Here is a 113,201-nt window from a genome sequence, read left to right on the forward strand (position 1 = left end):
GGAGGAATTGTTGCTTTCCGTGGAGGTTGGTCATCAATTTAAGCACCAATCCTGTTAAATTTAGATAATAGAAAAATAAAAGTTTTACAGTACAATATTTACAACCAAACTGTTAAATTTCCTTTTTGTATGTTCTGATAAGATCTATATAACTTTTAATCGTTCAAACGCTGAGAGTATTTTCGCTGCAACAATATTAATTTTTCATAATCGTTTTCAAGCACTTGAATTCGAATAAAACTGTCTTGAATTGTTATCGCAGAAGTACACACCGCCCACTTCCGTGTCCACGGGGTGCTGCTTTCCAAACTCGTTATTTAAATCAAACAAAGGACCAAAAATATACAAACTAACTTTTAAAAATCATATTCGTATCGGTAAAAAGATATGTCTATCTGTATATCGATATGAAATTTGTTAATGTGACCAGTTAGCTTAATTTGAATGAGGATTTCAAAAAAAGGAATTCAATTAGAATAAATAAGGATTTTTTTAGTTACCATTGTTTTGCAAGTCGAAAAAAGAATCACATATTATATAAAAAGTAAACGAAAAAATACTTTGGTTTTTATTGGTTAACTACGAATTTAACATATTAATACCTGGATATATATTTTTTCAATCAAATTACAAATACACAAATTCTGAATATTAGACAAATTGGCTGCTGCAACTTTTTTACTTCTACTTACTTAACATTTAATTATATTTAGAATTATATGAATTAAAAAATGCTATTTACGAATGGGTTCAACCCCAGTCATATGTCGCATTCAAAATTCTGGCTGAAATTAGCAGCCCTGGAAAGCCAACAGCTGCGAGCTCCGCAGCTGATTACCTGTTATACCACGTAAACAAGCATAGCACCTTTGAAGTGATTAGGTATCATGTTACAACTGAGTCGCAGTGCGAGTTACAGCATCTGCCGGTGGCAGCTTTATCGATCAGTATCCACATGGACGCCGTTGACAACGGCCTTTAATTCGCTGCCTACCAAACGGATTAACTTTACCCGCGACGATGTGGTGAGTGCGGTGCGGAATTTCCACAAAGCACGAATGGTTATGCATTTCCCTTGCAGGGTCTCTTTCGACTGCCTGAGTTGCGTAGCTCCGAAGGCTTTTACTTGCTTCGTGATAACGTGGAAAGCAGGACACAGGAACTTATTGAGGAGGCCATCTCCCAGCAACGGAGCCGAAAGATGGTCGATATTTTCGACGAACTGTCCGACTCGCTGTGCAAAGTAGCCGACTTGGCTGAATTTGTGAGGATTGCACATCCAAAGCGCAAGTACACTCAGTGTGCCGAAGAAGCTTGTATCAGTATTTGTGGTGTTGTAGAGAGCCTTAACACGCATAAGCCTCTTTATCAAGCATTGAGTAACGTCGTGCAGCATGGGGATACTCAGTCCACCAGCGAAGTTGACCAGCATGTAGCGAGACTTTTTCTATTTGACTTTGAACAGTGCGGTATTCACCTTCCAGAACAGGAACGCCTTCGAGTGGTCAGGCTTAATGACGCGATTCTACAGCTGGGGCAAAAGTTTATGAACGGAGCAGTACAGCCTAGCATTCTCCCGCGAAGCTATGTTCCAGAGGAGATTAGAAACTAGTAAGAGCTTTAAATATTGTTCAGTACTTGAACTAAAAGTATTTATTTAGTTTTCCCACCTCTGGAGAAAATGTCATCATAACTGGACTGTGTACAAATGCAGAAAATGTTCGAATGCGAGAAGCCGCTTACCGGCTTTACCTGCAGCCGTCTGAAACCCAGGAGAGTTTGCTAAGAGATCTGCTTGTGTGCCGTTATGAGCTTGCTCGTAGCTGTGGGTTTGCCACTTACGCTCATCGCGCTCTTAATGGCAGCACAATGGAGCGGCCCGAAAGGGTTCAAGAATTTATTGATGTTTTGTCAGACAAATTGCGTCCACGTGCTGACGCAGACTTTGCCCTAATGTCCGAAATGAAGCGCCGTGAGGGCGGAGATATCGGCGATTTAGTCGAAATCTGGGATACGCCTTACTTTACCACCCAGTTGAGACGTCAATCACTTGAGGAGCAGGCCAACGAATTCCTCCCTTACTTCTCGCTAGGGGGCTGTATGGACGGACTGGATAACCTCCTGCAAGCTCTTTATGGCGTTCGCCTTCAAAACACTGACATGGAGCCAGGCGAGTCCTGGCATAACGACATCTATAAACTGGCTGTGGTTCACGAGGAGGAAGGACTTTTGGGTTACATTTACTGTGACTTTTTTGAACGCGCAGGAAAGCCCAATCAGGACTGCCACTTCACCATCCAAGGTGGAAAACGTCTACCAGATGGCACCTATCAACTGCCTATTGTGGTAGTCATGTTGGGACTGCCACAGCCCCGCTGGAGCGGTCCCACGCTTCTATCTCCAGCACGAGTGGACAACTTGTTTCATGAAATGGGTCATGCCATGCACTCCATGCTAGCCCGTACAGAATACCAGCATGTAACAGGTACAAGATGCTCCACAGACTTTGCGGAAGTCCCTAGCGTACTCATGGAATACTTTGCCGGCGACCCGCGTGTTCTACGCACTTTTGCTCGTCATTTTCAAACCCACGAACCCATTCCAGAGAACATGTTGCGTCGTCTTTGTGCCTCCAAACATTTGTTTGCTGCCAGCGAGACACAGTTGCAGGTTTTCTATTCGGCGTTGGATCAAGAGTATCATTCAGCAGCGCCGCAGCTTGGTTTCAATACAACTGAAATATTACGCAATGTTCAGGGCCGGTACTACGGTCTGCCTTACGTGGAGAACACCGCATGGCAATTGCGATTCTCCCATCTGGTCGGCTACGGCGCAAAATACTACTCGTATCTAGTCTCAAAGACTATCGCTTCCTGGATATGGCAGACGTACTTCGAGGCGAATCCTTTCAACCGACAAGCTGGAGAGAAATATAGGAAAGAGATCCTAGCCCACGGCGGAGCAGTACCCAGTCGCAAGCTGGTGGCTAATTTCCTTCAACGTGATATGACACCAAATGTCCTCGCCGATAGCCTAATCACAGAGATTGATTCAGATGAATCTAAGATTAAGGACTTAATAATCAGTAGGAACTAATTCGTAAAACACTTGTATATTTATGGTCTATTTATTATACTTAGTTAACTTTAACGTCTCTATTTGTACGTGTCGAATTTAGTTTTGGTTCTATGACTAGGCTGGTCCCAGTGCAGGCATCAGCTCCACACCCACGAACTCCTTGGCCAATCGCACCCCCAAGAAAAACAGACCGTAGCTCTTGACCAGCATCCTACGGAAAGCGAGAGACAAATTTTGGTTATGTAAAATACATAGAATGGCCGGCTTCATCTACTTACCATTGGAATTCATTATTATAAATGCTGCGCAATATGTTTAGGGGATTCGAAGACTTAACCATTTTGATCTGGGGAAATGTACTTTCCAGTTCGAATCGTGTGTATTTTTGTATTGCACGTTGCTGAAAGTATGAAATGTTTTTCCTAGATTCCTCGGACGGGCAGGGTTGTCAAGTGAAGTTTTGTAGATTGACTTTTTATTAGCCGTGCTTATAGTAAGAAATACCAGATTTTAAAATTTTTTTATTTTGAATAAAATATAAGAAAAGATTAACATTGAATGACAAAACAACGTTTAGTAAGGAGAAATTTAAAAAAACAACTGCATCTTAATAAAAAAAATATGGCAAATGTTCTGCTGGGACACGATATTATTTTAAGGAGATTAATAACTTAACAAACTTAAGGTGACCGTTTGTAATACCTCGAAAATACCATCATGGATTTTATGCTTAACACTACATGCAGTGCATGCAGAGTTGCACGTGTATATTTTGAACAATAAATTTCAAAGCCAGGAAATGGAAAACGAAAATGAAAATGTTGAAATGGAGGTGGTCGAGCCTGAGGACGCAGAGAGTGACGTTGAGTCGGACAGCGATAGTGATGTAAATGACGAAAATGCCGCTTCGAGCTCCAAGCAGCCCAGGGAAGTATATTTGCCAGGAAAGACTCTTGCTGACGACGAGGAGCTGGTCTGCGATGAAAGCGCTTATTTGATGCTGCATCAGGCCTCGACTGGAGCACCCTGCTTAAGTTTTGACATTATCCCCGACGAACTTGGAGAGAGTCGCGAATCTTTTCCATTGACTGCTTACGTTGTGGCTGGTACGCAGGCGGCCCACAATCATACTAACAACTTGATCGTGATGAAGCTTAGCAATCTGCAAAAAACACAGGACGATGAAGATGAAGAGGACGAGTTGGAAGACGATCAGGATGACGTGGTCGATAGCGTTGAGCTCAAGAAGCCGCATATGAGTTGCGCCCTAATCAAACACCAGGGATGTGTCAACCGTGTGCGGGCCCGTCGTTTGGGAAACACAGTTTATGCGGCTTCTTGGAGTGAACTTGGAAAGGTCAACATTTGGAACTTGACCCAAGCCATGCAGGCTGTCGAGGATGAGCAACTAGCTAAACAGTTTGATCAGAACGCAACACGGCCGGTGTATTCTTTTAATGGGCACAGAGAGGAGGGCTACGCAGTGGACTGGAGTCCTATTGCCGAGGGAGTTCTGGCTACTGGAGACTGCCGTCGAGATATTCACATATGGAGTCCCCTTGAAGGCGGCACTTGGAAAGTTGATCAGCGGCCATTGGTGGGACATAAGAATTCCGTCGAAGATCTGCAGTGGAGTCCCAGCGAACGTAGTGTTTTAGCTTCTTGCTCCGTGGACAAGTCTATCCGCATATGGGATTGCCGTGCTGCTCCGCAGAAGGCATGCATGCTAACCTGTCAGGACGCTCATGAGAGCGACATTAATGTAATTTCGTGGAATCGTTCGGATCCATTTATCGTAAGTGGGGGTGATGACGGATATTTACACATTTGGGATTTGCGCCAGTTTAAGAGCCAGAAGCCCATCGCCACGTTTAAGCACCACACAAGTCACATTACGACGGTAGAGTGGAGTCCCAGGGAAGCGACTGTTCTGGCTTCGGGAGGTGAGGACGATCAGATAGCGTTATGGGACTTGGCCGTCGAAAAAGATCTGGACCAGACCCAGGATTCGGCACAAAACGAGGATGAAATTAACAACCTGCCGCCGCAGTTGCTTTTTATTCATCAGGGCCAAAAGGAGATTAAGGAACTGCACTGGCACCCCCAGCTTCCGGGAGTGCTGTTGTCCACTGCCCACAGTGGATTTAATATTTTCAGAACAATTAGCGTATAAATGGCCAAACGGACGAAATAAAATTTGGAATTATATTGTTGTAAATCTGCCTTTGTATAAAAGGGAATCCATTTACCAAGAATAGGCAAACGGTCTATGGAGGAAAAATTTTATGCATTTCCCTCTATTATAGTGCCGGGCAACAGTTAATTAATTAATTTTCCAGTTTAAATTTGAAACTGCTCTGAAATATCTGTCGACGGCAGACTAAGAGGTGACTGCTATCACTTCGGGCGGCAGTCCACGAGGTGACGAACGCGTGCCTTGGCGTATACATATGTATAGCCGAAGATTAAACATTTTGCGTTGGCGTCCGTTCCGGATAAATAACACAGTGTAACAGTGACTCTGAACTTTTGAAGTGACATACAGTAGAACTCCAATTATCCGAATTAATGGGGACCGGGACCCATTCGGATAATCAAATATTCGGATTTTCGTTTTCTTTTCGAAGCCATGGTATAACAACAATACAGTATTGTACACGCACAAACAAAAGTAAGCCGTAGCGAAAGAGTAGCGTCCTCGAGCAAGGTCAATAGCACACTGGCTAATCAAAACAAACAATCGCGGGGGGAAGTCAGTGTAGGCACAACGGCAGGTTAAAACAAGAAAGGAAAGCTAACTTCGGGCGGAGTCGAAGTTGATATACCCTTGCAGTTCAGTCGAAGTCCGCTAGGTGGCGCCACGCATCTTATATTATTAGATATATAGCGGATTGTATATAGTCGGCCGATCTTTATGAAAATTGGCAGATCAGATTGTTTTTCCAAAATAGAATCTGTACTAAATCCCATCTTTCTAACTTAAAAAACACCAAAGTTATGCCAATTTCGATCGTTGTATGACAGCTATAGGATATAGTCGGCCGATCCTTATGAAATTTTGTACATAAGATATTTTGGTCAAATATAACATGTGTGGAAAGTCCCAACCCTCTAACTTAAAAAACACCAAAGTTATGGCATTTCCGATCAATCAGTTATATGGCAGCTATAGGATATAGTCGACCGATCTCGGCCGTTCCGACTTATGTACTACCTGCAAGGAAAAGAAGGATGTGTGCAAAGTTTCAATTCGATAGCTCTAAAACTGAGAGACTAGTTTGCGTAGAAACCGACAGACAGACGGACAGACAGACAGACGGACAGACGGACAGACGGACATGCTTATATCGACTCAGGAGGTGATCCTGATCAAGAATATATATACTTTATAGGGTCGGAGATGTCTCCTTCACTGCGTTGCACACTTTTGACCAAAATTATAATACCCTCTGCAAGGGTATAAAAAGTCAAGTCAAGACTTGTGATTCGGATAATCGCCGATTCGGATAGTCGGAGTTCGGATAATTCGAGTTCTACTGTAGTAGGAATTGTTTATTGGGTCGAGTATATCACAAAACCATGTTTGAAATATTTGTAACACCCTCAAAATCTTGATTTATGGTTAAAAAACAGTTTTTCGTGACTTTTTTGCGCTTAAAAATTCATGAACGCGTTTTTTTCATCCTATTTCAAAATTTTCGGTGTTTTTGATAGTTAAATGTTGCAGCTTTTGAAAAAAAATATATCTTCGATTTTTTAAACAAAAAGGACAAAATTTTTACACCTGAAACTGAAGTTTTTGACTTTTATTCGTGTTTTTCGGATTTTGATGCCAGTTTTTCGGTACAACTTATAAAAATTCTGTCATTTTTGCAACATATCAATGTTGTCTCATTCATTCTGAATAAAACGAGACAAATTTCATCAAAAAACAAGAAAGGAAAGCTAACTTCGGGCTGAGCCGAAGTATCAACTTTCAGTTGAGTTATTAGATATATAGCGGATCCTATATAGTCGGCCGATCCTTATGAAATTTGGTATATTGAATTATTTTGCCCAAAGAGTAATCTGTACCAAGTTCCATCTTTCTAGCTTAAAAAACACCAAAGTTACCAATTCCGATCGTTCTATGACAGCCCAAAGAGTAATCTGTACCAAGTCCCATCTTTCTAACTTAAAAAACACCAAAGTTACCAATTCCGATCGTTCTATGACAGCTATAGGATATAGTCGGCCGATCCTTATAAAATTTTGTACATAAGATATTTTGGTCAAATATAACATGTGTGGAAAGTCCCAACCGCCAAAGTTATGGCATTTCCGATCAATCAGTTATATGGCAGCTATAGGATATAGTCGACCGATACCGGCCGTTCCGACTTATATACTACCTGCAAGGAAAAAAAGAATGTGTGCAAAGTTTCAATTCGATAGCTCCAACAGACGGACATGCTCATATCGACTCAGCAGGTGATCCTGAACAAGAATATATATACTTTATAGGGTCGGAGATGTCTCCTTCACTGCGTTGCACACTTTTGACCAAAATTATAATACCCTCTGCAAGGGTATAATGATCTATTTAAACTATAACCTTTTGATTGGTGTATTACACAGTGTTACAAAAAAAACCAAAGTGAATGAACTTTTGAAGTGACATAGTAGGAATTGTTTATTGGGCCGAGTATGTATATCACAAAACCATGTTTGAATGCCCATGTTGTGCCCAAATGTCCATGCATGTCCGTCTGTCAGTCGGTTTCCACGCAAACTAGTCTCTCAGTTTTAAAGCTATCGAGTTGAAACTTTGCACACATCCTTCTTTTCCTTGCAGGTAGTACATAAGTCGGAACGGCCGGGATCGGTCGACTATATCATATAGCTGCCATATAACTGATTGATCGGAAATGCCATAACTTTGGTGGTTTTTTAGTTAGAGGGTTGGGACTTTCCACACATGGTATATTTGCCAAAATATCTTATGTAAAAAATTTCATAAGGATCGGCCGACTATATACTATATCTTGCATAACTTTGTTGTTTTTTAAGTTAGAAGGATGGGACTTGGTACAGATTCCATTTTTAGAAAAATAATCTGAATTGCTGAATTTTATAAGGATTGGCTGACTATATCCCATAGGTGCCATATAACTGAACGATCGGAATTGGCATAACTTTGGTGTCTTTTAAGGGGGCAGGATGGTTTCAAAAGCCGAAAAAAAACAGATTTTTGAGATTTTTTTTTTCATTTCTGAGTGAATATTATTATTCAATTCTTTTACACGATGCGTGGCTATATTTGGAGAGTATCTACGAATTTTTTTGTTAAGAAATAATTTTATTATTTTTATTATTATTTATCCCGTGACTGGCAGTTGGCCGGAGTCGCTTCAAAAAATTGTTATCTTGCGGTGCGTAAAGTCTGGCTTCACAGTGTTATCGGAAATAAAAAAATGGAATTAATTTACTTAAAATATTAGTTTCTTGTGGGGATGAACGAAACCATTTTATATGCGATTTTGAATTTTTGGCGCGGTTTTAAAGTCGGAGGTACCATTTTTACATAAAAATCAGCCCATTTTTGCCCTTAAAAATGGTAAAAAAAATTAAAAAAAAAAAAAAAAGCGTTCGTTTATCTGCAAGTATTTATTGTATAAAAGATGTGTGAAAAATTTTATTTCATTACTTTTTGAGCTACGTTACGCACCGACTTGAAAAAGTTGTTTTGAGGAAAACGCGTCTAAAGTTTTAAAAGCAAGTCTAGAAACTCGATGAATTCGAGAATGTCTATCTGAAAATAAATTAGTCTAATTTAAACGGAATCTATCCTTATCGATGCATTTTTTTTGTGAACAGGCCTTCCAATTCAAAGCCTAGACTATCTCCTTTTAGAAGTTTTACGTTTGATAGAAGTCACAGTGACTTTTATGATTTGTGGAGGAGGTGGAGGATGAGAATGTCTAAGATTGGTTCGCAAGGTGAGCGATCTCCCGTACTCTGGATCGGAACCCATTAGCGACAAGTGGAGCTACGTCAGAGGGATTTTTGCCACGAGTTTCGGGCATATAGTACTTCGTTAAAACATAAAGAAAGAGACATGTGATTGAGAACGGCAAAAACACCAGAGCTCCCCATGCGTTCTGCAGCGTGGGAAAGGCCATTCCTATGATGAAGTTACAAGACCAGTAGACAACGCTACCTAAAGCCATAGCGGCGGGTCGGGGCGCCTGTTCGAATAATTCTGTTGAGTAAATAGAGACATGGTATTATATTTAAGAGTTTTTGATCAGACAACCAACCTGCTCCGATAAAAAAGGGCATGGGTCCAAGACCAAACTGAAAGAAAAATATGTAGAGGAAAATGCACCCAATGCAACCAACGGCAAACCAGCTAACGCTTTCCTGCAAGAACAGAGTGTAATCTTCAACTCTAAAGATCTAAGAAGTCTGTCGTCATACTCACGATAAAATAAAGCAACATAGCGAACAGGAACAGGCAGACGGTGCATAGGAGGGTGGAGAATAGCATCAACGGCCTCCTATTCACCCTTTCCAGTAGGATCGGGCCCACCATCGAAGTGGCCAGATTAAGGGAACCTGCCCCAAGATTGGCCCACTCTGATGCCTGCGGTGTTAAACCCGCTTTTCGAAATATAGACACTGAATAGTAAAAGATCTAACGCAAAGAAATGAAAGAAATGTCAATGAAATTTGGATACATAGTCCTGTTTCTAAAACCACCCACCGCGTTTATGCCTGATAATTGCTGCCCGCCAAGGAAGGCGCAGACAATGATAAGGGGAAGGCGCAGGCTAGGATCTCGGATAACATCCAGAAAGCCACTTGCCGCTGCCTTAGAAGTGGCTTCCGATTCCATGTCGTCCAACTCTTCCTGCAAAGCGGGGCTGTCCATGGCATATCCCCGGAGCTTCATCAGCTGTTGCCGAGCCTCCTCTTTGCGGCCCTTTACGATGTACAGCCATTTAGGGCTCTCCGGGTACCATTTAAAAGGAGCATAGAATAGCCCTACCAGAACGCCATAGAAAGCTAGTCCCAGGTGCCAGTACTCGACGCCGCCGAGCAATGACCGTAGACTACAGATTTGTGATACAACGACGCCCAGCGTCAAGCCCATGGGGCATAACGGTGCCAAAGTGCTTCGCTGGGATAGTGCTGCGAGTTCACTATGCCACATGGACATGAATGCTGTAACGAGACCTCCAGCCAGTCCAACTAACAGTCTTCCGACTAGCAATAGTTCAACCGATCGTAATGGGCGGCACGCATAAAAGCAGGCGGCAGGAAATATTATTATTCAATTCTTTTACACGATGCGTGGCTATATTTGGAGAGTATCTACGAATTTTTTTGTTAAGAAATAATTTTATTATTTTTATTATTATTTATCCCGTGACTGGCAGTTGGCCGGAGTCGCTTCAAAAAATTGTTATCTTGCGGTGCGTAAAGTCTGGCTTCACAGTGTTATCGGAAATAAAAAAATGGAATTAATTTACTTAAAATATTAGTTTCTTGTGGGGATGAACGAAACCATTTTATATGCGATTTTGAATTTTTGGCGCGGTTTTAAAGTCGGAGGTACCATTTTTACATAAAAATCAGCCCATTTTTGCCCTTAAAAATGGTAAAAAAAATTAAAAAAAAAAAAAAAAAGCGTTCGTTTATCTGCAAGTATTTATTGTATAAAAGATGTGTGAAAAATTTTATTTCATTACTTTTTGAGCTACGTTACGCACCGACTTGAAAAAGTTGTTTTGAGGAAAACGCGTCTAAAGTTTTAAAAGCAAGTCTAGAAACTCGATGAATTCGAGAATGTCTATCTGAAAATAAATTAGTCTAATTTAAACGGAATCTATCCTTATCGATGCATTTTTTTTGTGAACAGGCCTTCCAATTCAAAGCCTAGACTATCTCCTTTTAGAAGTTTTACGTTTGATAGAAGTCACAGTGACTTTTATGATTTGTGGAGGAGGTGGAGGATGAGAATGTCTAAGATTGGTTCGCAAGGTGAGCGATCTCCCGTACTCTGGATCGGAACCCATTAGCGACAAGTGGAGCTACGTCAGAGGGATTTTTGCCACGAGTTTCGGGCATATAGTACTTCGTTAAAACATAAAGAAAGAGACATGTGATTGAGAACGGCAAAAACACCAGAGCTCCCCATGCGTTCTGCAGCGTGGGAAAGGCCATTCCTATGATGAAGTTACAAGACCAGTAGACAACGCTACCTAAAGCCATAGCGGCGGGTCGGGGCGCCTGTTCGAATAATTCTGTTGAGTAAATAGAGACATGGTATTATATTTAAGAGTTTTTGATCAGACAACCAACCTGCTCCGATAAAAAAGGGCATGGGTCCAAGACCAAACTGAAAGAAAAATATGTAGAGGAAAATGCACCCAATGCAACCAACGGCAAACCAGCTAACGCTTTCCTGCAAGAACAGAGTGTAATCTTCAACTCTAAAGATCTAAGAAGTCTGTCGTCATACTCACGATAAAATAAAGCAACATAGCGAACAGGAACAGGCAGACGGTGCATAGGAGGGTGGAGAATAGCATCAACGGCCTCCTATTCACCCTTTCCAGTAGGATCGGGCCCACCATCGAAGTGGCCAGATTAAGGGAACCTGCCCCAAGATTGGCCCACTCTGATGCCTGCGGTGTTAAACCCGCTTTTCGAAATATAGACACTGAATAGTAAAAGATCTAACGCAAAGAAATGAAAGAAATGTCAATGAAATTTGGATACATAGTCCTGTTTCTAAAACCACCCACCGCGTTTATGCCTGATAATTGCTGCCCGCCAAGGAAGGCGCAGACAATGATAAGGGGAAGGCGCAGGCTAGGATCTCGGATAACATCCAGAAAGCCACTTGCCGCTGCCTTAGAAGTGGCTTCCGATTCCATGTCGTCCAACTCTTCCTGCAAAGCGGGGCTGTCCATGGCATATCCCCGGAGCTTCATCAGCTGTTGCCGAGCCTCCTCTTTGCGGCCCTTTACGATGTACAGCCATTTAGGGCTCTCCGGGTACCATTTAAAAGGAGCATAGAATAGCCCTACCAGAACGCCATAGAAAGCTAGTCCCAGGTGCCAGTACTCGACGCCGCCGAGCAATGACCGTAGACTACAGATTTGTGATACAACGACGCCCAGCGTCAAGCCCATGGGGCATAACGGTGCCAAAGTGCTTCGCTGGGATAGTGCTGCGAGTTCACTATGCCACATGGACATGAATGCTGTAACGAGACCTCCAGCCAGTCCAACTAACAGTCTTCCGACTAGCAATAGTTCAACCGATCGTAATGGGCGGCACGCATAAAAGCAGGCGGCCCCCAGGGCAAGTAGGATGCCGCATATGTGAAAGCAACCCCGACGTCCAAAGCGATTGGCCATGGTGGCCCCCGTCACGGATCCCAAGGCTCCTCCCACAAGGAACAGTGATACGGCTGCCGACCAAAGAAGTTCTATACCGGATTCGCCTAGGTGGAGATCGTACCGATAGGCCAATGTTTCCTTGCACCAGGTGCGCATGAGCTGGGGGATAATCAAAATTATAAAGTAAAGAAACGGAAGTTTTATTTTGTATCGTAGAGTTTATAGATTGGAACCCGACTGGGTTTTTCCAGGAGGCAATCATACCTATAGACTATATGATACCCGGTACTCATCTCTTCTAACCACACGCTTAATTTCTATAAAATGTATGTTTTGGAACTAACTACTGGAACTGAAATTTATTTTCCCTGTGTTTTAATTAATGTTACGGAACTTACCTCTGCGGGGCTATTCATCACCCCTGTACAGTAGCCCACAGGAACTGCAGCTCCAATCGAAGAACCGATCGCCGCCCACTTGAGGGTCCAGCTCCACTGAGGAAGTTCTTGCTGCAAAATGTGGAATGAGTGAATAATCCAGGAAAATTTCCCAGTATCGTACCCGAGGTTGCTTTCTATGTGCCATTAGTGGGGTCTCTGTGATACTCCGTGTTCTGTCAAGTGGCTGCCCTCTTGTCTTCTTCTGTTCCATGACGCTTTTGATGCGAAGATTGTTTCTTATGGAAGCTTTTGTCGGAAAAACCGTGCTGGGTAATGGACCATCGCCGAATGGGGCATCATATTTCATTTGAGTCTACCAGCGTCTTATTTCTAAAGGAAGATTAGGAATTTTACGAGACTCAGATAATAATTATTAAGTCATTAGAATACGCAAAGGGCAACCAAGATCGTACTAACACGAGAGGCTTGTTTCAGGGGCTTTGCCTTAAGTTTTTGGGTAAACAGTATTGTTAGCTACTGTAGAACTATTGAGTAATTTAGCCTAAACTGGTCCGTTTTAATGACTCGTGTTAATAATATCACGATACTAATGAATGAAAGTAAGCACTTAAAACTGCACATCAAAAGTATAAAAAAAGCAATAGAAGTCACATAAAAAGTACAGATCTTGTTTATCTTCTGTTTGCGTTATGGTGAAGGTATAAGCAACAGTAACTTGGGAAGTAAACACGTGTGAAAGTCAAACAAATAAGAAAGCTATCATATATATGTACATACCCTTGGAAATCCATCTACCAGAAGGAAGATGTAAGTATGATCTATAGCCATAAAATAAGGTATCTGAATAGTTCTGGATCTAAACGAAAAAGTTTTCAAAAATTATTCAAGATTGGTGGTAGAAGAAAATGTTCCAAACGAATTAAAAGATCGTTATAAAGATTAGGTAAGTTTTATAATGTAATGTAATAATTTGCTATATTAATAATAACCTGGTCTTTGTAGCGATCCTTCAGATCCACTGGAACGGTGTCGTCGACTACTTTTTTAAATTTTGTTAAATATGAATCACAATTATTTTTCGAAAATAAAAAATCGAGATATATGTGTGTTAAAATTTCGTCAACATGACCTAATTTTCTATTAAATTCAAAACTTCTGCTACGCTCTTCTTAATGGCGACGGACCCCAATTTCCCTATCCCATTCGACATCTTAAAATAAGAACAATTATTTTAATAAATTAATTTGGTTTGTGTACATATTACACTTACAGCTCTTAAATGCAATATTTGCAAATGTCCATTTAAAATGGACGCCGCAATGGCAAAAATTTTGCACCCATGGAAACTTTCAGGAGCATTCTGTAAAAGAAACATTTTATTATTATTATGCTCACTTGAATGTATTTGAAATGAAATTCGTCGAAAGCGATGAAAAATGGTTCATCGGCTTCCACAATGCAGTTTAGGTTACTTCCCATGGTCGCCATCCCTTTCTCCAATTCTATTTTCCTTTTCTCGACCCAAAATTTGAAGGCATGGGAGAAATTTTCGTTTTCGAAAATTTTTAAATTGCTTACAAACTCCATGGCGGGTAAATGGTAAATAAAGAATCAGCTGTTCAAGAGTAAGAGAGAGATACATAATTCCACTTTTAATTGCAACCAGGGACACGAAAACTTTTTTACATATATATTTGAAATAAAATTTGAATAATATTAAAAATTCCAACTCAACCCAAAACCAACCCCAATTTTAAAAATAATATTTATTAAATAAATTAATGAAAATTGTCTGCATCCCTGGTAGCTTCTTTGGCTGCTGGAGCTTTTGAGGTCCCGTTAGAAAGCTCGCTCGAAATGCACATGGTTTCGAAACGGATGAATTGCACTGATTTCCATCCAAACGCAACCAATTGTTAAAAATGGTTAAAATTTATGGGAAAATAAATAATTTTGTAAGTATAAGTTTATTATTATTATATATATCGGATCGTAAATACTTGTCCATCAACAAAATTTCACCATCAACAAAATTTTTAATAAAAAATTGAAAACAGCCCCAAGCATTGTTAAAAGTAGCAAGGTTGTGCCATTTCCGATCGTTCAGTCATATGGCAGCTATAAGATATAGTCGGCCGATGCTTATGAAATTCGGAAAATCGGATTATATTGCCGTATTGGAATCCGTAGAAAGTCCCATCATTCTAGCTTAAATACTAAATACTAAAGTTATTATTTCAGACAATGATTATTAAAAAAACAATAATTAAGCGCGCAGCCCCTCAAAGGCGGCTGGTTGTGGCCCCTCAAAGACGGCCGGTGGTGTCAGCGCCGAAGCCGGTGGTGGCATCGCCGAAGCCGGTGGTGTCAGCGCCGGATTCGGTGGTGGCAGCGCCAGATCCGGTGGTGTTGCGCCAGATCGCCGAAGCCGGTGTTGGCATAGCCGAATCCGGTGTTGGTATCGCCGAAGCCGGTGGTGGCAGACGGCGAGCCACCTTTAAAAAAGGCGAAACGCGCTTACCGCGTCCAATATGATTATAAATGGAAGGAGGTGACTCATTTCGATGCAAATGGGAAAAAGTGGATTAACGGCGTATTGCAGTGCCCACTCTGCTTTTTAGAATGCGTGTCCCAAAGGCAGAATTCTGAACACTTCTCCAAGTGTGCAGATACCCCTAAAACCCACAGTTGCCCATATTGTCCATTCACAAAAGTGCTTCCAAACTTTGGACAGCACAAGAAGTTCAAGTGCAATTGGACTGATGTTCTTTACAAGCCGGTTGGAGATGCTGGAGTTACGGCAGCGTTGGAGCAACATGAAAAATCCAAAAAGGGATGTAGCTACCCAGGAGGAAAAAGCAACGGAGGATACGGCGGAGGCTACGGCGGAGGATACGGTAGATAATTTTTATCAAGTTTCGGAGGAGATCCTTGATTATATTTCTGGGTAAGTTAGAAAAACATATAAATAATGAAATTTATATTAATATGAAATTTTTTCTCAACAGATTACTCTAATGATAATTAAGCTTTTAGTGATTTAATAACTTAATGTAATGTGATAACTTAATAAAACAGATTTTAAATATAACACGGTGCGACAGTGAAAAAACACTTGAGAAACGAGATAGTGTAGGTTGTTAATCTGGTCGAAGAGAACTCAAAAATATTTTTTTTATATTTTTGGAACCCTCCAATTTTTTTTTATTTAAAAAAAAACCGTTTTTCGGGACTTTTTTGCGCTTAAAAATTCCTGAACGCGTTTTTTTCAACCGATTTCAAAATTTTCGGTGTTTTTCAATAGTTAAATGTTGTAGCTTTTGAAAAAAAATATATCTTCGATTTTGTTGAACAAAAAGGACAAAATTTTTACACCTGAAACTAAAGTTTTCGACTTTTATTCGTGTTTTTCGGATTTTGATGCCAGTTTTTCGGTAAAACTTACTAAAATTCTGTCATGTTTGCCACATATCAATGTTGTCTCATTCATTCTGAATAAAACGAGACAAATTTCATCAAAAAATAATGAAAATTGGTGAAGTTATAACGCTTTTCCCAAAAAAAGTCAACTCAACCTAGCGGGCGCTTCGGAGGAACAATGTGTATAAAAATAAGAGTATATTGCTTTCTTCTGACAAAAAGTTTGTCATTTATGCCACATATTAATATTGTCTCAATAATACTGAATAGAACGAGACAAATTTCATTAAAAAATAATGAAAATTGGTGAAGTTATAACGCTTTTCCCAAAAAAAGTCAATAAAACCATGGGAGCACTATAAGAAGAAGAGCATATTCCTGACTTATACACACAGGTACTCCGGAGCGCACGCAAGGTTGAATTGACTTTTTTTGGGAAAAGCGTTATAACTTCACCAATTTTCATTATTTTTTGATGAAATTTGTCTCGTTTTATTCAGAATGAATGAGACAACATTGATATGTGGCAAACATGACAGAATTTTAGTAAGTTTTACCGAAAAACTGGCATCAAAATCCGAAAAACACGAATAAAAGTCGAAAACTTTAGTTTCAGGTGTAAAAATTTTGTCCTTTTTGTTCAACAAAATCGAAGATATATTTTTTTTCAAAAGCTACAACATTTAACTATTGAAAAACACCGAAAATTTTGAAATCGGTTGAAAAAAACGCGTTCAGGAATTTTTAAGCGCAAAAAAGTCCCGAAAAACGGTTTTTTTTTAAATAAAAAAAAATTGGAGGGTTCCAAAAATATAAAAAAAATATTTTTGAGTTCTCTTCGACCAGATTAACAACCTACACTATCTCGTTTCCCAAGTGTATTTCGTTTTTTTTTTTTTGTCGCACAGTGTAATGTAATAATTCTTGATTCTTGAGAGCAACGTAAATTTTTTAAAACATTATTATTAATTAAAATTTAAAATGCTATTTGTAAAATGATGTGTATCTATGGGATGTTCTGTAGCGGTGGGAGGAAAGGATGGCAGTATGCAGATGATGCGGATTGGCAGAAACTACACTAAGATGACCCTGTAGCAGGCTCTCGATCAGAAGTAAGTTACTATCCGATCATTTAAATCAAAAACCGAAAAAAAATTATCATTTTAGCGAACACAAAGATGGACCGGTGGTGGACATTCTGGCCCACGACCAGGCCACTCTATACGGTGGAATTGTGGCCTATACGCGAATTCAGCACAGTGATCACAGGAAAAAGCGGTGGAAAGTTTGCTGGAATCTACGCTTCCGGCTACCCATTGCCGAGATCAAACACCGGCAGTCTCCTGGATCCGTAAAATGGCATGTCATTCAACGGATCCATCCTGCATCAAAACCTGAGAACAAAATTTTCCTTGTACCCCTTGTAAATTTCAGGATGTATGAATTCGATTGAACTTATTTAATTTCAGTTTGTTTTTGATGGAATTTTTTCGAACGAAACCCATCCCAAGGACTATCCCTTCGCCATCTGGCTGACTCATTCCTCGGATGTAATTGGAGCCTCTCATGAATCCAACTTTTTATTTTGGGGTGAAAACCACATAACCATAACCACCGCTGGATTCCGTTCCCTGGCCGAGTGGGGTCATCATCTGCTCTGGAAACAGAGCTATGAGCCAATGGCCCCAAACTGCGAACTCTGATCAAGGCCGCTGGCTTGTGGTATCCGCATGTTATCCAGAATACCTCTTCCAAGTTCCGCGTGGATCGTAAGCATCCAAAGGTGTCGCTAGGGTCCATGTTTGGTCCTTCTCCCGATTGGGTGGTTGGCATTAGTGGTGTGGATCTCTGTACCGAGGATTGTAGCTGGAAGGAGTCAATGGACTTCGATCTCTATCCATGGGATTGCAGGCACTGATAGTGGCATATCCTATATGGTAAGTACAAATTTATTTTCTTTAGCTTTATTAACTTTAGCTTTATTAGCCCCCGGAGCGAATGTACCGGATCACTACTATGTACCCTGAGGATCGCCCGGGCTCCTTTCTATGATCCAAAAAGTCGCCAAATGGTGCCGTTGGCCAGGTTATAAGTCCGTCGTGAGAAGATTGTTTCCCGTAACTGCGATGATGAGTTCCTGCAGGCGCCAATTAACCAGCAAGGTGATGTGCGTGGCGGCGATACCCGAGTGCGCCGACTGATCCACCTCCGGGTGAGATCGTGATGAGGTCGAGGGCGAAAATCTGGCCAACTCACAGTCCCTAGTTGGAGACAATGGCGAGGGAGCTGGTCTTTGCAAGAGATCTGTGTCCAATCTCCGGACACGGGTCCATGCCGTGGAAACTATATGCGCTACGCCTACAATCCTCAGTCCCAGAGCTGTGATGCCTTCAACTACGGTGGCTGTCGGGGCAACCGGAACAACTTCCTCACCGAGAACGACTCCCTGCACACCTGCAACTCGGAGTGTGTCCTGTCCGAGTGGTCGGGCTGGTCCGCCTGCAGTTTCTCCTGTGGCGCTGGCTTCGCCGAGAGCCGACGACATGTCATCAGCGAGGCCTAGAACGGAGGACGTCTTTGTTCCAAGAAGCTGGTCAAGCATCGTCCCTCCACAATGCCTTCCTGCTAGGCAGGACTAAAACGATTCTATTTCACTTACTTGAGAATTTCAAATGAAATCTAATTTTTGGAAGCTTCTTCTTAAAGACATTTTTTTAATTATCTTATATTCAGCAAAAATGTAATTTTAAATGTTTTTAATAAATAAGTAAGAGAAAAATGTTAACTATTACGTTATTTGTTTGAATATAATTGCAAAAAAACCTTTTTTTTAATTTAAGTGTAGATTTCCACAAAATATCCAGAAAAATATTTGATTTTCAAACTATTTGGTTTTACTAATAAACGATCAAATCTTAAACTATAAACTCCCTTATTTTTCCCTAAAATGAGCCTCGTTTTAATTGCTTATTAATTCAAAATTGTAAATTGCCACATTTCTGCACACGTAAAATTCTCGTTACGATTTTCTGGACCTTCATTTTGCATCGTTACGATTTTCTGAACCTTCATTTTGCATCGTTATGCAATTCTAGAGCTCTAGAATTAAAGTGTTGGAAAACGCTCACAGAGTTAGAAAGTGAAAGCGGTTGTTGTTAAGAAATTAATATCATTATTTTTAATTCACACTATAATCCTATTTCTATTTTAATTTTGTTTTCAAAATACACAAAAACATTCAATTTTCTCGCATTTATTGTACAAATGTCATTGTTGTATTACAGTAGAACTCCAATTATCCGAATCGCCGATTATCCGAATCAAAAGTCTTGACTTGACTTTTCTTAACCTGCCATTGTGCCTAGACTGACTTCCCCCCGGATTGTTTGTTTTGATTAGCCAGTGTGCTATTGACCTTGCTCGAGGACGCTACTCTTTCGCTACGGCTTACTTTTGTTTGTGCGTGTACAATACTGTATTGTTTTTATACCATGGCTTCGAAAAGAAAAGGAAAATCCGATTATCCGAATATTTGATTATCCGAATGGGTCCCGGTCCCCATTAATTCGGATAATTGGAGTTCTACTGTATTTTAGTCCTCTTATCGACTCCATACTTACATGTAGAATTTACCTGAAGAAATTATTATACATGTCTTTCTTGCCAGTTTCTACATGTTATACATGTCATAAGAAAAGGTTGAAGACCCGACTACATTGAAATTATTTTCTGTAAAAAAAAATAAAATATCGAGAAAAATACCATCCACTGGGAGTTCAAAGATGTGGCAGCTCATTTCTTGCAGTATTTTACGGTGACATAACCTATACGGTAATTTAATATACAATTTAATTCTTATAATTCCAATAATTTTTTTCAACACATTATTTTTAAAGATATTTTTAAAAAATGTTGCAATTCTAATCTAAATCAATAGTTGACCACGACCGACTATAACCTTATAGTAATAAATTTATAAATTATAAAAATAAATTTGAATAATCTAAAATTTAACAAAGAAACTTCTATTCAAAACTATAAAATTTCACAAATTTATAGGGGTTTATTTTTAGAGTTTAGTATTTATAGATGCAAAGAAATCACATGCTGCCGTTCAAGGAGGGACATTTTCCGAATTATGGAATAGTTAAATAATAAATATATAATTAAGTGGTAAACTTAAACTGTTTTAAACTTTACTGGCATTATATATAAAGGAGCCATAAGCTGTAGTTATTCTCTTCATCTCAAAATCTCTTCAACAGATAGTTAATATACCTTACATATATTTAGAAAAAAACTTAAGAATGAGAGAATATTCAAGATGGAGTATATAAAGATTCCGTTATTCTTCTTCCCCACTGGATACATTTTAAAACATACAAAAGTATGCAACAAAATTTGTTTGAGAATCAATATTTTGAAAGGTTAATTAAGTGTGGGGGAAAACATGAGTACCGGGTTTCAAAAAGTCGGGAAACTTGACTATATCCGCCCTTACTTGCGGACGAAAGTCATAAATAAAGTTATAGCCGGCCGAAATTATGCTGGGTATCGAAATATGATACATATTACTTCTAAGTTGAGCAATCAGAGTCATGTCGACTAAGGTGCAATGATCCTTTAAACGAGTTTTGATTCAGAGCCTCAATCCGTCAAAGAATCTGCGAATCAATAATTACATGCTATTCCAAATGATTGGCTGTTACAGCGGCGGCACCTTTTGTACTTGGCACAGTCCCAAATGAAAAAATAAATTTAAACGATTGTGGTTTTCTTGCCTCTGCCTCTGCCTCTGCCTTTACCAGAGCTAAAGCCAAATCCAGAGCTGAAGCGAAAGCCACTTACGGGTAAAAACATCGTGTAGCATGTGATACAAAAAGTGACCAAATAGCCCCATTCGTCATCTCCATCCGCGTCCGTAGAAATAAGAGATTTTGTTCCTAACAAACAGCACACGAGGCGGATCGCTTATTGAAAGCCGACGTCGCGGAGGGTTGTCATCGTCAATTAGTTTTCTCACCGCAAGTATGACAATATATTTTATTTTTCGATGGTCGCTGCAGTTGTGTTTAAGCCTTTGCCACTGAGGATTTTGCATTTTTCAACAGAAAGGGCCAGAACAGCAGCCAATATTGGTTGTCTCGTATTGAAAAATTTCCTAATTGGGTCCAAATTCCAATCTATCAATGATTCCAATACAGCTGAAGTTAACAATACCCGGGTAGCCTCGTTTGCTTCTTAGGCTGGGGATCTGCTTAGTTTTTATGTTTCCGTTTTTTAACCGCGACCCAATGTGCGATTTGATAAAAACGAACCGAAGCTGCCGCAGATGAAACCCCAAAGTTCCAATCGAATTTCTTATTTTAAAATGAAATTTCAAATCGACACCGAAAATTTATTGGATTACAAAATTTTACGGACCAAGCTTAATGAGTAATGGGGCCTAAAGGGAAAACTGAAAAGTCCCCTAAAGTATGTATTTACAATATTTGCATCAAGTGTTTTTTATCAAACAAAACACTTTAAAATATAACTGTTTCATACTTTCAAGTTGACACCCTCTGTTTCTTCCGCTTACAACATTATGGTTTAAGGTTACAACGAATATTTTACCATTTCTCGGGTGTTTGGTATGGTTTGGCTTGAGAACTGTGTAAACATGAGCTTTAGTAGAGCCAGCGGAAGCAAGTCCTTTAAATAAAATGTAAATAAAAAATACAACAAATCTCCATTGTTTAAAAGCATTGTTAAACTTATGCTTTAAATCTGGTATATTAGGTTTTACAAGCCTCTTGGGACAATCCCAGCAAGGACAAGCAAGGGTATGAAATATTTTAATGCATAAGAATTCAATAGTCACCGAGATACAAAGGCTTTTATGGATTTTGTGGTTTCGAATTATTATTACATTTCCGAGGACCTGGAACGACATTTTCTATGAAGACGAAACGTTTGTGTTTATTGAGAGGCGTTGAAAGCTGAATAAGCCCCACAAGGCAGTAAAACTTCTGAAAAAAACAGCGCAGGGCCAGGATAATCATGCCACTGCACCATGTCGGAGATTCACCAGAGGACAGTTAGGAATAGGGGGTAGGGGAGAGCCTCTTCCTTTTGCAGCTTTAGTTGCAGGTTCAGATCCGCCGAGCTGCAGACGTTTGATTTGTTTTATAAATTTATCTACCTGAGCACCAGCCATCGTCAATCGTCCATCGACGTGGCTGCTTGTGTTGATGTTTGCACTGGATCCCCAAGGAGCAGCACATAATGGCCACCGAACGCCAAAGCAGCTACCACCACGCCTCTCCAGCCAGGCCAGATACAATTTTTTCAGCTTTCAGTGTTTCAGTGGAATTGCTGCCGCTTTAAAGCCAGACAAAGAAGGAGGCTTTGCCTGCATATTACACAGAAAAAAGTTTTTTTTTTTTTAAATATATTTCATGCTTACAGGCATATGTGTGTTACAGATATAACCTGGCATCTGTTAAGATTCCTTTGTATTTGAAACTAAATAATATTATCTGATAATATTTTGGGTGTCATAATATATAATATATAATATGTATGATTTGTCCTTTAAATTTTGAGTTTTCAGCTTCAAAGTTTTTAAACAAATCAGGCCTGGGACTCACATTTTTTGTTGTGCACGCTCTTTGGGCCTTATCATTTGCTATCTTTGCAAGGGGCACTGCGGACAACGCGACTCAACGTTTCCAGCATCCAATTGCTAAGCTGCCTTCAAAATCAAGAGTCCCGGCCTGAGCTGTCTCTGTCTTCCCTTTCCGCCGCTGCAGGTATTTCGTTAGGCTTTGTAGATTGGTTGCTTTTGCGTAGGACTCATGTAGCTGCCTTGATGCGGATGGTGTAAGTCAACGCCATTGTTGTAGTTACTGCTGTTGCTGCTGCTGCCACTGACGCTGCAGGAATGGCTACCTGAACGTCACTAAGCAAGTCGATGCGAATGGGCAACATTTCTGCATTTATTCGGCTGGTCCTGAAGCTTGTTATTCTTTAGTCTTGCAGTTCCTCATTGAATTGTACTGGTATGATGAAGATTTAGTTCGAATTCTTTTATAGGAACCTTGAAGAAAACAAGCGGAAAATGTATCGACTGTATATATACCTGGTACTCAAATAGGACACGAGATAAAATCTGCTTTTAAAAAAAAATTGTCCCATTTACAAATTACAAATCAATGAGGCAGTACTCGTACAGCTCAAGTAGCAATCAGAAATTGTATGCATAGCCTGCAAATTGAGAGAAAATTGGTAGTTGTTTGTGCGACATTACTTTAAATTTGTAATTATTCATTATAAATTTGATTAAATGGTCGGAACAAGCGCCTTATACATATATGAAAAGGAATTGATGCAATTTACTTTATTTAATATTTTTAAGAAGTTTGTTAACTAAACTGGGTCATGGGGCTATAAATTATAGAAACTAATTCAAAGGGTATATTGCATTATTTGCAGTAATACAGATAGTATTTTAGTTGAATAGTCAACTCCTTGCATTTTTATTAGATACATGCTAAAAATGGTCGTTGACGAGTTGGTCGGTGTCCCTGTCCAAGTCAGGATGCGAGCCCCCGTCGAGTACTCCATGTGTGTATTTATTTTTTCTAACTATTGACAGCGACTCAGCATATTACGCGTTTGACAGCAGCAGTCGTTGCCGTCTCCCGAGCACCGTACACCGAACATGGATACTCGGAGAAGCGCGAACAAAAGCCAAGACCTGGGTCAGAAGCCGCCATTTCTTTTGCAATGCGCCTGTGCAAAAACGTGAACTGTGCGAGTGTTTGTCGTGGTGTGGTGCGGCTGGCGAGGCGGAGAATGGAGGCCGGAGGATGGCATCGCCATGGAAGCCCGGGAGTTAACCGTGTATTGGTTGTCGATACTGCCGCTGGCCTAACCACTGTCAGCTTCACACAGCATCAACGGCCTCAGCAACCATTGTTTGCCCCACCATGCAGACTTGAGCGTACAGATACAGATACAGTTGCAGATACAAAAACTCGGACCAGTCTCATTCCAACCCACTCCATATTTTTTGGAATTCGCAGCCCATATTCGATATGCGATTGGGTTCAAGTTGGAGGCTGCTTTAGTTTTCTTGGCTGTTGTTATGATTTTCAGTATAACTCCTTTGTTTTGGGAAGCTCATTGTTTGCTTGGATGCGGACTGGAATTTATTTGGTCCATTTGAAAATGTTTTATTCATATCTTTCAATGTTAGAGTTTCCATATAATGTGAAAGTTTAAATTTGGACAGAGCTCGTCTAGCCCACGCACGCCCACTGTAGGGAAAACATTTCCATGGCATTCCAATTTGCCATAAACAAATAGTGTACGAGCCCCGTACACATGCTAATGCATACATGGGCTTAAATCGATATACCGATCCCTAGGAGTTCGTTGACCTCGTAGCCTGTAGCCCGATGCGATTTCGCAGTTCCTGGTCGGTCTACCCCCACCCAACCCCAGTCCAACTATTTAATTTTACGAGTGCAGTTCGGAGACAGCACCGGAGCCGGAGCCTGAGACTAATGCTCTTGAAAAATTCAAGTGGTAATTACTCGTTTCGCCACAAACTCGCACTTTGCCACGGAGATGGGTTCGGACCGCCCGGTCCGGGCATGTAGGTATATGGTACATTCATTACTCTTCCAACAAGGCCTAATGGCTCAAGGTCACAGGCATGCGCATTTCTTCATTAAACGTATTCAAAATTAATTAAAACCAGCAACCTGCCCAGCAAATAACTAGAGCCCAAGCAAGCAAAGCGGTGCCCTGTTGCTGACGACGGCATTCGCCAAAATTCGCCATAATTGCGGAACCTTCGTCCACTGAAAATTGGGGTGGCCCAAGCGAACCATCGACAAGTTTCACTTTCACCTTTGGGAAAAAATCTTCATGTAAAAAACCACAAAATGAGAACAAACGGATAAGGAAAGTTTGTTTCTGAATAACAATTCTACTTTAATTAATAATTGGTACTTCAGCTTTGACGTGATATATTCAGCATGTGACAATAATAATTTTATATCCGAATTTTTACTGAAATTTGAAACAATTACATAATAATACCCGGTACTAGATGAGTTTAAGAATATATGGTGTACGTGTGAATGTATGTAACATTAAGAATGAATCATCTCCGACCCTTGATCAGAATCTACATCCAAGTCGATGTAGCCTTGACTGTCTGTCGACTGAATAAACGCGTGGATCTCAGGACCATAAAATGGAGCTATTGCGGAGATTTTGCATGTAGATTTGTATACGAACGCAAATGAACTTTGTATTAAATTTTTCCACGCCCCCTACCTCTCCCAAAAATGGCATATTTCTGTTGCGTTAGTTCAGGAAAAAAATTTGAAAAAGTTTGATATACTATACTGTTTTTATGCCAAACTATTTGCATGGTTAATTTGCATCATGAAAACAAATTTTGAGCCAAATCGGCTCAATCTAAATTTTGAGGAATTATAGACATTTGTATTCTGATTCCCATATTGGCTTGTTGTATTTTTGAAGACGTGGATCTCAGACACTATATAATTTACAGCTGTTAGATTTGGCCCATAGACTCATATGGTAGTCATGCAGATCAAGTTTGTCTCTAAATTTAAAAAAAATATGGGTGGAATAGTTGTGTACCTAGTATCTTATAGTCGAGAATTTATTTATTGAAACTAATATGAACAACAGATTCTAAAGTTCAATGAGGTAATTTCTTTTGATTAATCCTTACTTAATGGCTTATCTCTTTAAAGCTGCAATTTTTAATTTATTCCGATCCTAATTTTATCTTATAATATAAACCAACATTGCAATACTGCAAGGGTATATCAACAGGCAAAATCATTTGATATTTATACCCTTGGGTATTATAATTTTGGACAAAAGTATGCAACGCAGTGAAGGAGACATCTCCGACCCAATAGAGTGTATATATTTTTGATCAGCTTCACCTCCTGAGGCTCTCAGCTTTAAAGCTTTCGACTTTAAACTTTGCACAAATTATATATATGTATTTACGCAGTATATACATAAGTCGAAAAGGAAGGGATCGGTTGACTATATCCTATATCTGCCATATAACTGATTGATTGGAAATGCCATAACTTTGGTGTTTTTACGTTAAAAGGATGGGACTTTCTACGTATTCCCTTTTTGGGGGCCGATCCCAGGCGTTCCGACTTATATATACAGCGTGCAAAGGAAACGGGATGTGTGCAAAGTTTGAACACGATAGCTTTTAAATTGAGATACTAGTTTGCTTAGAAACTAACAGACGGACATGCTTCCTGATCAAGAATATGTTTTATAGGGTCGGAGAAGTCTCTTTCGCTGCGTTGTACCCTTTTGACCAAAATTATAATACCTTCTGCAAGAGTATAAAAATATCCATAAACGAATTTATTGTCAAAAAGAAACAAATTATATATAGAAAATAATGAATATAGTTAACCGATCCTTATGAAATTTTCAGTATAAAACGATATTCTTGTAGCGTAATTTAAGAGAAGTCTATTTATAGAACGTTTATAAAAATATGTCTTATTATACGAAAATACTTAAGCTGTTAATAAAAATATTGTTCACTTGAAAAGACCTTTGTCACAATTAATAAAGTACAGGAAATGTTTTAGGAATAATTTCATTACACATTAAAACGGAAATGGGAACATTGAACATGCTTATCATATAATCCAAGGGCCTTGTAAATAATCTTCGCCCAATCATTTTGAAGATATGGCTCCGAAAAGATCGCGAAGACCAGCTGCGAGTTGCTTGGCGTCCCACGCCCTATAGGTTTCAGGTGTACTAAGGCCTTAGGAAAAGCTATTGGGGTTACTCTTCTTCTAAAAAGGAAGTTTTTAAACGATGCCCAGGCCACAGGCACCTTCACTTTTTGCCAATAGGTATAACACGCAACTAGGTGTGGTCTCAGGTTTTGTTCCCTGCGTGCCAAGTTCATAGGTCCCTATAAACTCTGTGACCTACGGCAGTGGGGCACTTTTGCCATTTGCACACGTATTTCCCACTTCGCCCACGGCGACAGTAGCAGTTCCTGGCATCGTGAAATACCAAGTTCCAACAACCGCCACTAAATGTGTCGTCGGTCGCTCTCATATCGATCATTTTTTCACACGAAATTCTTATGCTTATTCTTTTGTACATGCCGCAAGGACCAATCGCATAATGGGGGCGTGGTGACGACGACAGCCACGAGAGCTGTGCTTACACAAGTCTTGGGTGTAACTATGCTGCAGCCTCGCTCTCTGTGATGTTGCTGTTTATGTTACGCTATTGCGCAGCGACGCGGCTCACAGTGTTCAGGGTGGGAAGCTGTGCGGGAAGGGAGGAAGAAGCGGTTGCAATTTTCTCAAGAACTTAGTTTTCAATGGATGGACGCGGCCAGGCGGGCAACCAACCTGGGCTCGTCTGCTCATGCCGCTTTTTTCTTTTGGCCCCGCAGCCACTTTCCGTGTTTTTTGCTTCGGTTCCTTTTTTGTTTTTGTCTCGCAAAGTCTGAATGTCCCTGCCATAAAATCGCCCTTTCGATGCCTCGATAGCGGCTTGCCAGGAAAAACCTTAGGATTAAAAAAAATACGTGCGGAAAATCAATAAAGAGAGGACGCGTATTCCAGATATTGCGCATACGCAGCGCTTTACAGTCTCTGCTTTTGAGTTTATTTTATAATTCGATGTTTTAACTTGCCAACTGTAAATACAAATGACGTTTAAGCCTACTTTAAAGAAAACCATAGGCAACAATGCATCCATCCATAGTAACTCACAGGCTTGCTAAATGAATGAAATTAATGTGTTGGGTGTTTGATTTTGGACATCTTTGTAATAATATATGATTTTAACAAGCAGTTTAACGTCAGGTGATGTTAAATCGACGCTTTTTCGTAAAAAAAAATGTAGTTGAGCCCTGGAACTCATTCTGCATCCCTTTATATTCTTAAGGGCGTAAGATCTGGGTCATAAAAAATATAAAAACAAGAAAGGAAAGCTAACTTTGGGCGGTGCCTAAGTTGATATGTATATGTACATATGTGTAGTACCCTTACAGTTAAGTTTCAGCTTATATTAATAAATACATACATACATAAATATGTGTGTATATCCCGGATAGTTGGCTCTTCTTTAGGATCTTAAAATATACCAAGGTGTTATTATTTCCGATCCCTGCCCTATATGGCAGCTATGGCAGGATATAGTTAGCCAGCCGATCCTTATAAAATTTGATACATTCGATAGTTTGCTCAAAATGAAATCTATATAAAGTCCGAATCTTGTAGCTTTAAAAACACCACAGATATGCCATTTCTGATCAATCAATTCCGGCAGATTCTTATGATCAGTAGATCGGATTAGTTTGCCCAAAAGTGGAATCTGTATAAAGTCCCTATCTTCTATCTTAAAAAATTAGAAGCCAAAGTTATGTAATTTCCGAACAATTAGATTAATGACAGCTTTTGGATATAGTCGACCGATCGCGGCAGTTTCGACTTATAGACTGTGTGCAAAGACAACAAGGATGTTTAAATATTAAATAGCTGCTTTTATTCTCATATTTTAAAAAAGTTTATCTAAAACTGTTTTTATGTTCATAACATATCTTTTGCAAGTTCAGCTGGGTCAATAAAGCTTTACAGATTTTAACTTTTTTACATTTAAAAAATTACACAGTGTAACAGTGATTCTGAACTTTTGAAGTGACATAGTAGGAATTGTTCATTGGGTCGAGTATATCACAAAACCATTTTTGAAATATTTCTAACACCCTCAAAATCTTGATTTATGGTTAAAAAACCGTTTTTCGGGACTTGTTTGCGCTTAAAAATTCCTGAACGTGTTTTTTTCAACCGATTTCAAAATTTTTGGTGTTTTTTAATAGTGAAATGTTGTAGCTTTTGAAAAAAAAATATATCTTCGATTTTGTTAAACAAAAAGAACAACATTTTTACACCTGAAACTGAAGTTTTCGACTTTTGTTCGTGTTTTTCGGATTTTGATGCCAGTTTTTCGGTACAACTTACAAAAATTCTGTCATTTTTGCTACATATCAATGTTGTCTCATTAATTCTTTATAAAATGAGACAAATTTCATCAAAAAATAATGAAAATTGGTGAAGTTATAACGCCTTTCCCAAAAAAAGTCAATTCAACCTTGCGTGCGCTCCGGAGTACCTGTGTGTATAAGACAGGAATATGCTCTTCTTCTTATAGTGCTCCCATGGTTTTATTGACTTTTTTTGGGAAAAGCGTTATAACTTCACCAATTTTCATTATTTTTTGATGAAATTTGTCTCATTTTATTCAGAATTAATGAGACAACATTGATATGTGGCAAAAATGACAGAATTTTTGTAAGTTGTACCGAAAAACTGGCATCAAAATCCGAAAAACACGAACAAAAGTCGAAAACTTCAGTTTCAGATGTAAAAATTTTGTTCTTTTTGTTTAACAAAATCAAAGATATATTTTTTTTTAAAAAGCTACAAGATTTCACTATTGAAAAACACCAAAAATTTTGAAATCGGTTGAAAAAACGCGTTCTGGAATTTTTAAGCGCAAACAAGTCCCGAAAAACGGTTTTTTAACCATAAATCAAGATTTTGAGGGTGTTAGAAATATTTCAAAAATGGTTTTGTGATATACTTGACCCAATGAACAATTCCTACTATGTCACTTCAAAAGTTCATTCACTTTTGTCATTTTTGTAACACTGTGTTATATGTAATAAAAACGCAATTACACGGCCTACATAAATTTGATCAATTAGGTGTACCGCGGTAACTGTGGGTGATGGAACCCATGTTTGTTTTAGACTTTGTTTCAGAGGACCAAAACTGTGAATTTTCTGGAAAACAAATACTTTGAGCGAAATCGGAAAAACCTATTAGTGTAGTGGCTTTTCCAAATTCAAATGCTTTATATTACATTTATATTTTATGGACCCTCTTTGTATTTTTAATATTTTAAATGAATAAGTGGAAAAAAATCACAATAAAATTCAATCATAAAAGTAGGGCTGCTGAGATAAAATGATTTTAACCTGGATCGGGACATTTGAAGATATAATTTTTAAATATAAATGCGATTTAAAATCGTCCACTATGACAGGGGACACGTCTTGCCAGGACGCTCTATTATTTGTTCGTCGGATTATCCTTTTTCTGTCAGCTGAGGTCGATACACACAGTTTTACACCTAACAAGAAAGGGCGGCTGCAGCCGTGTTTGCCGACTGCATAATACTCTAATCTTCTACCCACAATTAAATTTAACTGGCTTCACTTTTTTTCTCAATATATATATTAGTAATAGGAATAGTGTGGCGTCAAAATTCTTTTTAAAAAACTTTTTTAAAATTCTTTCTAAACTGTTGCTACCGAAATAGGCCAGTCGTAAGGGAGGTGCCACGCCCCTTGATTAAAAATTTGATTTGCCTGTGTTTTATATTAGTATGGCTATATCGACTCTGATATATACTGATATATATACACACTTAATGGGGTTGGTGTTGTTTAATTTTCCGTTACATATATAGATTGTACGAAAGCTACTGGTGTACAAGACCTTAATACGTCCAATCTGGACATATGGCATCCAACTCTGGGGCACTGTGAGGTCGTCGAATGTGCGGATCATCCAAACTTTTGAAAATAGAGCCCTTAGAATCGCCACTGGGGCCCAACTCTTCCACGACAACCATACAATCCACGAGGTCCTGAAGTTCCCATGGGTGAGAGATGAGATTCAGATGAGCAGCGCGCGCTACTTACAGAGGCTCCACAACCACCCAAATCTTTCGGCTATCGCCTTGCTGGACAACAGTAAGCAGATCAGAAGACTGCAGAGTACGCTTCCTCTATACCTCGCCTGGACTTCCTAACATTGACAAATTTAGAATTCACAAATTCACAACTTATTGTCATTTCTTTCCTACACACTAAACTAGAATACCGGCCTTATGCTCCAACATTTAATGCACCACTTACTATTGCTAACACACTTAACTCACTACATTATGATTCACTTCACTATAGATTCACTACATTATGCTAACATACTCTAAAGTACTCTAGTCTAGTATTACTTAGTTCTACATGCATTACTAATGATAAGTGAAGTCGATGTTAAACAATTTAATGGTTGTCCGCAATGGACAGTTTTAAATACAAATGTACCCTGGTACTCAAAAAAAAAATATATAGATTGTAATTTATTTAAAAAAGGCCACAAAATATATAAAAGAATAAAGTCACCCTGCTCTGGACAGCCGATTCACGCAGTTAACCATGTTTCAAATCATATAAAACAAGAAAGGAAAGCTAATTTCGGGCGGAGCCGATATGATATACCCTTGCAGTTCAGTCGTAGTCCGCTAGGTGGCGCCACGCATCTTATATTATTAGATATATAGCGGATCGTATATAGTCGGCCGATCCTTATGAAATTTGGCATATTGAATTATTTTGCCCAAAGAGTAATCTGTACCAAGTCCCATCTTTGTAACTTAAAAAACACCAAAGTTATGCCAATTCCGATCGTTCTATGACAGCTATAGGATATAGTCGGCCGATCCTAATGAAATTTTGTACATAAGATATTTTGGTCAAATATAACATGTGCATAAAATCCCAACCCTCTAACTTAAAAAACACCAAAGTTATGGCATTTCCGATCAATCAGTTATATGGCAGCTAAAGGATATAGTCGACCGATCCCGGCCGTTCCGACTTATATACTACCTGCAAGGAAAAAAAGGATGTGTGCAAAGTTTCAACTCGATAGCTCCAAAACTGAGAGACTAGTTTGCGTAGAAACCGACAGACAGACAGACAGACGGACAGACGGACACGCTCATATCGACTCAGGAGGTGATCCTGATCAAGAATATATATACTTTATAGGGTTGGAGATGTCTCCTTCACTGCGTTGCACACTTTTGACCAAAATTATAATACCCTCTGCAAGGGTATAAAAACCTCTTGACGAGGTAAAATACCGGTGATGAACCTGCATGTGAAACAAAAAAAATATCTGATATCAATTTTGGTGACGAAAAAATACTATATAGGTGTACAAAATTGCACTTAAAAAATATTCGTCACGTGCAAGAAAAACAAAAAAAAAAACAGTACAGTAATATTGTACACCTATATAGCATTTTTTCGTCGGGAAAATTTTCGACTCGGCCTGCAAACAAAAGAAGGATGTGGGCAAAATTTAAACTCGATAGCTTTAAAACTGAGAGACTAGTTTGCGTAGAAACAGACGGACAGACGGACATGCTCATATCAACTCAGGAGGTGATCCTGATGAAGAATATGTATACTTTATAGGGTCGGAGATGACTCCTTCACTGCGTTACACACTTTTGACCACAATTAGAATACCCTCTGCAAGGGTATAAAAATCTGAGCGTTCAAAAATTTTGCAAGTCAATATGGAAATCAGAATAAAAATATTTTATGTACAAATCCTCTAAAAATTATTCCGCCAAACTTTCGATATTATTTATTCAAACAAAGTAAAAGTTAAAAAGATTTACATGCACAAGCTAAAAAAAACAAGAAAGGAAAGCTAACTTCGGGCGGAGCCGACGTTGATGTACCCTTGCAGTTAAGGTTGTTCCAATTCCGATCTTTCAGTTATATGACAGTCAGACTATCCTACGAAATAGTGCATCGATAGAAAAATCGATGCGTCTTTGGGAGTAGAATGGGAATAATATTCTGTGGACTAATATCCCAATTTAGTAATGGACAATTTTTTTACTTTCTGCCAAACCAAATGACTTTTGAAAGATGTTTGGGCAAAAATTATCTAAATAAAACAATACCTTTCGATTGGTGTATATTTCATTCAGATCGGATGCCTACAGAAAATTGTTTATTCTTCGGCTGTATATAGTCTCCTCACGCACGCCAAGGCATGCAGCTCGTCACCTAGTGGACTGCCGTCCACAGTGATAACTTTTCTAAAACTTTTTGGTAAAAATTGACTAAATAAAACAATTCCTTACGATTTTATATTAAAACTCTAATCAAATAAAAAAAACATTTTGGCAAGGTAAAAAGATCGATGGCGTTCCTACATGTCACGCCCAAAATATCTGACATAAATTTTGGTGACGAAAAAAATGCAATATACATATGTATAAAAGTTACATATTAAATATATTCTTATTCGGCACTTGGAACAATCTGGTTCTCACTATCTCCAATTTGGTTAATAAAAAGTGTTACATTAACGCAAATTCCTGCCAAGCCAAGCAAACCAATATAATCAATCTAATGAAAACAATAACATTTATTTCATCACTCATGTGATGCGATACAAGGAATTGTAGCGCAATAAAAAAAAAGTTGAATTCTTAGTTTACCAAAAAATTCATCAAAGAATGAATTGGCTGGTAGTTGTTTCCCCTTTGTTTTTTTTTTGTCTATGCATAATATGACAACTACGAAATTCTAAACTTTTCTCATTGAGTAGTTAAAGAATATAATAAGTAAAAGGAAACATGGAAGTTTTTGAGGACCCAATAATTTATCTTTATCATTGGTAGAACCCCCAAAATTCCATGAAAACCCTATATTGAGGCGTAAAAAAGATATTGAAAAGGTTTCTTAAAACAAAAATATGGTCACAGGCCAACAGCAAAAAATCTCCACACATAATTTTACCTGCTCCATAACCTTTATGCTCTTCTGAACCAAAGTTCAGAACAAACATAACATACATAAAATTTTTTGAAATTTTGCATGAAGGAAATTATGGCGATTTTTTTCTTTATACAAATGAACAGTTCCTTTCGGGGATGACCAGCATACTTTTCAGTTGAAACAAAAATTAATATGCTTTATTTTACAATTATTTAATACAGTTATTCAATTACATTATTTTATCTTAATTAAATTAAACTAAATTACATTTCCAATTTCAAATAAAACAAAAAATGTTTGTTGTGAAAAATTACATTTATTTTAAGTGTATTACTTTAAACATAAAGCAAAAACAAAAAAAAACGAAAAAAGCAGGAGAAAAATAAGAAAAAAACTTTTTAACGACGTAAATTATGTTTAAATAGCATCATTGATTATAAAGTTATTCATTTTGTAATTTAAAAAATTTTTCTGTTTTTTTTTATCATAAGATTAAGAAATTTAGAGTAAAATCCAAGTAGAATTGGACCTCTGCTTAATAGCCACACTAAGGCGTGCAGTTCGTCACCTACGTGAACGGCTGTTAACACGGATATTTTTACAAAACCTTAGAAATAGCATTCAAGTTGGTCAATAAAAAAAACCTTTGATCAACGTTATTATTCCTGTATTTGCAGATAGGAACGAATAAAATATTTATTCAAGAGTCTGGTTCCCATCAGTGTTTTGGCTTGGCGGACCCGCGTTCGCATTCAAACGCCTTTTAAATGAATTACTTTAATTTAATCAGCTGCCAAACAGTGCAATCGTAAGCACCAGGCAACCCAAAGGCGCTCCTCCAATTATAGCGTGCAAATCGGCAGCAAAAGGCATGTCGAAACGCAGACATGTATGTACATATGTTGCACTGTTCTACAAAGCAGGAGTCGAGGTGGGTCGGATTTTAAGAGCCGGAGCCTTTTGCATGTGCGGGGTTTAGATTCTGGCAGCAATAGCCACATAATTGAGGGTTCAAGTAGCGTAGCTCAATTTGTGAGAGGGTGTCGACAAGGCGACATGGAACCTTTCGCTAGAAGGTGCCTAGTCCGCCACTTATTTCACCATCAAATTCAGTCATAATATGTGTACATATGTATATCCATCACTTTATGCGTAAATAAAACGGGGGATTGGGGGTAAAACTGGTAGATACTCTTTTTGATAAATATTTTATGGGACTTCATTCTTTGCGCTCGAAAAATCGGGTTTATTGTTCCCATTTTGTATATCCTAGAGAGCATATCATAATTTTGGTAAAAAGTGTGTAACGCAGAGAAGAAACTTTAAAGTATATATATTCTTACTTATCCATAACTGAATCGAAATTACATGCCGTCGATCCGTCTTTGTCTGTCTTTTACGCAAACTAGCCTCATCTTTGCATACAACATTCTTTGGTATGTTTTTATTTAACCTTGCTTGGAATAGCCAATGTCTTTTCGATCATTCAGCCTTTTCCATTTGGGTAGTCCCCCAACCCAAAGTGTGGGCGGTTATTTTTTCAAATCATGATTATGTGCATACGTTTATTATACCCAAACAAAGTTGTACCTTATTGCTACTGAGATTTACGTCATTAAAAATAAATATGTTTGTGAATTGAGAGCTCTTGGGATGGGTCCGGAATCCCCGCCGATTGCTGCGGCATTTCGGATTACCAAGTGGTGTCAAATGACACGGCCTGCGTGCTTTAATGCGTGGAAATGCCTGCGGCAGAGCTGGCGACCCAACTTCACCCCGACATGGCTATTATACGGTCACATGCTGAGCCCTAAGGGTTGTGGCTCGGCTCGACTTGTGCGAAAATTTGTAAAAGTCAAAATCTATCTTTTAGGCAAACAGAAGCTCTGGTCGAGAGTTCCATTTCAGGTGGTTCAGGCTCGCCCAGTTGTTCAGACTCTGCTGCCGACTCAGTGGGGGACCTAATGGTTGGGTGGGTGAGAGAGTATAAGCTGCTGGCACAAAAAACCATGATAGCCCAACTGACATCGATGTTGTACACACTGACGTACAAGGGCTCAGGCCGGATTCTGTGCTCTCGTGTTTGTGCAGTTCTCGGTTCTTCATTATGTAAAATCCCGAGCACGTGCTCAAAGCAAAGATTTTTCCAACGCGAACAAGCCGCACGTGTGCCCTCGACGACGTATGCTACGTACCCACCGCATGGCCCACCTCACTGTCTCGCCGCACCGCAGCCCATCACCCCACCACCCACTGAATCTATCACCCATCGACGCCGCCATTAAGAGAACTCGCACTGGGATATTTACAGGGAGTGGTACACCGGGCCGTGTGGCGTTTATTCTATTACACAAGTATATTACGAAAATCCAAAGTAAGGGCCTTGTGCATGTCAAGTCAAAGAAAGTCTTATGCCCACGGACTCCCTCCCACGCCCATTCCCTGGTCCGTAACCCCTCCCAGGACCCAGCCACACGCGCCGCACCAGTAACTCGGTTGGCATCGAGCAAATTTTTCTATTAGACGGTCATTAGAGCGGAAGAGCCGAAACGACCTGAGCTGTGCCGACAGAGTTTGGAATGGCTAAGGGAAAAGAAACTCTTACGATGCACAACGAAAAAATCCGCACTAACCTTTCATTAATACGTCGGTGGTAAGTTAATTTTAGTAGCGGCACGTTTCATGCGTTCCTATTTATTTAACTAATAAAATAAAATAACGCAATAATTTAATTGGTATAGAAGAACCGAAAGGAAAGTGAACATCTCAGACCCTATAAAGTATATATATCCTTTATCAAGATTACATCCTGAGTCGATATAAGCATAAATTTACAATTCAAATTACTTATTGTTTAAAAAAAATAATATTTTTTGAACAAATTCATACAAATGGTGCTCGAAAATAAGTACCGATTTCTTCGTAGCGTTTAGCAATGTTAACCCTCAAAAAGAATCTTGTTCTCAAAACTTTCTCAAATTTTTCGTGGAGGAAAAAAAATTGGAACTTTTCGGGCTGTGTTATCTAAGTAAAAAAATTCCTTACGATTGGATATAATATTTTATACTTAAACTCTAATATTAAAAAATAAATCTAAGTAAAACAGGAAAGGCTGTCTATAGTCGAGTGACTATGTACATATCTGACTATATGATACCCGGTACTTTCCACCCAAAGTTTATTTAACTTTTTAAAGTATAGTTTCCCCAAAAACATTTTTTGTTGCATAATTTTATATGATTTGGAATAAAAAATTCAAATGAAGAATGCTTTAATGCGAAGCAGAATAAAAAGTCTATACCTCCTTCAAAAATGATCTGATTTGGATAAAAACTTTTCTAAGGTGGCGCTGCATCAAAATTTTATTTTTGGGGGCGAAAAAGGCGTGGCTAAATTTTTGCACAAGCTTCATAGTAGTCTAGTATCATAAAAAAAATGTCTATACTCCTCTAAATAAAACGAAGTAAATCCCGTTTAGATAGCTTCATTGGTTAAGAAGATATAAATTGTTTAATTAACAAAATGTTGTTAATTTTTTAACGTAAACTTAAGGTATTTTTAAAAATTGTAAAACAAAAATGGGTCATATTTTAGTAACAATATCTAAATTTTTTTACAGGATTGCCAAGATACAAATAGTGCAGACAAACGAATTTTTTTAATAACTGCTGAACGAAATGTCGGATCGGGACGGTTGAAGTACCAATCAATGCGTCTTTAGGTAGATAACATCTCTATATTTTTGGATTGAAATGCCTACACCAGCCCCAGTTTAGTGAATCAACATTATTTACTTTAATCCTAATAACTCCCAAACCAAGCTACTTTCGGAAAATGTTTGAACAAAATCCAAAAATTTTCTAATTGAAACGATACTTTTCGATTGGAATTAATTCATTCAGACCAAACGCATACATATGTACAATTTTTAATCCTTCGTCTATATATAGTGTCTCCTCGCGCACGCTAAGGCATGCAGTTCCTCAGCTTGTAGGCTGCCGTTCACAGTGATAACTTAAAAACATTGAAAAAATTGTGACAATTTTTTCATATTAAGTTTTTTATTGCGATAGTGTCAGTGAGTGGCTTGTGCTAGTGGTGTCATTTTAATTACCTAGATTCGCATTTTTAAGTTTAAGATACTCAAAAAAAATGTAAAAAAAAAAGTTTCTCAGAATTGGAAATAATCAAACAGTGCAAACCGAAAGATGGGCAAACTAAAAAAAAATTGCATTCAATAAATGTAATGTACCCTGTAAATCGCATTTCTTGAAGAATTTCGAAACGAAATTTCGGTTCGGTGTAGGGGAATAGGAATGTTGAATGTGAATAATGAAATTGTTTTTTTTTTTAAAGTAGTGAATCAATTATCTTTGCAATTTGATCCAATTTTCTCCCAAACTGAATGACTTTTATTTATTAAAAAAATTATCAATTTAAAAATTTGGTTTCGATTGGTGTATACTTTGTTCGGATAGGATACATACAGAAAATGTTTAATTGTTTTGGATAATATAGTTGCATCCTTGCTGTAACCACGGAACGGATGTTTTTCACGTAGAAGGTTAGGCTACGGCATATATACGGTCCATATATTTTAATAAGGTTCTTTTTTTCGATTTATAACGGCACAGACTTACAAAAAAATATATATTTATATTTTTTTAATAATTTGGTCCCTTGAGTACTAATTTGTGACACAGTCTTTACTGCGAATGCAATCGCTTTCCGGAGTGGCTATTTGTTCTTGCAACATAGGAATTGCCGCAATTTCTTTTATGTGTCCCCAAGGTTTGCTCAAATTTCTTACGGGCTGTCATAAAAAATGATGTCTGCTTACTATAGGTCGAGGCAATGGGGAGGACCTCTGTTCGCTGACTTCAGGGGAACGAAAAAATGCCATATAGTACCTTTGAACCCCCTTCCCAAGAGAGTCGCCGAACGGTTTTGTTTACAACTTTCATGGCATAATGAAGTGGTCAACACTTGATTTGCTTCATTAAGAGTTCAGTGCTGTTGGTTCCAGCTTCGGCGATGATGCTCTTGATGGTGTGGTGCGATCCCCTCCTATGCAATGTGATAGCTGCACTGAAAAAAGTCATGCGACGTCATACATTTATTTTATAATAAAGAAGATTAGATTTTAAGCCCACTTGTCAAATTAAAAAACTTTAATATATAAGTTTACGTAAAGTTTGAGTAAAATATTAAATAAAATGACAAATAAATTTGAACTCCCTTCAGGGAAAAATTACAAAATATGATTTGGCGAACAGCAATTATTTAAAAGCAAATGGAAGGTTGAATGAGTCTAGTAATTAAATCTGTAAGAAACATTTTTCCAAGTGTGGGGTGGGTGCTGAGATTTGAAAACTAAGGAGTTAGCAACCAAACAACCCTAATTGAAATTATGTGGCGTTTCTCTACGGCGACTGCTCGTTTAGGCCACCGTATTCCGGAGGGAGCACTAAGGGAGTTCACTGGGCTACCTCTGAACCTTTTGCGGCGGAACTGATTAGCAGACAATATGTCAAACCTAACCAAGGGGTAGCTCTGGTCTGGTCTTCAGCTTGGGACGGTACTGAGTGCTCGAGGGTCGGTCGATAAGGGAAAAGTCATGACAAATAAACGGATACATGTGTCGGCAATAGTTTTGCTCATTGCCGCGATAATAATCGACATGGACAACAATGGCCTTTGTCCTCTGCATGCGCCTGCTCCTGTTGCTGCCTCGCCCTCTCACAAAGGACTCTCGCAAGCGCGCGCCCAGCGAAAATTACGGGATCGTTTATGGTGGGCTGAACAACCTCCTGGTAGCAGTCCTGGTAGCCGTTCTGCCAGAACCCGCTGCCAAAACAACCCTAAGGCGATTATTTCAAGTGCTCGCCCTGCCAGGACTGCTTTGTATTTGTACTTGTAGTGGGCGCTCTGGTGTAGATTCTTATCGGTTGCCCGGCGCGCGATGAAATCATTACTCCAAATTAAATAAAAGTCATACTCGCTTTTCGTCAACTCGTGTTTGATGTTTCAATGCGCCTATATAGCCACACTGAAAAGAAGCAACTTGTTCAAAAATGAATATTTAAATTAACAGGATTAATTTTTTTTTAATGTAGCTATAAAATGGCCTTAAAGACACTTTTCAGAGACAATATTGATATTATTAATCGGTAATTGAATATTTAGCTATTACCTGTGAACACCTGTTACATTTTTTTGGGGGGTACATGGAGCCTTGTGAGTGTAACGTAGTACAAAATTTTAGCTCGGACCATATACGGTATAAATATGTATGTATATGTTCTTGATCAGCATCACCTCCTGAGGCAATATAAATATGCCAGGAATATGAAAATGATTCCAATTGGGAACCATTTAAATATTTATATCAAACAAAAATGGCCTGTTGCTTAAATTCTTGTAAGTGCATAATTTGATAATGTAAAAAACTAAAATATTATTGTTGTTCAGAAAATTGCAACTCGATAATCTATGATCTGCTCAAAATTGCGGTTTATTTGTTTAACTATTTGGTTCATTCTTAAAAAAATTTCTCTATTAGTGTGTCAATCGGAAGAAGATGACCTCCAATCGACGTGCATTCGTGGCTTGATTTCAGTGCCCAGAGTCTACTTGCCGGTAATTATTGACGTCATACTGTCATTGGACACTTTCTAGCTGGGAGCTAGCCAGCTGCGTCCGGATCTCATCGGACGTCTGTTTTGTTATTACATTGTATTTGTCATACAACTTTGTTGTGATTATTACGATAAAGCGGACTCGAAAAGTATTGAAAGTAAATCACAATAAACCCTGCGGGTCTGTCCAAAAGAAAGTGTGAATAAAGTTGGGCACAATAATCAACAAAGACGGGGTTCGGGGTCCAACAAAGATATTTGTCCCCCGTGTGTAAGCCTGGTCGCAAAGAGCCAAAATCAGTAGCCGTAACAATTGTGCCCACGTCATGGGCAACGTCAGACGCTACTGAGCAACAATTGCACGACACTTTCCTCGCCCCCGACACAAACCGGTGGAAATAGAAACACTTCGAAGATAGGGTGAACCTGAAGCATTGGAGTTGATGGCTCAGCTGGCTACTGGTTTTGGACTCCAAAAAGAGCTCCCCGCCGCTTAGTCCGACCATCGCTAAAGCTCCAGTATATGCGCCTTTGTGTATCATCTGATTGTGTTTTGAACTTTGCATGCGTCAGCGTTAAATTAAACCGTCAATTCAATGATTGTCCGGAGTTCGAACCGCAATTCTGCACGATCATTGCCGGTTTTGCTTTGGTTCTTTGACCGTTTCCTATTCCCAAACTTCGTGGAATTTACAGGGCTTTGCTTGGTTCTCCAGAAGATGCCGTCACGTACATACATATGTAGTCGTCCTCATTCCACAAATTATGGCTCAGTGGCTCTTTTTCTTATTAATGACATTGATGCGTTAGTCAAATTGCTGTCCAAATTATAGGCGTGCAGCAGTGGAAATTGAATAGGCAGGAAATGCGAAATTCGGTAGCCCGTTTATTAAATACGAAAATATTTGACTCCATTAGGTCTGAAGGGGTCCGCTACCTGTAGACTTGGCGGATACAGAGATCACAAGGAATAGGAACAGCTATAAATTAGATCTTTATCTCATCCCATGTGTATATTCTGCGTTATGTCCCTCGAGCCCTAGGCTCTTGAATTTTGGGTTGGTCCAATTAAGTGGTAATTTTTATTATTCTCTCGTCGTTCGAAGTATTTGCTAAAAGGCGGAAGCGATATGTTGACATTGTTCTGCGTAAAAATTCCTGCACCTCTGCTGAGAGCCTGGGAGTAGGATTCATAAGATTTTCGGATTTCATAGAACCGTTCTTGTGTCTGACCGTTGTGTGTTTGATTCATTTTATTCGACTGTGAGTTCATAAAAGGCATTTAAGAGTTGGCTGCTAATCAGCCCGCACATAAATGAAGTCCGATGTGTTTGTGTTGACTATACACGCAAAAGAATTTACTGAATAATTTAACCATTAACTAATGCCTATAGCGAGTAAAAAATGATAACCCAAATTTGAAAACTTTAAGGTTATATTTTATTTTAGGAAACAAATATACATATGTATGTATTTGGAGTTAAGGACGGTTGCACTGTCACTTTCGTCAGTGTAAATGAAAGCAGTATGGCGTAGGCAGGGAGTCAACTATTGCAGCTGAAAAGGGATCGCTGCTCATGATTTGTTTTGTTTTCCAATGGGCTCTAAACGATTTTTTGTTTGCGGATATGCGAGAAGCCCGTTGGGTCGTGGTTGCTCCAACAGTGTAATCCAGCGATCAATTCATCGGAGGCGTACTTGCCAGATGCTTCAAGTTTGTCCATTAGATTAACAGCAATGGTATCGGTATCAGGTGTGAAATACTTTGATCATATTTCTTCACACAACCCGACGAGTATCTTTCCTTCTGGATATTATGCAAACAGTCAAAAATAAACGCAGAAATTCACAGGGTATGTACAGATCTTCACAATAAACGTACAGAAAAGTAGAAAAACGGATAAATTTATACATTAATAATCGTTATTTATTGTTTTCCTTTTGGCAGAAAAGGCTGCCTCCTCACTATTTAAGGCTGTGTTTCCAATTGTGAGAAAAATGGGAATTTCATTTTTTTAATTCTTCGGTAATATGTATATAATATAAAAAATATCTCGACGAGGTAAAATACCGGTGACGAACCTGCATGCCAAACCCAAAATATCTGATTTCAATTTTAGTGACGAAAAAATGCTATATAGAATTGTTTAGAGGGTCCTTTACTGAGTTGTACACTTTTGTCTATTACCCTCTGGAATGTTTTTTTTTTTAATTCTGACCAGAATGTCTGATCGGGATAGTTTAGTCACCGATCGACCGATCGATTAGGATTAGGGACTAGTAAAATTAATCAGACAAAAAAAAAAACTCCCATGTTACCAATGATAGCTCCCATTTCATAAAAATTTTAAATTTCTTTTTAATTCCCTCAAATTTCTCAACAACTTTTTAACATTTTTTATTTAAAAACTAATATAGTTTTTTTATAAATAAACTAATATAATGAAATAATATTTCTGATTTTGCAAAATTTTTATTCGTAGTTATAAATTAGTCATTGGAAATATTTTAAAATTGGCGGTGAAAGGGGGCGTGGCAAAATTTGGCAATAAACTAGATATGCTTAGGTATCGTGGGAGTCTAAGTGTCAATTCGGATAGCTCTATCTCAAAATTTAAAAAAATACCACGCGTTGAAAAATTCAGCAAGGTAATATGGGCATCAGAATGAAAATATACAATAGAAATCCTCTAAAAATTCCATCTATAATGATGGGACTTTCTACGGATTCTATTTTGGGCAATATAATTCGAAGTGCCAAATTTCAAAAGGATCGGCCGACTATATCCTAAAGACGACATATAACTGAACGATCGGAAATGGACCTTAACTGCAAGGGTATATCAACTTCGACTGCGCCCGAAGTTAGCTTTTCTTTCTTGTTTTAGAGTGATTTGTTGTCTACTATTAAGACGTTTGGTCTCAAAGAGAGTGAAATAGATATTTGAAACCTTTTTATCGGTGTAAGGCACATTTTGATATCATCATTGATTATGAAGTTACGCATTTTTCATGAACAATCTTTTTTTAAAATTTTTTAACGTAAACTTAAGGTATTTTAAAAAGTTTTAAAAAAATTTGTCTTATATTTTAGTAACAAACATCTCTAATTTTTAGGATTGCCAAGAATAAAAAAGACAGATAAACAGAGGGACAAACTGCCTTCATTTGGAAAAATCTGTAAAAATCGAATTTCTCGAATAACTTCTGAACTTAGCTGAGGTACCAATCAACGCGACTTTAGAAGTAGATTGGTATAAAATTAATTCATATCGAATGCATACAGAAAATGCATGCAGTTCGTCACCTCGAGGACTGCCGTTCACAGTGATATGTAGTGGACTCCTCGCACGGTACGTCCCCTCATAGACTGCCGTACGTAGTAATTTCAAAATGTAAATTATAAACATGAAAAACTTTACAACCAATAAAGCTATCATACCATACATGAAAGGGACTAAAATGTCTATATACGAACAATCCTCTAAAAAGTAAGTAAAAACTAATACACAGAAAAAACATTTTTTTCTTAACAAACAATTTCTTAAGAAGGTCCTGCAGTATAGGAATAGTTAGGAGGTCTATTTTCGTCTTATTAAATTTTTGCTAAAATATGGCCTTCCTCTATTATATTCTATCAACGACCTGATTTTTATATACGAATCTATATTTAATCTAAAAGAAATATATATAATATATAAGAAACAAATCATAAATGAATAAGATTCACAATGTACACTTGATTGGTTCAAATACAATGTTCACAAAATTGAATGATTAACAAGAATGGACGACTATATTTGAGTTTCCCGACTACATGATAGCCGGTACTCATATTTTCCAACCAAATTGTAATTAACCTTTCGTAGTCAAAGTATATGCTCACAAAAAAAGTTTGTGTTGCATAGTTTTGTATGATTTTGAATAAACAACTCAAGCAATATTGTAGGGAAGCAGAATAAAAAGTCCTTTCAAAAATACATATCTCCTCTAAAAGTTGGCCGATTTCAGCCAACTGAACTTTTTTTTTCTAATTTTTCTTTCCAAATATAAATTAACTTTATAAATATTTTGACATCAAAACTTTTCCATTACTTTTGTGAACTGGCGATACGAAAATATTATATTTTTGGGGCATGGCAAAAATTTAAAACAAACTTGATTCACAGGAGTCTTCATGAAAAATCTTATACCTCTATCTCTTATAGTCTCTGACGTCCACGCATACATACGGACAGACGGACATGGCTATACTGACTGTAATGATGATCAAGAATATATATACATTATGCATTCTACACTCATACATTCATACGAATAAAATATACCCTTGTACTCTACGAATACCGGGTATAATAACCTTAGAAGAGCTTGGTGTGAAAGAGAAAAGTATCGGGTATTATTTAGTCCTCTATTCTTGCTTGTTAGGATACACATATGACGTTGTCTGTTGACATATGACTTTGTCTGTTTCAGCAATGAATTTTTTTATATCCACTCAGTGAATTTTTCAAGGAATTTTTAAGAAAATAAACTTAAAAACTGTATAAATTAATATCGGACATATAGCTGCAAGGCTATATAAGCACCGGATACGCTCAAAGTAAGCTTTTCTATCTTTGTTGTACTTGAAACTACCCATATACTTCATATATAGGAAACGCGGCTAGAAAGATTTTTACAATATGCTTCACATTAAATCATTGAAAAACCAAAACCTTTGTGCCCCAGCACTAATTAAAAGCTATAGGGTTTGCTGGGAGTGTGGCGCGACATAAGTTAAGGCAAGTGGCTGCAGCCTAGATTGCGATCTGACGGCTCTCGACTTCGACTCTCTCCCCATGGTACCGGGTCACCGATTACGCAACTGATAATTGCATTGCGCTTATGAACGTTAAATGCAAATGATGAGTTGGACCGGATCAGGGAACATCGATTCTCAACGACCCAAAGCTCGTTACGCACAGAGCATTGTAGTCCGTATCGGCCAAATGCGCACACGCATCCCTATAGTGGCCAAAGGCTAAACCACCATGGCGGAGCAAAGCCAGTATTAACAACACTGACACGTGCACGTCTTTAATTTGTTTACAAATCACTTCAGATGTTTTACACGCAAGAGTACGCGGATCGAGGGTGCAGGGGGCTGGGAAAAGGGCGACTATCATCTCCCTCACAGTCATTCCCATGATTTTTAACTATTTTCAAACACCCAAGACCCTTAGCAGTACTTTCGATGTGAATTCATGGATAAACATCAAAGTTCCGACTATCCGATCTGATTGTCAACAATCATACTTCTACTAATAAGGATGTTAAGATTCGCTTGAATGACTTGATTTTCCCTTTATTTCTGTTTTAACAATTATTTTTGTAGGGACTCCATTAAAGAAGCAAATTTTTTGACGTTTTAAAACTTGGATGTCGAATGCTCTTAACACTCTTTAATAAAAATTAGAAATCTATCAACATCAATATACGCACATACCTAGTACATAGAATAGTACGGAGTATATGTATATATGTACATAGTATATATATGTATCACATACATACATATGTGCTTCTTTTAATTTTTGTTCTTATTGTACACTGGGGACAGAAGTGCTTAGCTATAGCTGGATGAGATTTAAGTTGACACTTTACATGCAAAGTGAACTTTTGTCAAAAGTGCTCTGGTATGATCTCGACCAATGAAACTAGATACACAATCAACAAAAATGTTCTTAGTTAGCTATTATGGAATTATGTGTACATATGGTGATGGAATCTTTTTTATACCCTTGCAGAGGGTACTAAATTTTTGTCAAAAGCAACGCATTGACCTTTAAAATATTCTTATAATTCTCATAAGGAGCGGCCAAGTATATACGATCCAATATATATGTACATAATTATTTTTATAAAATGCTACTTAACTGCAAGGCTATATCAATTTCCGTCCCGCACGAATTTAGCTTTCCTTCCTTGTTTTACATCAAATTGGTCTCTGTGATATATGTATATAAAAAATATGTAAGTCTCTGTGGGCTTATCGATTCTATTGTCGATTTTCAGTGCATAGGTAGCATTTATGGGTTTGGAACGAAGCCATTCTGACAGTGACCGGACACCGGGTGAAGTTATTATTTTCGATGGTCGCCAAAAAGTTACGCGGAAATCAGGTAGTCTTAGATAACCAAAAAACGTGCTTCGACAAGACACTGTGCGCCGCCCATTCAACCCCCAATGTGACATGCAGAAAGCACAGCATTTTGATCCCAACATTTAAATTAGAACAACCCCGTTTTAACTGAGCTGGTCCTTTACAGGGAGAAAGAGTCTGGAGCACCAGGGCCTAAGCGGCACTGCCACTCATCGCACATGTTCTTTGCCTTTCAGCCTTTCAGTCAATGATGCTAGGCAACGAATTGAAAAATGCAAACTGAGAATATTGTGTACAATTTTCTGTCTATTTAGCTTCTATGGTAGAAAGTGGCAAGGAGTAGTCGACAGAGGTGAACGGTTGGGTGTTGGGGGTACGTTAGAAATCCTTTTGCCAGCGCCTTGCATAAAGAAACATAAAAACATTTTCGCGTTGAAACTTCGCAGAAACACTACGTAAGCCATGGTGCTTCTCTGTCCCTTTGTCTCTTTTCCGTGCCCACAGCCTTCTGTCCAATCCCTCCTCCGCATGGGAATGCTTGTCAAAGTTTACGTTTCACTTGGAGTGCGGTGTGCTGTTTTATTTGTTGGTGCTGTAGCAGCTTTGTGTGCGTAGAAAGGTTCAGACGGGAGTGAAGGGTGAGAGACAAAGGCCGGATTGCACAGGGGTGCGAGTGAGTGGGTTGATTGGGTGGGGGAGTGGGGAGTGTGGGTTGGTGTGGCGAGGGTGTGGGGTGTTTATGCCCTACAAACCATTGCAAAGAACACAACGAAAACTGCTGCAGTGGGAGTGAGCGTAAATCAGAACGGTAGTTATGTCAATTTGAAAATCCGATATTAGGCTTTGGTAAACTTAATAAAATCTGTCCTATGCTTTCGAATACAAAATATGAACAACTGAAGGACACACTAAAAATCAATCCTTTCCTTCCACCTGTGAATATTTTGGGAGAACCTCTAAATTAAAATCCTCAGTGCATTGCCAAACAAAAAGCGGATTCGTAAATTGAAGCCAAAAGACAAGTTGGCCCAGTATGGCATAAGCCATATGGGAATATGTGCTGACTGAATATGGGAACCTTTACGTCATATGTACACATAGATGTTAATACATATGTGTATACTTAGCTGCTGAAGTGGGATAACAGCTCCGTTACTCCATCTTGTAGTGTCCAAAATATTAGTACAAAAATAAGTAACATACAGATCCAAACTCATACCAAATAAAATAAAAATTTTAAAGAGCAAGTATTTCTAAAAAATCAGGTAATAAATTATAAAATATTATATAATAAGTAACTTATTAAAACTTTCCAAAAGCCATCAAGAAAAGTCCCAAGCAACTATATTTTTTGTCAAAAATGAAAACATTAAATTTGGCAAAGATTTTAATGCCAGGTTCTCCCTTAATCTATTCAGGAAATGTTACTCAATCTGAAATTGAATTTTTTGGGATTGTTTTAATGCAGTGTCCAGTAAATGTAAACTGGTCCTAGCATACTGATGTATACATATGTGCATACATTTGACGCAAAAGCAAGCAAAATTGAATGGAATGTACATATATATGGAATTTAATGGAATATGTATATATGTACATATGGGCATTTCCAGAAAATGGAACCGAAAAATATTATGTTTAATATCATCGAAACATCGAAAATCGAGGCAAATGTTTAACTTTCCTTATACAATAGTTTTATAGCACGAACCCGTTGTTTTTTCTTGGAAATATTGCACCGTGCATTGAAAAATTAAAACAGTAGCGTAGATAGGGGGGGGGGGGGGGGGGGGGATCAGGGGGATCAATCCCCCCCCTTGGGTCTGAGAATTATAAGATGATATAATCTCAAAATTGAAAAAGAAACACATTTTTACGCGATGACTGTGCAGTACAGCATTATTATTATTATTATCGCAGATTGCGGATTATTATCGCAGTGTAAAATAAAACTTACAAAAAAACAGGATATTATTCTGAGTCATATCCCCCCCATATCAAAAAGCTATCTACGCCACTGAATTAAAATCCTTTAGCTACTCATTTAAAGATTTCGCATCGCAAACATTTCATTTTGCAGTTTTAAGTTTATACCAAGTATAAGTTTATACCAAATCTCCTTATAAGATGTTTACAAGAGGAGTAAAATTCAAAAACAGTGAAAAAGTTGTTCAGTTAACAGATATTTAACAAATAAGTTCATGGAAATCGTGCAACGCCACAATTTACTTTAAATTGAATTAAAAAAAAAAATCATATCCAGTTTTGAGAAGCATCAAAGTTTAAAATTAGTTTTATTTAAATACTGCTCTGGATTCGATAAAATTGGCGTTTGAACTGGTTGACCTCAGAAGCCATTTCCGTTTGGTGTCCCATGCGAGTGCTATTTTTTAAATATCGTAAAAATGAAAAATTACCCAAAATCCATATTTGCACCAATGCAAGAGCTTATAAAAAACTATTTATTAAGCCTTTCATTTGTTTTTTTTTTGTACATACATACATACGTGGTTTTTAGTTGTAAAAGCCTTTTAAAACATAGGTTAGTTTAAATATTAAGCAATTGCCCTGATGACTTTTGTTTTATATGTATTTCTGTTGTATCAAATGATAAAAAATTGTCGTGTGGATACCATATTCCCAAAAAAAAATTATTCGCCCACATACTCTCCGCCTACGCCCAATAGACTTTCTTCGAATCAACCCCGTCTCGTCAGAGATTTCAAAGCGGCCAGAACCGAAACGATAAGCGAGACGGCTTGAATCAACCTTAATGCCAAAAGGAAGAAGTAAACAAAAAAATAGAAAAAGGGCTCAGCAAAATGAGAATAAATAAAACCTGCTCGATTTTCTTAAAAGTTTCTTTCTGTTACCATCTGTGGGCGGTGGTCGCCGGTGCCGGATAAGGTAGTAGTACACATCCCCAAGCATCAGCAAGGCAACAAAAATGTCAAAGGGAGCAGCAACAATATTAACAAACGGAAAAATGGAGCCCGCAACGAGTGTGGGGTCTACGTGTGCGCTGCACTGCTTGGAAGGACGTACATCGTTCACTTATGCATACATAAGTACATACAGGCATATATAAATACACAGATGTTGTACGAACATACATATCTTAGCGGTGCAAAATTTCTGTCACGGGCTCAAGATCCGACTCCAAGTCCAGATCCATTTCCATTTCTATTCCATCCAAAAATACCGACCACCACCTCCGCCGCTGCTTATCCACATTTGCCGCTTTGCTTCTGTTTCTGTTGAGTGCTGCCGTTGCATTATTCATCTTTGGCAGCAGCCATCGTACCCAATCCCCTCCGTGTTAGGAGAGTGGGTGGGGGAGTAATACCACGCCCTCTTGCGCCAGTAACTGTGCGTCAGAGCGAGCACAGCATACAGGCACAATCAGCTGAGAACGCCGCCATTTGCCACAGAGAGAGCACCCGCGCCCCAGTGCGAGTAGGAACGGGGCAGCAAGAGTCACAGTTCCAAAGGTGTGCGCATACACAAACACGAATACAAACGCGCCCACGGGGAGGGTTTACGTATCGGCTGCTGGCGCTTAGGTCGGGTTCTGGCAAACATTCAAACATTCCCAGTTACGCAGCTTTGCCGAGTGGTTGTCTTCGCGTGTCTCAGCAGACCGGTGCGGATTGAATGCGAGTGAAGTCGAGTTCGGGTCGTACATATAAATACGTGAGCGGCAATACGTGAACAGCAAGAGCAGCCCCAGGCTTGGGCGTCTGTGACTTAATTGTGTGAATTCGTCCGCGACTATTGGAGCGTACCGGCGGACTTGGATTGAGCTATCAGTCGGCGGCGACAACCGCCTCAAAGGAGTTGACGATCGTTGCCGAAACCTCCTCGTAAGCCTTATCAGTAGCAAGTATCTCGGATTGCCATAGAATACCCTGGGAAAGGTCCGAATAGCCAGACTGATGCAGCATGCCGACCCTAAAATAGTAGAATAATACCACTCAATTTGGATCTGAGTGCAGACTCATAAATTAATGGCATAATAAATTTATTGGGATCTCTGCCTGCTCTGCCGCTGGCGTTGCAACCGGTGTCATTTTCAGTCGCTTGCCGCTGTCCGCTCTTTTTCGCCGTCCAAAATCGGCTCATATCGGTTTACGTTTTGGACAGTACGTTTGGACAGTGAGGACACCTAATCATCTCCATCATCCTACCTGCTGCAGAGTCAAGTGTTTCAGTGAATGTTCCGTTGTGCTTATGTGTGATCCTAATGTTCCTTAAATTACCTTGATTCTGAAACGAAGTAAAATAAAGAAGAATCGGTAAAATAAATATTTATAAAATAATATCGATGCAGCCTCCAACTCGAGTCCCCAAAAAGGTGCCCATAAAATGACCAATTCCGTGATATAAGATGCTTCTTGGTAACCGACGCGATCGTAAATCAAGTGCCAATTGGCAGTAGTATTCATAAGGCAGCGACCAGTGTTCCCAGTGTTACTTTGAATCCGCATAAAGGAAATCCCAATACCAAAGCACAAAGGATTACCCAGGATTGTCTTTCTCAGGTGGCACAAGGTGCACCCGACTAAGCAAAACGTCTTACCGTAAACATAAGACGCCCGACTGACCTCATCCTTGGAAATAGACCTCGTGTCATCCCAAAAGACGCACATGGGCGTCTGCACCGAGGAGCGCCCTGTGATGCATTGGGTAAGTTCTGTGACTGTGAGTTCCCCCTTAATTTAAAATGTTTGACTAAAACGATTGGGTAGAATTCCGCATTACTTTGGATGAGAATGCTGATTAATTTTTTATTTATAACCGTTCCAGCCAGGGTTAATGTGAGTTATCAGTTTTATTCCAGATTAGACAACTGCCCTCCGCATGCCTAAGTTTGTCCTGTCTCGAAGATAATGTAATGTCTGGGCAGAGGCCATAGCCGCAGTTCCACTCTATAGATAAGAAAAGCCTCCTCAGTTCCATTCAATACATATTTCCCAGAATTCAGATTTAGTTTGCTTCTGTTGGTCAGATTCTTTGATTTTTCCATTCGCTTGGGTCACAGAACTCTGTGTCGTCACATTACTTTTTGCAGTATTATCGCTAAAAAAGGAACATCGATTTTTTTAAATTCCTATGAAAAGATAATATGTAAATGTGAGTATATGTACATATATGTATGTATTTGAAATTCCCACTATCAGTATATTTTGGCAAAGGCCAGCACATTTTTTTTTTATTGTGAACTTTATAATTAAAAAAAAAACTTGTTTTTAGCATATAAATGGTTCATGTTCCAATGGGATCCGTATTGTCCTGTACTGTAGGATCTGTCCACTGTTTTTTTAAAATGGAATGAACAGTTAAAAATATTGATCGATTTTTACACCTTTCCAAAATTCATTTATAAGAATGAATATTTTAGGATAGTTATAAGATATTTGCCGATACAATCCGATAAGTGAATATTGTTTAATATGAACTGCCACTTAACTGCTTGGGTTTATCAACTTCGGCTCCGCCCAAAGCTAGCTTTCCGTTTTTGTTTTTAATTAATTGAGTTCAAGTAAAATTTCAATACTTTATGTTCGATTAAACTAAATGTTGTTTCAATTATTGATACCTTAACTTTTCAGGGGCACGCCTGAATGTAATATTTAGGATTGCACAAACAAAATAATAACAACATCAAATCCTAATTAAATTTATATTTAAAACTTAAATAATAATTCATAAATCGATGGTTCTTTAAGCGTTTGAATTTTGGAAATTTTCTTCCTCTTATATCATAAAGGTCCAATTGGAGTGATATGATTCTTAATTACCTAAATTAAAGCTTATAAAACAGAACATTTTCTTGATATTATTATTAATACAATTTTTTTGTTTTTACCTGGGACTACCGATTTAATGTAAGTTTAATGTAAAACAATTGTTTATCTTCGAAATAAGAAGATGTATATCGTATATAGATGGCTACTTTTTGTTTAAAGAAAATTATATCATGAACTATAATAACCACAAATAAAGAAACTAAGTTTCAGAAAAGAATTAAATATTTTGATTGGTGCAATTCTCGAGTTCATAAATAGAGTCGTTTCAAGGAAAATTAAAGCCCTTAGATCTTGTGTACTAAGCCACTTCGATTACTATTAAATTAATTCTGATTTTAAAGTATGAAACTTTGGCTGCAATTATTTTCACACAACATAAATTTACAACATACATACATTTTTAAATTAAATTTAGCAGTAAAAGTTTGCACTTTGGAATCAAATCGATTAAACTGGTAAGGGCATCCTTTCTTCAATAATTGTGTTGATATAAAGGAAGTAGTATACATATGTATACGCAGATTCTCAATAAATCAAGAATAAAACAATTGTTATATTTTTTAGAAAAAGCGTAGGACTAACAATTAATTTTTTTATATGTCTTCAATTTGAATAGTCGATTCATTAATATTATTTCAATAAACAAGACTATAGTCAATTTTAATTTATATATGATACCCGGTACTCACCGTTTCCCCCCACACTTGTATGACCATTTAAAATTATAGATTTAAAACAATTTTTTACGTCTCAATCAATCCAGTAGGGAAGCAGAATAAAAAGACTATTGAACGTCGAAAAATAGTCCGACTCGGCTATTAATTCTAATCACGAGTAACATATCTTACTTTGTGGGGTCGGAGATCATTCTTTCTCATATATTCACACGAATATAATATACCCATGTAATTACGAATTAAGTAAAGGGTAAAAAAATTTTAAACTTCAAAAATCTGGATTAGAAAATCAAATTTGAAATCTAATGAAGAAGAATAATATTCCTTGAAGAATACGAATGTTCTTCACACAAAACGACCGGATATATCATAACTTTCATACTTGTGCACATATAAGCATGAACTTTTTTAAAATTTCGATTCATAAGAAATTGGTTTGGTAGTTACTAAGTCCGTTACTAAGAAATATGTTACCATACATACCGCCATTTAAATAAAAGAACCTATAAGCTTTGCCTCCGCGTACAGTTAGCTTGCCCTTTGTCTTGTTTTTATACCCTTGCAGAGGGTATTATAATTTTGGTCAAAAGTGTGCAACGCAGTGAAGGAGACATCTCCGACCCTATAAAGTATATATATTCTTGATCAGGATCACCTCCTGAGTCGATATGAGCATGTCCGTCTGTCCGTCGGTCCGTCTGTCCGTCTGTCTGTTTCTACGCAAACTAGTCTCTCAGTTTTAAAGCTATCGAGTTGAAACTTTGCACACACCCTTCTTTCCTTTGCAGGCAGTATATATGTAAGTCGGAACGGCCGGGATCGGTCGACTATATCCTATAGCTGTCATATAACTGATTGATCGGAAATGCTATAACTTCGTTGTTTTTCAAGTTAGAAGGATGGGAGTTTCAATGGATTCCTCTTTTGGCAAAATAATTCGATTTTCCAAGTTTCATAAGGATCGGCCAACTATATACGATCCGCTATATATCTAATAATATAAGATGCGTGGCGCCACCTAGCGGACTGCAACTGAACTGCAAGGGTATATAAACTTCGGCTCCGCCCGAAGTTAGCTTTCCTTTCTTGTTATATTATAATGTATACAAGTGTGTATGCACGTATATAATATATTCTAATGTTTTTTACAATCTGAAGTTACCTGAAGTGCCTAAGTTAATTTCTGCACGAAGTTACAATCAAATGCTTTATCCACTTATATTTATAAAAAGTAAATCTGCACAACAATTTCGGGTACACTCTCTAAATTGTACCTAAATATAATCTGCTTAATACATGTTTATTTTAACTGTTCTTGTTCTTGCTTCAAAAATGCTTCAATAGTCTTCCAATCTAAATGGTCATAATATTACTATCTAGGTAATACGATGTCCATACATTTCTTGATGATAAGACCCCTTCCTAATCAATTTAGTTTACCAGCTGATTTATTTCGTTCAATTTTAAACAAATAAAATTTCTGCAGTTGCACTTCTAAGCCTAAGACATTAACTTATGTTAATTTGCATAAGTTGTTTTCATTGCACAAGAAGTATGCGATACCTGAAACGAGGCTTGCCATTCAACAAAAATTTAGTTCGAACTAATATCGAGTATAAGCTTGTGCGTAAGTTTCAATTATAAGCGTTTTTCCGCACGGTATGGACTTATGCTCGGATCTCATTTTATTAAATGATATTTTCCCCAAAATCTACACAATATTCGCTGGCGAAGTGAAAGAACTGGTGTGTAGCAAGGAGTAGAAGGAGAGGCACCAGTTGTAATCTATTTTCTACTAATTAATCAAAAATAAGTAAACTGATGCACCGTGGAGGAGAGTGGCTCGACGGCTGGATCCCCGCGGGGGATAAAGGGATCTGCTGCTTTAAAAAGCTGGAAATTAGTGTGCTCCTCAATGGATGAGCTTGGGGACATGATGCGCATGCTGGGAGAAGAGGTGAAGTGGGATGGAATGGAATGAGTTTTGTTGCAACAGTAGCTACTTTGGTTTCCTTCCTGCATTTTCTTCACATGTTCACAATTCTCAATGTCGCGAATCTTTTTCTTGGAATTACGCAAAAATATTCTGCTCCTAATTGAAACGAACTTTTGCCTTTCCTTTGGCTGTGCCGCTTTTGTCATTGAGAATTATATGCACCATTTATTAGTCCACACATCCTTTATTTGATTTTTGTTTTTACCACTACATTTATTTTATAGTAAAAAAAAATAGTGGCGTTTTTAACAACTTTCTTAATTTTTATTATTGCAGCAGCAGAGCGCAAGATTTCTTGGGCCCGGCGCAAGGGAAAAAAGTCCAACACCACCTGTAGCACATCAAGGGAGCAACCACTGTGGCAGTGCTGCAGGTGCAAGTACCAATCATCCTTTGTTCCGCACATGCTCCTCATCCTCGTGTCCAGATATTTGTGATCACAGTACAAAGCCTTTCGGCAATGCATACAACACCGAGTCATTCAGAAGGTATTTTCCACACTCCAACGAAAATGTAGATAATACATATCTAAGCTTTTGCCTTTTTCTTAGTTATGAAACCGCCGATCGAGCCACTTTTGAAGACTCCACGGCCAAATTCTCGATCAGTCGCAGTCGCACTGACTGCACGGAGATCAGTGATGAGACAACGTCGGGCATATCATTCAAAACTGAACCATTTGGGCCGCCCAGTAGTCCAGAGTCCACCAACGATAGCAAAATAACGCGAAACCTCGATGAATGTGCTGGATGTGGCCGGCAAATACAGGTAAGTGTTTGCGTCGTGATTATATTCGGGTATACATATATTTAATATAGCCTTGCAGTATATGTTAATTTTGGCCGCCTTTATATTTATACTCTTGTAGAGGGTATAATAATTTTGGTCAAAAGTATCCAGCGCAATGAAGGAATCATCTCCTACCCAATTAAATATGTATATTCTTGATCAGGATCATCTCCTGAGTCGATAGAAGCATGTCCGTCGGCCCGTCTGTCTTTCTGGTTCTAACCAAACTAGTATCAGTTTTAAAGCTATGAGTTGACTTTGCACACATCCTTTTTTAATTGCAAGCGGAATATAAGTCGGAACGGTCGGGATCGGTAGACTATATCCTATAGCTGCCATATAACTGATTGAATTGGGACTTACTCTACTAACTAATCTACCAAATTTCATAAGGAAATGATACAACTTTGGTGTTTTTGATTTTATAATTTTAATACACATTTCATTTGGAGCAAAATAATGCAGTTCCTATAGCCTAATATAACTTAGTGATCGGAAATGATAAAACCTCGAGTTTCCCGACTATATTACATTCGGTGCTCTTTTCTTCCACCCGCACCCTTTCTTTTTTATAAATATTTAATTGAAGTATCCTTGACAAATTAATTCTCATAGCTGTATCTCTTATAGTCTCCGAGATACACGCGGTCAAAAATGAAAAAAGTCAGTATAGAAGGGTAATGTCTATAACTAAAAATCAGCCGATTTTGTTGAATTTTTTTTCCCCTATATATCTATATCTATAGGTATTGTTTAGCTTTTCCCAAATTCTTTCCTAACTAACGCAATAAAAAGGGGCGGGAGGGGACCCTGGCATAAATTCTAAACAAACTTTCACTCCTTGGGTATTATAGGAGCAAATTCTTATAGCTTTTTATCTTATAGTCACTGATCACACAGGCGGACAGACTCGGCTGTTAATACTGATCGAGTGAATATATATATATATATTAATGGAGTCGCAGATCATTCCCTCTTCCTGCTATTTACATCACACAAATACAATGTACTTGGTACGAGTACCCACATAGATGTTAATGTCTTCTCGTGCAATCAATAGCTAAGCATACCAAAAGGCTTCCTTAGTTGATTTGGCGAGTTTTGTAGGTGCTGAAAAATTAAAATTTGGAATTGACGAATTATATTTTGGTCTTTTCACAGGATCGCTTCTACCTCTCCGCCGTGGAAAAACGATGGCACGCTAGTTGCTTGCAGTGCTACGCCTGCCGACAACCGCTGGAACGGGAATCGTCTTGCTATTCACGTGACGGCAACATTTATTGCAAAAACGATTATTATAGGTAAGCAAACGCCAATCCAATACCAGCTCCATTCAGAAAATTTTATTCGAGAAGTATTGGTGGCGGAAATCTCCTTCAGAATCTTAGAAACTGTTGAGAAACCGAACCATGGGCCTGATGAATCAGATAAACCCGCAACTGCATGCCACGACATTGACTAGAAAATGATTTCTAAACACGCGAGTGAAGTATTTATGCATGTGCTACCTGGCATTGTTTTGCACCACTGTGCGAAGGCTGAGCTCGTGCGAATGTGAACGCGATCGCGAATTGGAATGCAAGAAGAAGCAGACCGCAACGGAGACGGCAGTACCTTGATCGTCCGCCGTCCGTAAATTTGCCCGCCCGCCCATCGGAGCACCCCAGCCTGAGTGGCCCTGCGTGTGTTCTGCTGTTTGCTTTTCGTCGTATTCTCAAGAACGCTCAATACGCCTAAGAACGCTGCACGCTAGCTGGGCTATGAGTTTAGGTCTGAGATGTGAAGCTTTGCTGACACTCTTCGCCTGGGTGGTTTGCCGCGGCCGTTCGTCAGTCCGTGATTCCCGCAAGCCACCAGTCGAGTTTGCCGCATAAGCAATGTGATTTCACGCGCCGCAACTATCACGCGAAAACTCTTCACTGAGAGCAACAAAATGCATTGGATCCGGTTATAATTAATCAAAATTTCGGGGTGCAGTTAACTTTTAAATAATTACTGCGCCAGGAGCAGTGAATTCACAAAAAAGAGAATTTTGTTCCGGCCATCGATGCGAGGATGCAATAGGCAAGGAAAATGTCTGCACCTGTTAGGGAATCGAATAACCTTTACATTCTCAGCCACTTTCAACTTTTGAATGCGCCTTTTTTAACTTTCGGTGCGCCATAAATCCCATACCAGTCACGCCCGTCACTCGCATTTCCTCCCAAATGATTCTTGTGACATTTATTACCGCTTCATATTTCAAAATACTCAGCATGATAGTCGGATCGGGAGTCAGCAAGTGCCTCCGGCCGAGGCCCATTCCGATGGTGCCTTGATCTGGAACAGGGTCGTACTATCTGCGCCTTCTGGTGCGAGAGGCTGCCGGCAATGGCGGGGCAGATTCCCGTCTCCATCGGCGCTATCGCTTCGCTCCGTTGAAATCGTTGGAACTGCTGGCACCGATGGCACTCGCGCAGACAGATCCCGGCCCGAAAATGGGGGTGCGGGATGCGCTTGGCGGTCACCATGTCAAGTCATACACAATCCATTCCGCCGTAATGTTTCATTTCGTTTCATTCCGGCGGTTTTTCCATGGCGGCCGCCCTGCTTCTACTGACTCTACTGATGCTCGGCGTTATTAATCACATTGGGTCCCGTAGTGGCTCGTCCCCCACCGTTCCCACATTTCCCGTTGATTTATACCAAAGATGTCAAATATGACAAGAGGGGAGGCGGTGTCTGCGCAGCTCCGAATTTATGCCCTATGTACGGGTCGCGGGGTGAATTGGAATTCGCTGCAAGCGTCATTTCCATCTAATAAAATAAATCCATGTTTTGTCAAACAGAGAGTGACGCACATTTGAGTTATCATAAACAAAAATAAAATAAAGCGTACAAGAGGAGCTTACGTGTGTCCAAATATCAAAAGGCCATGAATCACATAAATTACGTGCGGCAACTACCTAGTGATGAACTTTTCTTCTAAAGTCAATGCAATAAGCTTTACAAAAAAAGCTTTGGAATGTTTTTAATTATGCAGATATAATCCAAACATTTTGTTCATATTTACGAAATACATTTATACTAGAATAGGTATAATCGAACATATATATTCGCCACGTTTTTTGTTGGAAATACACATGAATAAGCCAAATCTCTTAATTCGAGATTTTTTTGATATTCTTAGAACCAACTCCTCATTGCAAAGACAATTGGTCAAAAGTATGAAGAAGACATCTCCCACCCTATAAAGTGTGTATATTCCTGATGAGGATCAGCACCTAACTTAAAGGTATATTATATATACAATGGCTGCGCCCGAAGTTGGCAAGCTGTGGAAATCCTTGAATCAGAATTAAATATAAAACATATTCATATATTAAAGTCATATATATCCGTCGCCATATGCAGGGCATATTCTTGATTAGCATCATCAGCCGAGTCCGGATAAACTATAGATTTAAGTTTGTCCTGTAAAAAAAATAAATAAATAGAAATACATTTTTAGAAAAAAATGGGGTGGGTGTCGAAGATTAGACTATAGCAGTCGTTTCATGTTGTTACTTTACAACTTTGGTGTTTCTTAAGTGATGAATGTGTTTTTTCTAGTAAAAAGTTGAAGCGAAATTAACTTTCAAGCAATCAGATAAAACTTAATGTCTGGGCAGTATATTTACATATTTGCTTACATGGATCTATAAGCCTATCCTTCTAGAATAGGCAGTTTGCTATTGCAGTTTCGCCCTGCCAACAACAATAATAAAAGTAGTTGAGTTGCGGAGTAATTGGATTAATGTCATTGTACAAGTAAAATGGCATCAGGTCTTCCTAAATTGATTAGTGCAACGAGACAAATCTTTTCCTGTTTCGCCTTGTGGCCAGGAATGTTACGACTTTTTCTTAAGAAAGTTTGGGTTTTTTTCAAAGCTTGAGAAATCAGCCCTTTAATTAAAATAGAATTTCCTCGCGCACGCCAAGGCATGCAGGTCGTCACCTAAAATTACCTCCGGAAAGGTACAAACTAACAGTGTTGTAGAAAAATACACACAGATTTTTATTGAAGAGTACTATAAAATGCTTACTGCTTAAAAATCGTCGAAGCGTCACAATTTATTTTTGGTCAGTGAGAGCTTGAGCAAAAATCAACTGACAGTGCTCTTCCGAAGTCGTGGGACTGGCGATAAAATATTTTTATCGTCCATCATCAGAAAGAGATGAATTATAAAACACAAAAAATTAATTAAATAAAAGAAGTGCAAAGACCGCGCAGTACCACAACAGCCAACTCTTCATGACGAACTTAAAAATCGACAAAAGTCTCAGACTGAAGCTAACAATCTCACGCTGCTTTTTATGTTTACTCGCCGCCTCAAAGTGCTGCAAACGGTAGGCTCCACTCATAATATGAGTCTGGAGTTCCTCCATAAAACTGGGCAAAATCGCATTTGAAAATTAATCGATAAGAACGTACACATACGCATACTCTCTCGAACTGAAATAAGGTAAAGTTTATACCCTTTCAGGTCAATGTCGGTTTCTATTGTCCGATTTTGTATTATTTTTAAGTAAAAGTGACATTGTAGTAACAGACACATTTTGTGAAATAAAATATATAAAAATATCTTTTATTTGAACAATCATAAAAGTTCTGCTTTTACTGATCGTTTAGTTATATACCATTGGGATATATTCAGCCATTCCATATTACATTTTTTAGATTGCATGAGTTGAACAAAAACAGAAGCTTCCAACTTTTTTCTGCAAAAACACAAAATTGGATCGGAGATTCGTACATATTATTATGTCTGTTAATAATCAAGATTGGCCCAATTGAAAGCTGAGCACCTGGAGAAAATATAACAAAACTATAGGTTTATAGTAAACAGACTCTGCATTGCGAACCTCGATGCCTTAGCCCCCTCCTCGTTCGCTCCGTCGCTTCTCACGTTGCTCGCTTGGCTGCACAATGCGTCAAATAACCTTTCCTCTGCTGCTATCTGGACACTTGAACGACTAGGGCCTGAAGACTCGATATAAATTCAGGGCACCGCGATAATTAAAATGTTTAATGGGCATCTTAAGAAAGCATTTTACACCGAATTTATGCGCGAGAGCCTCTTGATGGTAACGCGGAGGAGAGAAAAGCGTTCCTCGGAGCAAGTCAGACAACTGGGCGATAATCTAATCAGCTAAACTATAAAATTATGGTCTCAAATCCATTAGACATGGGCTAACGTTTCTTGGAAACCGGAAGAGTTCTATTAAAGAACGCTTAAAAATGCAAATGCTCTTGTTAATGTTAATAGAAATCTTGAAATCTTAGTTTATGATTTGGGGTTGTGGTATTTCAAGCCATTAGCTCATGACCTTATGAAGACACAACAAATTTTCCAAAGCATTTAACCGATCCAAAACAATATCGCCTCAATGAAACTTACCGGTAGTCAAAACAAAAAACTACAAAACAAATATGTATAATTATTGTATAAGTTTGGGCATTCCCTAGCATCGAATTATCGCCACGGGACGCCGGCACTATCCGAATTCGCGGGGCAGGGTTTCAGGACCCAGGGTAAACGTTCTCGTGAGACCCTGGAAAAAAATGTTGCCGGCCAACAGAGTAACAAGGTGAGGAATGCAATGAAAGGGAAACGCTGCTCAACGCAAAGCAACCAAACTCCGGCGGAAGGAACTGCTCTGCAAACCGACGATGGCGTGCCGTCTGGGAAATCCGCTGTTGTTATTTCTGATGTACTTATACATATGTAATCGGAAGACCAGAGCTCAGCGGGCGGCACTTGAAACTTCATTTACAAACGCTCTCACGTTACAAAACACGTCCTGTTCCTCGACCCTTGTTACTAAATGAACCCCTGTGCCCCCGATGCGAACATGGGCATGAGTTCCCGCGGCGCCCAGTTGGGCCACACGTCGGTTTACACTTCAGCATGCTCAACGCACGTCCTCTCAACTCATCCGCCCTCAAAACAAAGCTGGCCAGCTATTTGGTCTAACCTTCGCCCCATTGCAGCCGTACTGATTTCAGACGTTTCAGTCTGACTCTTCAGCTTATGGAGTGGCCGCGACTGGCCGGAGAGGAGCAACGGGCACTTGACCACGATTCGCAGCGCTATCAGTGCGCACCTGCCCATCCGCTCGGCTTTTCGCTGGTTGTCAAGAAAGCGCATTAAATACGTGGCTATCGGGTCATAGGCTTTTGCATCTTCTCCACTATCTGCATTCCCTGATCTTCAAAGCCTTCAGACTCCACTAAAATTATGTATGTTGTTTTTTTTTTTTACATATGTCCTCGGGCTCGTGAGATATCATATCGAATAAAGTAAAGATTTTATATTATGTTCTTATCACTTGCGACCTGTTTGATAATTTTTCAGAAAATATAGCAACGCTAAAAGGAGTTGATAATTCTGGACCAATCTTCGGATATATATCTGGTTATTTTGGATATATATCTTCGGTGTTCGAACTAATGATGCTACAAAAAAATTATAAAATATAAAATATTTATATAGGAAAATATAATTATTTTCTGTTTTTTTTTTTTGGGATACATGGTTTTTCTTTGAATTACTACTCAGCGGTCGACACTTGCGAATTCAGAATCCGTACTTAGAGTTGGGGACTGAAAATGCTGCCGAGTTGACTGAAGCAAGACTGGAGCCGCTGGGGATTTTTTAAACAGATGCGGTATCGGGAACGGGGAGACGGTGTCCAGAATGTGTGTGAGAGTATCAGATTTCGAGTGCTCGAAAACATAATCATATATTAGGCGTTGTCACTTTGACATTTCGCCTGCTCTTTTACATGGTAATAATCATAATTCATTTTTCTCGCGCCCTCTCCCTTGCTCGTAGGATTCCTAAGGCAACACAGGGGCGTTTCTGGGCATTGCAGGCGACTCGGAATGAATCCGCTAAGACAGAGGTCTGGAGCAGTTTTATGAGTTGGTAGCAGCGACCACGTTGCTGTCCTCAAAGTTCATGTTTAATATTATTTATGAGGCCTCCGACCTACGCGCCGCGTTGAACGTACATACATACATACATGCATATAGACTAATACGTACAACTTACTACGAAGAACTTATATGTATATGTAGGGCCTAACTAAAGACTGAAGACGAGACGAAACCTGAGCGAAAGTTCGGTAAGAGGTGTAGCGACAAGATGTGCGACATGGCGATGTGACAAAAATCTCGGCGTCACATCCCAAACAATTTCCTACAAAATTCTACGATATGCAGATGCTGAACGACACTCTGGAATGGGGATTTGGATATCTCTTGAAGTTTGCTCCGAACGAATATGATATATTTGTATGAAATTAAAATTGGCCTGGTGCCTGCTGCTTGCCCCCTTTAGTTGATTCTGCTAGGATCCGCTCGGGCTTTCGGTAATGTGAGAATGAGTCTGCTGAGGGAGTCTGTTTCTAAAGTCAAATGCGCCAATTATTTTGATTAATGTCAAAGAAATGGCATGTCTCGCACATTAAGTGTTATTTGTCGTCTGCGTCTGCGTCGTCAGAAACGCGTGTCCCTGGGTTTCAGACCCCTGCCCTATCCAATGGTGGTATGGGATCTAGTAATGTCTCATCTACCTTTTGCGAAAGAGAAAACAGCATTCCCCTCTGGTTGAAAAGCAAAAGTAGTCATTATTCCTGGCTATTATCTCCACGCAATGACTACAACAAATTTTCGATGAGTAGGTGTTGGTATCCTTTTGAACCGTCCTTCCGTCGCAACGTGCTCAACATGGAGCATCAATTATCTTGAACTGCTACTGTGTGCGTCCGGATTTGTAGTAAACGTATGATTAGTAATTCAGTGGGGGGAATTTAAAAACCGCATGCAATCGGCTTGATTTTAAAATATAATAACACATGATTTGGCAAAGTTAGTCTTAAGAAATCAAATTCTGAGTGAGCTAATGCGAATGGCATATTTCTTTTTCTAGTTTTTTTGGCACTCGCCGTTGCTCCCGGTGCCTGGCCTCCATCAGCTCCAACGAGTTAGTAATGCGCGCCCGGAACCTGGTATTTCATGTAAACTGCTTTTGTTGTACGGTATGCCACACGCCGTTGACAAAAGGCGATCAGTACGGCATCATTGATGCGCTTATATACTGCAGGTAACTCTCAAGGCCTATCCAATGTTCGCCAGAAAAGCAACTAATCCAATTATCCTTACAGGACCCACTACAGTATAGCCCGGGAGGGAGACGCCGCCTCGTCCAGCATGAGTGCCTCCTACCCGTACAACACGCAGTTCGGCTCGCCACATAACGACTCCTCAAGCCCGCACTCGGATCCCAGCCGGAGCATTGTTCCTACGGGCATATTCGTCCCCGCGTCTCATGTTATCACCGGACTGCCACAACCGGCGCGCCAGAAAGGAAGGCCACGAAAGCGCAAGCCCAAGGACATTGAGCCCTTCACCGCGAACATAGGTAGGTTATAAAATCTTATGCGATGCGAGACATAAAAGTGGCAGCATGCAGTCGGACTCTTAATGGTTGTACCACAGCTGAGATACTCTTAAGCTGGAATTTGGCGCCATTGGTGTATTGACGCAAATGCTACTTTTATGGGCCCGAATCGTAAAAATGAAAAGACTGTGAAGAAGTCGACATAACATGAAGACTTTTGGGATTTTGATTGCAGATCTTAACACGGAGTACGTTGACTTCGGCCGGGGATCCCACATGAGCTCCTCATCGCGGACAAAACGAATGCGCACCTCTTTTAAGCATCACCAGTTACGAACTATGAAGTCGTATTTCGCCATCAATCATAACCCTGACGCCAAGGATCTAAAGCAGCTATCGCAAAAAACAGGATTACCAAAGAGAGTCCTACAGGTGAATATTTCTTGGCTTAGCCGATCTTTTCCATAAATTTATAGTTTTTACTTACTGACAACCGTATTTCGCAGGTCTGGTTTCAAAACGCTCGCGCTAAATGGCGTCGTATGATGATGAAGCAGGATGGAAGTGGGATCCTAGAGAAGGGGGATGGCGTTCTAGACCTTGACAGCATTTCGGTACATAGTCCCACATCCTTTATACTGGGAGGTCCAAACAGTACTCCGCCCCACAACCTCGACTAACAGCTGTTCAAGTTAAAAGAAAAAGGCGTTGAGAATGTAATCTGGGGGCCTCGGCTCAGTCCCTGTGCCGACTCCGGATTTGGCCCAGAAACAAGCTGAACAGAAGCGGTTGGACTCGGTTAGATTGCAAAAAAGCACATATTATGAAATATGCATCAATATATGTATAGCTCGTCTAGAAATCTTTCTTAGACAAGCTGTTTTGTAGTCGTTTCTTAGCCATATCCTCATTTAAACTGGGTTTTTAAACGTTCTACGAATCATTGATGCCTATAAATCTTTGCCTCCCATGTTATTTCTGAATCCATTCTTTTCATTTGTAAATAGTCGTACAAGCTAAAACTTGCGTAGAAACAGGTTATTGTTACAAAATAATGCTATTTAAAACTTACTCATGATTATTTGTGTATATAACATTTGTATATCAACATTTAATAAAATGGATATACATATATATATGTATTTAATATTTATTGCCCAAAATGTAATAGTTAGTGATGAATTTAGTTTATCAAAAGAAGTGAATAACAAATAACGCGTATTGTAGTTTTTCGGTATATTATTTGCAACGCCTATATCGCACGATTAGAATGCATTAAATTGGAGTTAAGGCGAAGATAGGTGCAATGATCATCATAAACGAAGAAGCAAGTAAAAAAAAATTGTACTTAAAAATAGATTAACCATAAGTCTTACCATAGAAGCCAAATAAAAATGATTAAAAATTAAAATTGTTTCTTATTATTATGGCTCGCACTATTTGAAAATGTTGAAGGCATTTTAATATCAAGGTCCGAGATAATTCTTCGAGCTTATGAAGTAGTATATGTAATATGATAATATATATCAGCTGATAATCTTAGGATGTCAATATATCCCAAAGGCCCATTTTTATTTACAAAACAAAATTCAGCCAACGAATTCAGCGAATTTAGATTGTTGTTTTAAGAATATATTTCTTGAAATGTTATTTACGTTATAAACTCAATTTGTATATTATAGAAAGAAATGGCTTGGAGTTGAAGACAGGAGTACTGGATATTTTTTACACGAAAACTTGAAAAAATTAATTTATTGAACTGCTTCTAAATAAAATGTCTGCCACTGTTGACCATAGAAGCGTATTTTATAGTAGACCATGTTGTATTTATAACCGGTGCCCGGTAGAGTACAATTATATATATATTTTATTCGTGTGTATGTAACAGGGATAAGCAGTCATCTCCGACCCCATTAAGTATGTATATTCTTGATCAGCAACAAAAGACAGCTCAAGTTCGTATGAACGCATGGATCTCAGAAAACTCCCGAGAATAAATCGCAGGCCAAGTTTGTCACGTTCAAATATTTGACAGGCGCCTATCATTTCAAAAACGAATTTTTAAAAAGTTTTGATGCCAAACCATTTCAATAGCTAATTTATATCTGAAAAACAAGGGGAGGAAACGAATTATAGTTTTTAGAGGAGTTATAGACATTTATATTCTGATTCTCATAATGGCTTGCTATATTTACATAGCTCGCGGATCTTAGAGACTATTTTAGAAGGAGCTGTCGCAGAACAAGTTTGTGTCAAAATTTTGCCACGCCCCCTTTCACCCCTAAAAATAAAATCTTGAGAGCTGGCTCAAAAAAGTTTTTTGAATAAGTTTTAATGCTAAACTATTTTAATGCCTATTTTACAGGTAAAAAACAAAATTCAACCAAATCTCCAAAAAATATATATGTATATATTAAAAGTTAAGAAAGATATATTAAAAGTCCATACAAGGCATACAAAAACCAGAAAGGAAGCTAACTTAGGGCCGAGCCGAAGTTGATATACCCTTGCAGTTAGGTAGCAGCTTATATTATTATATATATATCGGATCGTATATAGTTGGCCGAATTTCATGAGAATTTCACCATCAAATCAATTTTTTAATAAAAATGTTGGAAGCAGCCCCAAGCCTCTTTAAAAATAGCAAGGTTGAGCCATTTCTCATCGTTCAGTTATATGGCAGCTATAAAATATAGCCGGCCGATTCTTATGAAATTTGGCAGATCGGATGGAATCTGTACCAAGTCCCATATTTCTAACTTAAAAGACACCAAAATTATGGCAGTTCCGATCAATCAGTTATATGGCAGCTACAGGATATAGTCTACCGATCCGACTTACTGCTTACAAACAAAAGAAGGATGTGTGCAAAGTTTCAACTCGATAGCACTAAAACTGAGAGACTAGTTTGCGGAGAAAAAAACAAACAGACGGACCTGCTCATATCGACTCAGGAGGTGATCATGATCAGGAATATATATACTATATAGGGTCGGATATGACTCCTTCACTACGTTGCACACTTTTGACCAAAATTATGATACCCTCTGCAGGGGTATAATACACTCGTTACATGAAATTTTAAAAAAAAATTTAAACGTATTAAAAAAGTAAGTATTAGTAGTATTTAAATAATTATTTATTAAAAAAATGTAGAACAACGGTCTCACAACTTTCAGAAACTAACAACCGTAATGCAGAATGGTAGTGCAATAAATCGAACAGATAAACAACTATTTTCATTCCGGAAACTGTGAAAATTATGTTTTTTAAATATCTTCTTCTCCCGGAGTGTTCTCGAATCGGGATAGCTGAGATACCAATCGATGCGTATATTAAAGAAGAATGGGATAAAAGCAAATACTTTAAAATAATACTAATCAGGGGTGCCACAGAAATTGCTAGCTGAATTAATTAATTCAGTTTTAAGAAACTCCACTTGAAAATTTCAATGGTGACGCAGCCAAGCCACAAACCTTTTTGAAAATCGTATATGCTTTATTTGAATCTTATTTAAAAATCAACCTTACAGATTGAATGTTTGAAACTAGTACTAGTCCTCCCAAACCAAACGACTGTTGGAAAGTTATTGGATCAAAATTATTTTCTCCAGTGAAATGTAGGGTGAATTCTTATTGAATTGAATTTGATGTTGAATTTTACCCCACGAAATATTGCAGAACTTGAACAAGATGTTCAGATAGATAGTTAAGAAACTATCTTAACAGCATTATTATAAGACGATCTTAACGTTTAGTATTATATTAGTATTCTTCTTTTCACATCCTTCTTTTCTTTGCAGTATATATCGTTCGGGGATCGTTCGACTATATCCTCTAGCTGTCATATAATTGATCGGAAATGCTATACCTTTTGTGTTTTTTAAGTTAGAGGGATGGGACTTTCTGTGGAATTGATTGTGGGCCAACTTATCCGATATAACAAATTTCATTAGGATCGGAAATGACACAACTTTGGTTTTTTTGATAATATAATGTTCTAAGTTAATACATATTCCATTTGGTGCAAAATAATCTGATCTACCAAATTTCATAGGAATTGTCATATAATATAATGTTATGTTTCCGTCTAAGATTAAATTTTTCTGCATTTTCTTGTATTGTATGTATTATTGTTGTTGGACTAAGCAGCCACCAGATAGGCTAATTAGAATATTGATAATTTGTTTATCTGCAGCGGCATTTAATCTTCTCTTTTGTCTCCCAGATTCGCATGCACTTTGTTGTCATTTTGTAGCGCATGCGCTTTTGGGAGCTTTGGAAGAGCTTCTGCGCCAAAGCGGTTCTTCTTCTTGTTGTTTTTTGGGAGTTGTTATTGACGGGCCGCTATTTGTTTTATTGTGCGGAATTAGCTTAATAAATTGAATATAAACTATCGAATCTCGTCTTTAATTCGGTCGCTATCAAAACTCTGATCGCTCAACAATTGTATTTTATTGTATTTTTTATACCCTTGCAGAGGGTATTATAATTTTGGTCAAAAGTGTGCAACGCAGTGAAGGAGACATCTCCGACCCTATAAAGTTATATATTCTTGATCAGGATCACCTCCTGAGTCGATATAAGCATGTCCGTCTGTCCGTCTGTCTGTCTGTCCGTCTGTCCGTCTGTCTGTCTGTCTGTCGGTTTCTACGCAAACTAGTCTCTCAGTTTTGGAGCTATCGAGTTGAAACTTTGCACACATCCGTTTTTTCCTTGCAGGTAGTATATAAGTCGGAACGGCCGGGATCGGCCGACTATATCCTATAGCTGCCATATAACTGATTGATCGGAAATGCTATAACTTTGGTGTTTTTTAAGTTAGAGGGTTGAGACTTTCCACACATGTTATATTTGACCAACATATCTTGTGTACAAAATTTTATAAGGATCGGCCGACTATATCCTATAGTTGTCATAAAACGATCGGAATTGGCATAACTTTGGTGTTTTTTAAGTTAGAAAGATGGGATTTGGTACAGATTCTATTTTGGACAAAAGAATTTGATTTGCCAAATTTCATGAGGATCGGCCGACTATATGCGATCCGCTATATATCTAATAATATAAGATGGGTGGCGCCACCTAGCGGACTGCGACTTAACTGCAAGGGTATTTAAACTTCGGCTCCGCCCGAAGTTAGCTTTCCTTTCTTGTTTTTAATATCTTTTTCTCCCCTGAAGTCCCAAACCAAAGTTAAAAGGTAGAGGGCTTTAAGGATTTTCTTAAAAAAAAATGAATCCTTACGAAATTTTTGGTGACAATAAATAGAAGCTCCATAATAATTTAATTAAAATAAGATTTAAATTTTTTTAAGACCAAGTTTTTACTGGTAGATAATGCTTACGCAATACTTTCCAACTTCAGCTTCCTAAAAAAGCAACGTAGGATCAAGTGATTAAAATTTTATTAGAAAACGTTACACATTTAATGAGTATGACTTGTTCATTTCCGATGTAGATTCAACAATATTATTTTTCACCTCAATGCAGTAACTACATGAGACAATTGTATATTTCCTTGTAAATTTATATTCGTTATTTAAAAAAATGAGTATAAAAAGATATTAAAATATTGATTTGAATTTTTTGTTAACCTTAAATATTATTACACAAGGATAAATGTCTTTTATAAATTCGATCACAAAAATTAAAAAAAATTTCCAGTTAGAGTGCACCAATTTTTAATTATTTAACTGGCAACGGTAAATTTGTCGCAGATAAGGCAACGTTAATGAACATTTTGACATATTAATGACAAATATCCTATGCATCAATATATTTTTCAGCCGGAGTTCTTCAAAATTTGTGACTCATTTAAATTTGTAAAGCATGAAGTTAGATTATGAAGCTCCACCATGTGCATTTTATTTGGGACTAGTTAATATTTAATTCAACTAAGAATTTCTAAGCTTTTTTTTTTAAATTTAAGGTTATTTATCTGTGGTTTATGCTTGCGAGTTCAAATAACATACATTTACATCTAGAGAGCACGCTTTCTTTTCCCAATGAGCATTATTTAGCTGATGTTCTTGATGTTTAGAGAACTATCACCTATTGTATCTGAAAGTTCAATTGCGCCATCAGAAACGGTTTCAGTTAATTTGGCCGCCGCGGCCATTGCCTCTCGGCGCTGACGTTTCATTTCCAGCAGCTGCTTTCTTTGAGCCTCGCGCTTTAATGCTGCTGCCGAGTTCGCTGGTGCCAATTTTGATCCGGGTTGAGTAATACTCGTTCCAGCAGTTTTTGCTTTTAAAGCTCCTGTTTTTGCGGATTTTATCGTTTTTATTGAGGTTTCCTCCTTTTGCAAATCAATATTACGCTGTAAGGGAATAGTTTTATATGCATGTATCACAATGATTCATATAATCTAACCTTCCAATCATTAGCTTTTAGGTGCTCAATATCGGAAAATATATTATCCACATGAGTGACTTGTAAATAAACCATGTCCCAAAAGCCCTGTAGGTCGTCCGCTGTCGTGGGAAATTCGTCCTCGGGCGAGCGATTTAGGTTATTGTGACAAAGCCCTAAAAAGATTATACAAAATAAATATAATTTCAATACATTTTATAAATATACTCTCTTACCCTCAAACTGCTTCATTTTCTGTGATACTAAAAGACGGGCCTTTCCAGACGCAGATCGGAGAAGTCCGAATGTGTCCTCTGATATATCGGGATTATTCTGCATCATCCATGATTATTATTGTATTACTTTGTATTTTTCATTTTGTATTACTTACAACCAAAGCATCCGAGTATTTGTCTGCGAGGGCGGCCAGCGCTAACAGGCGAGCTTGCTCATCCTTGAGTATTTTAAGAAAGTAATTCCCGTCCTTGCCGGAAGTTGGAAGGATAATTTTGGTTGTGCTATCATATTCCTCGGAAATCATTTGCACTGGTTTTAAGGGTTCGTGATCCACCACATCCACCTGTGTAGAAATGTCTGGAGATTCATTAGTTGCAGGCTGCAACTTAAGAGCAGAGATGGAGCGAGGAGTTGTTCTTTTGGGCGACACAGTTGGCAACTGAGCTCTAAACTCGTAACTTAGATGCCTAAATACGGGCAATTCCACATCGACATTTTGTCCACAAGAACCAGACGATTCGGTCGATCGAGCTGTGCCAGACTGCGTGCAATTGTTCTGAAGTTTTCTTCTGAACTCTCCATAATCCTTGCTGGGGGAAAGTTGCTTAAATTTTAGAGCAAGTTCAGAATCCTGCACAGACTCATTTTCGAACTTTTGATTAGCTATTCGCATTGTAGACTGTGACGAAGAGGGGCAGGATTTTTTTGGGCTATAAAATCCTTGAGCCAATGCCCCTGGCCCGTAAAGTCGTTCAACTCGCTGTTTTATGAAACTTTTGGGGGATTCATGGTGTGCCCTTTCATTACCATTGGGTTGTCCAGCACTAGCTCCATTCTCCAAACCGTTTCCGTTGCTATTCTTGTTGCTGTCACTTGCAGAACATTGGCTAGTCGGAGACGGTAGTTTTATGAGCGGCATGCTGTGCAAAATTGGGGCCGCTAGAGAGGTATTCCGTTTGCAATATTGTAAACTACTGGTAGATGGGCGGATCGGTGAAACCTCTCGCGATTTGTTAATATCCTGACGGATCTTCGAGTCGTAGGTGGTAAGGTTTGAGTAACCATTAACAGAACACGCCAGGTTGAGATAACTGGGTTTTTTCTCATCAGACACGGTAACGGCTTCAAGCGAGTTGTTGGCACACACAGGGGCCACATCAACGCTTGCGGCATTTGAACCACGGCCGGATTCTACCGTTGCTGGAGACAGCACCATACGCACCACGCCTGCCCTAGGATCCCGAAGAGCTGAATATGTATGTTGCGGTTGCTGTGGCGACCGCAGAGTGCAGCGCTCCTTTAGATTGTTAGTAAAGTCGCGGGTGATGTCCCTTACAGAGATCGGCGTAGGAAAATTTAGGCTACCACTGGTATCTGCAATATGAATGAATGATGGATAAGAGCACAGAAGTTTTTCAAAAACAAACAATGTCGGACACCAACACAAAAAACAGCCAAAGAAACAAAGAGTAACAAGGGCGGCAATCAAATTCAGGTTAAGGCAGGCTAAGCGTTGCTCATGTACCTGATATGTCAGACGAGTCCGCGTCTACATCAAGTGAACAGCTGCCAATGGAGTCCAAACTGCGATCCATGAGAACTTTGTCTGCGGGATGAAAATATTTCTATTTCAATCATCCGTCGACTAATTTAGCTCATTACAAATTCAATTTAAAAAAAAAAATTGAAGAAACGGAATACTGATTGTGTACTTCCGGAAGTAATGACTTTGTCACCACTGTAACCGCGATATCCTCGTTCATACAGCTTTTTCCCTATTTTTTGTTTCTACATTGTTATCGCATCCTCTAATTGAAACCGCCGCAATTCAAGTAAAAATATTCAATGTCGAAAAAATGAAGCTTTTAGAGGAGAGATCGGTATGCCCAATGTGGGCGGTGGCTAATTAGTCTCCATTTATGCAAATCTGTAATGCAATTGCAGAGTGGTTGCTATGACGACCGGCCCGACGATCACTCTATTTGGACATCGCCGCACCGATGTCTACGATGGGGATCGACTGCTGAACGATGGAGGCAATTATTTTCAAAATATAGGAAACATGTGCAGCGAGCCAACGTTAGAGAGGCACACTGTTACCATCCATGATTGTATGAGTGGCTCAGAAGACGGGAGCTACTCTAACGGCATTGTCATCCAGCTTTCCAGTTCCGCTTTGCTGGCGATTCGCCGTTGTTTCGCTGATTTGATGTGCCCTGCTCTTTTTCAAAGTCTTCTCAGACACACACACGCTTGCACAAAGCTGCGGCTGGCTGGCACGACATCAATGTCGGCGAGAAGTAACACAAACTTAATCGGAGTGGCACTCACAGGTACAGACAGGCACGGAACACTATTTATAATCCGGTGGAGCGCAGAAGTTGGGAGGGTGCAGAAGAAAACATGACAGTTTCAGCTATCTTCAGGGTGTCAGCCAGAACACAGAATGAACAGGCTCCACATGCTTTAGTTTCTTATATATGAAAATAATGACCTTACGGGCTAACGCAGAATGAGCTCCAAGCGCAACGGAGAGAAATCAAGTCGAAAACTTGTGCCTTTTATTTTTTAATTGCAAAAACAGCAACTACGAGTTAAAGACACTTTGAATGGCGATGTTGCCTTAGCAGTTTTCAAGTTAAATTAAGTATTTTTAAAACTAGTAATCGATAGTTGGGTCGATGGCTTTGCCCTTAACTTTTACTTTTGGTATTTTTATTTCGATAACTTTTTTTAATATCGGTGAAATTGAAAATTATAAATAGCATTGTGTGCCAAGCCTGTTAAAAGTGTAGGACGCAGTAAAAATTTTCCAAAGGGAGTGGAATTTGGGGCGGGTGGAAAAAGGGACTTCAAACATGTAACAGCCACATGGAAATTTTCCAAGTCTGGCAACTGTAACGATGCGGGCTATCTCGCCCCTCAAGGTAGGTCACACTAATCCCTCAACCAGACCACCTTCCCCCTCTTATCATCACATGTTTTTATATTTAAGCGCGCGCATTCGCTCATAGAGAATATAGTAGTGTTAAATATTGTCTAACTAGGTTTGTTCGGCTCTTAACATAAAACTTCAAAGATGTCAGAGCTTCCCACTGAACTCCAGCAACTCTTCGCGTAAGTTCACGATTGCTAAGAATGAACCATATGTACATATGTACATACATACATATGTATACTTTCTCCTGGGCGTATCTTGAGTCCGGTAAATATGGGAAAAGTGTGATAGAGGCTTCTGATAACAGCCTTCTAGGGGAGGCAGTCTTGTCAAGTACAGGCTGGCACTATATGCACTCATTTAGAGCGAAAAGATATTCCATACGGAAGCGCCAACACCCAAACACACACAGTGCAGAGAATATACATCTCCACAAATAGATTACAGTGGGTGATTTGCATTTTATCATCTGGCAGCTTAATGGATTTCTTTGTGGCAAAGCATGAATGAGTTGTTTCAATTTAAATAGATAAAAGCACCTGCGGTTACTGTATATAGCTTTCGCACGTACATATCTCGGTAGTAATAACCGCAATTGCCTTTTCAGTTTTGTCGACAACAAGAAGGACGATTACATAGATGCCTTGAAAACAGCTTGTGGAATACAATCAGTTTCTGCATGGCCAGATAAGCGCGGCGAAATTGATCAGATGGTCGACTGGACTGCAGAAAAGCTTAAGGCTTTGGGCACCGAAATTGAATTGGCTGATGTTGGGAAGCAGACTTTGCCGAGTGGTCAAGTAATCCCCCTGCCGAAGGTACTGCTGGGAACTCTGGGAAAAGATGCTTCCAAAAAGACTGTTCTCGTCTACGGACATTTAGATGTTCAGCCTGCTTTAAAAGAGGATGGCTGGAATACCAATCCCTTTGAACTCACAGAAATTGATGGAAAATTGTTTGGTCGCGGCGCATCTGATGATAAAGGACCTGTTCTGTGCTGGATTCATGCCATCGAGGCCTACCAAAAGCTTAACATTCCCCTCCCACTCAACGTAAAGTTTGTGTTCGAAGGCATGGAGGAGAGTGGCAGCGAGGGCCTTGATGATTTATTAATGCAGCGTAAAAACGATTTTCTTGCTAACGTTGACTACGTTTGTATTTCCGACAACTACTGGCTGGGTAAAAAACGCCCTTGTCTGACTTATGGTCTGCGTGGGTTAGCATACTTTCAAATAGAAGTAGAGTGTGCCACTAAGGATCTTCATAGCGGTGTTTTTGGTGGTACTGTCCACGAGGCCATGCCGGATTTGTGCTACTTGCTTAGTATTCTTGTTGACAAGGACACCAATATATTAATTCCCGGTGTAAATCGAGATGTATGAATTTAAAGAAAAACACCCCATTTCTGAGACTGAAGAATTTTTTTATATTATTTAAGGTGGCACCTCAGCTCAAGAATGAACAATCCATATATGAGAACATAGACTTTGAAGTGGCTGAATACAAGTAAGTTAATCTTATCTTCACGTCATCGTCATAAATCTCGAATCGTAATCTCCCCAGGAAAGATATTGGCGTTGATAAGCTACCACATAATGGTGACAAAATCAGGTTACTTCAGGCCAGATGGCGTTATCCCAGCCTATCTGTCCATGGCATCGAAGGAGCTTTTTATGAACCAGGCGCAAAAACCGTTATTCCAAAAAAAGTCATTGGAAAGTTTTCAATTCGTTTGGTGCCCGATCAGGATCCGAACCATATTGAGGAATGTGTTGTCAAATACTTAAATGATAAATGGGCTGAGCGTGGGTCTCCAAACAGCATGAAGGTACCATATGTTTATATATTTCTTTCAGTAAGATGTAGATGTTTTCAAAATTCTTTTAGGTTGTTATGCTTTCGGCTGGCAAGCCTTGGACTGAAGATCCGAACCACCCCCATTATGAAGCCGCAAAGAAGGCCATTAAGCATGTTTTCAATGTGGAGCCAGATATGACTAGAGAGGGCGGTTCCATTCCCGTAACTCTAACATTGCAAGAAGCTACTGGAAAAAATGTAATCCTTGTACCAGTGGGTGCTTGTGACGACGGGGCCCATTCTCAAAACGAGAAAATTGATATTTACAATTATATTGAAGGAGTAAGTTTTCAAAAATCAGTGGGATTGGTCATCAATGTTTAAAATACCGTTATTTATTTCAGACAAAATTGCTTGGGGCCTATTTACACGAAGTGGGAAAACTATAACCAAAAAATAAAAAGAATCATGAACATACAGGGCCCGATGACACATCACAATGGTGCACTTACAATATTTTATACTTTTATATGAATTAGCTATTAAAATACCATTCCCTGAGTAAATATATGGTTTCAGCTTCTATTTTCAAACCATCACTGTAGATGTGCTTTAAAAGAGTAGATGCCCCGGCCCCGTTTTGTACACACTTCCCCCCGTTTTGTACACACCGACACTTTATCGGGCGTTCTAATAAAAGGGTTTAACCCGTATGGAAAATGAGAAACCATTCGATTATTGTATGTGTATGTGTATTATACGTGATCCCAAATTTTAGGTGCTGAATAAGTCGTTGGAATTCATTTTCAAATATATATCTGCAATGTCCTGATCAGTGATCTCGGATGCTTACGACCTAAGCAGAGCAGGAGATCCACTATTTTATTATTCTTAATTAGTGGTGCATTTCGTTTTTTTTTCTTAAACTTGTATTACTGTATAAGAATAGACCGGTTTATAAATTTAATTTAAAGTTTTTTCTGATTATTTTAATGGCATTCACTCTCTTAAACTAAAGAACAGTCAATTTCAGACAATCTTCTTGAGTTTTACTCTGATTTCGATAACTTAATTACTGAAAGACAAGGTTCATTAGGCGCAGAAACAAACGCTCTATTATACGACATGCTAAAAGATTAATGAAATATTTTTAATATTTAATAGTTCTGGGGTTGGATTTCCGGGACACTTTCATGAAAGAAATCAATATAAATAAATCAGGAATCGTAATCATTTTTACATATTTTACCAAGTATGTATATAGGTCCAAATGTTACTATGATTTTTCCGCAATCACTCCTCCAAACCATAAAAAATTAAAAAAAACAGAAAGCAATCCTTTTAAGTATAGTAATATATTTGAAGGGTGAATTTAGGCACATTTATTGTTTTTGAGCCAAAACAAAAAAAAAACGTTTAAACTGAGTATTTAAATTTTAAGGTCTATTGAAAATCTCAATTCGTTAGCTGTGAGTAATTTTTGTTATATATACATATATTATATATTTTAAAAGGGCGCGCCAACCAAATTTTCAAAAGAAGAAAATAAAAGTTGGCATGTATGATAGACTTTAAAACTTATTGTTCTTTATATTTGGTTCATATTTGGTGTTAACACGCGCCTACTTGTACATATCTTGTCGCTTTTATATTCGTTGGATTCATTTTAGACTCATTATACCCTTGCAGAGAGTATTATAATTTTAAAGTATATAGATCAGGATCACATCCTAAGTCGATATAAGCATGTCCGTCCGTCTGTTTGTCTGTACGTCTGCTTTTGAGTTGAAACGTTGGGCACATCCTTCTTTTGTTTGCAGGCAGTATATAAGTCGGAACCGCCGGGATCGGTCGACTTTATCGTATAGCAGTCATATAACTGAACGGTCGGAAATGCTACAACTGTGCTATTTTTATAGATGCTTAAAGATACTGTTCTAAACATTTTTATTATAAAATTGATTTGATAGTGACATTTTCATAAGATCGGTCAACTATATACGATCCGATATATAATATAAAATAATATAAGCTTCAGTGAGGGGGGTTTTGCTTATGACAGATATGAGATTTCATCAGATTCCTAGCGTAAATATTTATCGAAATTGTGCAAAAACATTTTTCGTAAAATTGCTAATTTTTTTAATAACATAAAAATAAAATAAATTCCAAAACTACTACTCTTGGCGGAGCTATCATTTTTAGTCCTTACCTTCTTTGTGAAATATTCAAAGAATATTTTGTAGGTTCTTATTTGGTTGAACGTTATAGTACAAAAAAATTAATATGTATGTAGCTTATAAGTTATAACACACATTCGTAGATTTACCATAGCAGCGCCATCTATTGATTACTTACTCAACCCAGTCGAAAGGGTTGATGTCTATCTGTTAGAATCATTTGGAGTTAACAGATAATTGTGACTGTCAAATAATAACAGACAAATAACACAATGTAACAGTGATTCTGAACTTTTGAAGTGACATAGTAGGAATTGTTTATTGGGTCGAGTACTATTGAAAAACACCGAAAATTTCTAAATCGGTTGAAAAAAACGCAAAAAAATCCCAAAAAACGGTTTTTTAACCATAAATCAAGATTTAGAGGGTGTTACAAATATTTCAAACATGGTTTTGTGCTATACTCGACCCAATAAACAATTCCTACTATATCACTTCAAAAGTTCATTCACTTTTGTTTTTTTTGCAACACTGTGTAATTAGAAATAAATTAAAATTGCGACTATAATTTGAGATTTAAACTTTCCTAGCTCTCAAGTTCAATCGAACTGCATATGGTGTGCGAATTTTATTATAATCGGTTAAGTGGTTTAGGAGTCGATTGAAGACAAACATTGTGACACGAGATTTATAAATATTAAGATATATCAGTGAAGCTTTTTAAGCTCCTTGTTTGTATAGGGAAACATCCTACATTTTAAAAAATCAATCAAAATGAAACTCAATTCCAAAAAAAATTCAAAACCACAAAAATAAAACAAACCTTATTTCCCTGCGGCGCGCTACACAACCTTCGACTTATTTAATCAATTAAGCCTGTCCTGGAGGGATTTACAAAATCAAAATACTACATTACCTACAAACGGGAAAAAGAGCAACGTATCACATTCACCACTCAACAAACTGGCCCTCCCCCTATGAAATAGTTAAGTTTTAAAATGAATTAAACAATTTAATATATTAGTTTAAGCTTCCGTCAGCATCTTGAATTGTCGTCATCGTCTAAACAGAATATTCGATAAAAAATACATCTAAAAAAAATAATTGTTATTCCAAAAATTTACTTCTTTCAGTATTAAAATTCATCATGTTTTCTAAACAATGAACTAAACAACAACTACAACTACATATTTTATAAGCTTTATTTCGAAAGCCATTACTTCTTTTCAGGGGCGCACGCAGGAAATATTTTTGGGGGGGGGTTAGGTAAGTTAAGTTTGAATGTGAATATTTATAATTTATTCATAAATAATTCACAATGTAATATCGATCGTTCTTGGTTTTTGGGCCATTATACTCAATATTGCGTCAAAGGTTACTTCCAGATCCCGGTGAATGTTCAGAAGCGCCAATCCATTCAATCTTTGCTCTCCAGTCTTATTGCGTAAATATGTCTTCAATCTTCGTAGTGTAGAGAACGACCGTTCGCTCGAAGCCACTGTTACTGGCAGTGTTGCACCGATCTGAAGAAATCGGTATACCGTTGGATAGAATGTTTTATCGCAAACGTCCAAAGCTTCGATGAAAGTTTTTATGGGATTCTCTTTGGAAAGATTTTTTCTTTTCACTTTCATTTTGAACTTGTTCGGGAAATGGAGTATTTGGAATATTAGGGTCCAAAATTGGCGCATTTTTGGTTTGAAAAATGATGTTATCTTTGCATTAGACATTTTTGTTGGGCAGGTCTTAAATAAACGTCACATTATTTTATAGGTTATCAATATGTCAATATAGTTACTCATTTTGTAAGTGGCGCTCTCGTGGTATCTGCCAGAACTATTTTTGAATGAATATGAAATTTATATTTTTATTTTCCCGTTAATTTTGCAATTTTTTCAAAATTTCGGGGGGGGTTCGAACCCCTCAAAACCCCCCCCCTGCGTGCGCCCCTGCTTCTTTTCAATCCAACCGATTGGAAATACCATAATTATGAGATGTACCGATAACACTAGTTTACAAATTTAAATGTAATCGAGTGAACCTTAAAATTGATGATTGTTTTATAGTAATTTGGGGTCGGAGAACACGAAAATGACATCCGTTTATTTTTCTTAAGAACCGTTTTTGAGATATTTTTGAAAATCGTGTTTTTGAGGTCCTTTTTCAGTTTTTTGGTAATATCTCATGAAAAAAACTGTTTACAAACAAAAAAAGGATATTGATTGACAGGTATTGAAGTAACGTTTACGTGGATATATAATATGTGCAGATTGAATCAAATCTCTGTAATGCACAAGCGAACAAAGTACAAAAATAGTGTCATTTTCGACCAATTTTGAAAATTTCAATTTTTCAGATCGATTTTTGCGAAAAAAAACAATTTTTTTTCTAAGGTTTCAATATTTGAGGGAAAAGATTTATTATTTACCAACAATTTAAGCCTAAGATTATCCAAATTGAGTAAGAAGTTTAAAAGTTATTGTAATATTAACATTTTGACATTAACATTTTGGATGCAAGTGCGTGAAGAGAAAATTGATCACAAACGAAAAAATTTGAGTGATAAATGTTTTTTTCGACCTAATTTATGAAGTGTTAAAATGTTAATATTACTATAACTTTTAAACTTCTTACTCAATTTGGATAATCTTAGGCTTAAATTGTTGGTAAATAATAAATCTTTTCCCTCAAATATTGAAACCTTAGAAAAAAAATTGTTTTTTTTTGGCAAAAATCGATCTGAAAAATTGAAATTTTCAAAATTGGTCGAAAATGACACTATTTTTGTACTTTGTTCGCTTGTGCGATGTATGACTCTGTTTCTTTCGAACATTTTTTTTTCTGTAAAAAAATTTTTAAAATAAAATGTTTTTTTATGACTGAATTTTAATTTTTTTAATTTTTTTGCAGTCACTTATAAGTTTATTTGCTCCGTACCCTTTAGTCTTTGATTGGTTCGGGACAACAGGGTAGTTAGGGAAATTTGATTTCCACTTGAAAAAAATCTGACGTAATGGCCAAATTATTGAGTATGAAACGATAACTTAAATTTATCGCATATTTGGCAACGACTTTAGTAATCAAACTATGTTAACCACTTTTATTTTATAAATCTAAGCAATTTTTTATTTATTTAAAAATTAAATTATAGACTAAATTTAGACAACATTTTTAAAATATAAGCATATACACGATTTACGATATAGGAATATCTTTAAATAAGAGTAAAAATATGTGTAGATGCTGCAGTTGAGATATGATGGTGTGTATTTAAGGTGGTAGTTGGATCGGTATAACTACAATATTATAATCTCAATTTCTTTTGATAATAAAAAAATGAAGAAGCTTATAATTAGGTATATTTCATCCCCATAGAATTGTTTAAAAGTGGCAATAATTTCAATTGAATTCGAACTATCATACCTCTTCCAGCATTCGCTTTAAAAATATAAAATTGTAATCGTTTACCATTCTTGTTATAATAATTCCAATGTAAGGGTTACGTTTCTTAAAAAAAAGAGAAATGCGAATACCGAAAGAAGACATATTTCATGGAAATGTAGAGGGTCGTTTATCTGCTCAGGTTGTTTTATGCGCTGTGTGAATAAATATCTATAGTGTGGGCATGGCAGACTGTGGGACTAAGATTTGCAGAACCGCAATGATGGACGAATTTCACAGGGTTTAACGAAACTACTCCGATTTGTCATCTCCCCTTCCTTCACGCCTTTACCTCTTCGAGCTCAAAAACGTTTTAGCAGCAGTGGTTTATTGCGATCGGCGAAAGCTGTGTTAATCCACTTGATGTCGGGCTTAGCGAATCGCACTGTTTGTCCATCCCCGCAAGAGCTCTCGCCGGCAAAGATACCCTTTAGTCGGACATTGGATCCGCTGCCACATGCGAGGGCGCTGCCCACATCAAATTGGCACGCGTCGAACTTTGTGGCGCTGCACACGCTGCTTGCATCGGCTCCACAATCACTGCGGCCCTGGGCCGTGGTGTCTGTCACATGCATGATGGCGCCTTCCTCATGGACTGTCAGAGGAAAAAGGTAAGTGTGAGTATGACGGTGGTTTTTTTGACTGTTGAAGCAATCTTACTTGATAAGGCCTGCTTTCCCCATCCTGAGGTAACGCATTGCTCCGATGGCTTAGGATCTTCGTCGCTAATGCATATAGGTTGAATATGAGTCGCAAACTCCAGGCGCTTCTCGAGTCGGATAATAGCCAAATCATTGACGTTGCTGGAGGGGTCGTAGGATGGGTGCACGTCGATGCTCTTGGCGCCAGTCAACTGGAACGGTAACGGCTCGTTGGTACTGCCCAGTTCCCACTCACCAGCTTTGATGCGGATATCGGGTACTGGGATTCTGATGGAAAGTATTATTAGTCCCCATAGTTTTTATGAGCTTAATTTTAATCGCTCACCCGTTGACGCAGTTAGCGGAAGTCAGCACAAATTCGTCACCGATTATAGCACCGCCGCAAAGCAATGTCTTGCTAGATTCGCGCAGAATCATAGCTTGCCACGGGATTTCGGCGAAGTTGGCATCCAGATCCTTTATTCCCGTAGGTTTGGTGCTGCATTCAAAAAGAAAAAAAAATTAAGCATGCGATAAAAGAACTAGATAATTGTTATCATACCGCTTGTTTCTTGTGGCGCACACGCCAGCCAAATTTACCGGCCAAGGGTCAACGTAATTCGGGTCGCGGCAGCATTTGCCAGGCGTTCCGGTCTCGGTCTGGAGGCAGTCGGTTAATGGAACACGGAAGGCAGCTTCCATAGGAGTTAGCTCGACTGGAGTATCGGAAAGTACCCCGATGGCATTGCAGTAATTTTCGGAGGTGCAGACTAGAGCCGAGGCGCATTTGGCGAAGTGTTTTGGAGTGTTTGCGGTCTGAGGTGTTGGAAAGATTTGAGGCGAAAGCTGGTCCTCCCCGCGATAGATTGGCTTCTCATTCGAGGGCTGGGGCACACGATCCTGTTCGTAGTCTGGTTTTTCACGGTGCGGAATTTCGTTAACCGAAACTGGAGGAAGGTACCCGTTGATGGGGCGACGTGTTGCCAAAGGCTGGACTTGAGTCGGTTGGGGGCGTGGGGACTGCGTCACAGCGCGAGGTGTTGTGGGAGGTGGTTGGTAAACAGAACGCTGAGTAGTTTGTAAGGGTTGGTAGGCGGGGCGCCGAGTAGTCTCAGGCGGTAGGTATTCGTTAGTTGGCCTGGTGACAGGTGCCGTGGTGGGCAGCGGGCGACGCGCAGGCTGGGTGGTGCGAACAGCGGGAACTGTTGGGTTGGTGGGTAGCGGAAAGTTTTTCTCGGGCAGGTTAAAGATATATCCATCCTCTGTTAGTGTGGTCGATGGCATGCGGCAGCAAACGTCCGGTTCGTAGCAACGGTTGGGCTACATGAAAAGGCGAAAAAGGGGGGATTGCCAGATATTAGAAGAGTAGTTATTCGAGTTTTATTGACAACGTGGATGCAAAGACATCGGGCAAGTAAAAGTGCAAGCAAGCGTATTAACATTTTACAGGCGAGCGCTGAAGCTAACAATTTTGTTTGCCCATGTGTTGCTACCTGGTCGTTAATGTGGCCAATTCTGTCTGTCATGGATTTAGCGCTTGGCTTGAATGGTAAGCGAAAAAGTGTAGCTTTAGGGTGACACACCATAGGCGGACTCAATAAAATATTTCCCCAGTTGCCCCTCCGGTACATTCGGCGGATATGGATGCACAGCCAAAGTCAGATCGCAGATGTGTGCATGTCGGATGCAACTTTTGTTCATTGAAACTGTCAAGAAACGTGGGGGTGTTGGCAACGTTGGCTGCACTGCACCCACGGAAATAATACTCAATATAAAATTGAAAACATAACGACGAACAAAAATAGTTTCTAACAATGACTAAGTATTTACTTATTTGCTGCTGAAGTTGTTAAGAGAGTTTTATGTACATATATATATGAAGATTTAAGATTTGAAGATTTAAAAAAGTTCGGGTCAAAGGTATCATGCCGAATAATAAGCAAGAGCTGACCGTATATGTTAAAACACATGAGTGCCGTGTTTTGAATATTTCTCGCCACTAACAGGTTTTATTAGTTTAGGCGACAATCAAACTTATTTAAATATATTTTCATAGATTTGGTCATTATAATCATTATCTCAAGCTGCGAAAATGATTTCATGTGCTAAGTTGTTTACATATTTTAAAACAGCAAACAATTTTCCTTGTCTCCATTAAATTAATTTGAGGGCTGCCAGCTTACGCAATTATCGAGATAATCATCAACTTTGTCGCCTACAAAAGAATTGAATTGAATAAAACCTTTGCGAACTCAAATCGTTTCACACGGAGCTCGGAAAGGGTGCCGAGCTGCATTTTCGGCCGACTCAGCCTTGGGCTCGGGATGATTGTGCGGAGGCGGAACCTCGGAGTCATTCCTAAGGTGTTAAGTAATGGATCGGAAAATTAGGAAATCCTGAATCTTATTCATAGTTTTTATGACACTTAATACTGTTTCCTTTTTATGTAAATGGGTACCTGTAAATTTCTTGTAAAACCTATAAAGATATCGAAATACATAAAAGTCAAAGATTTACAAGATAACAAGAACAACTCCAAAACGCTTTTAGAATTTATTGTTACATATAATCAAAAGAGTTTATACATTAGCACATATTAGATATTATACATATATATCACATATCATATGTAAATACACATGTGCATGCGGTTTCATACAGCGGATATATGTACATTGTCCTGATCGGTTGCTTTTGAAACTAATAACCTTTATAAACCCACTAATCCTTTAACATAAAAAAAGACTAACTAATTAAAAAAAAAAACAATAAAGGAAAGCTAACTTCGAACGGAGCCGAAGTTGATCTACATTTGCAGTTATGTAGCAGCTTATATTATATATATATAGGATCGTATATAGTTGGGCGATCCTTATGGGAATTCGTCACCCTCAACAATGATCAATTGACCATCAAATCAATTTTCTAATAACAGCCCCAAGCATCTTTAAAAATACAAAGGCTACGCCATTTCCGATCGTTCAGTTACATGGCAGCTATAGGATATATATGTATATATAGAATATATGTCGGCCGATCCTTAAGAAACTTGGCAGATCGGATAAAATTTCCCAAAATGAAATGGAACGGACAGATGGACATGCTTTAATCGACCCAGGAGGTAATTTTGATAAAGAATATATATACTTCGGGTCGGACACGTGTCCTTCACTGCGTTGCACACATAGGACCAATATTATAATAGGGTAAAATGGTATAACAAAAATAAGGGCAAGGGTATAAAAATGTATTTTTTTAAAAGCGAAACATCGACTACTTCTTTCATTATTTTGTACATTAAAAAATCATTTTTACAACTAATATCTTTAAATTTATGTCAAATGATATTCAAATTTTAGTTCAATTAATATCTTATCTCCTGTAGGTAACATTAAACAATGTTTTTCTGTATTCCTCATCTAGACATAAGAACAATCTCGGTTGAACAAAAAAAATTTAACTGAGAGTAGTCGTTTTCTGTAATTAGATGTCAAGTCGTCATTATCTTAATGAAGGCATCTCATTAGGAAGCCTCATGCATTACATTTTATGTAATAAGCGATGTTATTATGACCGACTACTTGGGAAGCACGGCGGAACATGGACTACAATTGTGATCAATGACAAAGGATCGAAGGAGAAGGCACAATCCCTACGTAACCTGAATCTTCGCCCCTGCCGCTCCAATCGCTCTTCCCCCTTATCGGTATTGCCGTTGGCCATTGCATAGCTTATGATCAATCATTTTACCCCAAGATAATAATATTGCCAACAAAAACCACAAGCTACTTGTGTACCAACGACAGCTAAAATATGTAATCACCATCAACAACCAGCGGGGAGACTCAAAAATGCTTTTAATAAATGTTGTGGCTCGGCATACAAGATAACTTGTTCATCGTTTTTTTTTATTAATGTCTCATAGATTGTCTGGTGCAATTTGTTAATAATGTTGAAATTACTATACGTGCATATACATTTTTAAAAATTATATTTTCGAGCCATTACCAAGTTCAGCGGAGGCAGCTACAGAGGCTACATTATGTGGCTTCGGTGATAGGTCATAACATACACTTCGATGTCAAGTATACCAATAGGTACGATGCGGCTGGCTTAGGAAAAGGTTAAGCGCAGATGCGGTTTTGGACAGAGGAATTTACGACATAAATGTTATGTACCATACATGAAATTATTTTTACGGCAACATTAATGCGTCATGTCACAACACTAAATTCTCCAGTCTTTTTTTTTTTGTAGGCAGAAGAGCCAAAATTTATATGCCTATAAATTGAGCAATTTTTGATTTGGTTGTTATGCGGGGTGCTATCTTACGCTGAATCCATTCTTGTTACGCTGAAACAAACCCCGCTGATCTGAGTAGCAAGAAGTTGTAGCTTCTTAAAGTCAGTACCGGCCCTGAGGTGGCTGCTTGTGGTTGACCTGCCAGCCAGAAATTGTGACATAAGTTTGGCGCTTAAGTCTTTTGTTTATGCTACTTGCGATGCATCAGTGACAGGGGCCAGTTTTTAAAACCATTTATTTACGACCAAGCTAGATGCAACAAATGGGCATAGTCTTACACAAGACACAAATTAAGGTGAAGACACTCTGAGCTGGTAGGGCGCCACAACACAACATTTAATTGATTTCAAATTCACAGACGATCACATACGATCCGTAATGATAGCTTCACGGCAGTTAAAATCAATAAAATAATAAAAATGATGATCATAAAATACACATTAAGACAAGGGAAGCCAAATCCACTAGAGAGTGATTCTGCACAGCCGTGCATGGAACGAATCACCTTTAAGCTCAGTCAACGACTTGTCCCCCTTCCCTTACTGGCCATGAGCTTGACCTAGGCCTTGAGTTTACCTCTCAGGTTCATCTCGATATAATAACCATGGAGGCGCGCGTTATGCTCTGTTTACTCAGCGAACTTTTTTGATGGGTTACGGTTTTAGACTTTTAGCTTTCGCATTGTAACCAAATAACCGGACTGACATAAATCTGAACTAATGCTTCGTGACGGTTTTAAACTACACATAATCTAGATTGATACTTACCTCTCGACGACTGAACATGATCGTTTACACAAATGTTTGTAGAATTTATGGTCCAAGACCAGAGGTGATGAGACAAGAACATCTTTATTAACATGTATATATCTGATCAAGATTCCATTTTTTATAAATAGGCATAATAATTTTTGCTTTATGTAAAGAACTAGTCCCATGCACTATATCACTATAAATTAAATATCTCCTCTAGCAGGCATATACAAGTAAGAAAAATATAATCGCCATAAGAGATTTTTTTAAGTCAACACAAAACGAATCTGATTACAGTACAAAGATTTTCTTTTGGAAGTAATTTAATTTCTGGCTTATAAGGGGATATTAATAAATACAGAAACAATCTATGGGCAAAATTAATGCGGTCCTGGCTATACGCCAAACTTTTGCAGCATCAATAAAAGCAGCAGATCGACTTATTTGCAGAAAAAACGGCTCCGTCGAACTAGTTGATAACCCAGACGTTGCTTTTTATATTTCATACACTCAAGGCACTTTTAGTATACCAAGACATTTCGTAAGTGCCTGCATAACTTATCAAGTTCAATACGTCATGGTGAGAAACACTTATTTAACCAAGGAAAGGGGCTTTCTGTTAATTACTGTCAAAAAATATATTTAGTTAGAAACATATTCAAGGTTGAACTACTGCCTAAACTACATTAAATGTGCCGCTTTTCATTATCAACAAGCAGGTTAACCTAAATAGAATTAAGGAGAAGTCCCACCCATAAAAGTTTTTATGAGTGGTCTAATTTAAATGAAAAATTGCAGGCCTGTGAAGCCATTTTATGAATAATTTAGTAGCTTGGGTGAACTCCGAACAGCTCAATTGACTCTTTTCACTCGTACAAGGGCATGCGGTCATCATGTAACGGGTATTGCCGCTTAAATTCGAAGAAGTAACCGCTTAAATTCGAACTGCAGATGTTGTAGTGCAGCATATTTCACTTGCTGCTCTTACTTTTTTAGGCGTTGCATGCAGCGGCAGCAGCAGCGAACGCAACTGACCCGTTTGGTTGGCCGTTGCATGTAAACAAATTATGCAACTGCGCATGCCTGGTAAAAATCTGAGATATCTCTTAGTCGCGCAACCTGCCCTCGTCGCCGCTCGTTCTACCACGCATATGAAGACTCCCATTTTGCCATCGAATGCTACCAAAGAGTGTGCACAAGGAGACTACTATAAATAACTAAATAAAGGGAAATTGGAGAAACGTATACGACGTATACGGAATGCTCACCGAAAGGGAGTTTTTTGTATCCATATTCACTACAGGTGTGAAATGGAACAAACTGATAGCATTAAGACAGTTGGATATAAAAATTTAGTTGTAACGATTAAAATTATTTTAAAATCTGCCAATAATAAATATGGTAAATAAAAATGATATACTAAGCCTCCGTATTCTGCTTGATGATTTAAATGAATAATAAATTAAAAAGTTTCGAAGCATATGCAATGACGACTATATTCGAGTCTATCGACTATAAGGAACGTAATACCATAACTCACTAAAGCCAAATAAGAATTTAGCTCTTTGACCATTAACACCAACGGAATTCGCAAGAGGAGACTGTATATGTGAATACAGTAGTCGAAGTCGATGTCTTCCCCACGCTATCAAGTCAACATGCCAAAAAGAAACAGTTAAATTTATGTTCACATTTCGAGTCCTATGGCAATGTCATTACTAATTGTTTATAGGGTACAAGCTCTGAAAATTGCAGTAGTATACAGTTCACCCGTTCGGACAGCAGCGAATGGAGCTCACACGATGCACAATGCTCCATCCGCGATTGCCAGAGAACAATTTGCCATTTGGTGGATTGTGAGTAATTGTGTGCTAATAAGCTATTGGAGCTTCGTTGGTTGCTAAGATGGTGTATTTGTTTTCAAGAGAGTTTCCTCATATTCGGCCGGAGCTTGTGAAATTCATAGCAACAGTTGCGGTCGAGTCTGATTTGGGCGACCGACGCTGCTGAGGTCGTTTTGTTCAGGCGATTGTCTCGTCATTTGTACAACGTCAAGCTGACTTTATGTTGCTACTTTGCTAGTATTACACTACCATCGTCGATTTCATGGGGAAACCCTGCGTACTAATGATGTTGTGATATGCTACGATCTTCTCCACTCTAAATTGCCCAAGTCACGGCGCTAGTGCTACAGCGTCTCAGATGATCTTGATGGCCGTTGGCTATCGGCCATCGGCTATTTCAAGGCGCCACTTACCCCTTGCTTCTTAACGTAATTGATGGCAATGATTTCGCCGCTGCGACAATTCTCCGGTGCCACACAGTCCGAATCGAAAGCACAGGATGCGAACGGTAGTGCGGTGGTTGTCGTTGTGGTTGTTGTTAATGGAGGTCGGTAAGTGCAGCAGGTGTCGGTTTCCGGTTCGCAGTTCTAAGGAGGAAAGAAATCGAATTAACTTGAGCCAAAATAGAATAAAAATCGGGGAAAAAAACGTCGGGAATCTTTCCAAGAGTGGCACATCCTTGCAATTGCATATATAAATATATATGTTCACGCCTCAGTGTCCATTTGCATGGCCAATGATTTCTGGTGTCATGGTCAAAAGATCATCAAAGTGCAGCCAAAGTGCTTACATAAATGATGTGCTAAAAAGTGACCAGTCAGATGCCCAAAGCAGTTGCAGTTGGATTGAACTTTACCGCCATCGCGACGTCAGACCTTCGCGTAGAGCTTACTAATTTTTTTCGCTTGGCAAATAATGCCGCTTGGTCAGCTGGCATTTAGCAAACGAACAATTGAAAATTAATAACTTTGCCAGTCTGAGGCCAGAGATCAAGAGGTGCAACAGAAGCCAGAGGCGGAATCATCTTGAAATGCATAAGAATCTAATGAAGTGCTGCCAAAGACAGCTATTGCCATAGGCAATAAATAACCTGCTCACACCGAAAACTGGCACTCCATACATCAGTCAGATCAGACCATGAGTATTACAAATTAAACTGTCCCGTCCTTCTTAATTATGTATGTATGGGTTTATGGCTCCCAAAAGAGAAGAGCAAGAATTGAAAACCCATTTGAATGTGGTTGGTTCGTTCTCAAGTCTGACCTTGACGGATGAGAGTATTGGCCCGAACCAGTTGATCATGCCAAATGGGTATAAAATAGCCCGGATATACTTTTAGAGTACTAATTTCGTAGATCGTCAAAACCATTTCCAGTGTTGCTTGACAGCATTGTGATCATTAATATTAGGGTTCTGCTTCTTCAATTTTCAAAAAGAGTTTCTTTGCTATTTTTAGACATACATTTAATCTAATATTGAGTGTATTTGGCTAAAGAATATTAAAGGTAATTAGATTTAAAAAAACGACAAAATTTACCATTAAAATATTTGTTGTTTGAAGATATGCTACTTAATTTCTTTTGCTGAGTTTACAGAACAGCTTACGCACTGTGAACGAAGCAGTTTTATCTAATTTATTTCAATTTAATTTATCTAATAAATGGTAATAATGACCATTTTTATTAATAATTTTTTTAATATTTTTATTTTTAAAGTCTATTACTTTCTCAACTGTTATTTTAAAAAATCAAAGTATTTCCTTGTTAAAAAAACACCTAAGATCTTGTTACAAAAAAAAACGTTTTTATTTAACAATGTCACTGATTTCGAAATACTGATTTCGTTAATTTATTAGGAGGCTATAGGATCTGCTACGATCAGAGTGGTCTCAGTTATTTATGGATAGATTAGTTTAAGGTTATACTAGCATCGCCTTTTATATTGATTTACATAAATTTCTTTCCGAAGAAGAGCGAACTTGGCGGGGGCAATTAAACATGAACTTCGTTTTTTATTTCATTTCAAGCGATTACGAAATTACTGGCTGTCTGGTCTGCACGTATGTGGGGCTGGTATTCCGAACTTCGGTAATGACAAACCGGAAAATAACGGTAACTGTGCCAAACAACACTGGTGATCACAAACACAACAACCACCGAAATGCAGATCAGGCGGACTAATCAAGCACAACCACAACGGCAATATTTTTCGCTTTATCGCTGCAGAAGGGCTTTCCATTTTATGGGTTTTGGGCTTGAGCTCTGGTAGCCAACAGGTAGACGGATTTGATTGGGGATTCGCTTGTCAAGCGCCTGTTCAAGCTTAATTTGGTTTCTCGCCCACGGGTAAAACCAATACACAGCAAGTATTATGCAATAGACTGTATTTCCCGGACATACGATTAGGCCGCAAAGGGTCCTTAAAAAGGGGATGCGAGGGATGACACTTACTTGGATCCGTGGCACTTGCTGGCTAAAGAAGCCATTCAAGCACTGTCCTTGGCGAACACACTGCTGTCCCTGAGCACACTTTAAATACTCCTTGGGGGGCAAATAGGTAGGCCCTTGAAATGGCGAAGCTTGTCGGCTAATAATGGCGTGCTTGAGGAAAACGTTCGACGTGGGGTTTACCGAAAAATGTGTTTCCCGGAGTTCCTTTACGCCGCTTTGGTATTGACCATTGAGAAACATATTTTCCTGATAGTCACATTTTCCCAGGGCCAGCACACAAAATACTAGGAGTATAGTAGGCTGCTGTCGAAAACGTCCCATTTTAGTGTAGTTGGAATGTTGAATACTGAAAAATGAAAAATGAAAAAGGAGGGAAGCGTTTAACAATGTCAAACAATAACTATACAATCAATGGACTTATTAGACTCAGACTCATTGCACCCTGTAACTATGGCTGATTACCAAAATAATTTGATATTACACAAGTAATCAAAGCCGCACTTTTTTTTTAACCTTGAGCTTAACAAAAAATGTTATTTCCCTTTACTTCTGATAAACATAATTTGTTTTTACAGCGAGGCAAAATGACTATTATTCCAATTTATCCTTGTTATCTCATATGTATTTATATGCAAATTATATGTTTTAATTCCCGATTTAAAATAAAAAAATAAAAATTAGGATTTTTATTTTATAAGTTTTATTATTAAATTCAAGAATGAGTTATAAAGATATCCTATTGGATTGATCGTTGATTATAAAACTGATTTTACAAATTCAATTTTCTTATAACTATAGCTTTTATCGGTGACAGCGACGCTGGCAGCATAGATGGACTTTGGTTGAATAGTTTTGATTGGTCAGAGCTTTATGCTGACATGTAGGTTCCCAGGATGGGCACTTGTTTATGAATTTGGAGCAAAAGGGGTTTGATGTTTACGTCTACTGTCGTCGATAAAGGCGTGTGAATGGTTTATGTCTATGTTTATGTCTGGATGCCAATGATAATGCTATGGGAAAGGGTTTGTGTCTAGCCTATTTGAATTATTCCCACAGTAGGCTCTGGAATGTTGTTTATATACGATTTGATAGGTATGGCAGGGTATACTGGTTTTATGGGGGATTCGTTATCTAGGGTATTTGCAGATACATTAAGTGTATCTGTGGATACACTACTCGCCCCTCCTTTAGAAATTTCAACATCCTTGTTGAATTCGACAACAATTTCTTTGTGGTTGGCTAAACGCTTATAAGTGAATATTATATAAATTGTTATGCTTACAACTATAAGTATTAGGCTTATAAATACAATCCATTTGTAGACAATATCTTGTTTTTGTTGTTTGATTAATGATTCTTTAAGTTTTTAAAATTGGTGTTGGTTCATGTAGAGTTACATTGGTACTTGACAATATTATTTTATATTCATTTATATTCTTTGAAGTAGTGAATTTGATATTTCTTATTTCAAGTGTACATTGGCTTAATTGTATAATATTATTTCCTTCAATTGTTTTATTAAATAATTCACAATTTTGGTTAATTTGCGTTTTACTTAAATTATATGTTATTACAATATTTGGTTCAATGTATTTTATAAATTCTTTTTCTGAAATAAAAGTGTGTTGACAAATTGCTAATTGATTTGTAAGGATCTTTGAAATACATTGGTCAGTTACTAAATATTTTTGATCCATTACATCCACTAAAGGATTTGCAGAATTTTCCAAATAATAAACACTTTTATTATTATTCATAAAATATTCAAATTTATCATTTATGTCAATTTGGCGGCCTAAATTATCTGGATATTTAATTATTCTGTATTTTTGAGTTTCATTAAAAGATGTTGGTATATGGGCTAAAATAAAAGTATTTTTGGTTTGACTGCATATCCAAGCTGAAGTCTTTATTGATAATAATTTTTCTTCATTAATGTCATCTAACTCTTCATGTTTTAATATTTTAGGATTAAATATTCCAATTCTTGTTAACTGAATCCCCATTTGTAAATCTTCAATGTATTCTAGAAAAATGTGTAAAGAGTATCTAAAAAGGTGCAAGGCTTCATTTTCCTCTTCTTCCCGTATTAATTTATTTATGTCTTCTGTATGTTTATTTATTATACCAATGATTTCATTAAATTCTGAATTTTCTATCATATTTTCTTTTATATTATTTAATTTTACTTCTAATTCTTTTTTATCTTCTTCTGTTAGTGTACCAAACAAATATTTGTGAGCTGATCCTACAATATTTACTAATCCCCGTTTTTGTCTATTTGATGGGATAATCCCTTTTATTTCATGTTTTAATTGTTTAAGTGCTAATGCTATATCTGGAATTGTTTTATATAAATTTTCATATTTTATAAATTCTTGGTATGTATTTAATATTTTTGTTTGATTTATTTCTATCATGTGGTGTTCGTAATTAAGAGGTATTTTTATAGTTCCTGTATTCAATAGTAAATAGCCATTTTTTGAAGTAATTGGGACAATACTAATTTGTTGAGCCGTTATTAATGGTAACGTTGTCCATGGTACTATTATTATCACTTTCAATATCAGAGTCAGAATTTTCAACATTTCTGGAATAACGAGAAAAATTGCGTTTTTTAAGTTTTTTAAATTTACTTTTGTGTTTTATTACTTTGTGACCCCTATTTATTTCCTGCCAGTGTTTTTCATCTTTTTGTATAATTTTTCCTGTTTTCTTAAATGGATTAACAAGTTTCGGCTTACGTTTCATATCTTTTTCAACTTTTGCATAATTTAAATCTACCTCATACTCTTCCCGTTTTTCATTAATTTTATCAATTTTTGATTCTTTTATTTTTTGGACATTTTTATTAGGTTTCATACCGAAAATAAATATTTCAGCAGGTGTTCTACCTGTAGTGTCATGTGTTATTTCATGATTATAAACATATGTAGCTTTTTCGATATTCATGAGCTTGTCTTCAGCATCATTAAGTGTATTTATGATTCGTAATTTTTCATTAATTGTTTTGTGAACTCTTTCTATATCAGCTATACCATTCTTGCTACTAGTAATTTCGATCTCAATATTTTCTTTTTCTAACCAATTTTGTAATGATTTGCATACTAATCCGGGATCTTGATCCATTTTTATTATTTTTGGTTTACCTAACATATTAAATATTTTAAGTAATGCTTTTTTACTTTCGATCCAATCTGTGGTATGAGTTTCTATAATTGAAACAAATTTTGAATAGATATCAATACAAGTTAAAAATTTTCTTTGATCAATAAAATAATAGTCAATTACATATTTTTCACGGATATTTTTACTTTCAGGGGTTTTTTCAAATGTTAATGCTACTTTTCTATGTTCTGCCTTGCATAAATTACAAATATCGCATTTATTAATTATATTTTGGATTAATTTTTGTGCATCTGGAAAATAGTATTTAGCTTTAAAATCTTCATATGTTTTTTTAATACCTTGATGAATAGTTTTCTCATGAATATTAATTACTTTCTCGTGAAAATCTGCGTAGGTAGATATATTAGGAAGTATTACTGATGCTTTCATTAATTTTGTTCCCAAATTTGGTTTAATTAATTCCATGAAAGCCCTTTGAAATATTGCGAAATCTTCGTCATTATTTATGTACATTACAAAATTGTGTCCACATACAAATTTAAGAATAATATCTTTTGCTGTACGTTCCGTCATGTTACTATATTTTATTGTATTAATTGTTTTATTAAAATACCGGACTAATTCATTACTATCTTCATTTCCCTTTTCAAATATTAATTGGTGACTGAAAACATTAATTGGACGCTCTGTAATCTGAATACAATTGCCATTATCTTCTTGGGCGCTATGTATAGTAGCTCCTGTGCTTTGTAAATCATCTTCGTTTTGAAATGTTTCTTCTAGTTGTTCATTATTTGATTCTTTTTTAGGTAGCCTAGATAAGGCGTCTGCTACATAATTTTCCTTTCCTTTAATGTAATTCATACCACAATCATATTGACTAAGATATATTTTCCATTTTTGTAATTTCATATTAGGTTCTTTAATATTGTGTAACCAAACTAGTGGTTTATGATCGGATGTAATTTTAAATTTTCTTCCAAATAGATAGGGTCGGAAGTACTTAGTTGCCCAGACTACGGCTAATAACTCTTTTTCGATAGTTGAATAATTTATTTCATGATCATTTAATGTTCTACTTGCATAGCAAACTGGTCTACCTTCTTGAGCTAGGACAGCTCCTAAAGCATAATTACTAGCATCAGCAGTTAATTCAAATGTTTTTTCAAAATCTGGATATCTAAGGATTGGATCATTTGTAATTAGTGTTTTTAATTTTTCAAATGCTTCAACGTAATTATTATCTTTGACATTTATTTTTGAACCCTTCTTAAGGCACTGGGTCATTGGTTTAGCAATTTTTGCAAATTCTCTAACAAACTTTCGGTAAAATCCACAAAGACCAATAAATGATTTAATTTGTTTAGGAGTACTTGGAATTTTAAAATCGTGAATAGCTTGAATTTTATTTGGGTTTGTTTTAATTCCTTCAGTAGTAATTATATGGCCTAAAAATTCTGTTTCTCTTTTCATGAATTCGCATTTATCTAATTGAAGTTTAAGATTGGATTTTCTTAATCGGACGAAGACTTTTTGAAGGGACTGAATATGTTCTTGTAAGGAGGTCGAAAATATAATAATATCATCTAAATATACTAGGCAATGAGTTCCTATTATATCGTGAAGAATATTATTCATACATCGCTGGAATGTAGCAGGAGCATTTTTTAGACCGAAAGGCATTCTAGTATATTCATAGTGTCCTTTCTTGGTGGAAAAGGCTGTTTTTTGAATTGATCTTGGGTCCATTTCAATTTGATGGAATCCCTTTGCCAGATCTAACGTTGTAAAATATTGACATTTTCCTAACTTATCTAGTATTTCATCCATATTGGGAATGGGGAATTTATCGTCAATAGTTATCTCGTTAAGTCCTCTGTAATCAATAGCCATACGAAATTTTGGAATGCCCGATGCATCCATTTTCTTGGGTACTATTACTATAGGACTACAATAAGGAGATTTAGATTTGCGGACAATACCTTGTTTAATCATATCTGCTATTTGGTTTTCTACTTCATTGTCATAAATATAGGGATAAGTATATGGTCTTCTATAAATGGGATCTTCATGTTTAGTTTTTATTTTATGTTTGATTTCATTTGTGAAGGTCAAATTGTCACCCTCATGATACTGAATATCAAAGAATTTGGACATTAGAGAATGTAGTGCCGATTTTTCCTCACTGTTGAGATGATCATCTCGAATATAACTAGTTTTTAATTCTGTTTCCAATGCGTAAATGTGTTCTTCATCCTCTAACATGTTTGTATAATTTTTGTTATGTTCCTTTATTATATTGATCATTGGAAATTCGTAATTATTTAGTTTAACAGTATTCTTTCCAAAATCTATTTGGGCTGATGTAAGGTTTAAAATATTACGTCCTAAAAGAAAATCGTAATGATTGGAAAATTCTTTGACAAAAAATTTTTGTTTTGATTTAAATAATTTTGGAATTATAAATTCAATGGATTTATTCAAAGTGACTGAATTTCCTACTGTTTGAACTTTTATATTATTTTCTTTAATTGGATATTTTAAAAAATTTTCATTTATTAAACTTATACTGGAACCTGTGTCAATAAGGCAAATGCATGGTCTATTATCAATTTTTATTTTTATTGCTGTTGTGTTTCTTCCGAGGCTTGTGTCTGAAAATTTTCAACTATTTCCATTGGTTCTGGTCTATTCTGTTGGTCTGATTGTTTTTGAGGAACATTAACAGATCGATTATAATTTGGAGAGTTTTGACCTGAAGGATTTTGAGAGTATCTATAATTATTATTATAGTTTGAATTAAAATTTCTATTTGAATCAAAAGTATTTTGTCTTTGTTGATAATTATATGTCCCACGATTATTATAATTTTGACTCCTATTGTTTCCTACATTCTGATTGAAATTTTGGTTTCTGTCCCTTTGATTATTATTAGAATTATTAGTATTAGAAGTATTAGATGTGGAGACCATTGGTATATTATATCGATTTTCAACACTTCGGGAAAAATTATATATATCATCATCATCATAAAGACCTACAGCTTGAGCAGCTTGTTTTAATTTAGTTGGAGTTGATATATCGTATTTGCATATAGATATGTACACTCGTAATGGTAATTTTTCACGAATTACTTCTGCTATATGATCACCTAATATTCTTGAAAATATAACAGTGTTTGCTGCATTATTATCCAGACTTAACTTATTACAAATTTTACTTGTCTGTTTGTCTAAATCATCAATAAACTTACGTAAACTATTCTGATATTTAATTTTATGTAAATCCATGATCATAAGATGTGGGGGTTTTGATGAGTTGAATTCACTGATGAGTAAGGTTCTTAATTCATTCCAGTCCTGGGTTGAATTCCTAAGAAGAATTGTACGTGCAGGTCCAACGATGAGGTTTAGGATAGCTCCTTGAATGATTTCATTCTGAGTAGACGATGTTGTTTTGTATTGGGTAATCAAGTTATCAACACTTTTTATAAATAGTGCTAAATACATTGTATCACCATCAAATTTGTCAATTTGTTTTAGTTGCATGAAGAAATGATTCATATTGCTGTCAGACAGGATGTGCCTTGCTGCAGCTGATGTGGATGCTTGTTCAGATTGCATTTTAAAGTTTATTTATTTAATTTGGTATATATATGTTTTTTTATTTTTTAAATTGTCTTGATTATGTTAATAATTTTATTTTATTTGTTTATTTCAAATAGACATTAGAAATCCTCATTCGTGATTTGACTAATGCTGAGTTCCCTGGTATTAAAATTTTTTATGTACTGTTTGTTGCACTTCACACTAGAAATCCTCATTCGTGATTTCACTAATGTTTAGAAATGTTTATAGATTCGTTTTGCGGATACAATAAATTCGCGATGTATTTAGTTCGATACTTAAAACACGCGAGGATAATTGTATCCTACCGACTGCGCCAATTATATGTTTTAATTCCCGATTTAAAATAAAAAAATAAAAATTAGGATTTTTATTTTATAAGTTTTATTATTAAATTCAAGAATGAGTTATAAAGATATCCTATTGGATTGATCGTTGATTATAAAACTGATTTTACAAATTCAATTTTCTTATAACTATAGCTTTTATCGGTGACAGCGACGCTGGCAGCATAGATGGACTTTGGTTGAATAGTTTTGATTGGTCAGAGCTTTATGCTGACATGTAGGTTCCCAGGATGGGCACTTGTTTATGAATTTGGAGCAAAAGGGGTTTGATGTTTACGTCTACTGTCGTCGATAAAGGCGTGTGAATGGTTTATGTCTATGTTTATGTCTGGATGCCAATGATAATGCTATGGGAAAGGGTTTGTGTCTAGCCTATTTGAATTATTCCCACAGTAGGCTCTGGAATGTTGTTTATATACGATTTGATAGGTATGGCAGGGTATACTGGTTTTATGGGGGATTCGTTATCTAGGGTATTTGCAGATACATTAAGTGTATCTGTGGATACACTACTTGCATACATACATATACATACATACATATATTCAAATATTTATTTTTTTGCTCATTTATTACGAGTGCTTATTAAGCGTAGTTTTGGTGGGGATTCCCACCGTTTTCGAATTTTTTTTAGCATTGCTGCCCCATTGTTCCTACTCGGCCAGCCGATCTAAAAAGTTGTTAAGATCGGTTACTTCTAAAACAACCAAATATTTCACATTTTTTGAATAGCTGTTCCGGTATTAAAATCATTGAAATGTTTCACGCTTTTCCCCTTGTGTCGTTCAACTGAAATAAATCTGTTGTGGCAGAAATTATATAATTTAAATCTGAAAAGCCATTTAAAGTAGCGGTAATTTATGGCTCACAAAAATTTATAGAAGAACTTTGCCATTCTAAAAGTCTGCCCATCAAGAAAATATCTGCTTAAGTCGAAATGCTGGATTTGTTCTGAGTGACTCAATGCTAAAAATAGATGAATAGCCGCAATCCGCTCCAATCCAATGCCAAAAATAAAAATGAATACCTTACTACTATGTATGTATAAAACAAAAAATCAAATTGCTGTGTTTTACCCACACAAAATTTGCATAAAATATTTTTCGACTTCCTCGGGCAGCGTGAGTGACTATTAATTTTTCTTGGCAAATTAGAAATTTTTTTAAATTTCTACTTTCTATTTCATGAGCTTAGAATCTACAGATATGCGTCTTAAATAATAATTTGTATTTTTTCCTCAGGGTTCCCATTGACACACTTTCTACTTATATTGATGGGCATAGTTTGGAGGAGATAAAAAACGGGCCATTAAGCAAAATATCGATTGTTAAAAGTATTGAGTTTTTGCATTTACTCGTAGTCTTAAAGTTTGTCCTATTTTTAAGTCTAATAAGCACAAAAATTGATCTCGAGCACAAAATTAAAAAAAAAAAATGTATGGTCGAAACTTGTTTTGAAAGCAATACAATAATTAATTATAATATTTATAAACAGAACAATTTCAAATTGGACTTAAAATGCCCGTGGCGCGATGTTTTTTTATAATTAAAAATAATCTTTTAGAATACACATGTACGTATCTCTATATGTTTGTTGCTGGTGTATGCAAAAATTAATTTCAATTAAAATTCCCACTTGCCGAATTTAGCAACCGTACAAAACAACAAAATGTAAAAATCGCATCCCTAGAAAATAAATTTAGACCTAGTAAGACACAATGGAATAGTGGCATCCAAAAGCAATCCGAAATAGCTGTTGAGGAGAATCAATGAAACTATCCATCAATCACTCAACCGCAAATGAATTTAATTTACAACCACAAAAGGCTACGACTGGGCCTGCCTACTATTAGCCTATAGCCCAATTGGGCCACAGGCATTGCAGCATCTGTGGATTGATGGAATCCGTCGGAGACCAAGATCCAGTTTTACAGATGTCCTTGTGATATTCACTTAACCACCAGCCGGTAAAGACGCTTATTTTGACACACGGACATTAGACCCCGAGTCATTGTCTGATTCTTACATTAATAGAACGAAAATTTCTTGAGCCCGAGCGCGAACGAACAACTTGATTTGATTGTGAATTTGATTGAATATTTTACCGTGATCGTCGTTTTTATATCTGCTCAGCAATGCTGGCGCGACCTGTTGCGGTTGCTGCGCAGCCTCAGTCGCCGCCAGCAGCATCAGAGCATCTCAAGCAATGTAGGCGGCATCGGCGACGGCCGTCAGTAGCCGCAGCTCAGCACCCGAAGACGCAGGTGAGTCAAAGCCAACGCTCTCTCTTCTCTGTCTTATTTTGGATTCGGCTGAGGCACTGCAGAAGATCTCTGGTCTGCCAACAACTACAGTGGCAGCAGCAGCAGCCGAAGCAGCAATAGCATCTTAGCAGACGGGCTCTCCATCGGCTTCGTTAGCGTTTCTGTGGGGAGAGGAATCTGTGAGAAGAGAAACACCTAAGATATTATTTGTCAGCTTTTGCTATGGGAATTCCATGGGCTTTACATTTTATTAGTATGGTTTTGGGATATTTTTGGAGTTCTTACTAATTGATTTTAGTTTCAAGTTCTGAGTTTGAAATTGGACTGGGTAAATAGCTTAGTGGCATTCTATTTCACAAAATGGAAATTTTATGTTTTTCGATTTAAAGTCGTGAATGCGGAAACCTACTAATTGAGGCCTTTTAGCCTTATACTGTATCAAAATTTTTCATTAAATCGAAATTAACTCTTAGAAGCAACTTAGGACCAGAATTACATATATGTGGAATATTATTTTATATATGTTCAAAAAAGTTAGTTTAATTTTTTCCGTTTCTGGAAATGTTCATATATATATGTATGTATGTATATGTACAATTGGATCACATTTGAATTACTAGAAATAAATAAAAAACCGGCATTTTTTCTTTAACCAAAAGGGGCCAGGTTGCATTTCGAGTTACACCAAAGTATGTACATATGCTATGTACAAACGTATGCCAACTATTTGTTGTAATTATGTCAATTTTTATCTTTGAAAATAACACTGTTATTTTTTTTATAATTTAAAACTATGGCATACACTCCTTAAAAAAAATTACAGCAATTTCAACAATTTATATTCATGCATATACAACTAAACGTATGATGATAAGAACTATCAATGGCCTTCTTTTAATAAATGGGCACTTTTAGTAGGCTATTACATGTCCGACATTCATGCCAAACTTGGTTTAAAGGGAAAAAAATCGTACATTAACCGGCTCTCTTTGAAAAAGAAACTATTTTTCTTGACATGTGACATTTATAATAATTTTGAGTGTTGAACGAAAGTCTATATCTGGACGTAAGCGGTATTAAAGGTTTATATAAAGCACATACTGACCTAGTAAAAACCACAACTTACAATATGTATTATTGTCGACGATAAGCTTTGGTAATCATCATTAAGCATTTTACCACATTCATCGTGAATAAAGCATGACTCGTTGAATTAGAGGACCATATCGAACCCAAACAAGAAGTTTCCATGGTAGAGTCATTTTAAATGTTAGTAAAATAAGTCAAAGTTACTTTTTTTTGATTCCGAATTTTATAAAAGATTCAAAATTTGAATATATCTTTTATGTGTTTTTTTATATTTGACACTCGAAGAGTTAAAGGCTTTATTTTTTTGTACACTCTTGGAAACTATAGATCTTGGAATCCGGAGAAGTGTCATACGACTTAGATAGAATTACAATATTTTGAAAAAGGAATCATGTAATGCCATCACAAGTTAGGTTTTTTTTTAAGAAAAAAAACAGAACAATTGAACGTTTTTGAAAAGTTGGTGGTTTTATATAGAGGAATTTTGGAAGTTGTACATATTTTTCACTGTAAGTGTTCGGAAAGACTGGCACTTTATGTTTTGACAAAAAAATGTTTAAATTAAAATAATAAATAAAATAGTTACAGTCAATTTAAAGATAGTTAAATAGAAATATACAAATTTATCCAAACGTTGAAAAATAACATGAATAATGGTCCAAAAAACTCGATACAAAATCGATAAAAAAAAACTTGAAATAATTTCTCTAATGCTCTAATACTAATACTAATTGTCTCTACAAGACCCAAATAATTGAACCATAATCTTTTTTTACTATACCAAAATTTTTCAAAAAATTATCTTATTAAAACAATGCAATTTGTATAATTTAATTTATTGATATTCATTTAATGTATTTATTTAATTTATGTTTTATTAATAAAATCTATCATATATTTAAAGGACTCACAGAACATTTGCAATTTTTTAACTATGTATAGTAGATTCCTTGCGCACACTAGTATGTGTTTTTACCTATGCACGTGAACTGTCGTTCGCAGTTATATTTGATTGGAATTTGCAAATACTGCATTTTTGCCAAAAGGTGCCAAGGCCCACATATGTTACAAGTATCTTTTTCGTAGCCAAATCCCTTTTATGCCAATTATTTGTTGAATGCACTAGTAACGATGACAATTTCAATAATGATATCAATTGTTATCTGTGAAACTAGCAGTAAACGTAGGTTATTTTTTTTTTAAATGAATCAATACACTCTGAAAATGTGTACTGATAAAATTTATTGGATCAATTACTGAAAGTAATACCTTGGAAAGTAATGGTCTTGATTCTGATATCCATCGTCTCAGGAAACTTATCAAAGTTCAAAAGGCTTTTTTTGAAAATAAAACATTTTTCAAACGTTTAATCTAATGGTCTACCACTTATGTTTTTGGGTTTTTTTAAATTTGGAGGAAATATTTAAAGTATTTTAAATATTTTTGATTTTTGCCGTAAAATGTCTGGACATTTGCGGTGTAGCACAAAGTTTATATGGCGCACAAATAGCCCTAGTAAAACCGCAACATATGTACAATTGCCGAGGGTAAGCTTGCGTAATCATAATAATGTACTTAACTACATTCAGCGTGAATAAAACATGACTTGTTGAATCGAGCAAGAGAAGAGAAGAGCGTATCGAATCCAAAACAAGAAATTTTAACAAAAAGGTTATTTCAAATGTGGGTGAAATAACTCGAAAGTAACTATTTTAAACTTAAAAGTTAAAAGTTTTATAAATTACACAGATCAATGCCAAATACAATTTTCTATAGAAGAATAAAATAAAAGAATAAAGGTCTATAACTCCTTAAAAAATTGTTCGACAAAATAACTGAATTTTGTTTTTTAGTTAAAAACTGTGCATTGGAATAGTTTGACATTCAAATATTTTCAAAAAACTTTTTTGAGCTGTCGCTACATCACGATTTTATTTTTGAGGGTTAAAGGGGCACAATGATGACACAAATTTGAGTTGCGTGGGTACCATAGACTCCTATATGCCAAATCGGATAGAAAAAATACTGCATGTCAGTATGGGAATCAGGAGGATGAGAATGTCTATAACTCCAATAAATTTTATCCGATTTAACTGACATTTTTTTGCTAGATTTTTTTTGCGCTACAAATTTGCAAGTATGAAACAATCTTAATCTTAAATTCTCATTTAAAAAAATTATTAAATTTAATTGGCATATAAATATAAATAACATCCCAGTCGTGCCTGGCGCTCGCCAAACGCGCATCCCGCGGTAGGAAATAGGAGTGCGCGGCGCACTCCCATCTGCGGAGAACCATCATTCCGATTTACATTGGCGTGGCCGCTTTTCTCACCCAGCGGAGCGAGTATCAATATGCTTGGCGATCGGAAAAAGAAGGTTGTTCTCCCCTACCCGCAAGCTTACCGGCTAGGGGAGATCGGCGTGAAATCTCACCCAGGGAAATTCTTTAAAAAAAATTTAGCAAGTTTAAAAAAAATTTCCCTTGCTTTTTGCTTTGCTTTTGGTTTTTGTTTTTGTTTTTCCCAACCATGCCCATTGATTTTTACTAAATTCGAAGTGCGTTGTTTGTCATATTTATTTATTATTCATTATATTTATTATTTATTAATCTTAATAAATAAAACTGAAAAGATAAAAAAAAAAATAACAAAAAGCTGAAAATAAATTAGGAAGAAAAACAAATTATTTAAGATTTTTACAAATAAAGATATTGAGACGTCCAAATTTCTAGTACAGCCAGAACTGAAAATATTTGTTTAATAAAATAACGTTTATTCATCATTATCAACACAATAAAATAGGAATAATTGAATGAACAGAGCAGTTAGCTTCCCAGTCGTGCCTGGCGCTCGCCAAACGCGCATCCCGCGGTAGGAAATGGGAGTGCGCGGCGCACTCCCATCTGCGGAAAACCATCATTCCGATTTACATTGGCGTGGCCGCTTTTCTCACCCAGCGGAGCGAGTATCAATATGCTTGGCGATCGGAAAAAGAAGGCAGGTCTCCCCTACCCGCAAGCTTACCGGCTAGGGGAGATCGGCGTGAAATCTCACCCAGGGAAATTCTTTAAAAAAAATTTAGCAAGTTTAAAAAAAATTTCCCTTGCTTTTTGCTTTGCTTTTGGTTTTTGTTTTTGTTTTTCCCAACCATGCCCATTGATTTTTACTAAATTCGAAGTGCGTTGTTTGTCATATTTATTTATTATTCATTATATTTATTATTTATTAATCTTAATAAATAAAACTGAAAAGATAAAAAAAAAAATAACAAAAAGCTGAAAATAAATTAGGAAGAAAAACAAATTATTTAAGATTTTTACAAATAAAGATATTGAGACGTCCAAATTTCTAGTACAGCCAGAACTGAAAATATTTGTTTAATGAAATAACGTTTATTCATCATTATTAACACAATAAAATATAAATAATTGAATGAACGGAGCAGTAAACTTACCATTTCACAATAATAAACCAATGCGACGGACTACGAACAACCCTATGTGACCGTTTCGATTTGGGCTGATTTAGCATAAAAACGCTGCACAAAACGCACACTAATTACGCGGGATTATTTTTTTGCTGCCCTCAGTTAATGTAAAAAAAAAATGCCTTATATAAATAACACAGGCCGACAATTTCCAACTTTTTTTTTCCTCCTCGCATAATTTTACCTGCTCCATAACCTTTAGGCTCCCCTGAACCAAAGTCCAGAACAAACATAGGTTCTATCACCCACCGTTTCCGCGGTACACCTAAGAGAAGAAATTGATCAAATTTTACCATATATTGAATTATGTAGGCCGTGCAATGGCTATGACCATCATTGTTTCCAGTACATATCATTTTTGAAATGTATGTGTACCAACTAAAATTAAAAAATGGTATCTAGCAGTTACCATATCTTTGGAATACTCATCCAAAGTTGAAATCTCAGATTTTCTACGTTAATTTTTGGTCTTCTATGATTTTTCCCCAAACATTTTTCTATGGAAGATTTTTATTTTCTTATTGAAATCAGTAGATCATACCATGTTTTAATTTTGGATTTAAGGAAAAACTCGAAATAATTTTATTGAATTTATTATAGGTGGTTAAACAATATTTTCTTCAATTAAATTGGAGTTTTTAATCTCATATTTTCAAAAAGTCATGGCTATCTACAACTGTTTCTATATTCAAAAAGTATCTATTGCAGGTTCAGCTTGTTTAGTAAAGCTTTAGTAAAGTAAAGCTAAAGAAGTTGTAGATAGCCATGACATGATAGTTCCGACTTATATACTACCTGCAAGGAAAAAAAGGATGTGTGCAAAGTTTCAACTCGATAGCTCCAAAACTGAGAGACTAGTTTGCGTAAAAACCGACAGACAGACAGACGGACATGCTCATATCGACTCAGGAGGTGATCCTGATCAAGAATATACATATATACTTTCCTTTCACATTCTTTCAAAAATGAATTTAATTTTGTTTGATTCATCCATTAGATATTTTTCCATTTAGACGTCTTAGAAGACTTAAAAATAAGTTAAAGAAGTTCTTGGTCGACTTCCATGTGCGTTTTAAGTAAGAAATTCTTGGCTTTTCTCTAAGTGTAAAAACAGACAGACGGAGAGACGGTCATGCTTATATCAATTGGGATGTGATGCTGGTCAAGAATATATATATTTTATAGGGTCTGAGATCTCTTATTCTTAAGGTTTTTCATTGTGCCTTTGCGGTGCCGAATTTGTTGATCAAATTATGGCATCATATACTATCACGTCAGATTATATCAAAAAAAAGAAAGGTATTAATACGGTTCAGTCCTATTTTTGATTAGATAATAGTTTTTTATTCGTTTTGAACTTGAAAATTATAAACAAGAAAGGAAAGCTAACTTCGGGCGGAGCCGGAGTTGATATACCCTTGCAGTTCAGTCGCAGTCCGCTAGGTGGCGCCACGCATCTTATATTATTAGATATATAGCAGATCGTATATAGTCGGCCGATCCTTATGAAAATTGGCAGATCAGATTGTTTTTCCCAAAATAGAATCTGTACCAAATCCCACTTGAAAAACTTTCTAACTTGAAAAACACCAAAGTTATGCCAATTTCGATCGTTCTATGACAGCTATAGGATATAGTCGGCCGATCCTTATGAAATTTTGTACATAAGATATTTTGGTCAAACATAACATGTGTGTAAAGTCCCAACCCTCTAACTTAAAAAACACCAAAGTTATGGCATTTCCGATCAATCAGTTATAAGGCAGCTATAGGCTATACTCGACCGATCCCGGCCGTTCCGACTTATATACTACCTGCAAGGAAAAGAAGGATGTGTGCAAAGTTTCAACTCGATAGCTCCAAAACTGAGAGACTAGTTTGCGTAGAAACCGACAGACAGACAGACAGACATGCTCATATCGACTCAGGAGGTGATCCTGATCAAGAATATATATACTTTATAGGGTCGGAGATGTCTCCTTCACTGCGTTGCACACTTTTGACCAAAATTATAATACCCTCTGCAAGGGTATAAAAATTAGCCCAGGTCGCCCGCCTTACCTGCCTATATGAGAAGTCCAGCACTGAGACTTACCGCCCTGTATCTTACGTATTTACTCGACTTTTTTGGACTAGGGAGTATATGTATATCTTAAATTATCTTAAAAAAATTTTATCGGTGTGGGACTCACAAAAGTCAAAATTTACATTTATACATTCAAGCGAATAAAATATACAGATTCTTCTGTTACAGATAAAAGAAATAGATTTTTTTACGAAAGTTATTTCCCAAAACTTAATGTTATTATAATTCATTATACCCTTGCAGAGGGTATTATAATTTTGGTCAAAAGTGTGCAACGCAGTGAAGGAGACATCTCCGACCCTATAAAGTATATATATTCTTGATCAGGATCACCTCCTGAGTTGATATGAGCATGTCCGTCTGTCCGTCTGTCCGTCTGTCTGTCTGTCTGTCTGTCGGTTTCTACGCAAACTAGTCTCTCAGTTTTGGAGCTATCGAGTTGAAACTTTGCACACACCCTTCTTTCCTTTGCAGGTAGTATATAAGTCGGAACGGCCGGGATCGGTCGACTATATCCTATAGCTGCCATATAACTGATTGATCGGAAATGCCATAACTTCGTTGTTTTTTAAGATAGAGGGTTGGGACTTTCCACACATGTTATATTTGACGAAAATATCTTATGTACAAAATTTCATTAGGATCGGCCGACTATATCCTATAGCTGTCATAGAACGATCGGAATTGGCATAACTTTGGTGTTTTTTAAGTTACAAAGATGGGACTTGGTACAGATTACTCTTTGGGCAAAATAATTCAATATGCCAAATTTCATAAGGATCGGGCGACTATATACGATCCGCTATATATTTAATAATATAAGATGCGTGGCGCCACCTAGCGGACTGCGACTGAACTGCAAGGGTATATCAACTTCGGCTCCGCCCGAAGTTAGCTTTCCTTTCTTGTTTTTGATATTTATTGTCGATCCTGAGTCTCAAAATATTTAAAGTACTTCGGGACCCGCTTTAAAGCTACCAACCATTTGGAATTTGGGCCTTAAGAATGGCGGTTTAGTAATTACTTATAACTAATTTCTGATTAATTAGCAACCTTGGAATCAACCAAAGCATAACCAGTTTCGGTATTAATCAGCAGAGTTCTAACAATTTAATAAAAACATCGATAAAATAATAATATTTATATTATGCTAATTGCTCCGACGCCTCTTTGAATTGCCGGCGTTCAGTCGACCCATTATGTCAGCTTGCCGATGCCTCGCAAATAATATGTGCGAGTTTATGTTTCGACAAATGTGGAGCGGAGGAATGTGCGTACATATGTACGTACTTTCAAGTGCTTATATTATTGCTCCCGTGCTTAAAATAATTAAATTTATTAAGAGGGTTTATACTTTACGAATTATTTTCACTTTGTTTGACTTTAATTTGTATAAAAACAAACTATACAAGACGGAAGGCTAACATGAGGCGAAGCTGCAACTTATATAGCCACTATATAGCCACGCTAAAAGGCTACTCTAGAAGTCATAAGTAACGACTTCTTACCATAGTTATCACTTAACATAGAATATTATGATTATGCCAATAATAATATACATAAATAATAAAATTTGATCATGGTCATACTACCCGATGTGACCATGTGACCTGGCGACCTGTTTCTATTTTTACTTCAATAAGATTTTTTCAATCTTATTATCGAATCTCTTTGCCCATTGTATATAAGTTGGATTGCCCGGGACCGGTCGACTATATTCAACATTCTATCCCATTTCGTTTAGCGAGTGTTAGTTAGGTTCGGTTTTTCGGCTCGAAGTTACGTTTTCTTTCTTTTTTAAGGTTTTATGTGGGTTTACCGGCGAAGAAATGGAAGATTTTCAATATTTTTTTTTATAGAAAATAAATTACTTTTAAAATTCGGATCAAGGGTCGGAGATGTCTCATTCACTCAATTCCACAAGTTTCATACAAGGGGAGCATACACACAATGCTCTATACAAGGGACGAAAATGCGTATGTATTTAATAAATGTTTAAGCCTTTGTAATTTTTGTGAAGAACCCTAAAAATCAAATTGGATACACCAAAATGACTAAGTACTAAATTAATTGTATTTCGTTTCAATTCTATTTCAAAAATCCGTCCCAACCGATTTTTACACATTTGTAAAAAAAACATAGTTTTAAAAAAAATGCGTTAAAACGTCTAATTTTAGAGTGACAAGGTAGCCAGACCAGGAGCGCAGCTTCTTTTGATTTTTTTTCAAAATTTATTGCTAAAGATGCTATATTTAATACAAAAAAAAATTAAATTTTTCTAAACCTTGAAGCCCATGTAACACAAAAAACTTTATTAGTTAAAAACAAGAAAGGAAAGCTAACTTCGGCGGAACCAAAGTTGATATAACCTTGCAGTTAAGGTTGTGCCATAGACATCGTTCAGGTCTATGGTGGCTATAGGATATAGTCGGCCAATCGTTATGAAATTTAGCAGAACAGATTAGATTGCTCAAAATGGAATCCGTAGAAATTCAGATCATTTTAGCTTAAAAAACACCAAAGTTATGCCAATTCCTATCGTTATATCGTAGTTATATGGCAGCTATAGGATATAGTCGGCCGATCCTTATGAAAAGGGATTCTATTTTGGACAAAATAATCTGATCCTATAGCTGCCATAAAACTGAACGATCGGAAATGGCACAACCTTGCTATCATTTTAACAACATAAAAGCATACTGGACAGAGAAGGATTCTCTTCGAGAAGTAACTAGTATAAAATGCCGTTATTGTTAATAATTCGCCCCACGGTTATTTTGTTTCTTATACCCTTGCAGAGGGTATTATAATTTTGGTCAAACGCAATGAAGGAAACATCTCCGACCCTATAAATATATAGGTATAGGTAAAGGTATATATATATATATATATATAGCTATATATCTAATAATAAGATGCTAAGATGCGTGTCGCCACCTAGCGGACTGCGACTCAACTGCAAGGGTATATAAACTTCGGCTCCGCCCGAAGTTGGCTTTCCTTTCTTGTTTTTTAATCAAATTAATTCAAATTAATGATTTAGACATTTAAATAGACACAGTTTTTTTACGATCTTGAGACTTCCCGCAAACACATAATGCTCATGTATGAGTGTGCGGGCTCAAACCAGTTCAACATCAAGTGTGATTGATAAGAAACTGATCTATTAGTTTTAAATCCGCATATATGCGAATTCTTCAAGCTACAGCAAAACTCTTAAAAGTTTCAATGCCCGACCCACGTCAAGTTTCGTAGTGGAGCGTTGCTCCGTCAAAAATGTTTTCGAGACGTCTATCCTTGACGGCCTAATTAATTAGTGGTTTCTGTTCATCTCAGCATTCTTTCAGATGATGGTGTATTATTTTGTTTTATGGTATAATTAACCTTTTTATTGTGTGCTAGCAAGATGACAAACTTGTATGAGTAATACTCGGTCATTTTATGCTGCCACTGAATAGGCTAAAGTGGGTTTTTTAGATTCCATCTTTATATATACAAAGTATGACCAACCAACTAGTCTGGGTAAATAAAAATATTACTTTAACTAAGCTAAAAAGTAAGAGATTTCAATATTTTAGATGAAATTAAATCTAGGGATTCATGGAAAATCCCACATCTATGAGTTCAGGGAAAAATTTATTGAACAAAAACGATCAATAGGGAGAACTGCGACTAAATTTCATAACCTTTCACTTAAAGCAGTTAAGTAAGAGGAGATTTTTATAACTCCAAACAAAGACTTTATTAAGGTATAATTTCAAGTGTCTGTGAAGGAAGTTATTGGAGAAGGAAAGTAAAAATTTTTACATTATCAGCATATATAAGTGTAGTAGCATAGTTCACGGAACTAGGTAAGTCGTTAAAAAAAAGGAAAAATAGTAGAGATCTTAGGTGACCACGTTACGTTATAATCTGTGACATGGGATTTCATTGCATATAGGGACTATATAAATCAATACTAGAGACTGCGGGGAAGATCAACATATCACTTGCCTCAAAAACAGCTTCACTCAACTGAAATAATTTATTTTTTAGCGTTACAAATTTATCAGTGTGTACCACGTGGGAAGTAGGGGTACCAATAAATTGACCGCCAGCAGATTATTGCTTGGAATGTTCAAACCTATGCAGAGGGTATTATAATTTTGATCAAAAGAAATCTCCTACTCTATGAAGTATATATATTCTTGATCATTTTGGTCCATCTGTTTCTAAGCAAGCTTGTCTCTAAGTTTTAAAGCTATTGACGTGAAACTTTGCACACATCATTCTTTTGTTTGAAGGCAGTATATAAGTCGGAATGGCCGGGATCGGTCGCCTATACCCTATAACTGCCATATAACTGATTCATATGAAATGCTATAACTTTGGTGTTTTATAAGCTGAGATGGATGGGACTTTCAACGGATTCCATTTTGGGCAACCAAACCGATCTGCCTGTCCATTTTGGGTCACCTAATCCGACCTGCCAAATTCCTTAAGAATCGGCCGGCTATATCCTATAGCTGTCATGTAACTGAACAATCGGAAATGGCATAAACAAATGGCCACATTTTTATTGGAAAATTGATTTGATGGTGAAATTCTCATAAGGATCGGCACTATATACGATCCGATATATATATATAATAATATAAGCTGCTACCAAACTATAAGGGTATATAAACTTTCGCTTGAAGTTAGGTTTCCTTTCTTGTTTTGACTCGAAAAGTCTATTAACACCATAAAACCAAGGAAATGTGTTTTAAGTGCAAGGATTGGCTCATAAAGTGCCCATTTGCTTGCGGACATCAAGAAAACCATTATTTGTCTGTTTTATAAAAGTTTTCACCTCAGAGTAAGAATCTCAGAAGAAATGCAAGAGCAAGTCAGGCCAATATTCTTTATAAAAAGGTCGCTTCTCCGTCCGTTGTGCTCATTTAGTCACCCGGAGTCACCTGGAATTGATCCATCAAATCCGCATTTTGCAATGCAAATTAGGATGTGCAAAATAGACTCGTTATTGACGGAACCACTATACTGTCGGTCCACTATTGTAGGAGCTTTTAGAATTAAGCAAAGCTCGCTGCAGTGGAGAGTAGACGTTCGGATAAGGTCGTGGTATTAATTTGTAACTGCATACTTGATCTAAACATATATGCAATCAAATTTGCCGAAATGTTTATAAAGAACCCGCAATTTTGAATCGAATGATATTTTAAAAAAATTAAATAAAACATAATCATGAGTGATTTTTCATAAATTAATGATTATCTTGATTTTTATTTTTTCTTTTAGAAAATAATGATTATTTTTGCCTTAAATATGTCACTTTGAAAAGATTTACAAGAAAAAATGCAATCAGAAACAATAACAAAAAAATAAACGCACTAATTGATACTGGTTTGGTGCAACTGGACGCATCAGGACTTACGCAGTCGTTTGCGTTCACTTTGACAAGTACTGACACCTCAGACAAGTTGGAAGTTGTTCGTCACCACCGTCACTTCAAGTTATGCAGCAGCAACACCAATGTGAAGAAATACAAAGATTGGAGACGTCAGCCGCAGATGCTTAATGGTAAATGGCCTGTGGTGACCTAAGGTGAAGTAATTACCACACATCTAAAATTTGGACAGCAGACAATTAAAATGATATTTGTTTGCGATTAATGACAGACAAACACTCCATTGTGCGTCCAGTTTAAATGGCGCCTACTCATGTCGGTTATGTTGATGTCTGCTTTGCTCTGAAATACATATAAACATATTCGAATATTAATCGTTAAA

At 37.4% G+C, this 113,201-nt stretch overlaps 9 protein-coding genes, 2 long non-coding RNA genes and 1 pseudogene across 17 annotated transcripts; 6 read left to right on the forward strand and 6 right to left on the reverse strand.

Moving 5' to 3' along the window:
• The first annotated feature begins 525 nt into the window (after positions 1-525).
• Positions 526-3,158, forward strand: LOC6496673 (mitochondrial intermediate peptidase). Its single transcript, XM_001961338.4, has 3 exons — positions 526-1,025; positions 1,082-1,611; positions 1,662-3,158. The coding sequence occupies exons 1-3, from the start codon at positions 888-890 to the stop codon at positions 3,094-3,096; spliced, it is 2,103 nt and encodes a 700-aa protein (XP_001961374.1). The 5' UTR covers positions 526-887; the 3' UTR covers positions 3,097-3,158.
• Positions 3,109-3,494, reverse strand: LOC6493896. Its single transcript, XM_001961339.4, has 2 exons — positions 3,357-3,494; positions 3,109-3,289 (listed from the first exon to the last, which is right to left on the reverse strand). The coding sequence occupies exons 1-2, from the start codon at positions 3,416-3,418 to the stop codon at positions 3,193-3,195; spliced, it is 159 nt and encodes a 52-aa protein (XP_001961375.1). The 5' UTR covers positions 3,419-3,494; the 3' UTR covers positions 3,109-3,192.
• A 240-nt stretch (positions 3,495-3,734) lies between these two features.
• On the forward strand, positions 3,735-5,296 carry LOC6496674 (glutamate-rich WD repeat-containing protein 1). Its single transcript, XM_001961340.4, has one exon. It carries the CDS (start codon positions 3,878-3,880, stop codon positions 5,249-5,251), a length of 1,374 nt encoding a protein of 457 aa, XP_001961376.2. The 5' UTR covers positions 3,735-3,877; the 3' UTR covers positions 5,252-5,296.
• Positions 5,297-8,927: 3,631 nt separating this feature from the next.
• LOC116656194 (solute carrier family 2, facilitated glucose transporter member 4-like) lies at positions 8,928-10,380 on the reverse strand. Its single transcript, XM_032455645.1, has 4 exons — positions 9,824-10,380; positions 9,542-9,754; positions 9,378-9,480; positions 8,928-9,319 (listed from the first exon to the last, which is right to left on the reverse strand). Exons 1-4 carry the CDS (start codon positions 10,277-10,279, stop codon positions 9,039-9,041), a joined length of 1,053 nt encoding a protein of 350 aa, XP_032311536.1. The 5' UTR covers positions 10,280-10,380; the 3' UTR covers positions 8,928-9,038.
• Positions 10,381-10,974: 594 nt separating this feature from the next.
• LOC6493895 (solute carrier family 2, facilitated glucose transporter member 1-like) lies at positions 10,975-13,192 on the reverse strand. Its single transcript, XM_001961341.4, has 6 exons — positions 13,032-13,192; positions 12,869-12,979; positions 11,871-12,629; positions 11,589-11,801; positions 11,425-11,527; positions 10,975-11,366 (listed from the first exon to the last, which is right to left on the reverse strand). The coding sequence occupies exons 1-6, from the start codon at positions 13,119-13,121 to the stop codon at positions 11,086-11,088; spliced, it is 1,557 nt and encodes a 518-aa protein (XP_001961377.1). The 5' UTR covers positions 13,122-13,192; the 3' UTR covers positions 10,975-11,085.
• A 1,923-nt stretch (positions 13,193-15,115) lies between these two features.
• On the forward strand, positions 15,116-18,969 carry LOC6496675 (annotated as a pseudogene).
• Positions 18,970-22,720: 3,751 nt separating this feature from the next.
• On the reverse strand, positions 22,721-51,484 carry LOC123257271. Of its 2 annotated transcripts, none has more exons than XR_006507292.1 (3): positions 51,352-51,484; positions 49,886-51,038; positions 22,721-23,372 (listed from the first exon to the last, which is right to left on the reverse strand). It is a non-coding gene; the product is annotated as an uncharacterized LOC123257271 (long non-coding RNA). The 2 variants fall into 2 exon arrangements; XR_006507293.1 differs by lacking the exon at positions 22,721-23,372 and adding an exon at positions 40,024-40,038.
• Positions 51,319-65,881, forward strand: LOC6496678 (protein apterous). Its single transcript, XM_014908428.3, has 8 exons — positions 51,319-51,458; positions 55,532-55,743; positions 55,807-56,023; positions 57,206-57,345; positions 64,000-64,173; positions 64,235-64,491; positions 64,706-64,902; positions 64,977-65,881. The coding sequence occupies exons 1-8, from the start codon at positions 51,420-51,422 to the stop codon at positions 65,148-65,150; spliced, it is 1,410 nt and encodes a 469-aa protein (XP_014763914.1). The 5' UTR covers positions 51,319-51,419; the 3' UTR covers positions 65,151-65,881.
• Positions 65,882-69,859: 3,978 nt separating this feature from the next.
• Positions 69,860-73,710, reverse strand: LOC6493894 (disks large-associated protein 2). Of its 5 annotated transcripts, none has more exons than XM_044715731.1 (6): positions 73,559-73,710; positions 72,585-72,665; positions 71,214-72,433; positions 71,059-71,155; positions 70,844-70,998; positions 69,860-70,790 (listed from the first exon to the last, which is right to left on the reverse strand). In XM_044715731.1, the coding sequence occupies exons 2-6, from the start codon at positions 72,652-72,654 to the stop codon at positions 70,488-70,490; spliced, it is 1,845 nt and encodes a 614-aa protein (XP_044571666.1). In that variant the 5' UTR covers positions 72,655-72,665; positions 73,559-73,710; the 3' UTR covers positions 69,860-70,487. The 5 variants fall into 5 exon arrangements, with proteins under 5 accessions (XP_044571666.1, XP_014762453.1, XP_044571667.1 ...); XM_014906967.3 differs by having other exon boundaries at positions 73,554-73,710; XM_044715732.1 differs by lacking the exon at positions 72,585-72,665 and having other exon boundaries at positions 73,554-73,710.
• A 290-nt stretch (positions 73,711-74,000) lies between these two features.
• On the forward strand, positions 74,001-76,524 carry LOC6496679 (cytosolic non-specific dipeptidase). The gene is made up of 6 exons (XM_001961346.4): positions 74,001-74,176; positions 74,605-75,373; positions 75,436-75,503; positions 75,561-75,825; positions 75,885-76,136; positions 76,199-76,524. The coding sequence occupies exons 1-6, from the start codon at positions 74,139-74,141 to the stop codon at positions 76,241-76,243; spliced, it is 1,437 nt and encodes a 478-aa protein (XP_001961382.1). The 5' UTR covers positions 74,001-74,138; the 3' UTR covers positions 76,244-76,524.
• Positions 76,525-81,702: 5,178 nt separating this feature from the next.
• Positions 81,703-100,710, reverse strand: LOC6493892 (inactive serine protease scarface). Its single transcript, XM_001961347.3, has 7 exons — positions 100,532-100,710; positions 91,405-91,750; positions 89,368-89,541; positions 82,619-83,376; positions 82,403-82,555; positions 82,076-82,344; positions 81,703-82,010 (listed from the first exon to the last, which is right to left on the reverse strand). The coding sequence occupies exons 1-7, from the start codon at positions 100,693-100,695 to the stop codon at positions 81,718-81,720; spliced, it is 2,157 nt and encodes a 718-aa protein (XP_001961383.2). The 5' UTR covers positions 100,696-100,710; the 3' UTR covers positions 81,703-81,717.
• On the forward strand, positions 99,285-112,941 carry LOC116656187. Of its 2 annotated transcripts, none has more exons than XR_006507218.1 (2): positions 99,285-99,544; positions 112,711-112,941. It is a non-coding gene; the product is annotated as an uncharacterized LOC116656187 (long non-coding RNA). The 2 variants fall into 2 exon arrangements; XR_004311193.1 differs by lacking the exon at positions 99,285-99,544 and adding an exon at positions 100,677-100,769.
• Positions 112,942-113,201: the final 260 nt, after the last annotated feature.

This window comes from Drosophila ananassae, chromosome 3L (genome assembly GCF_017639315.1).
Source record: "Drosophila ananassae strain 14024-0371.13 chromosome 3L, ASM1763931v2, whole genome shotgun sequence".
Lineage (NCBI taxonomy): Eukaryota > Metazoa > Arthropoda > Insecta > Diptera > Drosophilidae > Drosophila > Drosophila ananassae.

What these genes read in the sequence shown, in the direction of transcription:
- LOC6496674 (XM_001961340.4), top strand. Translation starts at nt 3,878, where the DNA reads ATGGAAAACGAAAATGAAAATGTTGAAATGGAGGTGGTCGAGCCTGAG.
- LOC6493892 (XM_001961347.3), bottom strand. Translation starts at nt 100,695, where the DNA reads ATGCTGCTGGCGGCGACTGAGGCTGCGCAGCAACCGCAACAGGTCGCG. An exon ending in AGCAAGTGCCACGGATCCAA is followed by an intron (nt 89,542 to 91,404) that starts GTAAGTGTCATC and finishes TTTCCTCCTTAG; the next exon opens with AACTGCGAACCGGAAACCGA. An exon ending in ATTACGTTAAGAAGCAAGGG is followed by an intron (nt 83,377 to 89,367) that starts GTAAGTGGCGCC and finishes CTTTTCATGTAG; the next exon opens with CCCAACCGTTGCTACGAACC.
- LOC6496678 (XM_014908428.3), top strand. Translation starts at nt 51,420, where the DNA reads ATGGGCGTCTGCACCGAGGAGCGCCCTGTGATGCATTGG. An exon ending in AGCGCCCTGTGATGCATTGG is followed by an intron (nt 51,459 to 55,531) that starts GTAAGTTCTGTG and finishes TTATTATTGCAG; the next exon opens with CAGCAGAGCGCAAGATTTCT. An exon ending in AACACCGAGTCATTCAGAAG is followed by an intron (nt 55,744 to 55,806) that starts GTATTTTCCACA and finishes CCTTTTTCTTAG; the next exon opens with TTATGAAACCGCCGATCGAG.
- LOC6493896 (XM_001961339.4), bottom strand. Translation starts at nt 3,418, where the DNA reads ATGGTTAAGTCTTCGAATCCCCTAAACATATTGCGCAGCATTTATAAT. An exon ending in TATAATAATGAATTCCAATG is followed by an intron (nt 3,290 to 3,356) that starts GTAAGTAGATGA and finishes CGCTTTCCGTAG; the next exon opens with GATGCTGGTCAAGAGCTACG.
- LOC116656194 (XM_032455645.1), bottom strand. Translation starts at nt 10,279, where the DNA reads ATGTCCATGTGGCATAGTGAACTCGCAGCACTATCCCAGCGAAGCACT. An exon ending in AATTATCAGGCATAAACGCG is followed by an intron (nt 9,755 to 9,823) that starts GTGGGTGGTTTT and finishes TCTTTGCGTTAG; the next exon opens with ATCTTTTACTATTCAGTGTC. An exon ending in GCCCTTTTTTATCGGAGCAG is followed by an intron (nt 9,320 to 9,377) that starts GTTGGTTGTCTG and finishes TTTACTCAACAG; the next exon opens with AATTATTCGAACAGGCGCCC.
- LOC6493895 (XM_001961341.4), bottom strand. Translation starts at nt 13,121, where the DNA reads ATGGAACAGAAGAAGACAAGAGGGCAGCCACTTGACAGAACACGGAGT. An exon ending in AATTATCAGGCATAAACGCG is followed by an intron (nt 11,802 to 11,870) that starts GTGGGTGGTTTT and finishes TCTTTGCGTTAG; the next exon opens with ATCTTTTACTATTCAGTGTC. An exon ending in GCCCTTTTTTATCGGAGCAG is followed by an intron (nt 11,367 to 11,424) that starts GTTGGTTGTCTG and finishes TTTACTCAACAG; the next exon opens with AATTATTCGAACAGGCGCCC.
- LOC6496679 (XM_001961346.4), top strand. Translation starts at nt 74,139, where the DNA reads ATGTCAGAGCTTCCCACTGAACTCCAGCAACTCTTCGC. An exon ending in TTTGAAGTGGCTGAATACAA is followed by an intron (nt 75,504 to 75,560) that starts GTAAGTTAATCT and finishes TAATCTCCCCAG; the next exon opens with GAAAGATATTGGCGTTGATA. An exon ending in GGTCTCCAAACAGCATGAAG is followed by an intron (nt 75,826 to 75,884) that starts GTACCATATGTT and finishes AAATTCTTTTAG; the next exon opens with GTTGTTATGCTTTCGGCTGG.
- LOC6493894 (XM_044715731.1), bottom strand. Translation starts at nt 72,654, where the DNA reads ATGGATCGCAGTTTGGACTCCATTGGCAGCTGTTCACTTGATGTAGAC. An exon ending in AATACTCGGATGCTTTGGTT is followed by an intron (nt 71,156 to 71,213) that starts GTAAGTAATACA and finishes TGGATGATGCAG; the next exon opens with AATAATCCCGATATATCAGA. An exon ending in GAAAATGAAGCAGTTTGAGG is followed by an intron (nt 70,999 to 71,058) that starts GTAAGAGAGTAT and finishes TAATCTTTTTAG; the next exon opens with GGCTTTGTCACAATAACCTA.
- LOC6496673 (XM_001961338.4), top strand. Translation starts at nt 888, where the DNA reads ATGTTACAACTGAGTCGCAGTGCGAGTTACAGCATCTGCCGGTGGCAG. An exon ending in ACTTTACCCGCGACGATGTG is followed by an intron (nt 1,026 to 1,081) that starts GTGAGTGCGGTG and finishes TTTCCCTTGCAG; the next exon opens with GGTCTCTTTCGACTGCCTGA. An exon ending in CCAGAGGAGATTAGAAACTA is followed by an intron (nt 1,612 to 1,661) that starts GTAAGAGCTTTA and finishes GTATTTATTTAG; the next exon opens with TTTTCCCACCTCTGGAGAAA.